General features: G+C 32.8%; 10 protein-coding genes, 2 long non-coding RNA genes and 1 pseudogene across 23 annotated transcripts in view; 9 read left to right on the top strand and 4 right to left on the bottom strand.

The window, feature by feature from the left end:
* LOC126698517 (cleavage and polyadenylation specificity factor subunit 2-like) overlaps positions 1-3,011 on the top strand; it is a 5,092-nt gene extending 2,081 nt beyond the window's left edge. Inside the window, exons 4-7 of one of the 2 annotated variants that reach the window (XM_050395806.1) lie at positions 1-79; positions 282-339; positions 451-558; positions 2,793-3,011. The exon at positions 1-79 is cut by the window's left edge and continues 73 nt beyond it. In XM_050395806.1, coding sequence (XP_050251763.1) covers positions 1-79; positions 282-339; positions 451-558; positions 2,793-2,840 — 293 coding nt within the window. In that variant the 3' untranslated portion in view covers positions 2,841-3,011. Of the gene's footprint in view, positions 80-281; positions 340-450; positions 559-1,424; positions 1,646-2,792 lie in introns of those variants that run through there. The other variant, XM_050395807.1, reaches the window with a different exon arrangement.
* Positions 3,012-8,526: 5,515 nt separating this feature from the next.
* LOC126698506 (receptor-like protein EIX2) lies at positions 8,527-11,984 on the top strand. The gene has a single exon (XM_050395785.1). The coding sequence runs from the start codon at positions 8,550-8,552 to the stop codon at positions 11,850-11,852; it is 3,303 nt and encodes a 1,100-aa protein (XP_050251742.1). The 5' UTR covers positions 8,527-8,549; the 3' UTR covers positions 11,853-11,984.
* A 3,059-nt stretch (positions 11,985-15,043) lies between these two features.
* On the bottom strand, positions 15,044-19,510 carry LOC126698519 (uncharacterized). 6 transcript variants are annotated; one of them, XR_007646495.1, is made up of 4 exons: positions 18,776-19,510; positions 18,132-18,654; positions 15,623-15,930; positions 15,044-15,316 (listed from the first exon to the last, which is right to left on the bottom strand). It is a non-coding gene; the product is annotated as an uncharacterized LOC126698519 (long non-coding RNA). The 6 variants fall into 6 exon arrangements; XR_007646494.1 differs by having other exon boundaries at positions 15,623-15,667; positions 15,816-15,959; positions 18,132-19,508; XR_007646493.1 differs by having other exon boundaries at positions 18,132-18,284; positions 18,453-19,507.
* A 2,047-nt stretch (positions 19,511-21,557) lies between these two features.
* On the top strand, positions 21,558-24,242 carry LOC126700753 (receptor-like protein EIX1; annotated as a pseudogene).
* A 3,938-nt stretch (positions 24,243-28,180) lies between these two features.
* On the top strand, positions 28,181-39,719 carry LOC126698508 (cleavage and polyadenylation specificity factor subunit 2). Its single transcript, XM_050395790.1, has 18 exons — positions 28,181-28,431; positions 28,499-28,667; positions 29,630-29,726; positions 30,476-30,602; positions 30,944-31,062; positions 31,794-31,888; positions 31,994-32,145; positions 32,348-32,405; positions 32,517-32,624; positions 33,986-34,238; positions 35,041-35,225; positions 36,385-36,477; positions 37,607-37,705; positions 38,333-38,464; positions 38,549-38,593; positions 38,682-38,849; positions 39,097-39,171; positions 39,329-39,719. Exons 1-18 carry the CDS (start codon positions 28,283-28,285, stop codon positions 39,428-39,430), a joined length of 2,226 nt encoding a protein of 741 aa, XP_050251747.1. The 5' UTR covers positions 28,181-28,282; the 3' UTR covers positions 39,431-39,719.
* Positions 39,720-42,256: 2,537 nt separating this feature from the next.
* LOC126698507 (uncharacterized) lies at positions 42,257-47,941 on the top strand. 4 transcript variants are annotated; one of them, XM_050395789.1, is made up of 11 exons: positions 42,261-42,770; positions 43,186-43,272; positions 43,500-43,637; positions 44,400-44,488; positions 45,156-45,244; positions 45,350-45,453; positions 45,540-45,639; positions 45,952-46,027; positions 46,129-46,243; positions 46,322-46,853; positions 47,188-47,941. In XM_050395789.1, the coding sequence occupies exons 1-11, from the start codon at positions 42,488-42,490 to the stop codon at positions 47,678-47,680; spliced, it is 2,106 nt and encodes a 701-aa protein (XP_050251746.1). In that variant the 5' UTR covers positions 42,261-42,487; the 3' UTR covers positions 47,681-47,941. The 4 variants fall into 4 exon arrangements, with proteins under 4 accessions (XP_050251744.1, XP_050251743.1, XP_050251746.1 ...); XM_050395787.1 differs by having other exon boundaries at positions 42,257-42,770; positions 43,500-44,488; positions 46,132-46,243; XM_050395786.1 differs by having other exon boundaries at positions 42,258-42,770; positions 43,500-44,488.
* Positions 47,942-50,497: 2,556 nt separating this feature from the next.
* LOC126699231 (60S ribosomal protein L36-2-like) lies at positions 50,498-52,660 on the bottom strand. Of its 2 annotated transcripts, none has more exons than XM_050396941.1 (4): positions 52,513-52,660; positions 51,345-51,452; positions 50,914-51,113; positions 50,498-50,747 (listed from the first exon to the last, which is right to left on the bottom strand). In XM_050396941.1, exons 2-4 carry the CDS (start codon positions 51,444-51,446, stop codon positions 50,717-50,719), a joined length of 333 nt encoding a protein of 110 aa, XP_050252898.1. In that variant the 5' UTR covers positions 51,447-51,452; positions 52,513-52,660; the 3' UTR covers positions 50,498-50,716. The 2 variants fall into 2 exon arrangements, with proteins under 2 accessions (XP_050252898.1, XP_050252897.1); XM_050396940.1 differs by having other exon boundaries at positions 51,345-51,449; positions 52,513-52,650.
* Positions 52,661-57,703: 5,043 nt separating this feature from the next.
* Positions 57,704-63,080, top strand: LOC126698228 (uncharacterized). The gene is made up of 5 exons (XM_050395319.1): positions 57,704-59,409; positions 61,118-61,176; positions 61,530-61,658; positions 62,037-62,172; positions 62,469-63,080. The coding sequence occupies exons 1-5, from the start codon at positions 58,705-58,707 to the stop codon at positions 62,799-62,801; spliced, it is 1,362 nt and encodes a 453-aa protein (XP_050251276.1). The 5' UTR covers positions 57,704-58,704; the 3' UTR covers positions 62,802-63,080.
* Positions 63,081-64,934: 1,854 nt separating this feature from the next.
* On the top strand, positions 64,935-67,643 carry LOC126699643 (probable prolyl 4-hydroxylase 12). Its single transcript, XM_050397585.1, has 7 exons — positions 64,935-65,136; positions 65,896-66,012; positions 66,227-66,284; positions 66,364-66,465; positions 66,712-66,769; positions 66,859-67,031; positions 67,127-67,643. The coding sequence occupies exons 1-7, from the start codon at positions 65,060-65,062 to the stop codon at positions 67,478-67,480; spliced, it is 939 nt and encodes a 312-aa protein (XP_050253542.1). The 5' UTR covers positions 64,935-65,059; the 3' UTR covers positions 67,481-67,643.
* A 781-nt stretch (positions 67,644-68,424) lies between these two features.
* Positions 68,425-71,097, bottom strand: LOC126699863 (uncharacterized). The gene is made up of 2 exons (XR_007646892.1): positions 70,817-71,097; positions 68,425-68,701 (listed from the first exon to the last, which is right to left on the bottom strand). It is a non-coding gene; the product is annotated as an uncharacterized LOC126699863 (long non-coding RNA).
* A 1,970-nt stretch (positions 71,098-73,067) lies between these two features.
* Positions 73,068-78,996, top strand: LOC126699469 (kinesin-like protein KIN-10C). Of its 2 annotated transcripts, none has more exons than XM_050397307.1 (18): positions 73,068-73,539; positions 74,389-74,554; positions 74,700-74,897; positions 74,997-75,186; positions 75,280-75,485; positions 75,573-75,820; positions 75,914-75,956; positions 76,210-76,263; positions 76,385-76,432; positions 76,526-76,588; positions 76,681-76,734; positions 76,833-76,932; positions 77,037-77,296; positions 77,381-77,427; positions 77,947-77,968; positions 78,150-78,218; positions 78,364-78,402; positions 78,646-78,996. In XM_050397307.1, exons 1-18 carry the CDS (start codon positions 73,352-73,354, stop codon positions 78,688-78,690), a joined length of 2,040 nt encoding a protein of 679 aa, XP_050253264.1. In that variant the 5' UTR covers positions 73,068-73,351; the 3' UTR covers positions 78,691-78,996. The 2 variants fall into 2 exon arrangements, with proteins under 2 accessions (XP_050253264.1, XP_050253263.1); XM_050397306.1 differs by having other exon boundaries at positions 76,198-76,263.
* Positions 78,997-81,544: 2,548 nt separating this feature from the next.
* On the bottom strand, positions 81,545-83,550 carry LOC126700752 (receptor-like protein EIX2). Its single transcript, XM_050398942.1, has 2 exons — positions 82,573-83,550; positions 81,545-81,598 (listed from the first exon to the last, which is right to left on the bottom strand). Exons 1-2 carry the CDS (start codon positions 83,548-83,550, stop codon positions 81,545-81,547), a joined length of 1,032 nt encoding a protein of 343 aa, XP_050254899.1.
* Positions 83,551-92,978: 9,428 nt separating this feature from the next.
* On the top strand, positions 92,979-96,127 carry LOC126699851 (probable carbohydrate esterase At4g34215). Its single transcript, XM_050397826.1, has 2 exons — positions 92,979-93,973; positions 95,733-96,127. The coding sequence occupies exons 1-2, from the start codon at positions 93,398-93,400 to the stop codon at positions 95,940-95,942; spliced, it is 786 nt and encodes a 261-aa protein (XP_050253783.1). The 5' UTR covers positions 92,979-93,397; the 3' UTR covers positions 95,943-96,127.
* The last annotated feature ends 10,888 nt before the right edge of the window (positions 96,128-107,015 follow it).

Genomic DNA, 107,015 nt, shown 5'->3' with positions numbered 1-107,015 from the left:
TTAAGAGTTTCCTTGAGTGGATGAGTGATTCCATTGCAAAATCTTTTGAACAGAATCGTGAAAATCCCTTTCTTCTTAAGTAAGTTGCTCTTTCTTAATAATTTTTTTCCTGAGAATATTCTGCACTTTGATATTGCTATTGCTTTTTGTGCTGTCTTGGATTTTATTTTTCTAGTTTTCTGTGTACTTCAAGACAATCTAAAATATCTGAATAACTAAACATATAAAATGCAGTTTCATATTCTTGGGTAATATTTCTTACAGGCAATTTTCATTTGCAGACATGTCAGATTTTGTATTAGCAAGAGTGAACTTGATAATGCTCCAGATGGTCCAAAGGTTAGATTGCCTCTTTATACATTGACTTCGCTTTTGCCCACTATTGATGGAAATGACACATACATTTTATATTGTTAGCCACACAAAAAAGGACATATACATTTAATACAGGTTGTTCTAGCATCCATGGCGAGTTTGGAAGTGGGTTTTTCACATGATATATTTGTCGAATGGGCAACAGATGCCAAGAATCTTTTCCTCTTCACTGAAAGAGGCCAGGTATATTTTTTAGGACCTTGGATGTTGACTTGGCCATGATAGTCATTTAAGCTGTATACTTATGAAAAAGCATTTTGAGTTGTCTTACACTTTCTGAAGTTTAGATATTGATAACTAATCTGGAATTTGTCCTTGAAGCTAATGCTGTGATTGAGTTTGCGTGCTTCAATTTGTTATATCCAAACCTGGAATTTGAGAATTCACAATCCCCTGTCAATGCAGCTGTGAAACTTCTAATTCTGCAAACACAACGAAGATTGTGTTTGAGTTCATTCCCATTTCATTTGTGCTCTATCCTTTTCAAAGAAATTTTACCTTCATGATATCTTTTCCCCCTTAAAAGAAATCGAACTGTTTTTCTCATGTAGAATTTACCATGCGTGCTAGGTCTTAATTGATGCTGCTGCTCAATCTTAAAATGTTAAAAAAGTAAACAGATGCTTTCATGGAAATCCATAAGGATGTCATTGGCTTTTTTAACTTCTTGGGTTGAAAGTTGGCTACACAGGTCCTTATTACTTATTAGTCAAATGCCTCTATTGACGTTGATATCTTCTATACTGTATACCAAGCTATTGCCTAAATCATTTTCTCTTGTTTATTCTATTCTTGCTTTAGTATACATTTGATTTAAAATTTTTGTAATTTTGGCCTTGTTATGTGTTGTAAACACTTCTCAACTTTTTTCATCATGCCCTTGGATATGGTTTATCATCTTAAACTGCCTCTGTTGTCATGGTTGATCCATCCCAGATCCATCCTCTTAAACTGCCTCTGTTCCCAACTTATTGGCTTTCTAGTATAAGCTTGAACCGTTGTGCCTGAACAACAATAGCTTCTTCAGAATTATACCTTTTTCACTGCAGATTGGAATAGATTCGTAGGGATTAGAGATTTGTACCACGCTAGATGGGTGAAATGACAGCACCAAACCTCCAGTGGCTCTCAGCTAAAAATTCATCAAATTTGTTGAAGATACTCTTCCAAAACTATGGACACTTGCTTCTCTATTGGTATTTGGATTTTTGCCAATAATAGCTGTAAGACATTTGCCAATGTGTTCAAATGAACTTTAACCTTACGGTTACTTATTTTTCTCTAGTACTTTCCATGAGTTTTCTGTTATTCCATATTTTTAAGTATCATAAACCTTTCAAGTAACTTGTATGTATCAGTTTCTACTGAGGTCTTACTGGGTTGCATTTCTTCAACTTGTCTCAAATTCATGTGACGGGCAAGATACTAGAAAAAGAAGGGAACATGTTATTATTGGAATACCTTATCTATCAGTAAACAATCTTTTCAGTGAAATTTCTCAGGGCATATTTAGTTTGTCTTTTCTTGGTCACATGAACATTCATACGACAAGCTTTCTAAAACAATTCCATCATGCGCTTCAATCTTTTCTTCTTTTCAACTTCAGCGTGTCTCACACTCTTTTAGTCAGCTTTGCATTAAACCAAGTGCTGATTTGTGTGGCTTGAGAAGAGAAGCTCATAAATGGGCTTTGACCTTTCAAGTGGGCTGGACCCACGCGGTGTCATACACCCAACTCACACGCTTTCAGTCAGCTTTGCATTAAAGCAAGAGCTGATTTTGTATGGCTTGAGGCAGCTCATAAATGGGCTTTGACCAATCAAGTGGGCTGGACCCACGCGGTGTCATACACCCAACCCAACCCAACAGACACTGCAGTGTCTTTTCTTCTTTTCAACTTCAGCGTGTCTCACACGCTTTCAGTCAGCTTTGCATTAAACCAAGAGCTGATTTTGTATGGCTTGAGAGGAGAAGCTCATAAATGGGCTTTGACCAATCAAGTGGGCTGGACCCACGCGGTGTCATACACCCAACCCAACAGACACTCGCTGCAAATGTGATTTAATTCATATCTAACTCTCTACCGGTGGAGTAATTCATATTCTCTCATGGATCACGTCACTTGTCCATTATTTCACTAAAAAGACTTTTACTTATTTAAAATTGTTGAGTCAATAATCAGTTTCTGTTTTAAAAAATTTTGTAGCTCAATAATTTCAAACAGGTGGAAGTCTTTTAGTAAAATAGTGGACCACATCACTTGTTCAGCATAAAGATCTTATAATTTCTCCTATTGGTGGGATTTTGTTTCAGAAATATGATATACTAAAATGGAGCCATTGTTTTCAATTTTTTAGTCTAGTTTTGTAAATTGTTGCCATCTGAATATATGATATATGATTCATTTTGAAATGCAGAATTCATTTTATAAAGATTTGAGAGCACAATGTTATCGAAGGAAATAGTGCAGGCACTGTGATAAATTTTATTTTATTTTATTTTTTTTGAAGATTTGTTCGGCACTATGACGTGTTATTTCTTGAACATTTGTATTGTATAGTTTTGTACTATGGTGCACATGTAATAATGCTAAAAGGTTACTCGATGTCAATACAATACTATTGAATTGTAGTTAAGCTGGATGCCTAGGAGGTCTGGTCATGCTGCTCATTCTAAACTAAGCACTTCATTTTCAACCCAGTAAATTAGAGAAACAACGCCCTATTTTTAAATTAACGGCTATTTTTCTTTTAAAAGTCTCAAAATTAAGAAAACTTCAACCAGACCCTACAAATTACCTAAGGTTTCTTAAAACAAGAAGAGCTCTACCAAATCCATACGCAATTTATAAAAATTCTGAAAAATTAAGAGAACCACAGTCAAAATCATTAAATTTAATTAACAGTATATAAATCGATATTAACCAAAACAACTAGCGTAAAAGATCAAAGATGCCAATATACTACTTGTGATGTCTACTCTTTTTTTTTTTTTTTTTAGATAACAAATTAACCATACTACTCTTTGCATAAAGTAATTGACATTGTTAAAAGTCTTGTAGTTCAACTGGTTGATACCTCTGGATGTTTTCATCACCTCCCCTATCTTGTAACCATTAAATTATTTATTAAAAAAAAAATTGCAAATTATACACCTAAAGTTTGGGTGTGTTTAGATTTTATGCCTAAAGTTTCAGGATTTGAATTTTATCCTCTGAAGTTTGGGGTATTTGGATTCTACATCCTGACATTTAAAAATTTAAATTTTACCTTCTAATTTTAAGGGTGTTTAGATTTTATTCCTCAAAGTTTGGGAGTGTTTAGATTTTACAACCTAAAGTTTCAAAATTTGGGGGTATAAAATCTAAACTCCTCCAAACTTTGAATGTAAAATTCAAATTCTAAAACGTCAGGGTGTAAAATTCAAACACACCTAAACTTCAGGAGTAAAATTCAAATTCTAAAATTTTAGCGTGCAAAATCCAAACATCCTTAAACTTTAAGGGTGTAATTTGTAATTTATCCTTTATTATTAAAAAAAAAAAAAAAAAATTGACTCTTGCAGTCTCACACCTCTTCTTTTTTTTCCTTTGACTTGGAGACTCAATATCCTTTTTTTGATAATCAAAAGCGAAGATGGAGACTCATCAATATCTAGACTTTCAGAACCCCACCGAAATTTCACCCCCTCAGTAACGAAAATCCAGTGCATACGGTATTAGATTTCGATGTCCCCTATTCCCATTAAATGAATGTTGATTTCTTCTCACAAGCATTGATTGTCAAGATTCTAGAGCCACAACGACACGAGCATCATCTTTAGCTCAACGTTAGTGTGAAAGGGAGAAATTGGTACTAGGAAACAATTTTTCTAAGTCAAAAAGTTGTGCCCAGTTTTATATAAGGGAGACTAAAGACTGGACAAAAAATAAAATGAACTTTAAGACTTTAGAGGTCAAAGTCTTTGGACTATAAATTTGTAACTTAAAAAAAAATGTATTAAAAATTGAATTAGTGTTATTTAACAATCACGAATTCAGAATTATCGTTTTATATTATTGTATTTTGATTTTGATTACATTGGTGGCAGCGTAGCAATTCCATTATGATTAGGAGACATTTGATCTAATTTGGGTATTTGAATAAGAGACTCAAAGTTTTCGATATTTTTCTTTGAATTTTATGCGCATTTTCACTAAATATTATTAAAATTTGAATTTATGAGTGTTATGTCCGGAGAAATTTGGCACTAACAGTGCCAAATTAGGGGGAAACGAGGAGAGAGACTCTAACAACAAATTCGATACTTTCTTTTATATTATTAATTTAGTATAAAATGCAAACCGGAGGACTCCCTTATTGATTGTTTGGATTTTAAATATAGCCTTGCATACTATAATCACTCCCTTGACTATCAAACTATCAACTTTTGTTTCATGAATTGATGTCTAATCAATCCAGTGGCTACTAATTATGAAATTATTGTCTTTGTTAAAGCAAAAAGGACACCTGACTTTAGGTGGGAAAAGCCAAGTGAAGCTAAGACACGATCATACCAAAATATTACAATGGATTTTAAACATAGCCTTGCATACTATAATAATGAGGCTTCTTATATGGCTCTTCAATCATCAATATTAGGGAATTGCAAACTCAGTACCCTACTTCAAACTAGACATTAATTAATCTGTTCAACAAATAAATAAATAAGCCATCAATTAAAGAATGCTCAAAGCCTCAAACTCTTTGTTCAATTATTTTTAAGGATATTTCCCATGAAGCATGAGATGGAAATATAAAAACAAGTCATCAATCAATTGTAAGGTTCCAAATAATGGCATTTGGAATAATTTTGATTAGTCATAATAATTATAAATTAAATATACAGGAGTCCTAAACCATCCCTTAATTCGTTAAAAAAATCCATTAATTAAAGAATGCTACATTTCAAGAAAGCATTGAGATGGAAATATAAAAAATAGGTCATCAACCAACTGTAAGCCTCAATTTTTATTTTTTATTTCTTGGTTGTGTAAATTTAATGAACCATTCAATTAAATTTTTTGAGTACAAACAAACATCAATTAGAAGATATTTGCGACAATCCATTAGTAAGATGTTGTTGTTCTTACATGGAAAACTCATTAATGAGAAGACAAGGGCTACATAACCGTTTAATAAAAAACTTCTAGCATAAAATAATGAGCTTATAATAATTCTCTGTAATGGAAGTAAAGCTTTGGTTTCCTATTTAATGTGTTTTGGTTTAACGGGAGGAAAAAAGAGAGATTCAAAGTTCAAATTAATGACTTTGGTTTTATGAAACATTCGCCTCGATCACATGTGTTACTCAAAAAGAATACAATTAAAATAAGTCTAGAGCCAAACAACATAACATTTTTTTTGGTAAAAAAAAAAAGTCTAGAGCCACCAAAAAAAAAATACCACTATCAAGAAATATATTGTTATTAATAATTCAATAGATGAAAATGTAATATTAATAGTGCGTGGAATCAAATAAAAATTGATAAAAAGCTTAGCAATTTAAATATTGTATGTTTATAACATTACTCATGCAATTATTATCTTTAAAAAAGATAGATTTTTTTTTTTTTTTTTGGTTTAATGATGGAAGACTTTTAAAGTATAAGCTTTTTGACAGTGGAAGACTCCTTTCTTTGTAGTGGAAGACTAAGCAAATGGGTTGATGTGTTGTGAGAAAATGACTTACTGCTTTCTCTAATCTAAACCATAGTCTAATTTATGTATACATATGTATGAAACTCCCTTTTGGGAACTTGAACTCTGGCTCTTGGCCCCGCACCCTACAAGCACTTATACTTGTGAAATGACTATTGCACCAAAGATGCACAGTGGTATTGATAGGAAATTTTGAATGCTTTTGATAAGACAATTTTTTTTTCTTTTTATAGTGAAAGACAAGCCTTCTGTTTTATTTTATTTTTAATAAAATAAATAAATAAAAGTCAGGGAAGGGAAAATGAGATATTCAAACTAACATCGTTCTTATTTTATCAAGCGCACTCCCCGTTAGTTGTGTTAGACAAAACAATAAACTTTTTTTTTGTTTTTCTTTTTTGACAAAACAAAATAAGAAACTTTTTTCCAAAAAAAAAAATTAATAAACACAACTTTTTTATAGTGGAAGACTTAATTGGGAGACTAGCTTCTTCTTTTTTTCCCTGAACAAATACAATATCAATTTTGACTAATCATAACAATAATTATAAATTATTTTTATATATATATATATATATATGAGTCCTAACTCCTAAACCATCCATTAATTTGTTTAAAATAAATAAATCATCAATTAAAGAATGCTCAAAGTCTTAAGCTCTTTGTCCAATTTTTTTAAGGACATTTCCTCTATATATATATATATATATACAAGGAAAGCTTTGTTTTACTCTTTAAAGTGTTTTGGTTTAAGTGGAGGAAAAATAAGAAATTCAAACTAATGACTTTGGTTTTATGAAGCATTCTCTTCAATCACTTGTGTTACTCAAGAAGAATACAATTAAAAATTAAAAATAAGTCTAGAGTCACACACTAAAAAAAAATTACAACTATCGAGGAAACAAATTGTTATTAATAATTTAATAGATAAAATGTGATATTAGTAGTAAGCTTAGATAAAAATCGATAAAAAAATAATAATAATTAACAATTCAACTATTGTGAAAATTTCTATGTTCATAATATTACTCATGCAATTATTAGGTTTAAAAAAGAAAGACTTGTTTTTTATGGCAGAAGACTTTTAAAGTATGAGCTTTTTTTGTTATTAATAAAAATTTTATTTTTTTTGCCCAAAAAAAAAGTATTAAACATTTTTTCAACTATAAATAAATAAACACAACTTTTTATGGTGGAAGACTTGGGAGACTACATTTTTTATTTTTTTTTTTAACAAATACAACTTCATTGACTTGTTGACTTGTTGGCCATCTACTAAGCCTTGACTCTATTCTCTTCACGGTAGGTGTGTGGGATTGGGAACTGAGAGAGACATTCAACACGCAAAAGATCAGTCTTACTCTTTGGTTGATATGTTGCGGAGAAAATGCTTATTGCATGTTATGAAGTATACTCTACTATCATGGAACAGGAATTTATTTCAATATTTGAATGTTTTTCACTTAACAAATTTTATATGCTAAGAGACAAGCTTTTACTTGCTAAGAATACAAAAAACAAACAAAATGGACCAATTGATGTATACATTTGAGAAGAAATTATACATCAACTGGTAATAGTATTCCTTTAGAGCTCCAGAATTAGTTCAATCCAACCTAATTTTTGTAATTCCAGTAAGGATTATTTGCATACAAATAAAATATCATTAGAACTGTTATGATCTTTTTTTTTTTCAAAAATCTAATTAGACTTCACTCTATTATTTTATAAGAAACTTAAAATGTATTTTCTAGTATAAATCAATTAAAATTCTTCTTAAAAAAATCAATTAAAATCCATTGCTCCCACCAACAAAAAATTTTCCTTTAAAGTTATTATATAAAAGCCCAGAAAATGAAGATAATGTGTTGTAGAATCTTAAGTGTAAAGCAAAAAGCATTCAGATTAAAAACTGATCAAGCACAAGACTCTCATTAGTCTCCTATAAATTATCATCCAATTAGTATCATTTTTATTAGTAAAAATCTTACTGCTATTTACATAATAATAATCTGATGCTAAGTACTAACAAACAATTTTTTTAAACTGGAAAGTTGTGCCTAGTGTATACAAGAGCGACTCTAAAAGACATTGGCAAGAAAAAACGAACTTTCTTTAACCAAAAAAAAAACGAACTTTCCGTAACTCTCTTTGAAGACTTTAAAATTCAAAGTCTTTTAGATTATGAATTTGTAATTTTTTTTTTTTAAAAAGCTATTAAATTGAATATCATTATTTTAAGCAAGAGCCTCTTAATTGGCACCTTTTTTTTATTGAAGAAAAAATGGAGGGTCCTACTTACAACTTACAAGACTTCAGTCAATGCTTAAAGCATAGACCGGTTGCAGAGAGAGTGTAGAATTTTTTAGAGTAAAACAAAACAAAATCAAACAGAGGTGCTCCTATAAATAACCATCCAATTAGTATGGTTTTCACAACTCACAAAAAACCCTTACTTCTCATAATAATTTGATAATGGAGGGTTCCACTTCCTTAGGATTCCTTTTCCTGGCTTTTCTAATTATTCCTCTTCCTAATTTCTTCATTTTCTGCACCGGACACTCTCACTCTCACTCTCACTCTCAACTTCGTTGCATCGATTCCGAGCGACACGCCCTTCTCACCTTCAAGCAAGACCTTATTGATCCATTAAATCGACTCTCCTCTTGGACTGTTGATGGGGATTGCTGTCACTGGCTTGGTGTTGTCTGCCACAACCTCACTGCTCATGTCCACCAACTCCATCTCGGAACCTTTTATCCTATTTGGGATGATTTGATGACTGATGAACAAAATGATGCTCAAGAAGAAGCCTATGAGCGGTCAATGTTTGGTGGTAAGCTAAATCCTTCTCTGCTTGATTTGAAGCATTTGAATTACTTTGACCTCAGCTTCAATAATTTCTCTGCTTCTCCTATTCCCTCATTTCTCGGTTCAATGAAGAGTTTAACATCTCTTGATCTCTCTAATGCGAGATTTGTGGGACTCATACCTCATCAACTTGGAAATCTCTCCAATTTGCTCTATCTCAATCTCGAAGGCTATGATTCTGATGATTTATATGTGAATAACCTTGAATGGCTTTCTGGTCTTCCTTTGCTACAACATCTTGATATGAGTTTTGTAAATCTTAGCAAAGCCTATGATTGGTTTCAACTCACAAACACACTCCCTTCCTTGTTTGACTTGCGGTTGTCACATTGCCAACTTAGGCCTTTCATTCCACCAACTCCCATTGTAAACTCTTCATCTCTCCTCACCCTCGATCTATCTGAAAATAACTTTCAAGGTCCAATCCCTGTTGATCTCCAAAACATGACTTCTCTTAGGCACTTCGATCTATCTGCAAACAACTTCAACCATACAATTCCCAATTGGTTGTATAGTTTTAGTCGTCTTGAGTTTCTCATCCTTGACTCCAGTAATTTGCAGGGTACAATCTCCAGTGCCATTGGAAACCTAACATCTGCCATTAGTATTGACTTGTCATATAATGAACTTGGAGGAAAGTTGCCAAGATCATTGGGTAATCTCTGTAACTTAAGGGAAATCAGATTGTCATACAACAAATGGAGTCAAGAGATATCTGAAATCTTAGAAAGTTTATCAGGGTGTCTTTCAGATAGACTAGAGATCTTAGACTTAAGTGATTCTCAACTTCATGGTCATTTGACGGATGAACTTGGGCTATTCAAAAATCTAGTCAAACTTTATTTTTCAAGGAATTCAATTTCAGGTCCAATTCCAATGTCTTTAGGAAATCTTTCATCTTTGACAAACCTGGACTTTTCATATAATCTGTTTAGCGGAACTCTCCCTCAAAATTTGGGGCAATTAAAAAATCTAGTCATACTTTCTTTTCAGTCAAATTCAATTTCAGGTCCAATTCCAATGTCTTTAGGAAATCTTTCATCTTTGATAGACCTGGACTTTTCATATAATCAATTCAATGGAACTCTCCCTCAAAATTTTGGACAATTGAAAAATCTAGTGCAACTTGATTTTCAGAATAATTCAATTTCGGGTCCACTTCCAGTGTCTTTTGGAAATCTTCAATCTTTGACAGACTTGTATCTTTCCTATAATCAATTCAATGGAACTCTCCCTCAAAATTTTGGACAGCTTTCCAAACTTGAGACTTTATATATTGATTCTAATATGTTGAAAGGTGTTGTGTCTGAAGTTCATTTTTCCAATTTAACCAGTTTGATCCAACTTAATGCATCTAGAAACAAACTGACTTTAGAAGTAAGTTACAATTGGAATCCTCCATTTCAACTTGTGTCTTTATCCTTGCGATCATGGAATTTAGGGCCAAATTTTCCTAGATGGCTTTGTTCACAAAGACATCTTCAGAATTTGGACATATCCAATACAAGGATTTCTGGTGTTGTTCCCCCTTCATTTTGGAACTTGTCGTCTCAGTTTGGCTTTCTAAATCTGTCCCAAAATCTTCTCTATGGAGAGATAGTAAACAGTCTCATGAATTTTTCTTCTAATTCCGTGATTGATCTGAGTTCGAACCATTTCAATGGTTCGTTACCTTATGTATCCTCTAACGTGACTGTGCTAGATCTTTCTAACAATTCATTTTCTGGATCTATTTCTCACTTTTTGTGTTACAAGATGAATGAGCCCAAACAAATGCAACTTCTCAATCTTGGAAAAAATCATTTATCTGGAAAAATACCTAATTGTTGGATGAAGTGGAACAACTTGAAGCTCCTAAATTTAGGAATCAACAATTTCACTGGCAACATTCCATCATCCATTGGATCTTTGACTCTTCTTAAGTCTTTGCACCTACACAGAAACAAATTGTCTGGAAAATTACCATCATCTTTCAAAAATTGTGACTATTTGATGACCATTGATGTTGCTGAAAATGAGTTTGTTGGAAGCATACCTTCATGGATAGGCCATAAATGTTCAAGCTTGATGATTCTTAGCCTTCGCTCAAATAATTTTCTTGGTCACATACCGGAAGAACTTTGTGCTTTAACTTCACTCCAAATCTTGGACCTTTCACGTAATAAGCTATTTGGAAGCATACCGAGTTGTGTTAAAAATTTTAGTGCCATGGCCACAAAAGATACTTCAAATTACGACATGGATTTTTATCCCTCAGTGTTTAGTTCTGGTGAATCATTCCCTCTTGAAAGTGCATTGCTTGTGATGAAAGGGCAGATTCATGAGTATAGTACCATTCTCCGATTGGTAAAAAGTATAGACCTTTCTATGAACAGTTTATCAGGAGAGATACCCATAGAAGTGACCACTCTCCAAGGATTACAATCATTAAATTTGTCATATAATCTCTTGATTGGAAGTATTCCAGAGAATATAGGTACTATGGGATCATTGGAATCTATTGATTTCTCTGTGAACCAACTTTCAGGTCAAATTCCCACAAGCATGTCAAGTTTGACATTTTTAAATCATTTGAACTTGTCAAACAACAATTTGACTGGGAAAATCCCATTAGGCACTCAACTACAGAGCTTCAATGCGTCCAATTATATTGGGAACAAACTTTGTGGACCACCACTTCCTGATAATTGTACTACAAGTGGTGCAAAACCCAACATTGACAACATAGGGTGTCAAGATACTAGTAGACTTGTTGTGGATTGGTTCTATGTGAGCATGGCACTTGGTTTTGTGGTTGGGTTTTGGAGTGTATGTGGTCCTTTACTATTGAACAAGAAATGGAGAATTATGTACTTTCAATTCCTAGATCACACGGGGTATAAGCTTAAGGGTGTTGTTTCATTGTAAGTAAATGTTGTAAAATTCATAATATTTAGTGCAAATGTCATGTGGTCATGTTGTCATGTTAATCAATATTTTGATGGTTTCTATATCATATTTGTGCTGGTTAATCTTGTATTATTAGTTAATTAACTCCAATGGCATATATGAATATGGTGTTTCTTCCTATGCAGATCCAAGGCAATCCAATTTGTAACTTTATTCCATCTCTGTAGATTAATATTTTACTATTGAACAAGAAATGGAGAATTATGTACTTTCAATTCCTAGATCACACGGGGAATAAGCTTAAGGGTGTTGTTTCGTTGTAAGTAAATGCTGTAAAATTCGTAGTATTTAGTGCAAATGTCATGTGGCAATGTTGTCATGTTAATCAATATTTTGATGATTTTTATATCATATTTGTGCTGGTTAATCTTATATTTTTAGTTGATTAGCTCGAATGGCATATATGAATATGGTGTTTCTTCCTAAAAAAATCCAAGGCAATCTGTAACTTTATCCAATCCTTGTAGATTAATATTGTAAAATCAAATTTTAGCTTATACAAGGATTTGATTCGTTAAAAGTAGTAATGTAGTATACTATACCTTGAAATGATGCCTTGTTACTATTTCTGTTACTTCAAATGATATTCCTATAGGCGAGCCAAGTGTTCATCTGGCTATCCTAGTAGCTTTCTTTAGAATCTCCTATCAATCAATTTACGAAGTCTCATTGTCTCAACAGTATTGTGAATAACTGGACAAACTAGACATGTTGTTTGTAACAAAATTCTAGGCTATTAGTTGGATCCCGTCCAACCAGTTTCTAAGAAGGAACTCAAGGCTACAAAATGGCTGCTCTAGAAAGTCTACTAGTGTTTATTATACTTAGGCTTGTTGAGAAGATGTCATTGGTGTAATTGCATCCAACTTTGTCATTATTCATCAAAATTTTGAAAAGTGAAAGTTTAATGTTGGTTCTTTTAGTGTTGAGATTAGGTGTCTAGTGTATGTACATTGGTGTCCACAAGTAGATGACCAAATAAGTACTGTCAGTGCCAAAAATTTTCATAGGAGGATGATTTCAGACAATGAGTTTTGAAACTTAAACAGGCCTGATATAACTTATAAGAAGCCAATAAGCAACTACATAAAAGCTTAAAGGCTTTCATATGTCAAACTATCTGATCATTTCAATTTTTTTGCAATGTTTAATTTCCTTAAAGCGAAACCCATGCTTGTTTTGTTGCTATCTTTCTATTCATACCTCAAGTACACAAAATTCATGGGACATATGAAGGACACATTACCAAAATCAAAATTTCAAACACAGTTTTGAATTGACTTTGATTTTCATATTTCCCTTTCCCTTTTCTTGATTACTTATTTTTATTTGATTACTCAGGCACAAGGAATGGGGAAGGCAGCAAGTGAATTCATTCAAGAAGACTTGAAGATGGAATATGTATATGATTACATGTTTCATCTTTTAAATGAGTATGCTAAGCTCTTAACATTCAAGCCCATTAGACCCAGAAAAGCTGTTGAACTCTGTGCAGAGACAATGGCTTGTCCGGCAGAAGGAGTGCAGAAGAAATGTTTTATGGAATCCATGGAAAATGGTCCCACGTACACTAGCCCATGCACTATGCCTCATCCATATGATCCTCCATCTCTTCATGCATTTCTGCAGAGAAAGGAAATTTCAATAAAAAAAGTGGAATTGTGGGAGAAGAATTTTTGGGAAAATCAAAATAAGCAGATATAGAAGGTTTCTTTTTCTATTCTTATGTATACACATTAATGTATATTTTATTTAGAAGTAAGTCACAGCTCAATTATTTAATCATATATGTCCCATTTTGGATGGTGTTTACAGAAAAAAAAAAAAAAAAAAAAAAAGTCCACAAAATAAATGTATCGTTATTTGATTACTGAGGATGGTCATAATTTACCTCCTCTTATGATCTTGATAACAGTCTTATTGTGTTATTTGGTTCAAAGTGTATTATGAATATAAGATTTCAAGGTTAGGAAGAAATTGACCTAGCAATGGTAAGCAGCAAATAGGTAATCATTTATAGCTTCAATTGGGTACGTGCTTGGTTGTAGGGTTATTGCTTACTAAGTTGCTTCTGAGGAATAACAGCTTAACCACCCACCCAAACATTGAATCCGTAGCAATTGTTGAATGGCTCTTTTTTGTGCGTGTTGTACAATCAACATATTATTGAAACTTGTTTCAAATTTCTCAAATAGGTACTGGTTTCTATACTGAAAAGTTCTGACCTGTGTGAGAACACCTCAAAGACAATTTTTAATTTTTTTTAACAGACTTTCAAAGCAAGTCTTCCTAATTCTAGGATTAAGAAGAGTTAACCTAAGCATTTCATCCCACTAAATTAGAGAAACAACACTCAATATTCCAAACAAACTGGTTTTTCTCTTTTCCTTATGTTTGTTTCACTAGAAAATGTTTTCTAGTGTTTGGTACTTAGAAAACAAAGTTAAAAGAAATGGTTTCTGTAATGGAAAACAAGTCCAACATTGTGAAAAACATTTTCCCCTTTAAAGAGCTCATGAAAATGTTTTCTTGAAACGTTAAATACTCAACAAATCACAAATAAATTTCACACGATAAAAACTCTCCTAAAGTAAGCTCTACTATCTTTGCTCTATCTCTCTCTCTCCACATGTGACCGTTGATTTGCCATTGCCTGACTATTAATTAGAACTAGCCTCAAACCTGTGCGATGCACGGGAAAGCTATTGAAATGATACACATAATTGTATTTTCTCTAATTTATTCAAAATGAGGCACGTGCCTTAAAAAAATAGAAAAAAAGAAAAGAAAAGAAAGAGATTATTGAAGTAATGAAGTTTGATATAAGTAAGAGCCACATGCCATAATTTTCATTTTATACAAATTATTACACTGTAATAATTATACATATTAAGCATGCATTACCACCATGTCAAAATATCAAAGCTTGTATAAGAAAGATTAAGGGCGTCAAAACTCAGAACAACTATTGGTCACATGGCACATCTGACATTCATCCTTTAAGACAATTATATTAATGACATTGTAGTGTTGAATTGGTACATCAATTTATGTCTGTGCATAACATCAAGTTTATGTTATTCCCAGTAAAATTTTTTGATATGAAACATTGGCTACACCATACCATATAATCCTTCTAGATGAGGAAATAATTTTAATAACGAAAACTCACATCACATCCCAATAAATATAAAACTAATCTAATTAGTGATTATACATGGCTTCCACTTGTCATGAATGACAATGATCATTTATTGTATACATTGTATCACTGTATGTTGTAGTCTCTTTTTTCACCACAAGACAGGACAAAGTTAAATCGTGGTCTCAAAGTACAATAAAAAGTGGTTTCCAAGCTCTTGGCAGAGTTCTTCCTTTCCCATGGTGACTTATATGCTCCCAAAAGTGTAGAGCTCACACGCCTTCGGGGAAAAGAAAATATTATTAATTTCCTCAAAGAAATAGAAAAGAAAATTTTTTCTTAATAAATTAAATAATCTCTTTCTCTAGTTTCACCATTCAAAAGTTGAATTTAGTAAATAATCATATAACCAATTACTGCACAAAAATAAAACTGGCAACGTCATCTTCATCTAACACAATGCTTTATTATGTTAATAATGAAAATCTATACAATGCTAACAAAAGAATTATAAAAAAGATAAAGATAAAGATAGAGATAATTTAGTAGAAAGCAAACGGGAAAGAGAAAGGACTTAAAGCAATACCACAGTCAGAGTAAATCTTTTCCTTTCACTTGTGGCTCAATTGACCTGAAATTTCATGGAATTAAATAGCTAAACATAATGATAAGTTACTGAATTACATGCTCTTTCTAAAAAGGAATTTGACTTAAATAATGTAGTATATTTAAGCATATAGTGTCTGAAAAAAGAATTTGACTTTAAGCAACAACAACACCAGCAATTATGCAGCTACTTGAGCCTCCAACAGCAGCACCAACATGAGTTATGCAGCAACTTAAGTTGAGCATTATTGCCACCAATCATGAGCGTTGGTTCAGCGATCATAAATCCTGAAAATCAATCTAATTCTGGTAAAAACCTGAAAATAGAAAATCATTGCATCAAATCAAATCTAATCTTTGCCAAACTCAAGGAGAATATTATGCACTAATAAATCATGACAAATCATATTTAACCCCACCCTCTAATTTCATAGTGATTACAAAATTAAGAAAACAATTATAATATATGAAGTACATTACTAATTACATAAAAACAAAAGGAAAATATAAAACAGACTGATACAAACCCAGAGGAGAAAGAAGAAACGGAACAAAGTGGTAGATTTTTAAGTGGGGAGTTTTCCTACATGTTGCAATGGCCTTAATTGCAGAGAAAGGTTTAAACCCTCCTATCATTGACCTTCTTAACCAAAATTCTCAAAAAAGAAACAGTACTGAAGGCAGTTTCATATTCTCAAACACTTCTACCTTCTGCATAACATTGATTTTTTTTTTGGCTACCAAGCATGGTGCTAAAAAACTTTCAAAAACTACAACATGGCTGTACAAATGAACTGCAAGCAGTAGGAAGGGGTAATCATAAATTTAAAAATAGTTGATTTCTAAGGACCATGCTATCAATAACTTATCAAGGAAAACTCATAACAAAATGAATTGCATGGTTAACATTGGGAATAAGGCCAAAATCTAACTCTAACCTTGGTCCCATAGGCCATAAATTCAATCATGCAGGCCACACCCTGTAATTGTTGAATCAGAACATATAGCTGATTACGTACATACTTTCAGATCAATCCTCATGTGCTCCAATTATACAAATATAATAACCATATATCTTAGGCAACAAACTTAAGTGGACCTCGAGGCAGCTTGTATAAAACTTGAAGTCTTGAACTTAAGTCCATTATTAGGAACTAACAGTTGCATCTACTGCAGAAATGCCTATGTTGGATAAGTTTGATTGGATCAATTTCAAGCTTATTTTTTCTTCCAGTTAAACACTAACAATCTATTATTAATCCAATAAGTAAGCATTTCATGCACATGCTGATTTGATTTCAAAAAAAGTTCTAGAAAATTACTACAATAAGTAAACCATTTAGCAAAATATTCCACATAATATAATCTTTTCAAGGCAGGCATTTTATCAAACACACATCATGCATTATTATTGCAACCATTGCTGCATATAATCTTATCAAAGAACTACCTACAAATACATTCAACTCAAAACCCCACAACTAAATCCTTTGGTAGACTAAGTTCTCCAAATTGCAATTGCCAGTACTTCGAATGAAATTTTTGAGGCTGAAAGTATATACAACACATACAGCACATTAAAACACACACATACACGAAGGAGAAAAATCTCATAGATCATTTAATCTAAAAATAAGATGTCAAAATCTCAAACACGTAAAAGCAGCAAAAGAAACATCACAAATTTATGCTTAAAGCCATGCCTTATATGACTTTTAAATAATCCAAATGTAGCAATATTAGAAGCAATTTTAAGGATTATTCCCTACTCTCAGTGGCTTTTGCAACATAAAAATCACAATCAACACATATACATCTCACAAAGAACAAATAACATATTTAGGGGGAAAAAAGATCATATTTAATGCACAAATTTAAATATGATCTTCTTATTTCCAGTGGTGGGAGGGTACACGTTGGTAGGAAGCTGGCTTGACAGAGGGGCTGACCTTCTTATTTCTATCTCCCTCTCTCTTTATTTATCTCATTTTGTTCTATGTTTAAAGTTTATTAACGGTTATGGGATCTCATTTTAAGTTTTTTTTTATTATTTTTTATTTTTTTTAAAATAAAGTGTGGATCGGTAGGTTTTAATGATTAGGAGTGTAGATATTGAAAAATTCAGGTGCTAAGGAAAAGCAATTGTAGTAAATTATAGACAACAAAAACCATATTTGGGGAAGGAAAAGTATTCGAAGAGGATAATTAACAATGTTATGCTTAAACTTAGGTATATGGTGTTGCAAAGAAGAAGCGGAACAAAATTCTTTCAAATATCCAAAACAAACAAAACGCTAAGAAAAAACCAAATTGTAACCAAAAAACCTTTATTGAAACCATAAATAACCGAAATGCCTAGATCAAAACAAAGCAAATACCCAAACTGCCAAACATAAATCATAGTTATCGCAAGATTTTGGTTTTTTCTTTTAAAAATTAAAATAAAATCAGAAAACAAAGAAAGGAAAAATAAATAAATAAAAACTCACCTTGTAATAGTGTTCCGCCGGTTGAGGGAAGCCAGTTTTTTTTTGGTTAAAGTTTGACGGTGGTGCTGGCCTAAGATGTCTCCCTATCTCCCCTTACGCATACGTTTTTTATATTTCATGCCAAACGGTAGGAAAAACAATGGCAGAACCCATCTATTTTTTGAAAGGGGTCAAAGAACAACGGTTGACAATTCCGATTTTAAACAATTTAAAACAGAAACGTATGTATATTGGAGATTTAATATGATAATTCGTAAACTAAATGCAGTGGTGAGAAGTTTCAGGGAAAAAGACTATTTGATGTAAAAAAAGAGTGCTGACCTTTTAAAAATAATGTTGCAGAGAAGAGATGAGGCAGAGCAACAAATCATATGGCAGTTGCAGTTAATGATTACATTGTCCTCATTAGCTTGAATATGAATATCAAGATCAAAAACTCAGGTAAATAATTCCTTAATATGCAGTAACACAGAGTTTAACAAAATCTTCACTCTAAACTTCAGATTTGGCTAATAAAATCAATCTGTAAAGAAAAAAAGCTTGCTAAAACATGCAAATCAGAATCAATTCAAACACATACACTAAATGGACAAAATCTAATACGAAGTATAAGATTAGTAGAAGGGAAATCAGACCATCCTAACCTATCAGTTTGTTCCAGCAACTCTTCTTGGAAGTTACCCAAGTGCTGTAATTGACAAAGATCTCAACAAATTTGTAATTTCAATAGAATTATAGGGTCAGAATTAAGCTTTCAAATTTAACTATTAAAATCAAGGGTGACACTCCCAATATCTTCAAAACAGAAGGCAAATATGATAAATTACGTTTACAAATTACGTATAAAATATTAAATTATATGAAATAAAATTCTTGGAAAATTAAAAATAAAATTCTTGGAAAATTAACTCAATAACTAAATAGAATAGACTGAAAATAACATAAGAAAGGCAGAATTATTTAATAATAAACAGATTTTGCAAATTAACAAAACAAAACTCACAAACATAATAATAAATGATACTAAAATACATTCATAACTGATTGTGCATGATGTGTGGAGAGCAAAACTTCATCTTTCTTTGAATTATAAGGTGAAATCCAAAATCAAAACAACCCAAATATACAAATTCGATGTGAGGAGAGGAAGGAAGGAAGGAAGACAGAGTCACAGAGAGGCTACCGTTAGAAGCCGAAACTGAAGCTGAAACCGTAGAACAGGAAGATGAAACCGTGAGTGAAACAGTAGAACAGAAGCTAAAACCGTGAGAATCAAAAAGTGGTGAAGGGGAAGGGACTAAACCTGAGACAATGAAACAAAACGTGGGACTGGAAGACAGGAAGTTGTAACCGTGAAAAAACATTAGGTTTGACAAAGGGAATTAGTTCAAAAGGCTTTGGGTGTGGGCTTGGGCTTTACTGCGGAATTAAATGTAAAAGAAATGGAATTTAAAGTAGAGATAGGGTTATTAGGATTTTAAAATTGGTAAAATGTATTTTAAAATTAAATTAAAATTTTAGAAAAGAGGATGGAAATGATGTGGCTTAATGTGAGCGTAGCAACATTAAATGCTATGCTTCAGCTTTTAGTAATATATAGAATATAGATATAGATATGTTATCGAATTCAACTATTCAAGGCACTTAAATTACTCAAAATAGAAGTCCTTTCCTAGTTTGTTTTATTTAATAAAAATTTTGTTCATACAATTATTTAGTTTAATGATTTTGCTGCCAAATCCTCCTAATTTTTCAGAAAAACTTATTAGTTGTTGTTGGATTTAGTTGAGCCCTTCTTGTTTTAAGAGATTACCTTTCAAGAGCTTTGTAACCCAATTCTTTGGCACCTCCGGATACTTTTAATGTAACATTTAGAGTTCAAATCTACAATTTTCTTTTCTGTTATAACTATTAAATTATAAATTAAAAAAATCGATTAAACAAAATAAAATCAATTTAAACCAAAAAAGCTGACGTAAATAAACATCGACAATACGTTGATACCTATGGGCTATGGTCCTATACTAGCTACTCCACGTAACCAAACTTTCAGTACCCCACCATAAAATGATCCCATTATGAGCAAAGAAAATCTAGTGTATACTGTATTAATTCGAGGTGTGCAGTAAGTGAAAATTGAATTCTTCGCACAAATATTGTTTGTTTGTCAAAGATTATCGGCTCCCAAGAGATTTTCTTAACTTGATTGAATTTGAATGACACTTGAAAAAACTAGACGGAAAAATGCTATTAAGTGTAAGCATTAATGTGGAAGGGAGGAAAAAAAATCATAGGTAATAGAAAACAAATTTTTCTGGTCTAAATTGAGAAGTTTTGCCCAGCTTGAGGGAGACTTTAAAGACTTTGGCAGTTGGCACTCTATTTTACTTTGATGGAAATCGTTTTATGAAAATCAATTTTAGAAAAATTAATTCATGTTGATGTGTTTCATTGCCATATTAAAAATGAGTCATTAATGTTTGTTGTAATTGAGTAATTCTTAATACTTATATGAACAAAATCTTTCATTCAAGGAAATAAACCCTAAATGGGAAAATAAATATTTTTGGGGGCAATGTAGGAGGAATTATTAGGCCTACTAGGAGGATTGCTGAGTTGGTCCTCCCAACCAATGAAATAATGCCACTTATACAAATATGTGAGTAAGATTCCTAATCAGCATAAAAATTAAAAAGGGTAAATTATAAAATTGGTCCTTATCTTTTACACCATATTTTAATTTAGTCCTTAACATTTCAATTGTGTTAATTTGGTCTCTAACCTTTTGGTACTATGTCAAAATAGTCTCTACCGTAAAGTGATTGATGGAAAATACTGATATGACTAATAGCCGAAATAAAAAATGATTTTTTTGCCGTATAGACTTCCATTTGGATTGCCATATCAGCATCATAATTAAATTAAATATTAATCTTTCTTCCTCAATTTTTAAAGAAAAAGAAAAAAATAATTAAAAATAATTCTTAATTTGCATTTTTTTCCTTTCAATCTCTTGGCATCCAAACACAGTTTGAAATCAAATCCTACAAAAATCAACCCTTTCAAATTTGGTTTGAGTTGATGTAAATGTAGCCTTCACATACGTAAATGAAAACATATTCAAACATTCACATTCATAATCAAACCCACAACTCTAAAAAAAAAAAACAAAGATCTTAGATTGATTTGAAATGAAAACACCAATTTAGGTGGTCGAAACCCAATCAAATCTATATAGCCAACTCAGTCTCCTCAAGCCAACTACAACCCATTTTGGAGTACCAGTGTACCACATACGGTAATTGAAACCCCAAAACCCAGCAAGTTTCAAGGAAGCTTAAGATTCTTTTAAAACAAGTTACAACTCAATCATAGTCCAAGGTAAAATCGAGCATTCCATATGTGTCGGTCTCCAACGAGTCCGCCATGGGAGATCTAAAAGCTTCTCAGAAGGTGGTGGGAACCAATCTGGGTTTAGGTCGATATGAGAGTGAGAGAGAAAGAGAGAGATTTGGGTTTGGGTCCATTTGATCAGAGATCTAGCCCAGAACTTAGAGAGAGTAATTATTGAAAGTGATTCTCAAAAAAGTGTTTCTAAAGCTTGCACAGAGGCTATTTAGGGGCTGGGTCAAGTTATCCACTGAGGAGTTCAAACAGGAGCTATATAGTTTGTAATCTAGCAAAGGCTTTCGGTTTATGTATTTTCAATTGGATTTGTATTGGAAGCTAATAAATCTCCTCATGTGTGGCTATTGGCTAGGTGATCTAGCAAAGGCTGACGTTTTCTTATAGGAGGTTTGCCATGGTTCTAACATGGGCTCCTTTTAAGTTCTCTGGTTCATTATATTATCAACAAAACAAAAAAAGCAAAGGAGTTTTTCTTTTTTGGATTTTTTTTGAACGTAGATATGTTTGATTATCAGGAGAGTACAAGAAAAATAAAAAGAAAGTATAAAGAATATGAAAAATTTTGGTTATTTGAATTTTTTCATTTAAATACTGATGTGACATATTAAAATGTTAAATAAAATTTTAATTATCATTTTATTTTGGATGAGGTTAGTCACAAATTTTTTATTAAGTTATGGTGATATGGCAATCTAGATAGTAGTTGATGTGGCATAAAAAATAAATTTTTATTGTTATGTTTAACACATTAACTTTTTTCATCTAAGGAATAACGATAGGGACTAAATTGAGACAACACTAAAAACATTAAGGACCAAATTAACCCAATTAAAAAGTTAGGGATTAAATTGAAATATGGTGCAAAAAATAGGGACCAACTTTGTAATTTACCTAAGAAAAAAAGATTAATAAGAAAAGTATAAAATTACTCTACTTTTTCATCATTCTATTTTTAATAATAAAGGTATTATAGTAATTTAATTTTTCCTTTTCTACTTTTCCATTCTCATTACCAAATACATATATTGAAAAAATAAAATAATTTTTTTTATTCTCACACTTTTCTATTATCTTACTTTTCTATCCTCTAACTAAGCAGAGTTTTAATGTCTGCATACTTTCAAGTTTCAATTTTAATTCTCACAAGCAATACGGTAAATATGTTTATTTGTTATGTAAAATTTTATTGAATATTTAGCTGATTTTTTTTTTTAATGAAATTTTTCTTAAGCAAATTGATACAAATAATGTAACTTTTGTGTGATTTTTTTAAAAGAAAAATATTTTATAGTTAGGAAAAGGACATTTTGAATCATTTATGTATGTATCCGTTAAAAAACATAAAATAAAATTTAAAAAAAAAGTATTATTTGAGTTAAACAGCTATTGGCATTTTTGGTGAGTATCTTGATAGTTGATACACATGAATCTAATTAGATTGAACAAAATAATCATCCCTGTAACCTAACATGTGTAACAGAAACTTACAATTATTCAAGTTCATAATCTTGACATGAAGAAAATGTCAGCAAAAAGAAAGCAAAAGTAATAAAGACTTCGACTACCGACAATCTTTTGTGCTTCTATCGATTTCCTTAACATTTCCTCACTCTAGAGCTAAACACTTTGCCATGATTTCATCATAATGAATACTTTATTTATATTTAGAATTCCCCAATTCATTTTAAATTAAAACAATATTGTCCTTCTCAAAAAAAAAAAAAATATATATATATATATATATATATATTGTCAATCCATTAATTAAAGTCTATGGCCCTGGCCCTTGAATGAGGAAGTGTTTTTTTTCTAGGAAAGACTACAAAGACACTGGAGATAATTGACCAATGAAATCTAATTATTCCTCTTCCTACTTTCTTCATTTTCTGCACCGGACACTCTCACTCTCACTCTCACTCTCAGCTTCGTTGCATCGATACTGAGTGACAGGCTCTTCTCAACTTCAAGCAACATCTTATTGATCCTTCTAATCAGCTCGCTTCTTGGACTGCCCATGGGGATTGTTGTCTATGGGAGGGTGTTGTTTGCCACAACCTCACTGGTCATGTACATGAACTCCGTCTCAGAACCTCTGATCCTGAAGGTGATTTTGCAACTTATGCAGCAAAAATTGAAGCCTATGAGCGGTCAAAGTTTGGTGATAAGCTAAATCCTTCTCTGCTTGATTTGAAGCATTTGAATTACTTTGACCTCAGCATCAATAATTTCTATGCTTCTCCTATTCCCTCATTTCTCGGTTCAATGAAGAGTTTAACATCTCTCAATCTCTCTAATGCGGGATTTGTGGGACTCATACCTCATCAACTTGGAAATCTCTCCAATTTGCTCTATCTCAATCTCGAAGGCTATGATTATTATGATTTATATTTGAATAACCTTGAATGGCTTTCTGGTCTTCCTTTGCTACAACATCTTGATATGAGTTATGTAAATCTTAGCAAAGCCTCTAATTGGCTACAACTCACAAACACACTCCCTTCCTTGTTTGACTTGCGCTTGTCATATTGCCAACTTCGTTCCATTCCACCGACACCCGGTGTTAACTTTTCATCTCTCCTCACCCTCGATCTTTCATAGAACTATTTTGAAAATTTCATCCCATCATGGATCTTTGGTCTTCGTTATCTTGTTTCTCTTGATCTATCTTACAATGACTTTCTTTCAAGGTCCAATCCCTGTTGATCTCCAAAACATGACTTCTCTTAGTCACCTCTATCTATTTGGAAACAATTTCAACTCTTCAATTCCCAAGTGGTTGGGTAATCTCTGTAACTTAAGGGAAATCATATTGTCATCCAACAAATGGAGTCAAGAGATATCTGAAATCTTAGAAAGTTTATCAGGGTGTCTTTCAGATAGACTAGAGATCTTAGACTTAAGTGATTCTCAACTTCATGGTCATTTGCCGGATGAAGTTGGGGTATTTAAAAATCTAGTCCAACTTTCTTTTTTTTCTAATTCAATTTCAGGTCCAATTCCAGTGTCTTTTGGAAATCTTTCATCTTTGACATACCTGGATTTTTCATACAATCAATTCAACGGAACTCTCCCTCAAAATTTTGGACAATTGAAAAATCTAGTCGAACTTTCTTTTCAGTATAATTCAATTTCAGGTCCAATTCCAGTGTCTTTTGGAAATCTTTCATCTTTGACATACCTGGATTTCTCAAAAAAAGTTTATCTATCTTTTCTCAAGTTGTTTCAAGCCGTATGAAACATGCCTGTTCTGGTTGTGATGGGATCAAATAACCAAATAAGCTAACAAATTGCTACCCCTATGGTGAAGCTATCATTGAATAGTGACAGTGTACCGCCCAACTATGATTATGCTTTCTAAATTCTCCTTGCATGTTGAAGTTATCATATGGAATGATTGTATTGAACATCTTGTACAAAAGTGAAGGTCAAAAGGCAAATGTTTTACTATTACAGTGGGCATGACATTGTTTAGTATCTATCATAATTCTTATGCCAAGAAAGAGACATGTTCATACCCATATTTTGCTTCATTTTTTTTTTTTTTTTGAGAATTTCAAAGTGGTATTGCCTTTCTGTTTGAGCTAATTTTGCTTTCTGCTATATTTGCTAATTTTGTTTTGGTCATGTTCTTATGGCAGGCTATTCCTGCCATGCTTTTGGCTTTAGTCCTCAGCTTTGATCATCGGAAGATCAGAGATTCAGTAAATCTCTTAGACATAAATTCTTCAAAGGGGCACAAATACATATGGTATGCCTTACTGGGTATGCCATTGGACTGGTAACTGCTTTAGCTGCTGGTGTTTTGACTCACTCACCTCAACTTGCACTTCTGTATCTCGTATTTTTCTTTTTCAATTTTCATTTTTTTTATGTTGTCACTTATCAAAAAAAAATTGTATGATCTTTGTCAAGTTTGTTGGTATCTTCTGCAAATATTTATGCATGCAAATTCTTTTTGCTCTGTTCTTTTTAGCAGTTTATTAGTCTATTGTGTATATGACTCCATATAAAATTAACAAGTACAAACTTAAGTCAGCAACTTCTTTGGTCCGCTTTGTTGGTTCAGATGTTTGCGTCAATGAGATTTTTGGTGTCCATCATAGGCCTCTATGGGTGGTAAGTTGTAAATGGATGTATATATCTGATACATAAGATGTCTTCTCGATTTTATGACAATAAATACTGATATTTTGGTTTTAAACTCCTGCAATGTCTGATTGTATGCAATAATTAGCTTGTACATGTATCTTCCATCTCACAATGTGTGGGCCCCACAGCTGTGTGGGATTACATGATATGAGAGGGAGGATGTATATATCCAATTCATAAGATATCTTCTTGATTTATGACACTAAATACTGATATTTTGGTTTTAAACTTTGAAAAACAAAATCCTCCCCCCTTCCAGAAAAACAAAAACCAAAAACAAAACACACCACAACACATCTTGAGTAGCATGGTTGCAACACAATACTAGTGGATTTGCCTTGTTCTCGATAGTACTCTAGTTTTATGTAAAGGAACCACTATTGCTCCTTTTTACCTCTTAACCTCTTCCATATTTTTGGTGAATGTAGGTACCTTCTACTACTCTAGGACCTATTGTTGTGATCTCTTGGCTAAGAAAGGAGCTAATGGAGCTATGGGAAGGAAACATACCGAACCCAAATGAAAAAGCTCACCAAACAGAAGTTTGAGACATTTTATGATCCAATCCAACACGTCGCTGCTTGCAATGCCAATTGAAAGTTGTAGATTCACTTGATAGTTCTTGTTAAACTCAAATAGAAAATCAATTATGTTTATTTTGCCTTATCCAACATTCGGCAAGAGAGGTTTCCCTCTAATTGCCCAGCAATGATAAAGGGAAATTTCTATTAGCCTTGTCATACCCTACTTTGGGCTCTCTCTTGAGACGAGAGAATATCCATTACCATACTAAATCTGTGTCATGAATGAGACCCAATTTGAGGGTGTTTTGAGGGAAAAAGGTTACACAGGCTCTTGGCACCAACAAGATTCTGGTAATCTTCTTGCTTTGAGGCATACATGGCATGTGTAATTGAAGACTACTATAGCTCTCCCAGGCTTTTGAACTAAGAAGTGAGACAAATACACGTGTTGTAATGTGACATCTGAAACTGAAAAATGTGCCACCATTTTAATTTTTTTGTTTAGCTAAAAAGATAAGCAAGCTTCAATTTGTATAAGAGTAGTGTTGTGTTGGATTAAAATGGTCGGAATAATCTCTGTTTGGGAGGATAGACACTAGAAAATGATATGAGCTCCAAGAATATGCATTTATAAAATGCAAAACATTATGGAAAATAATACTTCCCATTTTCTTCTCAAGTTCATTTATTGAGCACAAGCAATCTCTGGTAACCAACAAAATGAAATGGAGGGATAATTAGTGTGACACTCACTATCCAGTCTCCAAACACTGAGCAAGCATAAGTGTGCCTTAGGGTTAAGATTAAAAATTAAAATTATTTCACTATTCAGTTTATTTTTATTACTATTCATAGGTCTCACTGCACTTTTTGGCACTATTCATGGTTTCACTGTATTATTTCAACTAATTTTTACCTTTATCTACAGTACTTTCAGCAATAATTTCTTAGTTTCAGCAAAATAAACGGTATCCAAACATATCCTAAGACTCTTAGCACTAAACTTGCGCAAAAGCAAAAGTATTGGAGTAAAATTCTTATTCTTCAAATATAACATATAAAAAATTCTAATATCCATTACATTGAATAAAAAAAAAGTTAATGGTAAAATGCATATATTTTTTTAAACTTAAAATAATAATATGTTTTGTCTACTAGCTCAAGTGGATAATACAATTGTATGTATAAAGTTTGTAAGTTCATTCTTGTAAAATTTATTATAATTTCTAAAACAAAATTATATAATAAATTTTTAAAAAATAATTGATGGATAATATGACAATATTCTAGTCAAATAAAAAGGTTAAACATGATATTGTATATGGTTCTTTTGTCCTTTATAAAAATACACAACAGTGAAAGTTATGGACAAAATGAAATATATGTTCTGATTGAAATAATATAATCCAAAATCCAAAGATAGAAAATTACAAGAATGGTAAATTTTCTTTGTTCTTATCTTTTGATAGTTAGTTTTTGTATAATAAATCGGTTTCATGCAATTTATTTTAAGATCTAAGTGGCTAATTTAAATCTTCATATATATATATATATATATATATATATTAGTAAAATAATAATAATAAAGCACACTTGAGAATTGAGATGCACCTTATTAAACGAGTTTTTTTTTTTTTTTTTTTTACTTCATTCATTTATGATTTATCCATTCCATTATATTTCTTTATGAACTCTTCTCTAAAAACAGATTCTAAGATAAATTTATTGAGAAAATTACTGAGGATGTGAACAGTGGCCAATATCACCCAATTTTTATTCACAAATTAATCACAACTTCTAATCATGAAAAAAAAAAAAATGTGTGTAGATATAAATTATTTCCAATTTTCCATTCCACACAATTTACTAAGCTCATACTAAACGACGCCGTGCAAACAGTGTAGGCTTACTATAGGCTGTACTTAAAAAACCTTCCAAAAAGAAAAACGCTTGAAAAACGACACCGTCCTCCTCGCTTCCCCGCCGATCCCTCCTCTTCATTCCTCATTTTTAAGACCAAAAAAAAGGTTCAGAGCTATAGAGATTAGAGAGAGAGAGAGAGAGAGAGAGATGGGAACTTCAGTGCAGGTGAGTCCACTATGTGGAGTGTACAACGAGAACCCACTCTCATACTTAGTCTCCATCGACAGCTTCAACTTCCTCATCGACTGTGGCTGGAACGACCACTTCGACCCCACTCTCCTCCAACCTCTCTCCAAGTACCATACAATCTCTCTCCCCATTCTCTCTCTAAAAAACCTCCTTTGCTGATTTTGCTCTTTGCAGGGTAGCGTCGACGATAGACGCGGTACTGGTGTCGCATCCAGACACGCTTCACCTCGGCGCGCTTCCTTATGCCATGAAGCAGCTCGGACTCAACGCTCCGGTTTACGCCACCGAGCCGGTTTACAGATTAGGTCTTCTCACTATGTACGAGCAGTTTCTCTCGAGAAAGGTGAACCTTTTTTTCTTCCATAACTCGATTTCTTTGAGTACTGTGTATTATTGTAAATTTTTAATTGAAATGTGATTTCCTAGATATATAGTGTGATATACTTTGATTGAATGTATCTTAATTGCGTTATTAACTTGATGAGGGAGTAGCTTTAATGGTGGGTTCTAACTAGAAAAGTCTCTTATTCCTGAATGAGCAACGCTACCTGAGGTCAAATTCCGCTTACACAGAAAATGTACATTTTGGTATCTTTGTCTGCTAGTAATGAGTGACGCCAAAGGTTCAAATCCTATAGTATCTAATTAAATATAAAGAATAATTTAATGTTGGCCTTTTCTGCGTTCAGTATATATGATCGGTCAAGATGTACATAAACAAATGAAAATTTGTGAATTTATTACTTAGGATGCGTTTGGGATTTGAGAAAAAGTTAACTTATTTTACTTTTTAGCTTATTTTTGCTCCTAAAGTGGGTCCCATTGCTCCAAAAGTCAGCTTTTAGCTTTTTTTTTTTTTCTACTTTCAGCAAAATAGGCGGTTCCCAAACGGAGTCTTAATCTAGATAGTAGAGAAGCTTGGGTTAAAAATTAGAACACTATGCTATTTATCAGGAAAAAACGAGAAAGAAAATCTGCACTCACAATGTAAGTCATGAAATAGGAACAGAATGACTTATCTGGTTATTTTTTGCAAAAATTGTTCTTGGAGTGTTCTCCTTTTAGCCTTTAAATCATCAATCATCAGTCACTTTAACTGCCTTTTTTTGCAACACATTTTTTGTTGTTGTGAAGATTGTATTTTCTTTTATCAAAACCAATTTGTGCATTTAACTTTTTTCCTTGAGTTCTCTTATTCTGATTTGTGGTTCTTTTGGAACTTCCATCTGTTTGTTGCAATTTTTTTTTGGTGTTATGTGTGCTGATAAGTTAATTTGGCGTGTAATTATATCTCTTCTTTTGCAGCAAATATCAGAGTTTGATCTGTTTACTTTAGATGATATTGATTCTGCTTTCCAAGCTATGACCAGACTAACCTATTCTCAGAACCATCATCTCACTGGTATGCATTTTTAGTGATGATCTGTGTTCACTTTTGGGGGGTTATACATGTACATTCATTCTTTTCTCTTCTTTCGAGTTAAGTGATTTGGGTGAAAAAAAAAAAAAGGAATTTACGGGTTAAGGTGTCAGTTTTCTGCCGTCTGTTCTACAAAGCTTTTGATGTACATGTGGTAGACTATGAGAATCGATGCTCTGTATGGACTTGTACCTCGTGAGTACAATGATGTATCTATAAAGTGAATGGTGTTTTAAGTTAAAAAAGGAGAAGTTATATTATCAATCCAATAAGGCATGAAAGTTTTAAGCATGTCCACTTTTGGAATGTTTTCACATTTAGTGTCCATTTGGGAACAGCTTATCTAGCTTTTTGCTGAAATTTTTTTACTGAAAGTATGCTAAAGTATACTTGTATCTTGAAAAAATTTGGAAAAGTGAGAAAATGCTGAAAAAATGGGGTTTTAAAAAGCTATACATAAAAGCTAAAAGCTAAAATCTAAAGTTGATGCCAAACAGACTCTTAGAGGGGCTTCTTCCCTATTCATCAATTTTGATATGGATTGAGACGATTGGATGCTAAATCGGGTTGGTCATGTATACATTATCAGTGGAATTTGGATGTGACATGTATTTTAGATGCATTGATAATCTTATTTTTTGCCTCCCTCCCCCTCCTCTTGCTTTCTCCCCTTTTAATTAAAATTTTTTTTTTTCCTTCTTTTGTTTTTGGAATTATTATACTAATGTTAGGCAAAGGGGAGGGAATTGTGATTGCTCCTCATGTGGCTGGGCATCTTTTGGGAGGTACTATGTGGAAGATAACAAAGGATGGTGAGGATGTCATATATGCTGTTGACTTAAACCATCGCAAAGAAAGGTACATCTTCCTTCCAACAATTGCCATAATACAATATTCTGGTAGAGAACCACATTCCAGACAACTCAATCCAAAATGTGGTACATTTCATCCAAATACACTAATTTTGGGAATTGAAAATTTCCTTCTTTGATATTTTAGGTTAAATTAAGATCTTTCATCTATCACGTTTAAGTCTAACCCCATCATTCCATGTGGTGGTGTGCTACATTCCCATATTGTTCCATATACTACAACAATTTGCTTCATAGGTGACTTGGACCTTCATTCTAATTGATTTTACTTGTTTACACTTCAATAAAGAAATAGGAAAAAATACTTATTGGTGTGGTTTTTATCAGGCATTTGAATGGAACTGTTCTAGCATCTTTTGTGCGGCCTGCTGTTCTAATTACAGATGCTTATAACGCTCTGAATAATCAGCCTTATAGACGTGGTGAAAAGGAGAATGAATTTGGAGGTACCATATTCTTATGATTTTGAAACTTTTCATCGACCTTTATGTCCCATAATTTTTTTATTCTAATTTGGTAAATTACACATGCACCCATTGGGTCTTGAACTCACGGCCTCACCCTCCATTCCATTATTCTATGAGGAGGAAGTGCTAGTTAAGCCATTGGTCATTGGCACTTTTAGATCCTTACTTTTGTTGGCTGTGTTGAATTTTGGTATTTCCTGTAGAAAAAATATATGCACATGCATAAACACTGATCAAATAGTTGTAGATAACGTATGTGCGTGGGTTTATGATTGTTATGCTACCTTTTATGTGACTGGTCTATCATCTTTCTCCAGCCCTCAGTCCTAATAACGGGTGTTGTCAATGCTTTTAACAATCAGCCTAATAGATGCGAGAAAAAACAATGTATTATTTTGACAAACGTGTTGGTTTATGATATAATACATGTTCCTCCCTGTTTTTATAAATTTTTTTAATGTGTAATTTTCGTTTTTAATATTTCAAAGTTATACACGCATGCATGAATGCCTAGCACATAGTCATTGATAACAACTATATATTTCAAGATTATGTTCCTCTTCCCACAAGAGTGGACAAAGGGTGAGGTTGTGTGTTCAAAACCCACCGAGTGCATGTGTAACTTACCAGTAAAAAAACTTATATATTTCAAGATTATGCTGAGGAACATGGTTTTTGTATTCTTATCTTATCTTGCTTTGTTTATTTAGAAACCATAAAGAAAACTCTAGGTGCTGGTGGAAATGTATTACTACCTGTGGACACAGTTGGGCGAGTATTGGAGCTTATTTTAACATTAGAACAGGTTAGTAGGGAATATGCACTTTTCTTGGTCTGATTAACTGTATAGTATTCCTTGTACAATTATCATTCAGCGATTTTTGATGTTGGGCCTTGGTCATGGTTGCAGTATTGGACGGATAAAAGCTTGAACTATCCCATCTTCTTTCTTACATACGTCGCATCTAGCACGATTGATTATGTTAAGAGTTTCCTTGAGTGGATGAGTGATTCCATTGCAAAGTCTTTTGAACAGAATCGTGAAAATCCCTTTCTTCTTAAGTAAGTTGCTATTTCTTAATAAATTATTTTCCTAAGAATATTCTGCACTTTGATATTGCCATTGCTTTTTGTGCAGCCTTAGATTTTATTTTCTTGTTTTCTGTGTACTTAAAGACAATCTAAAATATCTGAATAACTAAACATATAAAATGCAGCTTCATATTCTTGGGTAATATTTCTTACAGGAAATTTTCATTTGCAGACATGTCAGATTTTGTATTAGCAAGAGTGAACTTGATAATGCTCCAGATGGTCCAAAGGTTATATTGCCTCTGTATACATTAACTTCGCTTTTGCCCACTATTGATGGAAATGACACATACATTTTATATTCTTAGCCACACAAAAAAGGACTTATACATTTAATGCAGGTTGTTCTAGCATCCATGGCGAGTTTGGAAGTGGGTTTTTCACATGATATATTTGTCGAATGGGCAACAGATGCCAAGAATCTTGTCCTCTTCACTGAAAGAGGCCAGGTATATTTTTTAGGACCTTGGATGTTGACTTGTCCATGATAGGCATTTAAGCTGTTTACTTATGAAAAAGAATTTTGAGTTGTCTTACACTCTCTGAAGTTTAGATATTGATAACTAATCTGGAATTTGTCCTTGAAGCTAATGCTGTGATTGAGTTTGCGTGCTTCAATTTGTTATATCCAAACCTGGAATTTGAGAATTCACAATCCCCTGTCATTGCAGCTGTGAAACTTCTAATTCTGCAAACACAACGAAGATTGTGTTTGAGTTCATTCCTATTTCATTTGTGCTCTATCCTTTTCAATGAAATCATACTTTCATGATATCTCCTCCCCCTTAAAGAAATCGAACTGTTTTGCTCATGTAGAATTTACCATGCATGCTAGGTCTTAATTGATGCTGCTGCTCAATCTTAAAATGTTAAAAAAGTAAACAGATGCTTTCATGGAAATCCACAAGGATGTCATTGGCTTTTTTAACTTCTTGGGTTGACAGTTGGCTACACAGGTCCTTATTAGTCAAATGCCTCTATTGAGGTCGATATCTTCTATATGTATCCCAAGCCATTGCCTAAATCATTTTCTTTTGTTTATTCTATTCTTGCTTTGGTATACATTTGACTTAAAAATTTTGTAATTTTGGCCTTATTATGCGTTGTAAACACTTCCCAACTTCTTTCATCTTGCCCTTCAATATGGTTTGTCCTCTTAAACTGCTTCTGTTGTCATGGTTGATCCATCCCAGATCTAGAATGCAGTTTTCACAGCCTTGAGGACATCAGTTTTAACTATTTTCTCATTACTAAGCCTGGCTTTTCTTAGTTACAACCTTTAGTCCTCTTAAAGCACCTTTTTCATGACTTCATCATATAACATCCCTGTTCTAGTATTTTCAATAAGACCATATGTTTACGCAGGTGTCATTGTGCTTCTTCTTGAATAATTTTGTTAAATTTGTCTTTGGGCAATGTCCATGTGACAATAGGTAAAGAGATATTTGATCGTCTGATTTCTTCATATTAAAATATTCAGATGTATTATGATCCTTTAAAGTCAATATATCACATTTGATAACATTCCTGTATTGAGGATTTCTTTTATTGATGGAATGGGATATTTTTCACTATATTGCATAATGCTCTATAATTCGTTCTGTTCAAGATTTAATGAACTATTGTGGTTACTGATATTATACCCATGTGAATGACAGAATCTACTTTCTTAAGCCTTATTTGAATTTATTTTCAGTTTTCAGTAAGCATTGGGAGTGAACTTTCTATCCAATTTCATTGCAAAATTATCTGGAAAATCTTTTTCTGTATTAAAACATAAATGTACTGACACCTTACTGTGAATATGTAGTTTGCTTCATTAGCTCGTATACTCCAGGCAGATCCACCTCCAAAAGCTGTTAAAGTCACCATGTCCAAGAGGGTTCCTTTGGTTGGAGACGAGCTAATTGCTTATGAAGAAGAGCAAAACCGAATAAAAAAGGAAGAAGCTTTAAAAGCTACTCTCATCAAAGAGGAGGAATCGAAGGCATCTCAAAGTGCTGATATTAATGCGAGCGATCCAATGGTTATCGATGTTAGCAAAACACTTGCTTCACCAGATGGTATGTACCAATAATTGCAGTTCCCTTCCAGGGAATGAGTGCTTTGAAGGATTATTCTGAGGATCCTAGATAATCCCCTTGTAAGGCACATGTTCTAGTTCAAAATGAACAGCAGCGCATTGTTGTTGCTTCTGCTGTTGCTATTCTTGTGGGTTTATATAATACGTATATGTGTGTATATTTGTTTATATATCTTTATGTGTAAAACTGGATGATATCTTAGAAATATAAGTGTGTTCTGTATGTCATTGGATGGATCTGCTTTTATTTAATTGATTCCTAAAAGTAATAAGTTCCCATTGGTTTGATAAATAAATCAGAAGACTAAAACTCCATTTGCCTCCCTTGACCTTAAACTAGTTGGATGTAGAATAATGATATAATGATTTCTGCACTTGAAACTTATTGCTATCGACGAAAGTATACTCTTTGTGCACTCATGCATGACGACAATAATGCTATCATCATCTATGTACTGACTTCTTGAATTTTTCTGTACATGACGAGAATAATGCTATCATTATGCATGACAACAGTAATTCCTCATCTCCTCAAAAACTTATAGCAGGCATCCAACTACCATTCGAATTTGTCCATGAAATTTCTCGCATATGTTTTTCTCCTGAAATAGACAAAATCTGGTTTCACCCCCATTTAGTCTTTGTTTGGTGATTCTTGACGGTACTATTGATCTTGTGCTTACGGATTATCCCGTATTCTAGAATTAGTTGATATCTATTTTAGAGTAACATTGTACCATTTTTCAGTGCGAATACTGAGTTTTTCTGACTGTACCCTGCAGTGGCTGGTCAACACAGTGCTGGGTACCGGGACATATTAATCGACGGATTTGTTCCTCCATCCACCAGTGTTGCCCCAATGTTTCCCTTTTACGAAAATACTTTTGACTGGGATGATTTTGGGGAAGTTATAAATCCTGATGATTATGTAATCAAGGATGAAGACATGGACCAAACAGGAATGCATGTGAGTTTCTATTTGTGAGATATTCCTCTTTGGTTGCAATGAAGCTTGACATCAGAGTAGTATACTTTACTGTTAAATGTGCTTTTGTTTATTTGCTGATGTATTTTTTTAGTAAGTGTTTATTAGTTGATGTATTTCACTGGGATATCCTTTCTACAAAAGAATTTCCTTATCTTGTATGTTTTTTTGATAAGTACCTTAACTTGTATGTAACATTGGGAGTTATAATTTTTATTCTTTATCTAGTACTTGAGGGAAAGGAATTCTTGAATACTTGTGCCCCTCTTAGCAAGTTATTTGGGTATGAGGATGATGCCTTAACTTCTGTTGCAAAGTGCTAAAAAATTTGCTAATAAAAAAAATTGTGGAATAGTTGCTTGGTAATAACAGTAATGCTAGGACCAAAACTAAAGCCACAACTTGTCCACATGGCAAGTTGTGAGTGGTGGAGTTGCGGATCCACCACTCACAATTCGCCACGTGAGCAAGTTTTGGCAAAATTGGTCTTAGCATTTTTGTGGTAATAATGACCATGTATCCAAGATTGATTATCATAGTTGTGTCCTGGATAAAAGAATCCTAAAATGGTTCTTATTTAGCGTTAAGGAAACTTGCAATTTTGGCAAGTGAAATGAGATTAGAATATAGAGTTCTGGAATGGTCACAAGACCGAAGTCTTATAAAAAAAAATAGTCACAAGACTGAAGTGATGGCTGTACCAATTCTGAATATCTGGACGGCTTAGAAAGAAATGAGGAGATCAAACATGGTGAGGTTTGCAAAAAGTGAAGGTGAAAAACATGGACAGTCATATACTAATTTTTTTTCTTAGAAAATAAATCTGAAAACTGTATGTTCCTTGAAAGGTAAGAAAAAGTGGAGTGAAGGAATCCGTAGTTTGACCTAAAAATTAATGCTGTTTGATATTTTTCAGAGAAAGAGTAAGTAGCATGAATTAACAGTTTTTGCCAGGGTTCCATGCATAACTTTGTGATTTTTCTTAAATATTATCACCCATATGTGTCTTTCTTTTATGGAAATGATTATACTACCATCTCTGCTTCATTTCATCGATATTTTAAAATGGTGGATGGAGAATTGTGTATATTATTATGCTCAAAGTCTTATGGATGATCATCATATTTCTCATCTATCTCAGGTTGGTGGCAATTTAGATGGAAAATTTGATGAAGGCTCTGCCAATTTGATCCTTGACACAAAACCTTCAAAAGTTGTGTCTAATGAATTAACAGTAAGTTGAACTCTGGCTTAGGGTTGTATGAAGGTTTATTTCTTTTCTCGTCATGCTCAGATTATATCTTTGTGGATTTTTCACATAATTGTTGCTGTTTTGACATTCTACAGTGTGCATAAGTCATTACAATATACTTTGACTCATTTCTGTTCTAATTTCATGCGGTTTCATGTGGTGTCTTTAGAGGGAGAGAAATAGTAGATGTTTTGAAGATATTGAGAGATCTATTCCGGAACTCAAGCTATTCTTTTTTAGAACTTTATTGGATTGGTTGTTTGCTTTGCAAAAACCCCTTGTACACTCCCTGTGTACTAGGGTGTTCCTTTTTGATATCAATAAAACTTATTACTTATCAAAAAAAAGAATTTCATGTGGTTTCATGTGTATAAATGGATTTTAAAAAAAAAAAAAAAAATTATTATGGTCCAAAAAGTGATTCTGTCTATTTCAAACCTTTTTCTCCTTAAAATAATCATTATTACAGTAAAATGTGTTTCCCTTCTGATGGTGTCATTTTCTTGCTTGTAGTTTTTGTTTTCTTTCTTGTTGGGGGGATGGTTTTACAAATTTTAATATATATTTTTTAACTTTTAATTTCTTGTTCTTCCCTGTAAATGTTGGTCTTTGTTAATGAAAAATAATGGTGCTCTCTTGTAATTCTATAGGATTGGTTCAAATGTGCACATTGTCTATTTGAACTCTCTCCTCTATGAAGTCGAGGAGAGAGTTCACATTATTTTACTTATTAAAAAAAATAGTGGTGTTCCTTGTTTTAGACATTTTGTGAATTGAGGAATAAATTTATTTTTCTGTTTTTGCTAATATATTGTATTTTTTTTAATATGAACAATAATAAACTTTAATGAAATTGTACTTAATATGGTGACATGCTGTCTTAAATGGTGGACCTCATTTAAGAATTTATTGATGTAAGAGTTGTTGCCATGTCTTTTGCCTGTTTTCTTAATAATGTGGCTCTGAAACTTGAAATGATGGACAGGTTTACTTCTGGACATAGGGCCTCTCTCAAGTTCTTGATGTGATGTTACTTTGTTGTTGTGGTTTCTTGGAATTGGCTATTCATTGAAATTATGTTCTAAATTGGTGATGACATTCTCTATTTCAGGTGCACGTGAAGTGTTCGTTGATTTATATGGACTTTGAGGGCCGTTCTGATGGCCGATCTATTAAATCAATTCTCTCCCAAGTGGCTCCCCTGAAGCTTGTAAGAATGCTTTCTTTATAATTGTCAGTTTGCTTCTTAGTCATGAGCTCTAGTTTAAATGACTCTTCTTCACCTTGCAAGATCAAATGTAAGGGAATACATCTTTAGTTTAAAATTCATTGGGTGCATGCATAACTTACGAATAAAAAACTAATTCCCTAATTATCTTTCAACTTTTGGTAGTTAAGGCCAAACTTTTGTAGTCTACATTGCTTAGTATCCCCTATTCATTTTGAGTATGCTAGTTTCAGATGATTATGTGATCATGGTGACAAATATATAGCACTGTTTGCTAGTTGCCATGCTTTCATGAACACAATGCCTTCTATGTGGATGTCCTCTACTTATTCCTGAGCAATGCAAAGTTTCTCAAATGAAATTGAGTTTTCCAAAAGGGGACTGACATAAGACATGCAAAGCTCTAGAATGGTAGGAAAGTGAGAGAATTTATTTTGTAAGTGTTATATTATTGTGTGAGTTATTGCTGTTTTATCTTTCTTTTCAGATGATTCAAAAGTCATTCCATGTATTCTGATTTTTGGATCCAAGTAGAGATCTTTCAGCACTTGCATGTGGAGGCTTGATCAGCTTTGACTTACCCTATACATATACTTGTTTTTCCTTAAGGTTCTGGTGCATGGATCAGCCGAGGCCACAGAGCATTTGAAGCAACACTGCTTGAAGCATGTTTGCCCGCACGTTTATGCTCCTCATATTGAGGAAACGATTGATGTCACCTCTGATTTGTGCGCTTATAAGGTATAAGTAGAGACGTCTGTTTTCTATGTGGACCAGTGATTTCAGAAACCTAAATTCGTTATATTCTTGTTACGTGAAATGCAGGTACAACTTTCAGAGAAGCTGATGAGTAATGTGCTCTTTAAGAAGGTAAGCACATAGTAGTCTTGTGTCTAAACAATATCATAGCATTTATATGTGATCTCCCTCAGCATGTCTGATGTAAATGCAATCACAGCTTGGAGATTATGAGATAGCCTGGGTTGATGCTGAAGTAGGGAAGACAGACAGTGGCATGCTGTCTCTACTTCCCTGTTCAAATGCAGCTCCATTGCATAAATCTGTTCTTGTTGGTGATCTTAAAATGGCAGATTTCAAGCAGTTTCTTGCCAGTAAGGGCGTCCAGGTACAGTTCCTCTGCTTGGGTGTCATTTATTACCTTGTATTTCCCTTATGAGTCTATGACACATGCGATAAATGTGAGCCACTTGATAATCAAGAACTGACAGTTGGTTTGCCCATGTTTGGTCCTTCAGTATAGAAATATGGTAAATGGAATTATCTTATGTGCTAGAGCCAAAGTAAGGAAAGATTTTAGGCCAGTATGGAATGTGCTTGATAGAGGAAAAGATTATAGCTTGTTAACTTTACAGGTTGAATTTGCTGGTGGGGCTTTGCGATGTGGGGAGTATGTGACAATACGCAAGGTTGGGGATGCAAGCCAGAAAGTGAGTGATTCTGCTTTACACTTTTGTTTTTGGTTGTGCAAGGGAATTGAACTTTCTTTCAAGCTAGTATCAGTTTTGAACTAAGACAATTGCAGGGCTGATCCTCTTTTCCTGTTTGTGGATGAAAAGCCTCATTAGTAAATCGTCTTTTTTGCAGGGTGGTGGTTCTGGTCTTCAGCAAATTCTAATCGAAGGCCCCCTATGTGAAGATTATTATAAGATCCGGGATTATTTATATTCACAGTTCTTTTTGCTTTAAGTCTAGATTTAATACCTGTAATCCCCTTTGGCTAAAGCTCTATGTGAAATTGGTAGTACTTCCTATTCTGTGCAAGCGCAATCTAGTTAAGTATTTGTAAATGTATCATGCAAGCGCAATCAAGCCCTTCTTTTTATTTATTTATTTTTTTTCAAATTTTAAAATTATGTATTAGTCTGAATAGGTAATCTCTTTTTTTTTTTTAATACCAGAATAGGTACTTTTAGTTCATTTGTGCGTGCAATTACTTATGAAAGATGAATTAAAATTGTGTTTTTTACTCTATTCATTTTCGAGTACTAAAATCTCCACTTGAGCTTCTGTAAAAGCGAGCAATTTGTAATTTTTTTACAAAACCGCTCAATGTTTATGTTCCCTTTCATCATTCAGTAATGTTAATTTGTGGCCATCTATTATTGTTTACGGTGATACACTATTTAATATGCGATCCACTGCATCAGCTATCAATGTACGATACAACTATCATCTCAAAAAAAAAAAAAAAAAAAAAATGTACGATACAACTAAACCATTTCAAGTCTCTCCTATTCTGACAGAAATTTAATATAGGGTAGGCAAGAAGTATGTATCAATATGCTAGTGTAAATGTATTTTTTATAATTCAAATAGTTGGGGCTTGGGAGCTTGTATTTTGAATTTTTCTGTTGAAAATACTAATAGGTATTAACCAATTACATGATTCTTTAGCAGTGTAAACAGTTTAAAAAAAAAAATTGCAGCAGACTAATGGTCAATACGTGTTAATAACTTAATATGTGTGCGTTTAGCTTCAACTTAAAAAGCCAGATTATTGTACTATTCAGCTTATTTTTACTACTATTTATGGGTTTCATTGCATTTTTTGGAACTATTCATAAGTTTCACTGTACTATTTTAAGTAACTTTTACATTTATTTACAGTGCTTTCAGTAAAAAGTTTCCAGTTTCAGCAAAATAAGTAGATCTCGAACAGATCTTACATGTGTCTAAATTCGGTTTGGTTGCTGAATACTTTTTACCTGGGATGAACTTGGGCTTTAGGGCTTTTATATTCTCAGATACTCATTACTTTCTCTTCACTGCGCAGAAAGAAATAAATTAACAAAAGAAGGGCTTGGTTCATTGCAAAGATATTCGGATATCATTTCGGATTACCCGGCCCCTCTAGACTATGCCCACCACGTATAGATACAGTTGTGAATGCGACATCTTGAAAAATACCAGATTGGTGGTATTTAGATTTTAAATTGATAACAATCCAAAACGTTAGGATTGATTTGTCTCAACAAATGAATTGATGTCAACATTGTATCCGTATTCGGTAGTTCTGTACTATGTTCACATGTCTCACTCCCAACATGTATCATGCCTTGGGTTGCCTTTTTCGGACATTGGATTTGTCTTGCTAATCCTCCTGAGATTAAGTAGGCATGGAGCTTAGTTGTATGGACCCAAAAATTGGTGACTTGCAGTGGTGTGCAGTCAACCTGCCAAAACCGATCCAATTCAACATAACCAGTTGAGTTTGGTTGGTTTTTGGGGGTTGGTAGGTAGAGTTGGGTTGTGAAATTTTTTTTTTTTACAATGAGTCAAGCCACAAGATTTACAAATTCGCCTAACCCGATCCAACCCACCTATGTTTAATATATATTTAAAATTAAAAAAATATATTATACAATTTTATTATTTACTTTTTTGTCCCTCTTCCTAAATAAATCTCAAACCCTAAAAGTTCTCCTCATATAGTTTATGTAGGTTTGATGTTATTCTCAGAATTATTTACATATAAATTTGCTCTTATTTGTGGTGGTGGTGTTCTAATACTCAATTTAATAATAATAAAAAAATAATAGTAATTAAAAAAAATGTCCAACTTATGAGTCCAACTAGATCTATGTGGGTTGAATTGGACCCTTGTGATGGGTTGAGCTTTTTTTAACTCATCATGATGGGTTGAGTTAAAAAAAAAACCTTTCAACCCAACTCATACATATCCTTAAAACTGACTTGAAACTAGAACAATATACAAGTGAATGAGTGATGGTGCATTATATAATTGTTGGAACATGCCAATAGATACATGGACTATTGATACATAGAAGAAGGCACATTTGATTTAAGGGTATGTTTAATTTTTTTTTCTTAGAATCAAGGGTATGTTTAATTTATGGTGAGATTTACTTTTTTTCCATTTTTAAAAGCGCATTGTCAGGAGCCCTTTGTATATTAAAAAGGTCAGTACAACTAGAAATATGAAACACTTATTTAAGGAAAAATATTATAAACACAAAAAAAATTGATATATTTATTTTTTAATGCGAAGATAATAGAAAAAAAATTGAAGCAACAATAAATTAAACAATTTTGAATTGATTTTCGCCATAATAAAATTGAAATACAATTTTGAGAATAATCACAAAATATGCTTCATTACTCATTTCTTTCATCAATATGATATCTCGTTAAAAAATAGATAAGTAATTTTGAGTATATAAAATTTTTCATAAAAATAATATGATTCTACTAAACTTGCCTAAGCTAAATAAATTACAAAAAAAATCAATTAGACCATATATTTAAACAAGTCAAAATCAATCTAAAAATTGAGTCACTAGTTCAATTAGTTAGGAATATATTTATATATATATATATATAAATGTTTAATAATAAAAATTATAAACTCATGTAATTCAATTTATGGGGAAAAATGTGGGGTTTTTTTTTTTTTTTTTTTTGGATCAAATAAAAAAAATGTGGTTTTTTAAAACTTAGTGGGCATTTCTATTACTTTCCTAGTGTCTAGAGGGTGGTGATTGTAATTTAAGTAGTTATCAAAAAATAAAGTGATAGCGAGAGAGAGAGTGGAGAAGAAGGAGACACAAACAGAGTCACCGGTAGTAATACATACACAGACACACGGAAAAATCACTATCTACTATCTTCCTCTTCTTCACTATACAACAAACAAAAACCCTAGAAATCTCAGCTCCTCTCTCTGACAAAAAATTCTATCTCCTTGCAAAAATCCAAACCCGCAGTTTATCTATCTATCTATCTATGGCTTCTGCCACGTGGTCACCGAGCTCGCTCCAGCTCCGACTAGCTCTGAATTGTAGGAATTGCAGGAAATCCCCTGCGATTCTGGTACGGACGCAGCTGGGGAATCCGGGTCGTCGGATTCGGGTGTTCTGTGTGGCTCAAGACGAAGCTAGAAATGAAAATGGAGTGGAACGGCGTCGTAATGAGGGTCCATTGGTCGGGTCGGATTCTACGGCTAACGGGTTCTCCGGTTGGTCTGAGTCCGACCCTGTTGATTCGCAGAGTAACAAGTGGTTTGGAGGTAATGATAATTTTTTTTTAAAAAAAAATTCTCTGTTTGGCTTCTCGGAAAATCCGAGGTATTGAAATGAAATGAAAAGAAAATGTTCAATATGCATATAGTTGAGTTGTGGTGTTTTGCTTTGTTGGAATCTAAAAAGTGGAAAAATGTTGGAACTTTATTTATTTATTTTTTTTTCTATTATATCTGAGCACCCAGATAGAGAATTTGGAAACTTTGTGAGTTAGTGTATGAATTGGAATGTATATGAGATAGTGTTGAATTTTGTTTGATAATTGTAGCTTTGCGAATGGTGTTGATTGTCGTGTTGAATACATAAACAATAGAACTCGACATTTGTATGGAACAGTGATTTTGGAGTTGTTTGGTATCTTTTGATTGACTAATTAACATTTGTAAAGTAGTTTGTTTTCAGGGGTTGTGGGAGCAGGAGTAGTTGGAGTCATTCTTGTCTCGGGGCTTGCATTTGCAGCGTTCTCGTTGAGTAAACGAAACAGCTTAAGTAAGTTTTCATTGTCTCTTGTAGTCACATTAGTAGGTGTTGTTTTGTTCTAAATGTGCTCTTTTTATAGTATTTATTGTTATACGTCAATGTGGGCTTTGAACAATTGTTTCTTACATTTGTGTTTCGCTAGATTATGTGTTTGTTAGAATAAATTTCGCCAAGTTGTGTCTGCTATCTCACTAGTCTTTTCCATTATCTATAAAAACACGTGTGGCTCTATGTAGAACCAGATCAACACATGAAGCCCTTGACTACTGAACAGGAAGTGTTGTTGGCCTCTGATGACCAGAATGATAGTGTTAAAGAAGATGGAAATGCAGGTGGCAATGTTCCAGAAGATACTAGTCTGGAAAGCAGTAAAGGTACATATAAGGATTCTTCATCTCCTGAATTTGATGAAACTCCCAGTGAAATTAGAGTTGGTGATGATTCTGATAGTGGGTCCTCATCAGTACAAGATGTTGAATATGCATCTAATGTTACTGATGCCATTAACAATGCTTCCATTCAAGAAGATTTGCAAAATGAACCAACTTTTGATAACAAGTCAGTGTCCCCTGAGACAAGCTCAGTTTCACTTGATTTTCCTGAATCTAAGAATTTTGGTGATTCTTTTGTTGGGGGTACAGAAGAATTAAGTTCTGAACTTACAGAGACTCCGTTCGATGTCAAACCAACCAATTTGTTAGTCTCTGATGGTAATCCTTCAGATCTTAACACTGAACCCCAGGATGAAATGCGTGATTCTTCTTTTAGTACTATGACCCCAATAGTCAATGAGCCTGTGGCTCTGAATGTTTCTGTCAATTCACAGTCAGATTCAACTTTCGACACTCAAAATTTACCCAAAAACGATTTAGATACTTTAGCCCCACCTTCAATCAAAGAAAGTCCTGACCTGAGCAAAACAACACTGGTCTCAGCTGAGAAGAATAGTTCATCCCTGGACAATCGTAACTATAGTGAAAGTGAGTTATCTGAAAATTCTCAGCCAGAATTCACCTATCCACTTGCAAATGATGCAAATTATAATAATGAGATGAATAGGAGCAGATCAGAATCATCAAATCTTGTGAATTCCTTCTCCTCTGCTGGTATACCTGCTCCATCTGTAGTTTCTGCAGCTCTACAGGTGCTTCCTGGAAAGGTTTTGGTTCCTGCAACTGTTGATCAGGTTCAAGGTCAGGCATTAGCTGCGCTACAAGTATTAAAGGTGCTTCTTTGCCCTAATTCATGCATATCATGTTATTTCATAAATTTTATGGCGCCATTATGCATTGCAAAGGTTGAATTGTATATATATCTTTTTGAATTTTTGGTCTCTGTTCTCATTTTACTAGTTTGCAAGAAAACTTTAGGGAACCAAAGTAACAATGGAGGAAGCTACTTATCAAAAAAAAAAACAATAGAGGAAGCTACTTTCCCCATATCCATCTGGTTGTAATAATTATTAGGAGAGCTTGTTCTCTTCTTTTTCCTCAGTCATGCAATTTGGTGTGTTTGGTTTATTTTTCTCATCTCTAATCGTTTATGAGAATCCTTTGTCACTGTGTGTTTGAAGTGAATGGATTTTCTTTGTTTTTAAATTAAAAAAAAAATTGTTTTATTTGAAGAAATAAGTCAGCCTTCCCACCCCCAACCCCCCCCTCGGCCCCTACCTTTTAATGTTCCTTCTGTTTGTATATTTACTTTGAAATGAAGGAGCCCGTTAGACTTCACTTCAGCATCTAGCCAAATGCAGTGGCTTCAGGTGGACCTTATTTATATGGGCTAATAATTGAATTGAATTTTGCACTGTAATTGTCATATAGTCTTCAGATATGTAGATATGAGAAGGCTTGCTATTAAAAAAAAAAATTTAACATCAGAATGGTATTCAGGTCATTGAGGCTGATGTTCAACCTGGCGATCTATGTACACGTCGTGAATATGCTCGTTGGTTAGTGTCTGCAAGCAGTGCTCTTTCAAGGTATATATTTCTCTCTTTTTTCTATGACCGTGGTATGTAGTGCTTTTTTTCAAAATCATACTTTGTCTAGAATTTTAGAACAAATGACTTTTCTGTTACCTGTAGGAACACAACTTCAAAAGTATATCCTGCAATGTATATAGAGAATGTTTCTGAGCTAGCATTTGATGATATCACACCCAAGGACCCTGATTTTTCATCCATTCAAGGTGAGAATTGGATGTTAAACTTTTGGGTTTAAACTTTAAAGCTTCCTTTTTAGCTTCATAATTTGCAATTGATTTGTGCTTGACAGGCTTGGCTGAAGCTGGACTTATTGCAAGCAAGCTTTCAAGAAAGGATATGCTTTCTTCTTTAGATGAAGATCAAAGCCCGTTCTACTTCTCTCCAGAGAGGTGCTTACACAGTTACCATGCATGATACTGTGGCCTAATTTTTCTAGATTGCTGTTTTATTTGAATACAAATTTCCATTTGAATTGTACCATCAGTTGGTGGAATTAAAATAACAAGAGCTGCATTTATAGCCCTTAATAAGAGCAATATTATTTTCTTACCAGCTCCTATATACCATTTTCCTTAGTAATTCTTCACACTGCTTGATAGGTCAGACAGAGGCATATGCTTGGTGTTTCATATTTGTGGCTAAGATACATGTTTCATTTGTTTTATATTTACCTCCATTTTCTTCTACTATCCTTATTGCAGCCCTCTATCACGTCAAGATCTTATCAGTTGGAAGATGGCCTTAGAGAAAAGACAGCTCCCAGAAGCTGACAGAAAGGTTGCTTTTAATTTGAAGATTGGGTTAATATTATTATTTTAGCTTCTCTGTCACTAGTTGTAAATATATTTTTCTAATGAAAAAATTGTGCCCATGGACAGAAGCTGCACCAAATTTCTGGTTTTATAGACATTGATAAGATACACCCAGATGCTTGTCCTGCACTTGTAGCTGACATATCTGCTGGAGAACAGGGAATCATAGCTCTTGCATTTGGTAAGGGGTAGTCCCTGACTACTACTTGATAATTTTTTATCTTCATTTCATAATCAATATGTCTTGTTTTTGGGATAGGTTACACACGACTCTTCCAGCCAGATAAACCGGTCACAAATGCCCAGGCTGCTATTGCCCTTGCTACTGGTGAGGCTTCTGATTCAGTGAGTGAGGAGCTTGCTCGAATTGAAGCAGAATCAATGGCAGAAAATGCTGTTGCTGCACATACTGCTTTAGTAGCTGAAGTTGAGAAAGATGTCAATGCAAGTTTTGAAAAAGAACTTTCCTTAGAGAGGGAAAAGATTGATGCAGTGCAGAAAATGGCTGAAGAGGCAAGGTATGAATTGGAAAAGTTAAGAGCTGACAGAAAGATAGAGAATATTGCCTTGATGAAGGAACGTGCTGCTGTTGAATCAGAAATGGATGTTCTCTCACGGTTAAGGCGTGAGGTGGAGGAGCAGTTGCAGAGCCTAATGAGTAACAAGGCAGAGATGTCATATGAAAAGGAAAGGATCAGTCAACTCCGGAAAGAGGCTGAAAATGAAAACCAGGAGATTTCCCGCTTACAATATGAGCTAGAAGTTGAGCGAAAAGCCTTGTCTATGGCCAGGTAAGAAAGTATAATTACATTTCAAGGAGGCAATCATGTTTGGTTTGCATTCCAATATTTTATGCAATGATGAGGAAGGTAGTCTATAGTTGGTTTGGCAAATATTAGATATCAATATAATTCATATTTTAAGAAAATATGTTCCATGGATTGATTAAGTGTAGTGATTAACAATTTGAAGTCTTTCATGCTGCATCTACCTTAGTAATAATTCTTGTATTGTCTGGTCTTTGAATGCATGGATGTGAATCCATTATCAACTTGTTAGCTTCATTATGAATTTGTTTATCTTTTATCTAGCTTCTTAATGAGTTTTATTGTTTCTGTCATCCAGGGCTTGGGCTGAGGACGAGGCAAAAAGAGCAAGTGAACAGGCAAAAGCCCTGGAGGAGGCTAGAGATCGGTGGGAGAGGCAGGGCATCAAAGTAGTTGTTGATGATGACCTTCGGGAAGAGACCACTGCTGGTGTTTCATGGCTCAATGCTGGAAAGCCATTCTCAGTTGAAGGGACTGTTAGCAGGGCTGAAAACTTGATGGACAAGCTGAAGGTAATGGCAGGGGATTTAAGAGGGAAATCCAGAGATTTAATCAACATGATCATTCAGAAGATAGCCTTATTAATATCAAATTTGAGAGAATGGACCAGCAAGGCTGGAAAACGAGCTGAAGAAGTACAACATGCTGTCATTTCAAAGGCAAGTATATCAGCACAAGACTTGCAGCAAAGCACTGCAGAATTTAGCTTAGCTCTCAGGGAAGGGGCAAAGAAAGTTGCTGGAGATTGTAGGGAAGGAGTTGAGAAACTCACCCATAGGTTCAAGACATGATTTCTCTCCTCTCTCTCTCTCTCTCTCTCCCCCCCAAATAATTTTTTGCGGTGATTGGCTGTTGAGAAGTCAAAATTGTAATTTTGTTTTTGTTTCCCTTCACTCCTCCCATGTATTAATAAAGGGGGAATTTGGCCTGTACCATCATATACTGAGATGTGTATGAAACACCTGTACTAAGAATTGATTGTACCCGATTGAAAACAAAGAGAAACAGAAAAACTAATGATTGATTGTGGGATAACACAATTTCATTACTAAGATCATTTTTGATGGGGCAAGATGCTATAAACAGCAATAGAAACAAGCAACACAAACCTGTTTTTGACCAATAATTATTCATGCATCTGGTATATATGCGTCACAAACAAAAAAATTATGATAAATCATTAAAGATAATTTTAATTAATGATAAATTCTGTCGATCTTTTTGAAATTTGCTATTATAAACTTGTAAAACTTTAATAACAAGACTAGTACTTGAAATGGGCTATATGGCAGAAACGCGTTGTACCCCGTTTAACATTCTTCTCTTTGTATCAGGACAAACAGGTAAACGTACCATTTTTTATGCATATGATATACATTCGTATTTTAACTTTTTATTGAGTTACATTAAGAGAACATGCAAGATAGAACTTTTTATATATTACCTATGATATACATGTATTTCACAGAAGAAAATGTGTTTGTTGTAAATACTAAATAGTCATCAACCACACGTAATAGCAACTTAATCTCTTCAGTTAGATCAAGAAGGTCTTCGGATTCGCAGCTGACATTTTCCATCTTCTTTCGCTTTTTGACCTTCTGACCTTCAAAGTTCATTGTTTATATATATATAAACATGTTTCTGAATCAGATTAAAAGCAAATGCCATTGTTATTAGAATCTGAATTGGAACATGGATATGAAATTATGAAGATAAATGTTATGTTCACAATATTTTTACAACAAATCCTAACTTGCTATTATTGGTGGACAAGTAAATAATCTCAATGGTGGATTCAAATAAAACACCTGTAACTTAAGATTTGTTGTAAAAGTATTGTAAAAATGTTGCAAACGTAGAACTTCTCAATTATGAATGCTAGCTCAACAGCTCCCATCTACGACTGAGCAAGGACTTAGTCAACCCAACCCACCCGCTCAACCCGAAGGGTCTTGGGTTGATTCAACCAAACAAATTATTATTATTATTATTATTATTACACAAGATAGAAATTTTAGTCTAATCTAAATCTAATTGTATGTGTGTGAAACTCTCCTATTAACTAATTATTGATTCACTTGAAATGATTTTTTATTTTTTGGATAATTGACTCTTTTGTTTATAAGATACTTTATACTCTAGAACAAACTACGAGAGTACATCAATGAACTCCTCTACATTCATAGCCAAAGACTCCGTTACGAATTACAACCTGAAATAATTGACATTTGACACCACGCTGACGATGATGTTAACATGCCTCTTGTTAGGATTACTAAGTCGTTGATAGTCCATTGATAATTTGTGAATGAAATCCATCTGAAAACCGGAAATGGAGCTGGATGTGTTACCAAGTTAGAGGAGCTGATTCTATTATTTGAAGTGCCTCCCCAACATCAATGATTTGCACAGTAAAGAGTTGATGGTTGTAGCCAAGGGGATAGGGCTGGGAATGGTGAGAAATGAAGATGGACATAAGGTCAGGAAAGAAGTGTGAAATGGTATATGCAATTGTTAGACTAGTATAGTTGTTGACTTCTTGTTGTTTGTTTAATGTTGGTTGGGCTTTTCTAGTTATCTACTATTCTTCCCCCTATCGTTTTCTGTAGGTTTCCATTCAAATAATATTGCCGATATCTTGTGTAACCCATTACTTAAATAATATTTCCATTCAAACAAGGGAAGGCTGATCCAAGTTTGGTAGAAAAGCAGCAGAATTTCAGAGTTGCTGCAGTGTGATAGTTGAAGACCCGTGTAATTGCACCCCAGTGAACTGTCGAAGTCTTATACTTGATATGCTATAACATTTTCCTAGTAACAAATGTATTGTCATCTTTACTTTGTAGTACTTTGTGCATAATGTTTGTTGCAGCTTTTGAAACTTAGCTTTATAGTAAGTATTATCTGATATGTGTTTTCCAGGCAGGGGTATATATTCCAATTTATCATGTGATTCCTAGTTTTTATGTAATTACTAGTAATTCCTCCAGAATAATAGCCAATTCTAATTACTAATAAGTAACAATGCAAAAATTCAACCGCGTCATCCTGTAACAAAGAGAAAAATGATATGATGATTATATGAGAACATCCAGGAAGACGACCTTGAATTTTCCCAGTAACAGCAGTGTTCTGAATCAGAAATGCAGAGAAAAATGAAGCCATTAATTCCAGATATGATAACATATTTTGACAAAACAATCTTAGATTCATGACTCCACAAACCATATTATGTGCATACTAATGTGTCCGTTTAACAAAGGTTATTTTTGCCAACTTATTTTACTATTCAACTTATTTTTGCTATTATTTATACATCCTACTGCGCTTTTTGATACTATTTATAAGCCCCATTGTACTATTTTAGCTAATTTTTAGCTTTATCTACAGTACCTTCGAAAGATTTCAATTTCAGTAAAATAAGTGAATCTCAACCAGATACTAGTTTTTTTTTTTTTTGGGTGGGGGTTGTGAAACTTCACAAATCAGTCTAGTAGTTTCAAGTAATAATTAAGATACGCCTAGTATTTGGGCAAGAATTAGAAGCAAGAAAATCATTTTCAGCAATGATGAAAAGAACAGTTTTAGCAAACAGGCACAAAAGCTAACTGTAAAACAACATTAATAAAAGATCAATGTCCTACCATAACAGTAGGCCACATCTAAATTCTGAAAAACAAAATAAATGGGAATAAAGTACTTAGCATTCTCAAATCTCATTTGAAACAAGACTTTAAAATTCAAAACAGCCTCACTAAAGAGATTGAATAAGCTGAACACAACTCTAATAACAAGACCCTCTACTTGAGATTGAGGTAGTAAGATCACTTTTTCTTTTCTCCACCTCCACCAGACCTGCATGCAAAATTCCATAAACGAAAATAAGAGATTGTGGCTAAAAATTCCAAATCCCAAACTATATCATGAGTACCAAGTTACAAAAACAATGCTCAATAAAATTATAGTAGGCTGAAACAGAACTCAGAATTTAAAATTTTTGGAGGCTTGATAATAGACTTACCTCATCTTGCGGAGTGTGTTAGACATTTCCTCACGCTTCTTCTTTGCCCTCTTGTGAGTGCCCAACTTTCTTTTGGCAACTTTCAAAGCACGCTTATCCTTTCCAACTTTAAGAAGCTCAGTGATCCTCTTCTCATATGGTGCCAATCCAGCAACTTCCCTGATCAAGTTCCTCACAAAGAGGACTCTTTTACTGGTTTTCTACATTTGGTAAAAACAATGGAACGAGATCATATTAACAGGTAATGCCATGTAAAAATCTTAAAGTTCAGATTTAAATGCACAAAAAGAAATCATAACCCAAGGCAACATCTTCCCTAAGATAATAAAATCAATGGCCTATTTTGCTTTAACAAGTCCCACAACTTGGAGGTATACAAACAATGAAGATTCAGACCCTATAAAGATATGGATGGAACAGAATCAACTTACTCCTTTGCGATCAGAGGGACGAGGAGCCAATTCTTTCTTAGTCACAATGTGGCCTCTATTTGCGCCCACACAGAGGCCAGTATTTGGCTGTTTTGGAGCCATTACCTGCTAATAAAGTCAAAATTCAAATAATGTATAATCAAACCGAAATCACAGCATTCTGCACCCACAGATTTGACACATTACATTCTGAAGTTATTTACTGTAATCAGCCAATTTTGAACGAACATTTAACTGCTTAGAAAATCACAATTTTTTTTAAATGTTCATCTACATTAAAGCCTTCTCACTTATCAAACCAAAACAAAATTACAAATGACTGTACATGCAAATTTGCTTCATTAAAACCTGAAGTTATTCATTATGATTAGCTGATTGTGTCCATACATTAGGCTGAGATTTCTTGACATTCAATTTCAAGGGTACATTTTGGTTATAATAACATTTATCTCATTCCGTTATCATTTCCTATAATCAATGAAGTCTTTAAACTATATTAATGCTCTTCAACAAGCAAATTCATTGATTTATAAAGGTAAAAGTAAAACCTCTCCAAAAAGATAAGTGAATTATTTTACATATAGAAAGCTTTCATGAACAAAACCCAGTTGGGTTTTCAAAAGTATAACATATATCCTTCTTATAAATCTGCGCAAAAAACAAGTAGCAACCCTCATTCAACAAAAAAATTTGTCATACCTACTAAATCCCCAAAGAATCTTTCATTAAAACCATATAAAAGAACAAATACTAACATGGGCTCTCATATATATTCACAAACACTTGGAATATGCAAAACTCAGATCCACAATACAATAGCAAGCCCTTATACATATGCATATACAGACTTATTAACACACTATAACTCTATGCATAAACAAACACATATGAAAACAAAAACCATGAACTCCAAGCAACACGCACAGAGACACACATATACATATAAAATAAAGAATTTGAAATCTGGGTTTTGTATTGTCGATGGAAAATGAATGAAAGAAAAGCAAAAACAATATCATCACCTAAAAATATCAAAGATTCAGAAAGTGTTCTGTGTGATTCAATGAATGAGTGAAAGTGATCGATTATACTTACAGATTAACATGTTAGAGAAAGCTCAATGAGAGAGAGAGAGAGAGAGAGAGAGAGAGGGCTAGGGTTTTGTTACCTTGAGCTTGGAGGACTTGAGGCGGGTCTGAGAAAAGAGGAGCTAGGGTTTTCAGGGTTTGGTTGTGATTGGATTTATATACGAACTCGGAGGAGGAAAATGGAAAAAAGTTGAAGGGCGATTTCGTCAATTCCAGAAAAAAAGGTCCATGGGCTTATATGCGTGACAGCAGGGCTTCAACACTGAGTGTGGGCTAATGAAGCCCGTTAATTGTTGTGCCTCGGCCCAATACCATGAAATTGTTGTAAATAGTTTTTTTTTTGGGGGTAAATAACAACTATCATAGAACTAAAGAGAAGCTACAGAGTTATGAGGACAAATCCTCTCATAATACACACCAGAGCAATCAAAAAATAAAGGCATAGCAATGTCCACAGGCAAATTATTAAAAACAATAAAGTCTTGTTGGATTGTTGGATGAATGGGCTCTTCTTAGTTAGAGCGTTCGTGTACTTGTTGGCTTCTTTAAAGCAGTGTCATATCTTCACTTGAGGAATTAGGCCAACGATGGTCCTACAATCCATAATAAAAGAATAGTAATTACTATCAAGTTTGTCAATAAAAAACAAAACAAACCATTCTTCATTTGGAATTTCATACTGGGGGAGAGAAAAACACACCTTTTGTTAGGGTAGAGAGATTTCATAATTTGTACATGGTTGTTAGTTGTTCACATGATACTTGTCTTGTACTACTGAATCATTATTAATATCAAGTTCATCTAACTAATTGTCTAAATCATATTATTATATAATTATGACATCATCAAATTCAAACAAATGATATGTTGAATTCAATTTTTTTATTTAATAAAAATAAATTAATGCAACGGCATTTCGTGATTGCTATGGTTATATGAAATATTAAATTATCTAAAAAATTACTATCTTGTTTTGGTAAAAGAAAAAATGCTTTTTTTTTTCCAATTTTTTATCATTACAAAAAATATATGAGAGATTCAAAATATAAAATCATTTATCTATCAAACTTCCCATCTTAACTCTATTAAATAAAAACCCATATTAACTTTATATTTTAATTTACTTTCTTCTTCACTTAGGGGAGGAAAAAACTACATTTCTTTAAATTTGAACTCACTTGACATGAGTCTTATAATTCAATTTGTATTTTTTAGTGTTTTTCAAAAAGATGTCTGTAAGAGGCAAAATTTTAGGCAAATTATAAAATGTCATATAAAAAATTTAGTAACAAATCTATTTATATATTAATAGGCAAAACCCAAAAAAAGTTCAATTAGAATTTGAAATTAGAATCCAATTTTGCGTCATATGTCTAAATTTACATGGGGACCATACCATAATTATCTACTTAAGTTTGTGTCATGTGTCCACTTAAGTTTTTTAATATTTTTTTTATTAAAACTATTTTAATCTTTGTGCCAAATGAGTTAATGAGTGTAAAATACTAAGAATCTAATATTAATGAACTATAAATAAATTAAAAAAAAAAAAAAAAAAAACCAATCACATATGCTCAATAAAAATCACCATACAACAAAGATCACCACAAGTTCTATCTTATTAAAAATTAGGAAAAAAAATTATCATAAGTAGTATTAAATTTAGGTAAGAATTTTAATATGTGACTACTATGTTTACTTTTTTTAAGTAATAATTTGACTAATTATTATATTGTTGTGATAAAAACTGTGTTTAATTTTAAATACATCCATTCATTCGCATGGGTTATATGCTAGTTCCAAATTAATATATCATTAAATTAATTAAATCAAATGAACACATGTGTCATCCAAATTGATATTACATTGGCATATTGAAATTTGCGACGTGTCATTTGGCTCACAAGATAAAGATAAATTTCCTATTCAAAATAAATGGATAATTATCTTTATTAAAATAAATAAATAAAATACAGATAATTTTATATTCAAAATTGATGGATAATTATCTTTATCAAAATAAATAAATAAAATAGAGATAATTATTTATCTTTGTTGATTATTATCTGAATCAACATATGATCTTTATCCAAATAGATAAATAGAGATAACTATCTCTAAGCAAAATTTGGGCCAATCAGAGTCTACTACATTTCTTTAAGCATATCAATTCAAAGTGGAGTTCATCCTCTTAAACCACTATAAATACAGGACATTCCCTCTCATTTTTAATACCAAGTTTTTAAGAAGCCCAAGCTTTGTAGAAATTATGTCTCAAGAATCTTCAAAGAACTTGAATAACATTCGAAATACTGAAAGAACTTGAAGAATAACAAATCTCTAACAAGCTCAAAGCTAGATTTGTTGTGAAGACCGTTCGATCCATCTTCCAACCAAAGTCAAGAAGATTTCTTTTTCAAGTAAAGTTCAAAGAAGATAGAATCAGAGAATTATTATGTTGTAAAATAATCAAAATAGAGATTTTACTTACTACTCAATTAATACAAAATTATATTTGTAGAACACTTTTCAATTTGTTTGATTTTCAAACTTTGAGAAATGTTGTGTTTACAATGTCCATAGTTCAAATTCTCTTTCCCCAACTTACTATGTTTCTTTTATTTCATTCAAAATGAGTAGTATTTAAAAATCATGCATACTTTTGAGATTGAAGAATGAACAAACTTGTATATTTGATAAGCTTTTGACTCTAATATGTTGTTATTTGTTTTTATTATAAATTAGGAATGACAATGGGATGAGATTTTGTTGAATCAGAAGTGTCTTTTTCCCTCTTTGAGGCAAGAGTAGAGTAAGTAAGAGGCAAGGCAAGTTGGAGGTATTTTAGGAGATAGTAATCGAATCTTCATAAAAACAAATAAATGTAGGACATTCATAATAAATATTAAATTCTATATAAATTATTTAAATATATGTTAATAAAGAAGAATATATCATGCTGGAAGTTGAACTTGATGCATTTGTAACAATTTCCCTAGTTGTTAGCAATATCAATTCTAATGTGGATCTTTTTAGCTTTATTGACCATTACAAGGATATGCTATTGCAGTTGCCTCAAGTTAGGATGTTTCATTGTTTCAAAGAAGCCAACCGTTACGCTGATGCCTGAGCTAGACTGGGATCATCCCAAGATAATGTTTCTTTACATTTTGTATCCCCCTCCTCTATTGTACCCCTTGTGTATGTTGATTTGTTGGGAATGTATTGTTCTAGACTCAACCCAGCTACAGTTGGGGACAATGTTGGTTAATTTATAGAGGAGTGCTATGTTCATAACATTTTTCACAACAAATCATAGGTGATAAGTAGTTATTGGTTATAATTTGAATCTATAACTTAAATTACTTTTTTGACTACCCATAACAACCCACAACTTAAAATTTGTTGTGATAATATCTATCCTGCTTTAAAAAGAAAAAAGAAAAATATATACATACACATTTGGGTGGGGCAAGCAAATCTCATCCTTGTCCCATCACCTCTTCAAGGCGAAGAAAACTCACCTAAGATAAAGAGAGTCATATGAGGCGATGAATCTCCACTATCATTAAGTAAAGCCTCATATTTTATGAATATGTATTTTTGTGAGCTAAAATAATCATCGTAGTTTTTAGTCCATCACTCATAAGTAATAAGTTTTTAGTTGATCTTGCCTATACAAAGGTTTTAATAAAATTGAAAGTAGTGTACTAATTTGGAAAAAAAATAAATAAATATATATATGTATATATATATATATATATATATTAGCTCCAGTTTGATGCGTGGTGTGATCCACAAATGGGGCCAACAAATGTTCAAAATCCAAAACTAAAAATGTGAATAAAGAGAGATAGAAAGGGAATTAGGGAATATTTTCCAAGTTTTTCAAACTCAAAGTCTCTTTTAGTGAAGGAATCCCGGAACTCAAGAAACAAGCATTTAACGGGCGAAAATGGGTAATTACCCATCAAAAGCAAACTATATAGTTAAGAGGACCGGTTTACAAACTATATGGATTTTTAGCAACTCGAGCCTTAAAGGCTCGATTTTGGACTCATAAATCGAGCCTCTGATGCTCGATTTTCATGGGTTATTCGTCTCTGATTTGGCACTTTTTCCAGGTGGCGTCTACGTGGAAATCGAGTCTCTAAGACTCGATTTCTAACCCAAAAATAAAATATTAATGACCCAAAATGCAGAAACAGCAGAAAAAAACGCAGAAAGAAAGAAAAAAAAAAAAAGAAAGAGAAGAAGAAGAAGAATTGGAGATCAGCTCAAGCTGACCCAGGCCGCACCAGATCCAGGCCGGCGACACAGGCCGCGCGCGATAGATCCAGGTCGCCGCGCGACCCAGGTCGCACCGCGACCCAGGTCGCGCGGCGAACCCAGGTCGCACCGCGACCCAGGTCGCGAGGCGAACCCAGGTCGCACCGCGACCCAGGTCGCGAGGCGAACCCAGGTCGCACCGCGACCCAGGTCGCGAGGCGAACCCAGGTCGCACCGCGACCCAGGTCGCGAGGCGAACCCAGGTCGCGCGGCGAACCCAGGTCGCACCGCGACCCAGGTCGCACGGGTTTTTTTTTTTCTTTCTTCTCTGATGAACTCTCTGGGTTTTTTTTTTTTTTTTTTTTTTGTTTATTATGTGATGTAGACGTTGGTGCTGCCCTTGTGGTTTTTTTTTTAAATGTAAATCGAGTCTTAGAGACTCGATTTCCATGTAGACGCCACCTGGAAGAAGTGCCAAATTGGAGAGGAACAACCCATGAAAATCGAGCATCAGAGGCTCGATTTAGGGGCCCAAAATCGAGCCTTTAAGGCTCGAGTTGCTAAAAATCCATATAGTTTGTAAACCGGTCCTCTTAACTATATAGTTTGCTTTTGATGGGTAATTACCCATTTTCGCCCATTTAACGGTCCAAAGGGAGAAGCACGTGGATCATGTGACATTGCATCATCTAGTAATCAGCCGAATCTGGTCAAGCCAGTAGATCACAAAACGATCTACCAACTCCCCTCTATCAAAAAAAAAAAAAACTCCCCAAAAACAAATTGCCACTAGAAGTATGGAATATTTACACATTTACCATAACCAATCAAAGCTAATCGTGAAAGTGTTTCACCTTATAAAAAAAAAAGAAAAAAAAAGAAAGTGTTTCACATTTACTATGTACTAAAATTCAATATTCTTTTAGACTGAAAGAAAGCGTGTACTATAATCAACATGTTTTCCTACACGTCCAACTTTGAAGCAATCACAGTAAAACCCCGAATGGGCTTTGACTTGCAGATATAGATGGTCCTTTAAATGTTTTTTTATTTTATTGTCTTTTCCATTCAATATCTTATAATTCTCATACAATTACAACTCATCAGCCCAAACTCACAAATCTCTTTCAGCTATATCCCATCAATGGGAGTCTATGATGTTCACAATCTTCAGTTGTCTGTTGTGTTTTCCATAAAGGGTGTTGTTTGATGCTTTGGAATTTCCACTTCCTTGATCAACACTGAAGTCTGGTACTTGGGTCTCTTTTTATTTTTAATTTCCTTTAGTGCATAGAAAAATTCTTATGTTGGAGACCCAATTCAGTTCATTTACTGAGTATCAGTTTCTTGGTCTCCCTAAATTCCAATTCTTTGTCAATTCTTGATCTTGACCCTTCTGCAGATGACTGGTTTCTTATTCCTCATAGATTTGGTGATTGGCTGTTGCTGTGTGAGTGGAATTCATTATTGTCTGAATACCATTATATACTCTACTCATTGGAGGGAAGCTTAAGTTGGTGTATTGTCTATTGACCTTCTCTAACCCCCTATTGGGTAATATTTTTTATTACACAAGTTTAAAGGTTCTGGCTTGTAGTTTTTTGTGTTGTTAAAGTGTTAAATCTTGTTGGCCTTGGTCAAAATCTATATGTTTCTATTACTCAGTTTTCCTAAAATCTGATACCCTTTTTAATTTTTACATCATAGTTGTAATCCCATCATTGAATTTCATATATATACACATCTCCTGCAACTCAATTCTACTTGATTTTCAGCACCATTGTTAATTCTCTTGTCATACTTTGAATCTTAGTTTGAATTCCCAGTATACTCATCTACTAAGTTTAGTGCTGAATTGAAGTCTCACAAGTTACTTTAAGTCCCATGTCTGTAGTCCCAATCGATTTCTTTCGCCAGCAAGTTGTTTGCCCTAGTTACTTTGCCCTTGGGTTATGAAACTCATGCTCTTGATCTATCTTAGCCCGCTCAGACTGTAGGCCTCAATGTCAATCATATGCGGCCTCCCTCTCCTTGAGTGCGTTTACTGTCTGGCATGTGCCCGCTGGGCTTGGAAACGATGTCTCCACACTGCAGGACATGACAGTGAGACTTGGGGCCTTGCCACACCTGAAGAATTTGAGCCTGTCCCTCGTCTTTGTCGCTATATTCTATCTGTGTACGAAGATGATCTGAGGCACCCCCTTTGGGAACCATCAGGTGGATATGGAATCAGCCCAGATTTGTTAGTTCTGAAAAAAACTTATGAAGATACCAAAGGAAAGGCCCCTCCCTATATATTATATCTTGATCATGATCATGCTGATATAGTTCTTGCCATTAGGGGCTTAAATTTGGCAAAGGAAAGTGACTACGCACTTCTATTGGATAATAAGTTGGGGGAGAGGAAGTTTGATGGTGGGTATGTTCACAATGGGCTATTGAAGGCTGCTGTATGCATTTTGGATGCAGAGTGTGAGGTTTTGAAGCAGTTGGTGGAAGAGTATCCAAATTATACTTTAACTTTCACAGGGCATTCTCTTGGATCAGGTGTGGCGACACTGTTGACAATGGTGGTGGTGCAGAATCAGGATAAATTGGGAAACATTGAAAGGAAGAGGGTCAGGTGCTATGCTATGGCACCTGCCAGGTGTATTTCACTAAATTTGGCAGTTAGATATGCAGATGTCATCAATTCTGTTGTGTTACAGGTAAGTTTGTATTCTTGTTTGCTGTTTTTTTAAGTGGGATTTTTTATTTTAAATTTCATATAATTGTGCATCTTATAAAGCCTTAGTGGCGTTCATATAATTGTTCCTGCATTTTCATGCCTTGTGTTATTTCTGTAACATATTATATTAGAGAGTCATAGCATCTTAATCCATTGTATCATATGTGTTTGTTGGTGAAGCTGGTAGTAGTCTGTTTTGGAAAAAGTAAAAGAGAAAAGGATTTCTTGAAAGTTATAACAGGAATGTTCTGAACTTCATGTCTTCATCTTTGGACAATGTTGTTCCCATTAAGAAGCCCAGGTGCCAAAATGCTCATATAGGTTTCTTATTGTCTTGAACCTTATGATAGTTCTTGTTTTTCACTGAAATGTTCTGAACTTTTTCCTTGTTTCTATCTTTGGGCAATATTGTTCCCATTAAGTAGTCCAGGTGCCAAAATGCTCCTGTATTATGAGGCTTCTTGTTGCCTTTGTTCTTGGTAAGAGAATCTCAACTTGTATTAAGAAGATCAATGTTAAAACTGTTATCACCAAGATTAGCTCTTTATTATTATAAATAGCTTGAATTATTACTCATAATGACATCAGAATCAAAGTATTCAGCATATCCATACACTCAAATTTGGGTTAATAACAATAATGAAAGAATTGCTTTGTAAGTTAGCTGTCTAATAAGTAATATCTGCTAATCAAGAAACTTCATTCTCATTATTGTGGGGTTCCATCGCCAATCAGCTCTAGCTCAAATGGCACCTCCTTTACTTGTAAAAAGCAAGGTAGAAGATGAGGTTATGGGTTCAAGACCCACTGGGAATTTTATGGGAATGAAGTTCACAAATTGCAAAAAAAGAAGAATATTTAGTTTATAGACACATTACTATCAAGCATATATTGTTCAATGTAACAGTAGTTCATGTGGTCGGAAGAAGTGCTGTTGAGCATCACTAGATCATCGGGAGAATTGAGTTTCTTTCTGGCAATATGAAGAAGAAATGTGTCTCTGACATGTAAGGTGTAACCTATTATGGATGAGCCCAACTAATGGTTTCTTTGATCTGGTATGGATATAAAAGATGAGGAATATATATTGGGCAACCCCACTAATAATGAGAAGGGCTGAAGCAACTTGGTTGCCCCTTTCTAGTAAAGGAGCATTCTGGGGAATGAAATTTATCCATGATAAAGGTGACATTTCTTTTGAGGGGAGTTGAACTTACTCATAAGTGGGACATCATATTTGAGAATGAAGCCTGCAATTCATTTGGGGGGATGGTACGATCTTTGTTCAAGTACATAGATACTGTATTCAACACATATAGGGCAACTCACATGCTGACCTAAAACAACTGAACTATTTCTTGAATTAGTGCATAAAACGCAACCCTTATCTCTCTCTCTCTCTCTCTCTCTCTCTCATACATGCACACATATAGATATATAATATATTTATGTATATATTACACCGCATGACTGAATGATCTGGTCCCTTCCACAGTAATATTAAGTGTCTCAGTATTCGATTGATAAAATACTTAGTTACTAAGTTGACTAGTGGTTGAACATAATAGACCTGTATCAAATAGTGCATTTTGTTCAAATAAATTGAGTAAGATAGTGGAAATCTTCTACTTGGATGTGTCTGCATATGTGCTTCAAATTTAATTCTGATAACCTACATTATTTACCAGGATGACTTCTTACCACGGACAGCCACACCATTGGAAGACATTTTCAAGTCACTTTTCTGGTAGAGTGGCTTCATCACCTTTCTCAATTGTTTACACTGACATCCTTTGAAAAGCAAGACTCTCATTGTGCAAGCCAGATGCCTTGCTTTCTGTCTCTTAGGATAGGTCACTCATATAGCCCCTCTCAATTTTCTTTGTTACAAAAGGACAAAGCTAATGAAACTGTTAATCATATATACTAAATGTTCCATAAATTAATTGTACAAAAGCTTAAATTTTTTTTCTTAGTATATTGATATCTCAGAATTTAATTGAAGTCATCTATTATGGGATATTTTAGTAAATTAAATTATTGTCTCTTTCACTGTTGATTTGATTTATTAATGAAGGTGTTCTTTCTTTTGCTGAACAGTTTGCCATGCCTTTTATGCTTAAGATGCATGAGGGATACCTGTATACCTGAGGAAAAAATGCTCAAAGATCCAAGGAGGCTGTATGCACCTGGTCGCCTCTACCACATTGTTGAGAGAAAGCCTTGCAGGTACACTTTGGCATGAAAAACATAGTTCTGTCAAATATTTGCTCAGCCAAGTAAAAAAACTTCTGCTTATGTAAGAATTCAATAGGATATAGGTTCAATGTGCAAGGTTGTGATGTTGGTCATTTGTACACATCCCTTTTATTGTAGACACAAATGTGGTTATGATTCTCTATCAAAAAAATAAATTTGTCTATGATTCTATGGAGAAAATTACAAACACATATGTTGCATGAGTTGGTGTTTTCAGATGATAAACATAATATGGTGGTGCTTGATTTTTGAATTTTATAATCCTAGAGTTTGTCAATTTTGAGGTAGGAAAAAAAAGTCAAGCTTGGGCCTTTTGATGGACATTCAAATTGAATATTTTGTTTGCAGGATGGGAAGATATCCCCCAGTTGTGAGGACAGCAGTACCAGTAGATGGGAGGTTTGAGCACATAGTTCTTTCTTGTAATGCCACTTCTGACCATGCCATCATTTGGATAGAGAGAGAAGCTCAAAGGGCACTGGATGTAAGTTTTCAGATTATATTACTTATTGATTGTGGTTAATGATAATGGCTAATGGGTTAGCCAGGTAATGAAATAAGGATTCTCTACATGTTGTAACCTATCAACAGGTTAGAGTAACGATTTCCAGAAAAAATTAAATTGGTAAAGGGTGTATTTTGAAGCCTACGCTTGCTTTTATTAGTCAAACAGTATGTTTCCGTTTGCCCCCTTTAGCACTAATAAAAATCGATGAATATTGTCAGACTTCTTTTCGCTTTTGTATCTTAACCTTTGCATTTTTCTCTCACTGAGCTCAGTTAATGCTAGAGAAATATCAGACCATGGAAATTCCAGCAAAGCAAAGAATGGAGCGGCAGGAGACCTTAGCTAGAGAACACTCTGAAGAGTACAAGGCTGCACTACAAAGGGCTGTAACACTGTCCGTGCCACACGCTTATAATCCTTCACAGTATGGAACTTTTGATGCGCTGGAGGAAGGGGAGCATTCAGACAGATCAGTTGGTGAATCTTCTACAGGGTCATCCCAGAAAACGAAGAAGATAGAAAGCTGGGATGAAATCATTGAGCATCTCTTTGACAAGGGCGAGTCAGGTCACATTGTGCACAAGAAATCACATAGGGAAGATTGAATTTAAGTAAAATATGAGACAATCACAAGTTTGCAGTAAACCTCGTTCATTAATTCATTGTAATACCACCCATTGTGCTAAAGTTTTGCTTTGCATTGTGCATTTGTATTGAAATTAGTTAAAAATTGAGACCGAGAGATGTATAGAGGAAAAGGAATACGGATGAATTTATTTAGAATGATTGGATAGACATGGTGCTAGCCTTTCACTCTTTGGATATGTACTTACTTTCATGTAGCTTTTGGAAACTATCAAGGTTGAAAGGATTTTTTTTTTGAATTGGCAAAAGAAATCAATAGCATTGAATTGGCAAAAGATCTCCTATTGTTTTCGATCCTGTACATTTGGATTGTAGCTTATCGAAGTACTAGGACTCAGAATTTGAGTCCAAATGTTATTAATTTTACAGTTTATTGGAGCCAATAACTGTCTAAGCTGGATAAGAACTTAGAAGTATTAACAGGAATTTTTTTTCCTTATCTTCCTTGACATGAGAAGCACAACTTGTTTCTTTCTTTTGGTGTGGGGCAACAATGTTTAGATAAAAAAGCACAAACAAGTCAAGCAGCCTATTGCGGTTTATTTGTTTATTTATTTATTTTTGCTTTTATTTTTTTTTAAACTCATAATGCTATTCATAACACAAACAAATCAAGCAACCTATTGCGTTTTCTTTAGTTTCTTTATCTTTCTTTTGTTTTTCTAAAACTAATAATGCTATACATTTCTGTTGAAGTCTATAATCGGCAACTAAGCTGACATTTGGGGGGAGGGGAAAAAAAGAACCTACAATAGAACATATTTAGGAAAATGAAATGAAATTCTTGCGTATTATGCATACTATATTATTATGACTATTTTAGTTGATAAAATTTCTTAATATTGGTTCAAATGCAATTATTTTTATATCATCATCATTAAATATAATAACGCTAAATATTGGGTCATTTCTAAATTGGTCATTTGAGTGTAATTTATACTTTTTGGAAATTACAACAATGCCAATGTATTCAACCTATCATTTATTAGAAACCTGTAGTTAATCCTCGAAGTCCTCTTGAACAAAAAATATAAAAATGAAGTCAGTTTTGGGTGGGTACCATAAAAATGTGATGGACATAAAGGAAAAGAAACATGATTGCAAATTTTGAAAGTGGAGTAATCGATTTCCAAACTTATTTATTTAAAGTATATTTTAACCATAATATAACCTTAATCTCTCTGTTCTTTTTGTAGAGTTCTCAAACAATCAGAAAATAATCATAGGGAAGGGAAATTCAAGAAATGATGCCATTTTTTTAGTACATGACACTCACAAGCATATGAGCCATCTAAAGTCTTGCTCATATTAATATACTAGTATGTAATCTTGTGCGTATATACAGATACAATTAAAAACAATCACAATTATACATTTTTTTTAGAAGAGATTCAAATTATTCATGGTATTAACTTATACTTTTCTTAAACCATATATTTTAAAAATATGTAATGGTTTCTCATTATATATATATATATATATATATATGATTTAGAATTTAATTAGTTTTGAACTCTTCGATTTTTACACCTAATAATTCATTTGCCACAAAAATTAAAAATTTAGATGAACACGTGGCGGAAAATTGGACTCTAATTGAAATTCAATTTAGAATCTAATTGGATTTGAACTTTTCGATTTTTACATTCAATAATTCATTTAGCACAAAATTTAAAATTAAATGGGACACATGGCAAAAAATTAAAAATTTAATTCTATTTTCTCTTAGCTTTGTCTATACACACACATATCCAATGCATTTCTTAAGATTCGGGCACATGTCCAAAACTGGATACGTGTTTGAATCCCACTGTGTTGTATATTACTGTAGTGAACACAAGCCGTGTCCTTAATACATAATCTCTCTCTCACTCTCTCTCTTCCCTTTTTGGAGCTTAAAAAATATTCTAATAAAACTATAATATTGCAGAACTAGGATGTCCAAATCATTTTTCTCAAAAAAAAAAAAAAGTCCAAATCATATTACAAGTAGCAAGTCTTGATAAAAAAGAAAAGAAAAAAGAAAAAAAAGAAAAAAAGAAAAAAGAAGAAACATACACATTTAGCTAGGACTTGTACTCATCAAAAAAAAAAAAAAAAAAAGCTAGGACTTGTAGTTTTACTCAATTCAGAAGCAAAGGTTTCTTGAAATTCCGCTGTCTTTGATCTCTCTGTGTTCATTGGTTGGGGTTTTTCTTACCAACTTTCTTACTCGTCAATGGCGTCCCTTCTCTCAATTCTTCTTCTTCTTCTTCTGGCGTTTACATCCTCTTTCCAGGGCCTTTTAGCAGAAAGGTGAAAAACCCATTTCAATTTTTCGCATTGTAGCTGTCCACACATGATTTAACTCTCACATTTTAGCTGTTATCAGTGAGTGCAAGTGTTATTTCATTCTGGGTATCATTGATTTTTATTCAATTGTCTAGAATTGTAGCAATTCTAGGCGTAAACTGGGAATACATATGTATATTTTTGTGAATTGGCCAAAGAAAGTATGTTTTTGTGTTGTATATATGCATGTTTATATATGGAATTTATAATGTTATCAACTTATCAGTGCCTTTGTTCTAGCTATATATGTGTTTCTCACTTCTGGGTGTCATTTCTTCCTCCTTTTTTTTGTTATAAATGTGGAATTTTGGAAATAGATTGATCTTCATGGTGTTCTTGATGTGGTTTTTGGTTCAAATGCCATTTTTCTTTCCATAAATGTTTCTATTTGTTGTAAATGCACATGATTTTTAGGTAAAAGCCACAAAAGGCAGCATCTTGATGGAACAATTAAGTATATATTTCCATCTTTGAGTGAAAAACTTGAGTGAGTGCATGTGTATCTGTGTTGAAGGGAAATGCCATCAGCTTTTCTATTTGAATTCATTTTGGGATGCCTTTTTTTATATGTAGCTGAAAATTTTCCATATCAGACGAGTGTTTGGCCAATGGCCATGATTATGAGTTATGCCTTTGAACAAGCTTAATAATATTGTCATTCATGTAATAGTTTTTTTTTCTGTTATAACCGTGACTTGTTTTTCTGCCATTCTGATTAAGCAGCCGAAAGGAATTAAAGGATAAGGAGGCCAGCCAGGAAACTTTCATACAATTGGGGCACTCTGTTCATTCCAACAGAATTGACCCGTCACGGGTTGTCCAACTCTCTTGGCAACCAAGGTCAGGTACTTTGAACTCCTTATTTTTTGGATTGCTTACATTTCAAATAAGCTATATCCATATACTTCTTTTTTACAAGATGGGGACAATCAAACATAGCATTTTATTAGAGCTTTGCATATAATGATATAGGCTTCAATTATGTCTTTTCAGAGGAACAATCAATTTAAACCTCATTTACTTTGAAAATCTGATGTTTCCTTTCTTGCAATAGGGTTTTCTTATACAAGGGCTTTCTGTCGGATGAGGAATGTGACCACCTTATTACTTTGGTATTTCCTTGTGTTGCCACTTACATAATCTTGATTCGTTATGCTTGGATGGGTTTGAACATATGCGTTTTGCATTCAGGCACATGGAATGAAGGAAAATGGTTTGGGAAATGATGACAATTCAGGGCATGTTGGCACAGACAGGCTGCTTAAAAGTTCAGAAATTCCTTTAGACATGGAAGTGAGTTTCCATGTGTTACCAATGTTAAATGATTGTCTTCTGCATACCTAGGCATTAGGGTTTATATAAGCCTTATTAAACCAGGGACTATAGTCATATTATTAACAGTGTACAAACTTCTAACTTCTTATCTGGTCTAAAATTATGTTGACTTTTTAGTTACAATAGATACTGAGGTTGCCGCTAATTGAATAGTCTGGCGACCGAAGACTTTGTATAAAATAATAATATATATTTTATTTCTAGGATGACGTAGTTTCAAGGATTGAGGAAAGAATTTCAGCTTGGACTTTCCTTCCCAAAGGTACCTCAACCTGGTTCATTGGTCCTTGTCCTCTACTTTCTAAAATGGCTGTCCTGTTAGTGATGCTTTCTATTGTTAACTTTGTCCAGAGAACAGCAGGCCATTACAGATTATGCGTTATGGGCTTGAGAAGGTTGACAAGAACTACGATTATCTTGGTAATAAATCCACGCTGGAACTAACCAAGCCTTTGATGGCAATAGTTGTTTTGTATCTCTCAAATGTCACTCGGGGTGGTGAGATTCTCTTTCCTGATTCAGAGGTGAGAGATAAACAAAATTAAAACTTATTTTAATTATCATCATTTTTAGATCATGAATTCACATATGCTCATAACCACTGTTAAAATTGTCTCAGGTGAAGAGTAAGATTTGGTCCGGTTGTACAAAGAGTAGTAACATTCTGAGACCTATTAAAGGGAATGCTATTCTGTTCTTCACTATCCATCCAAATGCATCTCCTGATAAGAGTAGCTCCCATGCTAGATGCCCTATTGTTGAGGGGGAAATGTGGCATGCCACCAAATTCTTCCACATAGGATCCATCAGAGGGGAAAAATTATCATTGAAAACAGATGGCACTGATTGCACAGATGAAGAAGAAAGTTGTCCCAAGTGGGCTGCCATTGGGGAATGCCAAAGAAATCCTGTATACATGATTGGTTCTCCTGATTATTATGGGACATGTAGGAAGAGTTGTAATGCATGCTGATAAGTAACCTCTCATTTTGTCACCAATTTTAGAGCTGATTTTGCATTCTTTGTGATTGATCTGTAGTCGATTCTTGAGCTGTAGCTCTAAAATTTCACTGATAGTGGGGAACTTGATTTGTAACAGTACGCATATTGTGAATAAAGATATCCCAATTTGAATATCTCTCTTGTTTCTTTAATGTTCCTTTTCTGGATTTGACATTAACGAAGTAGATTTTATTATTATTTTGTTTTAATCAGGGAAAAGAAATTTTAGTAGAGGGAAAAGAAATTTTAGTAGATGAAAAATCTCACCATTTGTGTGAAATCATATCAAAGACTTTGACTTCTTGACCTTCACAGTGAGTGCTTGTAGTACAAAGATTTGGAGGATGATTCAAGAGAAATGTAGAACACGCACAATTTTTAAGAACTCAAACACACAAAAGAAAGAAGGGAAACGTGAAAGGAAAGTAAAACTGAACAGGTTTAAAGACACTATTGGTTCCCAAAGTTTAGCAAGAGTGATTTAGTTCCTATAGTTTAATGTAATCGCTTTCAGTTCCTTTAGTTTAAAGTAATCATTTTTAGTTCCTTGGATGACGTGACCAAACTAGAAACTGACACGTCATTACACCATAGAGACTAAAAGCGATTGCTTTAAGATTGGTATAAACAAAAATCAATCACTTTAAGTTAGAACTAAAAGTGACCATTTTAAAAGCAAACACTTCTATTTTGACCCCAAGACAAATTGAAGCTTCAAGAACTAAAATCTCTCATAAAAGTGTATTTTTTGGCCAACTGAAAATATAGAATACACACAGTGCTTAACATCAACAAAACAATTCTATTTTGACCCCAAGAAAAACTCTTTAAAATATTTTGAAAACCAAACACATGGTTTTTCAGGAACTACAGTGGTGGTTCAATTTCAAGTCAATTATTTGAAACAGCTCTGAGTTTCCTCACAATGCACATTCATTGAATAACATCAACCAAAACCAATGTTGCAACAACATAGCTCTTAAAACAAAAGTGTCACTGTCTAAATATGCTACCAATCGAAAGCAGGTTATGTTTTTCCTAAGAGAATCAAAGGACCTCAAGGCTTCCAATTGAAATTGGCATTGTCTAGGCACTGGATGGAGACCCTTTTTTTCATTCTTGGCATTCTCCATTTTTCCAGCATTTCTCTCCAACTCCAACTTCTGGAAAACAGAAGGCTATGTCCTTAAACCTGCTTCAATTTAACAAATCAAGCAATCAGAATTTCAGTCTATATTCTTTCTATAAAACTAGAGAAGTCATTATTAAATAAACTTAAACAACCAAGATGGTAACCGTAGTTTTCATTCAATTGCAGTATGCATCTTGCATAAGATGTTTGACACTTGGAAATTATGAGAGATTTTTTTGGATGGTGCCTTGATGATGAATGTTATGGAAAAAAAATTTGGAAAATTTAAGCAAAAACAGAAAGAAAACTTGAAGCAACTAAAATATTAGATAGAATTATAGGTGAATCCATAGAACTAAAATTTGTAATTTTCCTTTTATACAAAGAGCAGGAGAAACTCCGAAAGAGGAATACTACGATAATTTCTCAAGTCCTCATTTTGAAGATGTCATGAAATCTGGGTGAATGACAATCGGGAATACAGATATCTCTGAACCAGGATAAAATTTCTCTAATAAGGACCATAACAAGCCAATGAGGAATACCATGTGGAAGGTTGGTGGGACCAACTCCGACAAAGGAGTAAAAAATTGAATTACATGGCATTCACTTGTTGGCTTATTACATGGCTGATTTGGTATGACTGTCACAAGAGATATTCTCTAGATTCTGTGAAATTCATTGAGATCACTTACATATATCTTTAGATTTTTTGAAAGATATGACCAAAGTAATATTAACTACACTTGCACAATGTGATTAAATGAAGATAATACCAGGTGCAAGTAAAATGAAGGAGAAACTAATGCATGCTTTGGAAGAAGAAGGCTATTCTGTATCTATTTATATGTTGGCATGTGGGAGGTGCTAGTAAGAGGATTCCATATATTAAGCCATTGCCCACCAAATTCAGGCTGAGGTTGGTTAGCTCCTAGATATATATCAAATAACAATATGATAAGTACATCTTTATTCATCTTAGTACATGTAACAGCATGTAAGGATCAATTACTTGGCTCTTTCAATTCTATAAAAATGTTTAATGATATTGGTATATGTGGCAATTGATAAAGTCCTACTGATTTGGCATAGGAAAACAATACCACGACGACTCACAATTGGACTGAGCTTGTCCAAGTCATTACAACTTTATTCTTATTTAGTGTTTTAAGTCTGCATAAGACAAGGAAGCACATTTCACTTTAACAAATCTGATTGTAGTCAAGATGCACCAGAATTTTCCCTTCACCTAAAATATTAAATACAATTAACTGGGGACTAGGGTATGGGCTTTTCTCTTGTATGCTATGAGTATGACTCGGCTGTAAAACCAAAGTGACCAAGTATAAGCACCATGCCACTATCTATAACAAGCACAGCTTGAGTGAACTAAAACTGAAACAATTGTAAACCCCAGAGAGAATTAGCCCCGTTTCTCTAAGCCTGTTCTTTTACATCCTGAAAAACTTTGTTAAATGCATGAATTTGGAATCCCTCCTATCACTAATTTTTTTACACTAATTTCATGAACGTCCTCTTTGTCACCACTGACCAGTTCTCTCAATGGTTTTGAAAATAATGTGCATATACAATCATGTACACCTGCAAGCTAAAGAATTGTACAATACAAAAGGCTCCTAGTTTTGAAACTACTAAATTTCAGAGCTCAGAAAATCGAGAACACAATATACAATATATGCATGCATATCCACATGGTATAATTGCATGTTCAATCCAAAAGTCATGCATAAACTCAAATTCATTGATCCACCACATTACCATTATATTTGGAATTTCAAGGTATACAAATTATATTTTGAAACAACCCAGATTTACTGAGCCAGCAGGTGGCACTAGTGCTAGGCTAAACTGTTAACATTTTCTTTCCTACATAAACAACATTCAAAGGCAACCAATTTTACAACTTTTAACTCAATTTCAATTCCGACAGCAAAATTTTGCCTTCACAAATTTTTGTGACACCCAGTTCAGAACTAAAAAAATTCTCAAACCAAACCAAAAAAGAAAAAAAAAAAACGATTGCCCAAAACTTCAAATCCAAATACTCTGCAAAAATTACGTACAAAACTAAAAATCCTATAAAAAAACAAATACCCAGATGGGAATTATGATTCAAAGTGAAGAGCTTTAATTGCCAGAGGTCAGAGAACACACCAGAGTTGAGCGGTGGTGCAGATTCCTGAGATGGGTTTGGCTTCTTGATTGAACAAGATGACTTGAAAGCCTCTATTTGAGATTGGCATTTCACATAGTCCCCCTTGTTCTCTTCCAAGCATTTCTTTAATGCCTCAACATCGCAGGGTGACATTATCTTCTTCACCGTGTTGCTTTCTGCTTTCTGATCCATTGCTTGCCCCTGCCCTTGCGTTTGTTGTGGAAAGTTTGACAAATAACTGAAAGGAATAAGTTTTTCATAGTTTCTTCTTCTTCTTCATTTTTTTTTTTAATTAAAAAAAATTACATTTTAAATCTTTTTTATTTTATTTTATAATTACATTTCAAATCTACCCCTTTTACATTCTCCAAAAAAAAAAAAAAAAAAAAAACCTACCCCTTTTAAACTTCAAATTAAACTCTGCACTAACAAAATAAAATCAATTTATATCATAAAATCATTTACATTGATGTAACCCTAACAATTTTTGAAACTTCAATTTCAATTACGTACTTTAAAAAATGTTTAAATTCAAACAATAATGTCATTTATTTTGTTGTTGTTAATTAAACTCAATATTCAATTCCTGACAATGACATTTGTGGATTATATAATTAACTTAACTAGTAATTTTTTTTTTTTTTTTTTTTTTATAAAAAAAACACTATTAAAATATCTTATTGTTGAATATTATAATAACTTTTTTTTTTTTTTTTTTTGAGAAACGAATATTATAATAACTTAGAGGTACACAACATCTTTTATTTAAGCATTTTCTTGACAATGTATTGTATGCTACGTTTGTTAGGTCAAACAATCCTATTACGAATTTAAAGGCAAAAAATAAATGAAATTAATTGTATATTTAAAGGATAATTAGGAGTTTAGGGGAAATGAATGGAATTTTATAAGGGAATATCTATTTCATCCACTTCTGGAAGGAATATTAATTTCTTAATTAAGATTTAGATAATTTTTTTTTTGAATTTATTTGTGTGTTTATATATATAATTATTTTTTCTATAAATTCTTTTATAAACTTTAAAAAACACCTTTTATTTCATGAATAATACTAACACTCAAACTTTCTCCAATATATTTTTTTTAAAAACTCTCAAATACACTTGAGGAAATTCTAACTTCAAATAAATAATAAAATAAAGTAAAAACCATTTTTTATGAGGAGAAAATAATAAATAAATAAAAACCTTGAGGAAATACACACTATGTTTCATCGTGTACTATTCTTTTATAAATATCCATTCCACTTTTTATAAGCTTCCAATGTAGGGCAACAGTGGTGTAAAAATAAATAGAGTTAAAAAATGTGTACGTTAATTTTGTATATTCTTTAAAAAATTTGTAAGTTGAATATATTTTAAAAAAATGTGTGAGTTGAATATACACAATTAATTGAGTATATTTTTTGAAAAATTGTATACTTTTTTTAATAAATATTTTGTATGCTGAATATATAAAATTGTGTACATTATTTATAAAGTGTGTACTTTGAATATACTAAATTGTGTATATTTTTTGAAAAATGTGTACATCAAATATACACTATTGGATACATTATTTGAAATAATGTGCATATTGAATGTACAAAATTATGTAAAAAAATTGAAAAATGTGTATATTTTTTGTACTAAATAGTATGCATTCTTTAAAAAATATGTACGTTGAATGTACAAAATGTGTAGGTTGAATGAGCAAAGTCGTGGAAAGCCGGCCTAAAAAAAGAAAATACATTTTTTTTTTTTTGTGAAATTTGAAGATAGAAATTTCATTGAAATAAAGCTCCCAATTACAATTATGCTTAATAATAGTTACACTCGATTTGCTTTAACGATGATATTTTCTAAAAAATGAGTTATTTTTTTAAAAACATTTTCTCTAAAACTATCTCATTTTTTATATTTGATAGCATCCTTAAATGAGTTGAAAAATAATATTTTAACTTCTCTTATTTAGCTTGCTATGTGAGATAGAGTTGTTCTCTAAAAAAAATTTGTGGAAAAAAATCTCTAAAAATAAGCCATATTTTTTATAATGAATAAAAATAATTTTTCTATAACTCATTTTGCCTGATACTACCAAATACTAAAAATTATCTTTATACACCGTTTTCATCAAAACAAAGTAAAAAAAAGAAGAAGAAAAAGGTAAATCCTTTTAATTCATGAACGGTCAAAAGGCAACATTTAAAGGCCTGTTAGCGTGCTGAGGAAGAGCCCCGCTGGCCCATTAACGAGCCTACTCCATCTTGATAGACTCAGAACTAGAAGGAGCGCGATAGGTAAGGAGCGCCAGATAAGCCAAATTTTGAAACCCCAAAATTCCTCCAACGGCTACTTCTTAAACACAAATAAATGAAAAAAATCATTAAAACAAATCCAAAAAATCAAATTCCCTCTCTTTCTCAATCTCAACACACACACTCTCTCTCTCTCTGAAATTTCGAATTTCATTTTCTTTTTTGGCTCTCTGCTCTGAGACTCTTGACTCAGATTCAGACTCTTTCTTTGAGTTCCATGGCTTCTACTCCATCGGGCCGACCCGACCGCACAAAGGCATTTAACCCGACCCGTAAGGTTCGAGTCGTAGCGAAGATCCGAGGCTTCGCGGACTCCGAGTCATCAACGGCGCCGTGGATCTCCGTGAACAAACCAAACGGAGAGATCTCAGATAGCGTTACTATTTCATTCGGAGACTCCGGAAGGTAAATCATTCTCTCTCTCTCTCTATTCTGATTTTCTTTTGCACTACTAAGCTTTTGTTTGGATGCTGAGAAAAGTAGAAAATCGTGTAAGGAATAAGTTAGCTGTGTTTCTTCAATTCTTGTTAGGGTTTTGACTTTTGAGTGACTGATTTTTATTATAATTAAATATTTAAAGCTATAACAAGTGCCATAAAATTGATCTTAGATTATATAGGCTCCATTTGATTTTCTTTTGGATTGATAAGCTTTGTTTGGATGCTGAGAAAAAGCAGAAAATCGAGTAAGGAATAAGTTAACTTAGTATCTGTTTGATTGCTGGGAAAATGAAAATTTATTTGAATGAATCTGTTTCTTCAATTCTTGTTAGGGTTTTGAGTGACTGATTTTTATTAAAATTAAATATTTAAAGCTATCCAAGTGCCATAAAATTGGTCTTAAATTATATGGGCTCAATTTGGTTTATCAAAACTATAATTGAGAAAGATATGATATTAATTTTGAGTTCTGGATTATAATTTAATCACTAGGATTAGTTTATTAGCACTGTCATATAGGCACTATTTTATGTTTTCTGATATGGTATCCTTTTTTCTTGCAACAAATGGAGGATTAGGATTGTGTTCATGAATTCTTGTGATTGTCTTAGAAACATAAAGAATTGTCATTCCTCTATTGTTTCTTCTTCGAGTACCTGATAAAACAAGTAATAACTTGTTGATTTAGTTGAATACCAGTACTTTCAAACGTAAAAATTCAATTCCTTTTTACTTTTTTCTCTTTCTTGGTTTTTGTTGTAACAAAACCACAGGATTATGGTAGTTAAGTATAGTTTCTTGTCTTCTCTTGCAGTCATAAAGAGTCCTATGAAGTCAATTACTGTTATGAGCAAAACGAAGACAATGATTTGATATTCTCAAGGGAGGTAAAGCCCTTGATTTTTGGGGTTTTTGAAGGATGTAACTCCACTGTTATCGCATGTGGAGCAACAGGGAGCGGAAAGACTTTTGTTATTCAGGTTGGATTTTAATCATTTTGTTTCTTTTATGTCTCCAAGTTTTCCCTGGCATTTATTAATATATATATATATATATATATGTGTGTGTGTGTCTCTTTTTTCTAGGATTTATGTTTGACTTATTATGAACTATTCAATTTTGAAGGGCTCTGATGAGAAACCAGGTTTGGCTACACTAGCCATAGCTGAAATTCTTTCTATGGCTGAGCAAAATGGGAATTTGGTTACTGTATCTTTCTATGAGGTTTATCAGGAGCATGTGTATGATCTTCTGGATCCAAAACAGCCAACAGTTTCTATATTGGAAGATAAAGGCAAAATTCAACATAAAGGACTTTCTCAGGCAAGTCATAAGCTGTTTTCCTATTAATTTAATTAGATGACAATGTAGTGATGTGTTTCATGTAACACTATTTGCAATGCCTCTTTTTTATTTTTCCAGGTTCCCGTCAAATCTGTTACAGAATTTCACAAACTACATGCCAGCATGTGTGGTTTACGTAAATCAGTTCAAAAAATAGCAAGTGAACTTCCTCGCAGGAACCATAGGGGTTTAATAATACATCTTGTGTCTCCCAGTAAAAATGATGACATTTGTCTTGTAGGCAAGATGAATTTCGTTGACTTGGCAGGTTTTCTAATGACATCCCAAGTTTAGCACTTTGTTGAAATTATAATTTTTATTATTTTCAAACCCTGGTTGATGCTTTACTGCCTTTTGTCAGGGTATGAGGATGCCAGAAGAAAGAGTGCTAATGGCCTTAATCTTGTTGAAAGTACCAAAATTAATCGGTCCATCTATGCCATACATAATGTTGTTTATTCACTGAATGCCAACGAGAGCCATGTACCTTACCGGGAAAGCAAGCTTACTCACATGTTAAAAGATTCTTTGGGTGGGCTGAACAGAATTTTAATGATCACTTGCTTGGTAAGCTTTTGATTTTCACCTAATGAAGTAGTTTAGTTTATAGCTTTCTGAACCTTTTTTTAAGTACTTCATTTTTTGTGTGTGTAGAACCCATCCTTTTGCCAAGATTCTGTGTACATGGTAAGTTTAGCATCTCGGTCTTGTCTAGGTATCAATCGGGGTGCAATGGACTCCACAAAGAAAGCCAAAAGTTCAACAAGACCAATGGTGCCTTCTTCACATAAGAAGAATTTTCTACCTGGAAGTGTTTCCACTACTGTGAAGAAACATACAGCTTCAAAAGTGCATCTTTCTGAAAAGAAAGCCAATTGTGTGGCTTCTGCATTGAAAGGAAGGTATGTACAGAAATTGCAATCTATTTGTTGAAGCACATATATAAGTGTATACAAATACCCAATTGAAACATTTGTTTATTTTTTCATTTGAAGGAAACTATTTGATGAAGCTATTCATCGGACCACATCTGAGAAGGTATCCAATATTTTGCATTATTTTGCTCTGTACTAAATATCAAGTAATCACGATTTTGGCTATATCATATTTTGCGCAAAGATTAGAAACCTGCAACTTATCTTAATTCACTTTCTAGGAAATGTACTTAATAGGTGTTTGTTAGGGGACGAAAATAATACTTTCTCAATTGTACTATGAGAGATTTGGAAAATTATGAGGCTCAGGTACCTAGATAAAAGATGGTTTTTCATGTTTGTAGGCTTTGTTGCAGGCAAGTTCCTTACCTGACATTGTTTCAACCGTTGAACCATTGGAGCAGGAAGAGGTAAGGTTCCTTGGAACTTTTTTTTTGAATTTATAATTTTGTGAAAGATTGAACTTGTTAACTAGTGTGCTTGCTTCTTCTTTATTCCCAATTCAAATTATGGAACCATTTTCTTTTCCAGGGAAAGTGCATTTCAAATGATACCAATGTAACAGTGCTTTCAGAAGTGGTAATTTTATCTTTTATTGTTAATTTAATATCCTGTTTTGGTATAATTTAGTATTCAAAAGATGTGATTGAAGTCGATTGATATCCTGTGTAGGAAAATGAAAATCCATTAGCAGTTGTCGTGAAGGATATAGAATCTACTTCTCCATTGCAAAAGGTTATGTGCAATTAAGTTGGTAATATCAAGACAATCTCCCCACATGATTTTTTAATTTATTGATATCTAGAACTATTTTAATTCTTTTACAGGAAGCTTCCCCACTACCAATTTCTAGTGCAGTGAAAACTCCAATACCAAATAAGGTTACTATACAAAATATTAAGGTGATCCAATTATTTTACAGTTTGAATACATGGAAACATTTCTGACTATAAATATTATTTTTTTTTTGTTTTTCTAGGATTTTCTGGCTAGTGAGGTTTCTCTTTCTGGTGAGGACCATCATGAGCAAGATACTTCCTATGTCAATGGCAGCACTAATGCCTTATCTTTTGCTGAAGGTTGGTAGCATGTGAATGTGTTTTTTGAATGTGCATTTGCTAGCCAGGAAATGTTAATCCATATTAAGAATCCTTATTTTTATTTGGGTTCTATTACATTACAGGTGATGGCATGGATAAGGAAAATCAACATTTTTTGGCCAATGAAGGTGTTTCACCACCAATAAGTTCAAGACTACGAGAATTATCAAACAACCTCAAACTACTCTGTTCTTCAACTTCATCATATGATCAAGTGTCTACTGAAATTGTGGAACCAAAAACACCAATAATGGAACAAAGTAGGACACTTGATGATAGATGGGATGTTGCAGATGTCAACAGTCCTTGGGGAACATTTAGTATGCGCAGTTCTGGAATGAAGGTTAGATCTAATCATTTTTCCAATACACTTCATATTCACTTGACTTTCACATTTCTGTTCTCATATATTATTTTGTTGTTGCAGAATTCCCTTGTTCAAGAATATCTTAGGTTTCTAAATACAGCTGACAAGTAAGTTTTTGTATTTAATGCAAATGATTTTCTATTAGTGACTGTTTGTAGTTCTGCTTACATCCATTTTTATTTATTGGAAGTGATGTTTTTTGGATTATGCATAATGTTTGAACTTTCTTAATCAAGCCATTTTTTAATCTATGGCCTTCGGTTTAATATTCTGTGGTGCGGAGTAATCTTGAAATTATTTCGTAGTAAAATAATGTACTGGCACTCCAGCAGATAACTTGATAAATATTACAAATCTGAAAAATGACATGCATTTTAAGAGGAGTATTTAATTGTGTATTTGAAAGTCATCACAAGCAACCATAGGGAACAACAGCTGCTGATGAATAGATTTAAACCTTTATAATTTCATAGGTAGGTCTGTTAAATATGAGATGCATGAATTGTGATTTTACAATAATTAATTTATGCAATTCTTTTTTCTTTTTCTTTTTTTTTGAATTTTTGCCACTCAAGATGCTAACCTTTGTATTTTATTTGCTTTCTTCAATTCTCTTTTTTCAACAGGGAAGATTTGAAAAGATTAAAGGTGAACAGACTTTCCACTTTTGGAATATTCATATGGTTACCTCCTACCGTATCATTATTCATTGCTTGATTGACTTTTTTTTTTTTTTTTTGGTGGGAAATAGGTTTGGAATATTCATATGGTTACCTCCTACCGTATCATTATTCATTGCTTGATTGACTTTTTTTTTGGTGGGAAATAGGGAATAGGAGAGAAGAGAGCTACCTATATTGTTAAACTTCGTGAAGAATCTCCTGAGCCCTTAAAGAGTGTAAGTATTTAGTGGCATGAAGAGAGTTTCTTTTTCCCCCCCTTTTCAATGAATTAATTCATATAGTGGATCCAAGCACACAAGGTTGTTAACTTAAATGAATGTTATAAAAAAAAAATAAATTAAATGAATGTTTGTTTTACAGCTTGATGATCTAACAAAGGTTGGACTTTCAGCAAAACAGGTAGCTTGCTTCTCCTTCATTTTTCTTTGGAATAAATTATTTTATCTACATTATGCCCTTGTTGATATCTTTTGGAGGTGTCTTGTTGATTTTGGAAATTTTTTTTGGGTCTATTGAGTGACATGATCAACTATAATGGCATGTAAAAATCCATTTATTCAATTTTCTATTGTGAAATTTATAACTTGAGATATATATTGGCCACTTGCCCCTTTGACTGTGGGTATTTCATTTTCTGTACAGATAAAGGGAATGATGAAAATGGAGGCTGCGAAGCTTTTTAATTAGACAATATATAAGAGATGTTGGAGGTTTCTGTATTTTCATGTTCAATCTGTAGATTTCCTGTATTTTGTTTAGGGGCAATATTTTAATTAGCTTTTTAATGCCTTCATTTTTTTACTTGATCTTTTTAATGTGATATTGGATTACTTTGGGTTCGAAATTGGTTCTATGTAAATTAAAAGATAAGAAATTAAAGAATTTATTAGTAACTAGACCACTGTTTTAGGTTTGTCTTTCAAAGTGGAAAGTTCTAAATTGATATTTGTACTTACAAAACTTACAATATAGATTATTGGTGTGCTTCTTCAATTATGGTCTGTCATATTTTCGGCCTTTTGCTATTAACCTACTTAAAACTGATATCAATTTTCTTATTTTTCTTTTACCCAAAATTACATTATTTATGTGTGTGGATTAACATCTAGATTTAAACAAATTTTAATGAAAGTCTCGCATTGATATTGTTGTTCCAGTTGTGGGTGACCGACTGTGGGATTATATTTAGACTGTTTCTACCTTGGAGGCCTGGCCTACTATTGATTTTTTAAGGATGCTACCTAGGCTAGAATCTATATAAGAATCTAAAATATGCATTGGTAGATTGTGATTGCAACATTTTATTGAGACCTATTGAGACAGATTGTGATTGCAACATTTTATGATCTTTGTTGATTTAGGCTGCGCGAATCCTTAAGTTAAAAAAGACGTGTTTGTGTTTGTATGACTAGCTTAAGTAAGTTATTTGTTTAAGGATCAGTTGAAGCTTTTATCTAGGAGGAGTTTGAAATATGAATTGCTCAAAAATGATAGAGAAGTCTCATAAGTCTTAAAAGCTGATTCACATAAAAATCAATAGATTCCATTGTGATTAAGATTAAAATACAAAACAATGATTTTGATTTATGAGTTCGTGATTATTCAAATATGATAAATTTAATTTAATACCTTAAAAAAATTATAAATTTATAATCTAGAGACTTTAAATCTCTAAAGTCCTAAAAGAGAGTTTTGGAGACTTCGTTTTCTTTATCCAGAGTCTTTAGAGTCTCTTTGTTTTCCTTATCTAGAGTCTTTAGAATTTCCTTTATGCTAGACATAAATTTATAATCTAGAGACTTTGAACCTGTAAAGTCCTAAAAGAGAGTTTAGGATTTCATTTTCCTTTTCCGAAGTCTTTAGAGTCTCTTTATGCTGGATAGAACTTTTATAATTTAAATAAATTATTTTCTAATTTTACATAGTGACATTGAATAGACTTATAATATGTTAGAATCCTGACATATGTGAGAAGAATTCAACATTCATTTAATTGAATAGGAGACATCAATATCTAATATTGTATACACAGGGTCTTTATTGCTCATGGGGTGAAAATTTTGTGAATTACTAAATGTCAAAAGAAAAAGATCTGTTAAAATGTGTCAGAATCAATTATTTTATGTATGGAGCAATATAGGCATTGTAGGGGCACAATTTTATGGTCCAATCCTTGTTGGTCAAGTCTTGGCCCAAGAAGTCCCACACAATGAATTTTTTTGTAGAGTATGGACTAAAGAACTTGGTTTCAGTTAGCTTAGACGGTTTGTTGCATGGGTTAAGGAAATACAGAAACAAGAACGAAAAAGATGGACGTGAAGAGAGATCCCTCTCAAGTGATCAGGCTCGAAACTTTATTCATGGGCATATATTCATACAGTAAAATTTCTCTCCTGTGTTCCTCTTTTTTCTTCCGTCCCCCACTTTTGGGGGACTTTTACATATTATATAGGCCCTCTCCTATCATCTGGGCTTTACACTTGTTGATCATCCAAACCTCTACTTGAGCACCTGTCCCATCAGACACCCTTATCAATTCTTTGTGAGTTGCAGTGGCCAAGGTAGCACTGTTCAGGAGTCTTCTCTTCATTAATGCGGTCAGGAGAGTAGTTGTGATGCATTTAATGTGGTGGTGGCAGCCTTTACTGAGATATTTCAGGTTTCCTCCCTTTTTATGTATTTGGGGAATGGATTACAATGGCTGGGATGCACATTTGATCCGGATTTTGCAATGTCCGAGGAGGAATTACTCTTCGGACATGTTCTCTTTGCCCCAGTAGGCCTAAATAAGGATTGCCTGGGCCACGATGTCTCCTCGGACTTACTGGTCCTCGGACGAGCCCAGGGTCCAGCCAACCTATTATTCTGGGCCGGTCCCCACAGGCATCTTTGATTTTTATTTTGTAATTTGTTTTAGTTGTTTTGGTTTAAATTGATTTATATACCATTAATTAAATTTAATGATTTTAAGTTTAGTTCTCCTAGTTTTTCAGTATTTTTTATAAATTGCGGGTGGGTTTTGTTGAGCTCTTCTTGTTTTAAGATATCTTAATTAATTTGCAAGGGTCTGGTTGAACTTTTCTTATTTTTGAGACACTTAAAGAAAAATAGAAGTTAATTAAAAAAAATGGGTGTTGTTTCTGGGTTGAAAATGAAATGCTTAGTTAATTTTTTTTTTTTTTTTTTTTAAAGTTAATTTTAAAAAAAATGGACGATTCAGAATAGCTATTCCTCTTGTAATGGTAGGAGAGATTGTTTGGAATCATTTGGGCGGTGTTTTGAGAATGGTTGAACAGATTGTTTGTGTCAAAGAAGGATTTCTTTTTAGTTTCAATTGCATTTAGTTTATTTTTTGCTAGTTTTAATTGTGATCAATGTCATAGAAACGTGGAACAATTTTAATATACTTTTGAGTTTTGAATCCACACGTTGTTTGGAATGTGACAGCTAAATTCGTAGGGAGTTCTTTTAAGATATTCAAAATTGTCCATAAACTTAATACTAATCCAAGTATTTTTGTAAGTGTTTATCCGAATTACAATTAAACTGTGCAATGATTGTCAAAAACCTTGACTGATGGATTGGTATGGACTACCTGCATTTTCAATTAATTAAAGAAATAAAAAAGCGGAATTGAACTCACAATTCTTTCACGATCGGGGTCTTGCAGACTTGCATGTGCTATGCAAGAGAAATTAATGAGATTTATCAAAGATACATATATAAGTCTCAATTGTTTATAATGGGTACATCATATAATATATCCATACTATTTGTATTCAATTTGTCAAAAACATCGAAAAATATTGATTTACTTTTGAAATCCATGCTGAACAGCTGAAGCCAACAGAGGAATTAACTCCTGATAAAATCTAACCAAACATAATTCAATTTGATTTGCATTAAACACCAATTTAACTAACAATTTCTTCTCAAATCAAGTTGATTATGTACAAAGAATTGGTAATTGCTTTATAATTCGATGGGATAATGTTCAGGTTGGAACCATATTAATTAGGATCGCTAAGAAATGATTTTTGTGATAGCCGATCCTTGTGATAGCAGATCCTTGAAACGATTAGATCAAACTCAATCAACGACTTCAGAATTTAGCAATACCATGGATGCATTGCCATCAATTGTTATCAGGGAGATTGATCAGTGTAATGTACATTTCCAGGTATGGTATACTACATTTTAATGAAACAATTACTTGTATGAACTAAAATTTGATTTTACAATATCTAAAGAATGAAATAAAATTACAAATTAGATTGCCTTAGATGGTCATAGGAAGAAACACCATATTCATACATGCCAATTGAGTGAATTATCTTCTCAAAAAAAAAAAGGAATTAACTAATAATATAGGTATTAACTAGCACAAAGGTGATATAAAAATTATCAAAATATTTATTAACATGATCACATGACATTTGCACTGAATATTAAGAATCTTACAACATTTACTTATAACAAAACAAGACCCTTAAGTCTGTACCCTTTGTGATCTAGAAATTGAAAATACCTAATTCTCCATTGCTTATTCCATAGAAAAGGACCACATACAATCCAAAACCCAATCACAAAACCAAGTGCCATACTCACATAGAACCAATCCACTTCAACACCACCGGTGTATTTACTCCCTTTGTTTTCATTGTTGGGTTTTCCACCATTTTTAGAACAATTATCAGTAAGTGGTAGTCCACAAAGCTTGTTTCCAAAAAAACTAGATGCATTGAGGCTCTGTAGTTGAGTGATTAAAGGGATTTTTCCAATCAAATTTTTGTATGACAAGTTTAGATGATTTAAAAATGTCAAACTTGATATGCTTAAGGGAATTTGACCTGAAAGTTGGTTCACAGAGAAATCAATAGATTCTAGTGATCCCATAAAACCTACATTCTCCGGAATACTTCCAATCAAGAGATTATATGACAAATTCAATGACTGTAATCCTTGGAGACTAGTGACTTCTTTGGGGATCTCTCCCGATATACTATTCATGGAAAAGTCTATACTTTTTACCAATTGAAGAATGGTGCTATACTCACGAATTTTCCCCATTATCACAAGCAATGCACTTTCAAGTGGGACAGCTTCACCATAAAAATATGTTGACAAATTAAAATTCATTTGGTGATTTGAATTATTTTTTGTGGCCATGGCACTCAAATTTTTAACACATCTAGGTATATGTCCAAATAGCTTGTTATGAGAAAGGTCTAAGATTTGGAGTGAAGTTAGAGCACAAAGTTCTTCCGGAATGTGACCATGGAAATTATTTGTGCAAAGACTGAGAATCATCAAGCTTGAACATCTATGTCCTATCCATGAAGGTATGCTTCCAGAAAACTCATTTTCAGCAACATCAATTGTCACCAACTTTTCACAATTTCTCACAGACGATGTTAAGTTCCCAAAGAATTTGTTGTAGTATAAGTGCAAAGACTTAAGAAGAGTCAAAGATCCAATGGATGCTGGAATGCTATTAGTGAAATTATTGTTTCCCAAATTTAAGGCCTTCAACTTGTCGCACTTCATCCAACAATTAGGTATTTTTTTTGATAAATTATTTTTTTCAAGATTGAGAAGTTGTATTTTTTTGGGCTCATTCATTTTGTAACACAAAAAGTGAGAAATAGATCTAGAAAATGAATTGTTAGAAAGATCTAGCAAAGTCACATTAGAGGATATATAAGGTAACAAACCTTTGAAATGGTTCGAACTCAGATCAATCACGGAATAAGAAGAGAAAGTCATGAGACTGTTTACTATCTCTCCATAGAGTAGATTCTGGGACAGATTTAGAGACACAAACTGAGAAGACAATTTCCAAAATGAAGGAGGAACAACACTAGAAATCCTTGTATTGGATATGTACAAATTCCGAAGATCTCTTTGTGAACAAAGCCATGCGGGAAAATTTGGCGGCCCTAAATTCCATGATCGAAAGCTTAAAGACTCAAGTTGAAAAGGAGGATCCCAATTGTGACTTACTTCTAAAGTCGGTTTGTTTCTAGATGCATAAAATTGGATCAAACTTGTTAAATTAGAAAAATGAACTTCGGACACAACACCTTCCAACATATTTGATTCAATAAATAAAGTCTCTAGTTTGGAAAGCTGCCTAAAATTTTGAGGGAGAGTTCCACTAAATTGATTAAATGAAAGATCCAAGTATGTCAAAGATGACAGGATTCCTAAAGACACTGGAATTGGTCCTGATATTGAATTATTCCAAAGAGAAAGATGTACTAGGTTTTTAAATTGCCCAAGTACATCAATTAAATGACTAGAAAGTCGAGCATGATTTAATTCTAAGATCTCTAGTCTATACAACCTTGATAAAATTTCTAAGATCTTAGATACCTCTTGATTCAATTTGTTGGATGGCAAGTCAATTCTAATACTAACAACAGATGTTAGGTTTCTAATGGCACTGGAGATTGTACCCTGCAAATTATTGTTACAAAGGTTGAGAAACTCAAAACGACTAAAACTATACAACCAATTGGGAATTGAAGAGTTGAAATTGTTTCCAGATAGATCGAGGTGCCTAAGAGAAGTCATGTTGTGGACATCAACAACAAGAGGAATGAAAGGAAGCTGGCAATATGACAACCGCAACTCTAACAAAGAAGGAAGTGTGTTTGAGAGTTGTAGCCAATCAAAGGCTTTGCTAAGATTTACATAACTCATATTGATATGTTGTAGCAAAGGAAGACCAAAAAGCCATTGAAGATTATTCACATATAAATCAATGCCTTCAAGATTGAGATAGAGCAAATTGGAGAGATTTCCAAGTTGATGAGGTATTACTCCCACAAATCTTGCATTAGAGAGATTAAGAGATGTTAAACTCTTCATTGAACCGAGAAATGAGGGAATAGGAGAAGCAGAGAAATTATTGAAGCTGAGGTCAAAGTAATTCAATTACTTCAAATCAAGCAGAGAAGGATTTAGCTTACCACCAAACATTGACTGTTTATAAGCTTCATATTGTTCCTCAGTTTCATAATCAAGAAAGCTTCTGAGATGGAGTTGATGGACGTGAGCAGTGAGGTTATGGCAAACAACACCAAGCCAGTGACAGCAATCCCCATCAACAGTCCAAGAGGAGAGTTGATTTAATGGATCAATAAGGTCTTGCTTGAAGTTGAGAAGGGCGTGTTGCTCGCTATCGATGTAATGAAGCTCAGAGTGAGAGTGAGAGTGTCCGGTGCAGAAAATGAAGAAGAGGTTAGGAATAAAGAGAAAGAAGGCAAGGAAAAGGAATGAAATGGGTCTTAAGTAGGGGTGGCAAAGTAAGCCCAAATCCATTTGCCCACTCAAACCCATCCACTCTAATTGAGCCCAAACCCACCCACCCAATTATTAGTTGGGTTAAATGGGCATCAACCTAATTAGACCTAGTGATTATTGTGTTTCAACTAAAAACCCATTGAGGCCCATTTAACCCAAAAACAATATACCTAAATTCAACCCAGCCCTTCCCAAAAAAAAAAAAAAAAAAACTAGCCCTCAGCTCAGACATTTTAGTGTTTCAGTTTTCATTTTCCTTCATTTTCTCGGCCTCCAAACACTTCTCTCTCTCTTTCTCTCTCTAGCTCTCACAAAGAACAATGAGGCATAACAAACATAGCATAGAGACCCTCGAGTCTCGCTTTTTAGGAACCATATCCGCCTTCTCCATTCGAAACCTCCTTCCTAGCCAAAATTTTGATTTTTTCTCTTATCTCTTTCAATTCTCAAACTCTGCATTTTCAGTTTTTTCGGGAAACAGAGTCTTTTGGCTTTTTCACTTCACAGGTGAGTTTTGTTGCTCTGAGTTTGTCTGAGCTAGATCCATTTTTGTATTACTTCTTAACGGTTTTTTTTTTTTTTTTTTTTTTTTGCATGTTTGAATCGATTGGTTACTGATTTATATACTTCGATTAGTTGCTGAGAAAATACTGGAAATGAAAAGGATGCTATTTTTTTTTTGTTGATTTAATTTCTTTATAATGAAAAAAAAAAGGTCAAAATGAGTCTAATAGTATCTTATGATTTTTTTTTTATTATTATTTTTACAATACTTATGTATAAATGCTTTGATTGGTTGCTGAGAAAATTTTTGTAAATGAAACGGATGCTAATTTTTCTTATTTATTTAATTTCTTTATATTGAACCAAAAAAAAAAAAGGGTTTAATTTAAATTTGATTTTCTTTCTTTCTTTGAACTCAGAGACTCTGAATTTTAGTTTCGCTGGAAAGAAGTTTTGGTTTTCACTTTTCAGGTGAGTTTTGTTGTGAGATAGATCCATTCTGTTCTAGCAAATTTCTGCTTCTGATTAATTTTTTATTATTTTTTTTATTTTTTACAATTTTGTGCATGTTTGAATTGTTTGGTTACTGATGTATACTTTGATTGGTTGCTGAGAAAATACTGGAAATGAAAAGGTAGGCAAAGCTTCAAAATGGTCATTTTCACTTTAATGTCATTTTGGTAATTTTGATAATTGGGTAATTGGGTGAGTTGGGGTTTACCCATAATAATTGGGTTGGGTTGGATTTGGATTAGAAGCAATTAGTTAAATTGGTTTTAATGGGTAAATAAGTTTTATATACCCAACCCAATTATGTCCACCCCAAACCCACCCATTTGACACCCCTAGTCTTGTGGAACCCTTCATCACTAAACTAACAGAATTATGTAATTAGCTTCAACTTCAAGGCTTACTCAAATTATACTAAAAATTGGATGGTAATTTATAGGAGAGTACAGTAGAGACTGACGAGAGTAGAGGTGCTAATCAGGTGTATGGCTATGAGTCGAGCATTGACTCACTGAAGTCTTGTAGCCTGGGCTGTAATTACTAACTACTAACTACTAAGTAGGACCCTCCATTTTGTGGGGCCTTTATGTTGATCTGGCCACATATAAATTTGCTTACCTGTCAAAAGGGCAACGTATTTTAGACGGAAATTTCATTGGTCAATACTCATAGTCATTCACAATTTCATTTTACTTGCAAGGTTTTCAGACCCGGACCGTTCGTTGAACCGTAAAAGGGAGAGGTTCAAGGTTTTTGAGGTCGAACCGGGATCGAACCGTGATAACGTCATAATTAATTTAATAATTAATTAAAGCCTAAATATAGATATTAAATTTATAAAACTAGCAAAATTGACAATATATCTATATATGTGAGGGAAATTTAATGATTTTCAAGCATATATTTAATAATTAAATAAGAAAGTTAATAAAATAAAATAATAACCATGAAAACATTAAAATTTATGATTAATTTTTGAAGTAAATTTGAATATCTTTGAAAGATTTTAATTCTAATTTTTTTTATTCCTTGTAAGAGATGGATAATTTAATTAAGTAGAATAAAATTGCAAAAAAAAAAAAAATTGCTAGGGGTTGAACCGCACGGTTCTCACCGGTTCGTGCGGTCCAACCCTGGTTTTAGCGGTTCACGGAATTAACAAAAAATCCGGTTCTTTAGACTTAAAAAACCGATTTTCATTCTGGTTTTCGGTTTTCACGGTCCGACCTTCCGATCTGGTCCGGTTCTGAAAACTATGATTACTTGTATGGCTGAGTCGAGCATTGACTCATTGAAGTCTTGTAGCCTGGGCTGCAATTACTAAGTACTAACTACAAAGTAGGACCCTCCATTTTGTGGTGCATTTATATTGATCTGGCCACATATAAATTTGCTTACCTGTCAAAAGGGCAACGTATTTTAGATGAAAATTTCATTGGTCAATACTCAAAAGTCATTCACAATTTCATATTACTCGTAACTTTTATAATAATTCATCAAATAATGAAAGCTTTAATCTAGAAGTAGGATGAAATATGAATTGCACAAAAATGAATCAAATGATAGAGAAGTCTTATAAGTCTTAAAAGTTGATTCACATAAAAATCAATAGATTCCATTGTGATCAAGATGAAAATACAAAATGATAATTCTGATTTTTGAATTCATGATTATTTCAAATAATGATAAATTTAATTTAATACTACCTTTTAAAAAAAATTTTAAATTTATAATCTGGAGACTTTGAACCTCTAAAGTACTAAAAGAGAGTTTTAGAGACTTCGTTGTCATTATTTAGAGTTTTTGGAGCCCCTCTTACTTTTCAATTTAGAAAAATTGGTGCTAATTTTCCACACTGATACTTTGAATAGACTTATAATGAGTCAGAATCTTGACAAACAATAATTGTGCAGAGAATTCAACATTCATTTAATTGAATAGAAGACGTCAATATCTAATAACGTATTCAAAGGGTCTTCATTGTTGGTGGGGTGAAAATTTTGTGACGTACTAAATGTCCAATAGATTCCGTTGTGTTCAAGATCAAAATATAAAATGATAATTCTAATTTTTGAATTTGTGATTATTCAAATAATGATAAATTTAATTTAATACTACCTTTTAAAAAAATTATAAATTTATAATCCAGAGACTTTGAACCTCTAAAGTACTAAAATAGAGTTTTAGAGACTTCGTTGTCATTATTCAGAGTCTTTAGAATCTCTCTTACGTTGGATAGATCTTTTTAATTTAAACAAATTGTTTCTAATTTTCCACATTGATACTTTAAATAGACTTATAACGTATCAGAATCTTGACAAACAATCAAAGAATTCAACATTCATTTAATTGAATAGAAGACATCAATATCTAATAACGTACACAAAGGGTCTTCATCGCTGATGGGGTGAAAATTATGTGACGTACTAAATGTCCAATAGGTTCCATTGTGTTCAAGATCAAAATACAAAATGATAATTTTGACTTTTGAATTTGTGATTATTCAAATAATGATAAATTTAATTTAATACTACCTTTTAAAAAAAATTATAAATTTATAATCCTGAGACTTTGAACCTCTAAAGTACTAAAAGAGAGTTTTAGAGATTTCGTTGTCATTATTCAGAGTCTTTAGAGTCTCTCTTACGCTGGACAGATCTTTTAATTTAAACAAATTGTTTCTAATTTTCCACAATGATACTTTGAATTGACTTATAATGTATTAGAATCATGACAAATAATAATTGTGCAAAAAATTCAACATTCATTTAATTGAATAGAAGATATCGATGTCTAATAACGTATAGAAATGGTCTTCATTGTTGATGGGGTGAAAATTTTGTGACGTACTAAATGTTCAAAAGAAAAAGATCTGTTAAAATATGTCAAAATCATTTTCTTTTTTTGTATGGAGCAGTATAGGCATCTTTGATTTTATTTATTTATCTTTTGTTTTAGTTGTTTTGGTTTAAATTGATTTATATACCATTAATTAAATTTAATGATTTTGATTGTAATTCTTCTAATATTTCAAAATTTGTTATAAATTGTGGATGGATTTGGTCGAGCTCTTCTTGTTTTAAGGAATCTTAAGTAATTTGCAGGGGTTTGGTTGAACTTTTCTTATTTTTGGGACACTTAAAGAAAAATAGCAGTTAATTTAAAAAATGGGTGTTGTGTCTCTAATTTACTGGGTTGAAAATGCAATGCTTAGTTATTTTATTATTATTATTATTATTTTAAATGGATGATTGGGTATAGCCTATAGGCTGTATAGCTATTCCTCTTGTATTGGTAGGAGAGATTGTTTGGAATTATTTGAGCGGTGTTTTAAGAATGGTTGAACAGATTGTTTGTGTTAAAGAAGGATTTCTTTTGAGCGGTCAGGGTCTTGCTGACTTGCATGAGCTATGCAAGTGAAATTAATGAGATTTACCAAAGATACATATATAAGTCTCAATTGTTTATAATGGGTACATCATATAATATATCCATAATATTTGTATTCAATTTTTCAGAAACATCGAAAAATATTGATTTACTTTTGAAATCCATTCATTGACCGCAGATAAGCTTCATATTGAGCATCATATTGAGGGAAGCTTCTAAGATGGAGATGGTGGATGTGAGCAGTGAGGTTGTGGCAGACAACACAAAGTATACACAAGTGCATGAGTCATTGTTGTACCAATCCGTAGCACACCGGCATCGATCATAATCAGGCAATATTGAGCAAGATCCAATAAAATATTAGAAGTTGGCATATTTGTAGTGAGATATTGCCACTCAATTCATTGGATCTTAATTGAAGAGCCATTGCCATTCTTCGAAGCAGTTTGGTATATTTCCTGAAAATTGATTGAGGTGTGTCCCCAAAGAAGCAAATTGTTGAGTAAATGCAATGATTGGAACCAAAACAGTAAGCCCATTAAGTCTGGAATTTCATCGGACAGCATATTACTCCCCAAGTTTATGTGAAACAAAGACTGCCAATACATCCAGCAGTCGGGAGGGTCTCTAAGACAAAATGTTAATTTGACAAATCCATGACCTCTCATTTGTATTCTATATTTATCATATTACAAATTAATGAAAGGAGAAATAGGTCCTGAAAAAGAGTTGGTGGTAACGTTCAACATGGGTCATTTGGTGATATGCTTGGCAGCCAATGGAGTGATTAGAATTAAATTCAGTGATACCAGAGTTGAGCAAAACATGGGATCGGTCCTTAATGATCACACTTGAAAGAGTTTGGCATCTTTAACACCCATTGCAAAGTACCAAAACCAGGCCAATGCTGCATCTACAAATCTTGACTTGGAAATGTCTAGATACTTATGAGAGTTCTATGTTCGTAGCTATGCAGAGACTTGCCCAACCTGCAAGAACTCGTACTGATTAATTGAAGCTGGAAAGAAGGAATTAAGTGGGAATTCACATTAATAATGAAAGCATTAGCAGCCTTGTCGAAGTTAAAATTGTTATAGGAAATAATGAAAGCTTTTAACTAGGAGTAGGATGAAATATGAATTGCGCAAAAATGAATCAAATGATAGAGAAGTCCTATAAGTCTAAAATGCTTATTCACATAAAAATCAATAGATTCCATTGTGATCGAGATTAAAATGCAAAACGATGATTCTGATTTATGAATTCATGATTATTCAAATAATGATAAATTTAATTTAATACCTTTTAAAAAATATATTATAAATTTATAATTCAGAGACTTTGAACCTCTAAAGTCCTAAAAGAGAGTTTTGGAGACTTCGTTTTCCTTATCCAGAGTCTTTAGAGCCTCTTTTATGTTGGATAGAACTTTTCAATTTAGATAAATTATTGCTAATTTTCTACGGTGACGTTGAATAGACTTATAACGTGTTAGAATCTAGACGAACAATATCTATGCAAAGAATTCACCATTCATTTAATGAATAGGAGACATCAATATCTAATATTGTATATACAGGGTCTTCATTGCTCATGGGGTGAAAATTTTGTGAAGTACTAAATGTCCAAAACAAAAAGATCTGTTAAAATATGTCAGAATCAATTATTTTATGTATGGAGCAATATAGGCATCTTTGATTTTGATTTTGATTTTTTGTTTTAGTTGTTTTGGTTTAAATTGTTTTATAAACCGTTAATAAAATTTAATGATTTTGATTGTAGTTTTCTTAGTTTTTCAGAATTTGAGGATGGATTTGGTTGAGCTCTTATTGTTTTAAGAAATCTTAAGTAATTTGCAGGGGTCTTGTTGAACTTTTCTTATTTTTGAGACACTTAAAGAAAAATAGCAGTTAATTTAAAGAAAATGGGTGTTATTTCTCTAATTTACTGGGTTGAAAATGAAATGCTTCGTTAATTTTTTTTTTTTTTGAAAAGGTGATTGAGTATAGCTATTCCTCTTGTATTGGTAGGAGAGACTGTTTGGAATTATTTGAGCTGTGTTTTAGTCAAATCTCTAAAAAAAAGTACTCTTTCCGTCCTACTTTGTTTGTCTTATTTGAAAAGTCAAACATTTTAAGGGAACATTATTTATTATCTTGTCTGCCTTATAAAAATGTATAAGTTTACAAAACTACCCTTAAATAAATTTATCAGCTTTTTTTAAAAAGACTTATTCTTAATGAGGCTTAGGGGTATAATAGGAATATTAGTAAACTAATAACTTTTATTTTTAGAAACAGGACAATATTTTGGGACATTTCAAAATAGAATAGAGGACAAATAAAGTGAGACGGAGGGAGTAATCAATTTTGCACTATGATGATAAAATAATGACATTTGTTTGATAATAAAAGTACTATTAAATATGACATTTTTTTTAAGAGAGTTTCAATATATAGCGTCTGTTTCTAATAATAATTCTATCTCTCTCATTTGTCCAATTTTTATTCCCGCTTGAGTTTTTTGCATTACAATTTATGAAGACGGAACACCCATAAAACAAAACCTATCATGGTGGTATTTTATCCGGATTGATATTTTGTGGATTGGGCTCACTCACTATATTGGCCTCACCCATGAATGGACTAACTCGATACTTTTTTTTTTTTTGGAGAAACCTAACTCAATACTTTATGAGCCTAAAGCTTACCCATCCAAAGATAAACATAAAAAAAATGTGTCATTTTTTTTGTCCAATTCGATTGTAGTCATGTTTTCCAACCATGTTTTTAAATTCTTTAAATTTTATATATCTAATAATAGATCTTGACAGAAAATTCCAAATAATGTATAATTTAGTTGTCCAGCCATGTTTTTTGTATTGTTTAATTACATAGTATATGTTTGGATAGAGATTATCTCATGTCCATGTTTGCACTGTAGCGCATTTTGCCTTTTTTTTTTTTTTTTGTTCAGCTTGTAATTGTTGACTAGTCAATTGTGAACAATGCTCCTATGCACTATTTACAAATTCCACAAATTACATTTTTTAGTAACTTTTTCATTAAAAATAGGTCCCACATTACTATTTACACATTTAAAAAATATTTCGCTACAGTGTTTTCAATTTTCAATTTCAGCAAAAAAATTCTATCCAAACGGACCATACACGAATTGTTTGACTACATTAACGAACCAGGAATATTTCAGGTTCAAATACGTATGTCTTTTAAATATTGCAAAACCGATGGGGGACCACTATAGGCCTTTTAGTTGGGAATCAGATTCAAATTTATAAAACTGCAACATGCTTATATGGTGTTTATTTACTCGAGCATTCAGAGCAAAGGATCAGATTGCCAATTTCTCAAACTTCCCAGATGGGTGCTGGTAAGTGAATTTGAAAGTTCCAGACTATCCTAAATAGTAAATACTAAATATCAAAAGTCCTTTGCCATTGCTTTGCCAATCTCTCCTGTAAGAAGCAAAACAATTTTGCTTCAAAATTCCAAGCTTTGTGACCCTTTTGTCAAAAGCCTTATAGTTCAATTGATTGACACTTTTTTGTGTGTTTCTAACCATATCTAGGTTCAAATCCTTTATCTCTCGTTGTAACTATCAAATTTGTATATATTTTTAAAACCTTTAAGACCTTTCTAACTCTCAAATCTCTAGAAAAAAAATGTCTCTAAATTTTTTTCTAGCCTTTCTTCTGGCCTCCTCTATTGTTCAATCTCAAGAACTCAGCCCCAAAAAGATATTTCTTTTGGCTGGGCAAAGCAACATGGTTGGGGAAGGCGGGGTTAAGAACAACACATGGGACATGAAAATCCCCCCTGAAAGCAATCCCAGCCCTTTCATTCTACGACTCAATTCCAACAAGACTTGGTTTGTAGCTCATGAGCCTCTTCACAATGATATTGACACAACAAAGGTATGTGGAGTTGGACCAGGCATGCCTTTTGCTCATGAGGTTTTGGCAAAGGACCCCAACTTTGGGGTGATTGGTCTTGTGCCCTGTGCCATTGGAGGGACTATGATCACTGAATGGGCCAAGGGAACTATTCATTACACAGATTTGGTGGAAAGAGCTAATGCTTCCTTGAGGAGTGGTGGCAAAATCAAAGCACTCCTATGGTATCAAGGGGAATCTGATACTCAGAATCAAACAGATGCCAATTTATATAAAGAAAGACTCTATAAGTTCTTCATTGACATTAGGAATGATCTAAACTCTCCTAATCTCCCTATAATACAGGTATAAATGGTTTTTTATTCCATTTATTTATTTGTTTTTAATTTGCAGCAAATCTTGTTTGAAAGTGGGTTTATTTAGAGTTGGTAATATAATATTATAGTCAAGTGGTGAAATTTTATAATTTGTTTTTTGTGTTGGATGTATAGGTAGCTCTAGCTTCAGGTTATAAAACAATGGGTTTATTTAGAGTTGGTAATATAACTTTATAGTCAGTTTGTGAAATATAATAATATTTCACAACATAATATAGCTCAAACATAATAATATGTCCGTGAATATGATAAAAGATTTATAGTTTATTATAATTAATAATTACATTTATAGTAAAATTCATTGATTTGTGAAGGGGTAAAAAAATGTAGTCAATGGTTTTACCATATATGAGAAATGCTAAAGTGCAAAATATACCCCTAAAGTTTGGGGTCTTTTAATTTTGCTCCCTAAAATAGGGCTATTTTAATAAGACGACTAAGATCATGCATTTTTCAAGATTTTAAGTAGGATCAGAAAATATAATTAATCCTACATTCATGAAAGGTCCTACTAAAAACCCAAATCTGCTTTGTGAGAAGAGAAATTGAAATAAACTAAAATACAAAAAAGTTCATAAAATATACACAGGTCCTAAACTCTAAACTTCAACCCACAGACAGCAAGAAAAGAAAATCGAGAGAGGTTGTGAGGAAAAGAGAGAAAGTTCCCCTATACTAATACTTCCACCCCTAGGCTTTGAAATTGTAAAAATTCTTGTTAGCTGATTGGGATTTTGTGTCAAAGTTTCGAGTTTAAGGAAAAAACGAGATCTCCCTTTTGTGGGGTTAGGAATTGTTGCCCTTAAGCCCCTAGCCTCACTCATATTTGAGGGAATAGTCAAGTATCGAAAAGCTTGCACACCTATGTTCATAAAAGAAAAAAAGAAAAAAAAAATACTACTTGAATTTGTTATACTAATTTGAATGTGAATTGAATATTTGCTTTGTCTAGGGGTGAACCTCTTGACTTTTTAAATTTCTCCCCTCTTTTATAAATTCAATAGAATTTCCCCTATTCATTTTTTTTTTTTGCTTTTAATATCTACTTTTTCCCAACATATATAACAAAAGTTTTTCATTTTTGTTTTATAATATACTTTATATATATATATATATAATACTTTATATTCCCTTTTTTTTTCTTTTCAATTTCATGAATAATTGAATTTAAAATATCTAATTGACCACTTTAAAAATATTATAAAACTCATTATGAAAAAACTGTTCTCATTATATTTTTGTTTTAAAAATAATAGGAGCCTAGCATTACCCCCTTTTTTTTTTCTTAAAAAAAAAAAAAAAAGGGAAACGGGAAGAAGGACAAAAAATAAAATTAGTGACTCTAGATAAAGTTCTGTTTTTTAAAGCTAATCGGTTAGAATAAGGTATAGGAAAAAATTAAAGGGCATTTTGGCCTGATTGCAAAATAACTTTATCTTTCCATCAAAGTTGACCGTTTGACACACACCTAACACTTACATCCAACTTTTTCCTACTTGACTATCAAAAAAAAAAAAAAAAAAACTTTTTCCTACTCCCCATAAAACATTAGTATTTTCATGTAATTTTTATACCACATTAATGGGTGCTATGTAGCACCCATTAACAAGACCCTAATATATATATATATATATATAATTTTTTTTTTTTTTGAGAAACGCAAGACCCTAATATTATGGTCATGTTGTGAAATTTTATAATTTGTTTTTTGTGTTGGATGTATATAGGTGGCTCTAGCTTCAGGTTTTAACAGCACTTTAGAAGAAATTGTTAGAGCAGCTCAGCTGGAAAATGACCTCCCAAACCTGCAAACCATTGATGCAAAAGGTCTGCCACTTGAAGATGATGGGCTACACCTATCAACCCCAGCCCAGGTTCGACTCGGGAAAATGTTGGCTGATGCATTCCTTAACAACTTCCCAAAGCCCATCCAGTGACCTCAACTTAGTTCCTTTGCAACTCACTAAAATATATATCTGACAAACTAAATAAATTTGTCTTCTTTTTTTTTTTTTTTATTAATTTTCTTTATAGATAGGATTTGAATTTATATTGCCTGAATTGTGATGATGGTTTTTTATCATTCAAGATAAATGAATTTCAAGTAGATTTTTGTTTTTTATTTAACTTTTTGAGCAATTAATGTCGGTGGTTTACAAATTGTTCCTTGTATTGTGATTCTTTGTCCAAATTATAGATGAAGTTGCATACTCCTCGGTTATACATACTAAGAAACGGCATCTATGTTTTTGGTTGTTTCACCGTTCTTTTTAAGCTACACGACATGGAAAATTAACTTGAATATGGTGGATTTTCAATTAAATGTACTACCAATTTATCATATAATATAATTATATTCCTAATAACAGGAACGGTTTGTTTGAGGGATTATGGTAATCATTGGGTAGAAATTAATAGGAATAAATTCAATTTATAAGGCAATTAGAGCCAAATTTAGAGCTTATATATGTGTGTAATAATGTCTATTATGAAATTATTAAAAAAAAAAAAAGGAAAATCAGCAGACTTTTTTTTTATTTTTAATTTTAAAAATTATGTACTAAATACGGCATAATTTATTTTAGAGGAAAAAAAAAAAAAAAAAAACTTTCCCCCTCTATGTTGTGGGTACTAGGTAGTTCACAATTCCTCTAATTATCTTTGAAACCAACTAATTTCCTCCTCTATGTTTGGAAAATGAGTAAATACCTCTAATCTATTACTTTTTCAGTTAAATCCAACAAAATCATATTTATGCAGTTCTTAACTTTTTCTTTTCCTTATGGTGTATAATTAATAATTTCTTTAAAAGATTCAGTTAGATTTCTCATTGTAAAAATTGGTTACCTAGTGATTTATAAACAATGTAATCAATTCTACACTATGATGAAAAAAATAATAACATTTATTTGATAATAAAAGTACTATTAAGTATGTTATTTTGGATTTTAGTTAGTTTGCTTTCCCTTTCGATGAAAAAGAAGGGAACCATGAAAAAAAATACACTATTAGTTTCTTAAAATTTTGACCTTGATTAGAAAAGAATAAAAATGCATCGTAAAAGATGGAGTCAAATCAGAAGAGCATATACATTATTAAGTTGATAATATAAACAAATACAAATAGAAAATTTTATACTTTATTAGAAGATGGTAGTGATAACTGATCATAGTGATACATACTCAACAAACAAAAATAATTAAAGACCCAAATACTGAACAACCAAGACACACTTATCCCATATTTGCTTTCTCCTGGGAAATTGGATAGATGGGTTTCTCCAATCATCAGGCATTGCTTCATCCTTTGAAAGATATGAAATCACATGTTCATCAAAACAACGTCTTCCCCTATCCACTAGTCTACGACAACACTCATTGGTGAAAATTCTAGTCTCATTCTTAAATACATTAAGAAACACAGCATCATCGCACGCGTCCACACCTGGGCACTTGGCATACTTTTTTTCATTATTAATGTCTTCGGTTGTTACTTGTTAGTCCATGAGTTTTGAATCCACATGTTGTTTGGAATGTGACAGACAGCCAAATTCGTAGGGAGTTCTTTTAAGAGATTCAAAATTGTCCATAACCTTAGTACTCATCCAAGTATTTTGGTAAGTGTGTATCCAAATTACAATTAATACTGATGGTATGGACTACCTGCATTTTCAATTAATTAAAGAAATAAAAAAGCGGAATTGAACCCACAGTTCTTTCACGGTTAGGGTCTTGCTGAGTTGCATGTGCTATGCAAGAGAAATTAATGAGATTTACCAAAGATAAATATATAAGTCTCAATTGTTTATAATGGGTACATCATATAATATATCCACAAAATTTGTACTCAATTTGTCAAAAACATCGAAAAATATTGATTTACTTTTGAAATCCATGCTGAAACCTAGTGCAATTAACTCCTGATAAAATCTAACCAATTTGATTTGCATTAGCCACCTATTTAACTAACAATTTCTTCTCAAATCAAGTTGATTCTGTACAAAGAATTGGTGATTGCTTCATAATTTGACGGGATAATATTCAGGTTGGTACCATATTAATTAGGATAGGTGAGAAATGATTTTTGTGATAGCAGTTCCTTGAAACAATTAGATTGAACACAATCAACGTCTTCCGAATTTAGCAACACCATGGATGCATTGCGATCAATTGTTATTAGGGAGATTGATCAATGTAATGTACATTTCCAGATACGGTATACTACTTTTTAATGAATCAATTATTCTCATGAAATAAAATTTGATTTTACAATATTAAAAGAATGAAATAAAATTACAAATTGGATTGTCTTGGACGGTCATATGAAGAAACACCATATTCATATATGCCAATTGAGTGAATTAACTAATAATATAGGTATTAACCAGCACAAAGATGATATAGAAATCATCAAAATATTTATTAACATGATCACATGATATTTGCACCAAATATTAAGAATCTTATAACATTTACTCACAACAAAACAAGACCCTTAAGTTTGTAACTTTTGTGATTAGGAATTGAAAATACCTAATTCTCCATTGCTTATTCCATAGTAAAGGACCACATACACTCCAAAACCCAACCACAAAGCCAAGTGTCATACTCACATAGATCCAATCCACTTCAACTCCACCAGTGTATTTACTTCCTTTGTTTTCATTGTTGGGTCTTACACCATTAACAGAACAATTATCAGTAAGAGGTGGTCCACAAAGCTTGTTTCCAAAAATATTGGATGCATAAAAAAGAGAGTTTTGGAGACTTCATTGTCATTGTTCAGAGTCTTTAGAGTCTCTCTCACATTGGCATATCTTTTCAATTTAGAAAAATTGTTTCTAATTTTCCACACTGATACTTTGAGTAGACTTATAATGTGTCAGAATCTTGACAAACAATATTTGTGCAAAGAATTCAACATTCATTTTATTGAATAGGAGACATAAATATTTAATATCATTTACAAAGTGTCTTCATTGTTGATGGGTGAAAATTTTGTGACGTACTAAATGTCTAAAAGAAAAGATCTGTTAAAATGTGTTAGAATCAATTATTTTTTGTTTGGAGCAGTATAGGCATCTTTGATTTTATTTATTTATTTATTGTTTTAGTTGTTTTGGTTTAAATTGATTTATATACTGTTAATTAATTTTGATGGTTTAGATTGTAGTTCTCCTAATATTTCAGAATTTGTTATAAATTGCGGATGGATTTGGTCAGCTCTTCTTGTTTTAAGAAATTTTAAGTAATTTGCTAGGGTTTGGTTCAACTTTTCTTATTTTTGAGACACTTAAAGAAAAATAGCAGTTAATTTAAAGAATGGGTTTTGTGTCTCTAATTAATTACTGGGTTGAAAATGAAATGCTTAGTTAATTTTTTTTTTTTTAAATGGATGATTGAGTATAGGCTGTATAGCTATTCCTCTTGTATTGGTAGGAGAGATTGTTTGGAATTATTTGAATAGTGTTTTAAGAATGGTTGAACAGATTGTTTGTGTTCAAGAAGGATTTCCTTTTAGTTTCAATTGCATTTAGTTTCTTTGTTGCTACTTGATAATATTAATTGTGATCAATGTTTTAGAAACGTGGAACAATTTTAATATACTTTTGAGTTTTGAATCCCCATGTTGTTTAGAATGTGCAATTTGCAAGAATCTTGCTTTAAACCTCCTTTCACTCTCCTTTGTGTGTGTTTGTTTGTTTATTTATTTATTTATTTTTTAAATCTTGCTCCAAACTTCATAGTTCATACTAATCCAAGTACGTTGGTAAGTGTGTATCCAAATTACAATTAATACTGATGGTATGCTCTACCTGGATTTTCAATTTTTTAAGAAACAAAAAAGTGGAATTGAACTCACAATTCTTTCACGGTCAGGGTCTTGCTGACTTTCATGTGCGCCCTCTACCTACATCATTATGTTTCTGATTCTTTAAGTATTAAGTAAATTTCCGAGTTGGCATTTTCCTCAAAAAAAAAAAAAAAAAACCCTGATAAAATTTAACCAAACATAATTCAATTTGATTTGCATTAGCCACCTATTTATTTAACTAACAATTTCTTCTCAAATCAAGTTGATTATATACAAAGAATTGGTAATATTCAGGTTGGTATATATTAAACTATTAATTAGGGCTTATTATTGATAAGTTGATAACCAATTGGCCAACAAAAAACGTACGATTCTACAAGTGGGGTGAAGCCAAATTACGATTGTCCCTAGTATGTAGTATACAACCATACATGTTCATCAAAAAAAGCATACAACTATACATCATTAACTACGTAGAGAATCACATTTATTCGAATTCATTGTAAATATACATAGAAATGAAATCTATATTTTTAATTGCTTCACTGTTCTTTTCAAGCTACATGATATAGAAAATTGAATTTAAGTTTCATGGATTGCAATTAATGTATTATCATAAAATCATATTCCTAATATCGGGAATGATTTTGCTTGAGGGATTAATATATATATATATATATATATATATATATATTGGTTTTAAGGGATTAATAATTGGAAAACAAACTTCAACCTAAAAAAAGTGCAGCTTCTTACACAATCGTTTGAACTTTTTATAAAAACCTTTAGTATAATATTGCTCAAAAACTAAATATAAACGAATATCTTATTGCTTCCTTGGCAAATATAATATATATTCCTGATCATTTCTTAATGACTTTAGATCAACTAGTGAGATTAGAGCAATCATCGTAAGTCCAAATCCTATCTTAACTTCTTTTTTATTGGAAAATCTATTTTTTCTATATAAAAATAAAAGATAGGTCATTTTTCAGCTGAGCCTCTCTAACAATCTCTATTAAAGTTCTATCATGACCTTTTTTTTTTTTTTTTTTTTTGAGAAGAAGTTCTGTCATAACTCATAACCTGAAGCTAGAGCCACCTTATATATCCAACACACAAATGAAATTATTTTCACCACATCACCTATATAGCTCCAATTTTGACTCTATTTGCTTTAAAACCAATTTATTACAACTTTTCCCCAAGAAATGCCATTGTCCCTCAAGCAAACCATGCGCATTAATTAAAAAATATGAAATACATTAAAATTTACCAATGAGAGTGGGAGGATTTGAGTCATAAATATCTTTATTGAAAATATTAAGAGATATAAGTGAGTTACAAGACCCTTGGCATTGATCTTACCAATACTAACTAAGTTTTATTAATGGATGCCCTTAGAAAATTTGTTAATGTTCAAAAAGTTTTTATACCATTTTTATAGGAAAGAAATTTAAAAAGCTATAAAAAAAAATTAGTTGCTTTTTTTTTTCTAATAAAAAATTTCTAAAATATCTTTTAAATCAAAACTTTTAAAGCATCCGTTAACTTTTCCTATACTAATTACAATAACAGCTTATCCTGCACAATCAAAAAGAGGAATTATTGCTCAGTTACGTGTAAATCAAGAAGAATTAACACCCACATTGAAGAAACTTACTTCATTGATGAAGTGTAGTAAAGATGAAACTTAATACAATTAAAACCAAAAGAAATCCATCTTGGCTAAGGATATCCATTATAAATACACAACATTTCCACAATCAATTCCATTCCAACAATCTCTCCAACCAAAACAAGAGGGATTATCATCTTCATTCACCATGGCAAGAGCTAGTTTCACTGTCTTCTTGGTCTTTTTCTTGGCTAGTGGAGCAGCAATGATCGTATATGGACTAACAATCGAAGACATTAATAATGAAAAAAAGTATGCCAAGTGCCCAGCTTTGGACGTATGCGATGATGCTGTGTTTGATAATGTATTTGATAATAAGACTAGAATTTTCACCAATGAGTGTTGTCGTAGAATAGTGGATAGGGGAAGACGTTGTTTTGATCAATATGTGATTTCATATCTTTCAGAGGATGAAAAAATGCCCGATGATTTGAGAAACCCATCTATCCAATTTCCCAGGAGTAAGCAAATATGGGATAAGTGTGTCTTGGTTGTTCAGTATTTGGGTCTTTAAATTATTTATGTTTGTTGAGTATGTATCACTGTTTGTTATCACTAGCTAGCATCTTCGAATAAAGTATAAAAATTATTTCTGTGGGGCCCAATAATTTGTGGGCCAGGCCCATTTATTCGTTGGGGCCCAAAGGCCCAAGCCGAGGAAAGTTATGGCCCAGGCTCTATAATACAAGTACAAAATAGCCTTGGGATACAGCCGAGGACGATTCAGTCCTCGGCATGTCCGAGGTCTCACCGGAAGGAAGGGCAAAAACGGTATAGGACCAGTTAGGAAGAAAATCTAAAATATCTAGGTCAATAGAGAAGGATATGCTGGAAAGTATAACGACGAGGGAAAGCTGCCCTTACTGCCATTCAATACTCTGCACCTGACAGAGCCATACTCTTTAGCTTTTACAACCACCCCCAACCACTCTGGGTATGGGCTGATGGGACAAGTATCAGTCTAGGAAAAGTCGATCCTACACGTGGACGAAGGATAAGGAACACATGTGAGTATAAAAGGAAAAGGAAGGAATCCAGAGAGGGGGCTAGGAAAAATGGCCAAAAACCAGAGCCTCCCATCCTGTCTCCAGGAGAAAGACTCCTAGGGCGAACACGATTTAAACCATGTATGAACACCACGAAAAACCCGCCGTCTGGTAACCAAGGCCTAGCCTTTCAAACCCACGCTCTATAAATGATATTGTTGGGACCTTTTTACGTGCAAACCCAATACTGTTACAGTTTGTTACAAATCGAGTCCTTACAATTTCTATTAGTATTTGTTAGTCTTATCAACTTAATAATGTATAATGTATATATATGTTCTTCTAATTTTGACTCCATCTTTTACAATACATTTTTGTTCTTTTCTAATCAAGGTCAAAATTTTATGAAAATACTAAAATAGTAGTGTATTTTTCATGGCTTCCCCCCTTTTTCACCGAAAGGAAAAGCAAACCACCTAAAACCCAAAATGACATATTTAATAGTACTTTTACTATCAAACAAATGTTAACATAATATTAATTTATCAAAAAAAAAAATGTTAACATAATATTATTGTTCAAGATCCAAAAAAATAAAAATGTTATTATTATTTTCATCATAGTGCAGAATTGATGACATTGTTTATAGATCACTAGATAACCATTTTTTTTGAAGAAATTATTAAGTGTATATCATAAGAAAAAGAAAAAGTTGAGAATTGCATTGTTATTTTCTTATATTACATTAGTAATAATTATGATTTTGTTGGATTTAACTAAAAGGGTAATAGATTGGGGTATTTGCTCATTTTCCAAACATAGAGGAAGAAGTTGGTTAGTTTTAAAAATAAGGTAGGAATTGAGAACTACCCAAAAGATAGAGGGAGAAAGTACTTTTTCCTCATTAATAAATTATGCCATATTTATTATTTAGTATGTGTATATATATATATATATATATATATATATATGCGTAGACATTATAAGCTCTAAATTTGGCTCTAATTTCTTTATAAATCGAATTTATTCCCATTTCTACCCAATGGATGATTGAGTGTAGGCTGTATAGCTATTTCTCTTGTATTGGTAGGAGATATTGTTTGGAATTATTTGATTGGTGTTTTAAGAATGGTTGAACAGATTGTTTGTTTTGAAGAAGGATTTCTTTTTAGTTTCAATTCCATTTAGTTTCTTTGTTGCTACTTGATAGTATTAATTGTGATCAATGTCTTAGAAACGTGGAACAATTTTAATATACTTTTGAGTTTTGAATCCGCATGTTGTTTAGAAGGTGCATTTTGCAGGAGTTGCAGCAAATGCTTGATCTAAACTTAATACTAATCCAAGTATGTTGGTAAGTGTGTATCCAAATTACAATTAATACTGATGGTATTCTCTACCTACATTTTCAATTTTTTAAGAAACAAAAAAGTGGAATTGAACTCACAATTCTTTCACTTGCTGACTTGCATGTGCCCCCTCTGACTCCACAGTCCACCCAAACAAAAGTTCATGGGTACCATCCTGCAGAAGTAAGCAAAACTCTATTAAATGCTTAACCTGTTTGGCCACTCTGATAAAAAGAAAAATACAAAATGCAGTCCCTAAAATAGCTCTGGTTACAGAGCATTGACTCATTGCTACATCATTATGGTTTTAAAAAGAAACTTTTATCAAGTCTCAGTTTTTTGCATGTCACTACCATTCATGGAAAGTTTATCCCAACTTTCTTTTCTTTTTTATTTTATAAATTTTCAATTGATGGTGAGTCTTATATTTTAATATTTTATACGAAATAATTTTTTTTTTCAAACTAACTAATGTCCTTGTACAGTATTACTATAGTCTCAGACCCTAAACCTCCGCTATCTTCTTTCTCCTCCATCTCTTTGACATTTCAATTTTAAACTCTAGGTCTAGGTTTCTACTACGAACCTAAATTTAAATACTTTGAAGAATAGAGGACAAAAAATTTGAATTGTATATATTGCTTAAAAGCAATAGGCATGTATACAACTTTAGATATCTAAATTTTAAAGAATCAAATTAGATATCTAAATTTTATGTAATTGTATTAATCTCTTACTTTAATTGTTTGTAACTATGAATTGGTTATTTTTGTTTCAATATGAAATATATATATATATATTTGTACTTAATTGAAATTATGAAAAGTCCTAAGTATAATAATGAGTCCAAATCAAGTTCTAATATACAATTGTTTTTGTTTTTGCTTATTAAAAATAGTCTTTAAATCTTGCCCCCTCTAAATTGAAATCTTGGCTCTCATTGGCTACAATTCTAGATGGAGTCTGTTCCACAAGACTTTTACAAATATTATGATTCTGATTCTTTAAGTATTAAGTAAATTGCCGAGTTGGCATTATTTCCTCAACAAAATAATAATAATAATAATAATTTCCTGATAAAATTTAACCAAATTAACATAATTCAATTTGATTTGCATTACCCACCTATTTATTTAACTAACTATTTCTTATCAAATCAAGTTGATTATGTACAAAGAATTGGTAATATTCAGGTTGGTACCTGTAAGGACAGGATTAGTAACAACCCATAATAATGTTGGGTTCGCACGTAAAAAGATCCAAACAATATCATTTATAGAGCGTGGGTTTGAAAGGCTAGGTCTAGATCACCAGACAGTGGGTTTTTCGTGGTGTTCATATATAGTTAAATCGTGTTCGTCCTAGGAGTCTTTCTCCAGGAGACGGGCTGAGAGACTCTGGTTTCTGGCCATTTTTCCTAGTCCTTCCTCTGGATTCTTACTTTTCCTTTTATACTGGCATGTATCCTTTATCCAACGTCCACATGTAGGATCGACCTTTCCAAGACTGATACTTGTCCTATCAACCCATACCCAGAGTGGTTGGGGGTGGTTGTAAAAACTGAAGGGTATAGCTCTGTCAGGTGCAGAGTATTGAATGGTAGTAAGGGCAGCTTTCCCTTTGTCCTTGGTCGTTAAACTATTCAGCGTATCCTTCTCTATTGACATAGATTTTTTTAGATTTTTTTCAAACTGTTCCTATGCCGTTTTTGTCCTTCCTTCCAGGGGGACCTCGGACATGCCGAGGACCGAATCATCCTCGGCTGTGTCCCAAGACTATTTGGACTTGTATTACCTATCCTTGGTTATAACCTTCCTTAGCTCAGGCCTTGAGTCCCAATGAATAAATGAACCAGGGCCACGAATTATTGGGCCCTACAGTACCATATTAAAAAATTAATTAGAGCTTGTTATTGATAAGTTGGTACCAATTGGTTATCATGATGATAACCGATTGGCCAACAAAAAACATACGATTCTACAAATGGAATGGGGTGAAGCCAAATTATGATTGTCCCTAGTATGTAGTATACAACTATACATGTTCATCAAAAAAAGTATACAATTATACATCATTAACTGCGTAGAGAATCACATTTATTCGAATTCATTGTAAATATACAAAGAAATGGAATCTATATTTTTAATTGCTTCACCGTTCTTTTCAAGCTACATGATATGGAAAATTGAATTTAAGTTTCGTGGATTGCAATTAATGTATTATCGTAAAATCATATTCCTAATATCGGGAATGATTTTGCTTGAGGGATTTTTTTTTGTTTTTGTTTTTGTTTTAAGGGATTAATAATTGGAAAACAAACTCCAACCTAAAAAAAGTGCAGCTTCTTACACAATCGTTTGAACTTTTTATAAAAACCTTTAATATAATATTGCTAAAAAACTAAATATAAACGAATATCTTATTGCTTCCTTGGCAACTATAATACAAATTCCTGATCATTTTTTAATGACTTTAGCTCAACTTGTGAGATTAGAGCAATCATAATAAGTCCAAAATCCCATCTTATCCTTTTTTTTTTTTTTTTTTAATTGGAAAATCTATTTTTTTATATAAAAATAAAAGATAGGTCGTTTTTCAGCTGAGCCTCTCTAACAATCTCTATTAAAGGTCTATCATAACCCTTTTTTTTTTCTTTTTTGAGAAGAAGTCCTGTCATAACTCATATATAACCTAAAGCTAGAGCCACCTTATATATCCAACACACAAATGAAATTATTTTCACTACATCACCTATATAGCTCAAATTTTCACTCTAATTGCTTTAAAACCAATTTATTTCAACTTTTCCCCAAGAAATGCCATAGTCCCTCAAGCAAACCATGCACGTTAATTATAAAATATGAAATACATTAAAATTTACCAATGAGAGTGGGAGGATTTGAATCATGAATATCTTTATTGAAAATATTAAGAGATATAAGTTAGTTACAAGACCCTTGGCATTGATCTTAGCAATACTAACTAAGTTCTATTAATGGATGCCCTTAAAAAATTTGTTAATGAACAATTTTCAAAAAGTTTTTATACCACTTTTATATATTGGAAAGAAATTTAAAAAATTATGAAAAAATTTAGTTGCTTTTTTTTTTCTCATAAAAAACTTTTAAAATATCTTTTAAATCAAAAATTTTAAGGCATTCGTTAACTTTTCCCATACTAATT

The sequence above is a fragment of the Quercus robur genome, chromosome 9 (assembly GCF_932294415.1).
Source record: "Quercus robur chromosome 9, dhQueRobu3.1, whole genome shotgun sequence".
NCBI lineage: Eukaryota > Viridiplantae > Streptophyta > Magnoliopsida > Fagales > Fagaceae > Quercus > Quercus robur.
The sequence above is the reverse complement of the archived record's forward strand: the minus strand, read 5'-3'. Positions and strand labels throughout refer to the sequence as shown.

Excerpts from the sequence above, each read along its gene's own strand:
- LOC126698508 (XM_050395790.1), top strand. The coding sequence starts at position 28,283 with ATGGGAACTTCAGTGCAGGTGAGTCCACTATGTGGAGTGTACAACGAG. Across the intron at positions 31,889-31,993 it reads TTATTTTAACATTAGAACAG|TATTGGACGGATAAAAGCTT; the intron begins GTTAGTAGGGAA and ends TCATGGTTGCAG. Across the intron at positions 34,239-35,040 it reads AACACTTGCTTCACCAGATG|TGGCTGGTCAACACAGTGCT; the intron begins GTATGTACCAAT and ends TGTACCCTGCAG.
- LOC126699851 (XM_050397826.1), top strand. The coding sequence starts at position 93,398 with ATGTCTCTAAATTTTTTTCTAGCCTTTCTTCTGGCCTCCTCTATTGTT. Across the intron at positions 93,974-95,732 it reads CTAATCTCCCTATAATACAG|GTGGCTCTAGCTTCAGGTTT; the intron begins GTATAAATGGTT and ends GGATGTATATAG.
- LOC126699231 (XM_050396941.1), bottom strand. The coding sequence starts at position 51,446 with ATGGCTCCAAAACAGCCAAATACTGGCCTCTGTGTGGGCGCAAATAGA. Across the intron at positions 51,114-51,344 it reads GTCCCTCTGATCGCAAAGGA|AAAACCAGTAAAAGAGTCCT; the intron begins GTAAGTTGATTC and ends TACCAAATGTAG. Across the intron at positions 50,748-50,913 it reads AACACACTCCGCAAGATGAG|GTCTGGTGGAGGTGGAGAAA; the intron begins GTAAGTCTATTA and ends TTTTGCATGCAG.
- LOC126700752 (XM_050398942.1), bottom strand. The coding sequence starts at position 83,550 with ATGAAGTGCGACAAGTTGAAGGCCTTAAATTTGGGAAACAATAATTTC. Across the intron at positions 81,599-82,572 it reads TTGTGATTGGGTTTTGGATT|GTAGTCCATACCAATCCATC; the intron begins GTATGTGGTCCT and ends TTGAAAATGCAG.
- LOC126698228 (XM_050395319.1), top strand. The coding sequence starts at position 58,705 with ATGTCAATCATATGCGGCCTCCCTCTCCTTGAGTGCGTTTACTGTCTG. Across the intron at positions 61,659-62,036 it reads GTTGAGAGAAAGCCTTGCAG|GATGGGAAGATATCCCCCAG; the intron begins GTACACTTTGGC and ends TTTTGTTTGCAG. Across the intron at positions 62,173-62,468 it reads AAGCTCAAAGGGCACTGGAT|TTAATGCTAGAGAAATATCA; the intron begins GTAAGTTTTCAG and ends CACTGAGCTCAG.
- LOC126699469 (XM_050397306.1), top strand. The coding sequence starts at position 73,352 with ATGGCTTCTACTCCATCGGGCCGACCCGACCGCACAAAGGCATTTAAC. Across the intron at positions 74,898-74,996 it reads AACATAAAGGACTTTCTCAG|GTTCCCGTCAAATCTGTTAC; the intron begins GCAAGTCATAAG and ends TTATTTTTCCAG. Across the intron at positions 75,957-76,197 it reads ATCGGACCACATCTGAGAAG|GCTTTGTTGCAGGCAAGTTC; the intron begins GTATCCAATATT and ends TCATGTTTGTAG.
- LOC126698506 (XM_050395785.1), top strand. The coding sequence starts at position 8,550 with ATGGAGGGTTCCACTTCCTTAGGATTCCTTTTCCTGGCTTTTCTAATT.
- LOC126699643 (XM_050397585.1), top strand. The coding sequence starts at position 65,060 with ATGGCGTCCCTTCTCTCAATTCTTCTTCTTCTTCTTCTGGCGTTTACA. Across the intron at positions 65,137-65,895 it reads CAGGGCCTTTTAGCAGAAAG|CCGAAAGGAATTAAAGGATA; the intron begins GTGAAAAACCCA and ends CTGATTAAGCAG. Across the intron at positions 66,013-66,226 it reads CAACTCTCTTGGCAACCAAG|GGTTTTCTTATACAAGGGCT; the intron begins GTCAGGTACTTT and ends TTCTTGCAATAG.
- LOC126698507 (XM_050395786.1), top strand. The coding sequence starts at position 42,488 with ATGGCTTCTGCCACGTGGTCACCGAGCTCGCTCCAGCTCCGACTAGCT. Across the intron at positions 44,489-45,155 it reads CTGCGCTACAAGTATTAAAG|GTCATTGAGGCTGATGTTCA; the intron begins GTGCTTCTTTGC and ends AATGGTATTCAG. Across the intron at positions 45,245-45,349 it reads GCAAGCAGTGCTCTTTCAAG|GAACACAACTTCAAAAGTAT; the intron begins GTATATATTTCT and ends TGTTACCTGTAG.